Genomic DNA, 121,896 nt, shown 5'->3' with positions numbered 1-121,896 from the left:
GTTTATCATACTTTACTTTCTGACTTACATGTGCCAGCAAGGGGCAGAGAGTAGTGCATAATGACACAAACTGCTCTCCTTATTTAGATCATGCTTTCAAATACAGTTCTTCTCCTTTTTTGGGTTAAGTGGTTAAAAATGTTTAGGTCGTTTGTTTTTGGTTTTCCTGGCACAAATAATTCGGCTCTAGTGTAAATATTCTGTGTTTGCGTGACTTTACTATATATATGTTGTTCTTTATCATCATATTAAATAGCAAGTTTTCAGTCAGCCTGTCATATAGTGACCACGCAGAATTAGTGAGACCCTTGCAGAGACAATAACAGCCAGAGCTCAACAGAGGAAGTTCAACACATATCAACAGTTTGGCCGGATGTTTGCGGGGAAATCTGAATTTAGGAATTCTCAGAACTCTCAGAACTTCTGCCCATTGTTGTCACGGGAGCTTTTAACCCTGGATTATTTTCAAAAAACCATCAAAGGTCCCCAAATGTTTAAAAATTACTGACATGCTACGGCGTATGATGGCAAATCACTCTGTATCATTGGTCATGATCTAGTATTGTTCACTCTATCAGAGACAGAGATCTTATGGCACATGTAAAACCCTTGTGCACAAATGTTTATGTTGGAAGTTGTGCAATGGGCAAAGATATGTTATCTATATTAGAATTAAACACAGTATAGTGACAGTGCAGTCCTGTTTCTGCAAGCGGTTAGTTCCTCTTAGTGAATCATGTATAAATTTACCACTTAAGTTTTTTCCCCCCAATGATTATTTTTTCTACATGCTCAACACCAAATATTTTGTAAAATGCCAAGACTTAAAGCTGTTCTAATCGATATTTTTGTATAAACAATGGGTCAAATGACTATGTGTATGTGAAAGGGATCGCTCATACTGACAAACTCACAGAGCATTATCACCAAACTCTGCAGTTCCCATTGCCACCTGCAGCTATTTAGCGTATTTTAAGTCACTGGTTTGGTTTTCTGGCCTGCAACTTTAATGCCAGGCAGCTCCTTTTAATGAATAAGCTCAAATAGACCCACTGTGCACTACCTGCCCAGCACCAAGCAGCAGACTGACAAAGTTAGCTGGTAAACACAGTGGGACATTTAGCCACTAAAGAGACAGATACAGGAGATGGTGGAGACCAAAACTAGTTAAAAAGAGGGTGAATACTGGACAGTTACTAGGTGGACACAAACATGACTCCAAAGTATTGCTAATGTTGCTCTGTATCTGCTTGATATTCAAAAAAAGCCACTGTTTGTAAACGCATTTGCCACATCAAGCGTGTGTCACAATATGACCATTCAACCATTCAACATTTATTAACAACACAGGAAAATAGTTTGAAAGCCACTAATGCATATACATATACACACTAATATTACAAAACAATACCCACAACATTCAAGTCTTCTTTTACTATCATAACGGTGGGCTGTTTGATTTTCCGGATCATGTGTAGAATACACAAATCACAGTTCAATTGCACAATCGTCCAGTTCTACTCCATATACTTCCTCCTTATAAGCAGAAACAATGTGTAAGTGCTGGTACAATTTGCTATATTGTTGAAGTACTTCAAAGTGCTCACATTAGAGACTAAACACTCTTGGATGTTTGGGATGCCTAACATAAGTGTCAGTTCAGCACGGTCCTCTGCTGACATTAGAAACATGGTGGATCTCAGAGAAAGATGCCCTCTACTGCCCTCCACTTGAAGGTATTCCAGTATTTTGAACTCCACTGCTGTGTCTAGACGTCATTGTCATAGACAATATTTGCGAGGCTGTTTTCAGGGAGAGCATAAACAGATTTGCTTTTCTTCTTTCTGCTTTGGGCTTTTATCCATGCAGGGTCTTGATCCCCAGAAAAGGACAGGTAGGCAGCGATGCTGTTTCTGACACCGTAGCTCACCACGTTGTCACTGCAGCTTTCTGTGCTGACCAGCTGTCTCCTGTAACGAGAGGAGATAAAGAAAGTCGCTATAAATGAGAACAGAGCATCTTAGCTTTACCATTTCCTTCTTTAAAAAAAAGGATTCAACATCTACATTAGACCTTTAGATGAAAATGAAAATTAGTTGCAGCCCTAATCTATATTCTTGCATTTGATCTTTGCTATTTTGACATTCAAAAACTGCATCAGACACCAAATAAACTACCATCTGTCAGAATCATTCTGCACTGTCATCCTGACAGGATTAAAGCTGGTAAATATCATCACCGAGCCTCTACTGTACCTGTCTACTTTCTTCCAGTCAAAGTTGCGTCGCATGACTACAGGTGGAGCTTCAGGACTTATGTCTGATTGTGGGGTCGTGCCAGACACACAGGGAGAGGTTAAGACACAACATAGGCCATCTGCAGAGTCTGAAAAAGCAGGGGTAAGGGAAGTATAACACTGTTCTCAGGCAAATGTTATGTTGCAGAATTTGCATTAACCATTCTCACACTCTATTGCTCAAGCGCACACAAAAACCAAACTTGTGAAGGGGGTGGGCTGGGGATCCTTATTCGTCCAGAATAACTGGATGATTTTTCAATATTGATTAACGCAAGGTTTCAGATCAAAATATAATCACACAGATAATGTGATAACATTTTTTTCACTTTATACGCACAAGTGGTCCATATCAAGCATGGAAATTATATCTCATTTCCTTTTTTGTTCTAAAAATGATCTGTCAGAAAAGGAGATACATAGAAAGAGGAGAACTGATAAGATTAAGTTCTATATTAAGAGCATTATTAATGACTCATATACTGTATGTTGTATATGTATGCGTAAGTAAACTTGATTGTGTGTGATTGAAGCCTGTTTTTGTGCTTGTATATGACTCTTCATGTTTTAGAGTTTTGATTCCTTTTTATTTATTTGTAGGCCTACGTCTTTGTCTTTAGTCATGTATCTGTAAGCGTTTGTGCATCCACCCACCAGAGTAGTGGTTGATCATATCCTCAAGGCACTGGAAAGTGAGGCGGGGGGAGATATAGTACCAGCTGTTGTCCAGTCTGGAAATACGATAGTGCTTTACAATCCTGTGCTTCACCGAGAGTGAATACCGACCTGAGGATAAGACAAACACCATACACTTAATAATACAAGCTTTTAATTATAACACCAAGCATTTTATGGTATGAGTTCGATGTAATTTCGCCAGAACCTCAAGAACAATGACTATCCATGACTAATGACTATGATGATGCAATCATGCGGGAAATGTTCAGGAAAAAGTTATTTTCCTCCAATGCTTAGTCACTTTGTATTTTTTTTTTTTTTTAATTATTAATGCAAGGTTTTAGATCGAAATATGATCACGCAGTTGTCAGAAAAGAATCGGCTTAATCCTTAAGGTATTTGCCTTAAAATGTGTCCTTACAGAAATAGCTAAACACTTTGAAAAATACACTTATTTGCATTAGATGATAAGATTGATTCGACTCTAATTTCTGTCCGTTATAATATAAAGCTTCAGCCACCAGCCAGTAAGCTTAGCTAACCATAAAGACTGGAAATTGGGAATCAGCTAGCCTGGCTATGTGAAACAGTAAAAAGAAATCCTATCAGCACTAATCAAGATTTTGTATCTTGTTTGTTTAATCTGTACAAAAACCTGATTGTAAAAATGACAATTTGTGGTTTTACAGCAGTAAATGGAGCAGTAACTCCTGGAGGTCACTGCGCCAAACCCAGAATTAGTTGGATTAAAGAAAAGATTAGATTAAACAAACCAGATTTAATTTGACAGACAGAGCCAGACTAGCTGTTTCTGAAAATTTCCATTTTTTTGTGCTAAGCCTACCGGCTGCTGGCTGTAGCCTCATATTTACTATACAAGAGAGTGATATTGATTTTCCTATCTAATGAAAGGGAATAAGGGTATTTCCCAAAATGTCGAGCTAGTCCTGTAGCTTGTTTCTTTGTTGTTGTTTGGGGAATTTGGCTTTACAGTAAGAAAACATGGCGTGAGAGCGTCAAAGGTCCCCTGCTAAATATTACATGGTATGGGCCTCAGACCATGTGGATCAAATTCTGATAATTTGGCCAATGGGATATTGCCTCTACTGTATAAATTGCAACAAAAACATTTATTAAAAATCTCTCCATCACAAATCCTCATTTTTTTTTCATTTCTAATCCCTTAAGAGTCCATGTATTCGGGTGGAAAAATTAGTGAATACCATTTTTTTTTTTGTCGGTTTTAGATTCAAGATGCAGTTTGCTCTTGTCTTTCTCTCCTCTTGAACTAAAACCTTTTTCTATGATTTGGCTCTGGCTAGATCTGGTTTTGGCCTCCTTCTTACTCCATCACTCTTGTCCTAACATCATCCTTTTCTAATCTTGGTACATGCTTACTTGTTGACAGTCAATTAATCTCCTCTGCAGAAACTCTACATTCTAACCATTACTGAAATCCAAATGTATCTATCCCAAATTAAAAGAGTTTACCGTGCACTCTGCCGAATAATTGTTCTCACCTCTTTCCCTGGTGCTCTCCCGCACCAGAAAGGAGCCCATTCTGTTCCCAGGTAGAAGCAGCAGTTCTTCAGCCTTTTGCCTCTCCACCCCCTCAAACAGCCAACTGATGGAGCAAAAACACGCTCAGAGTTATAGATCAAATTAAATACTTGTGGTATTTTCAACCTGAGCTGTAAATTTTCCCATTAATATAAAAGGCATACCTTTGAAATTAACTCCAACTATAACATAAAGCCCAGAAAAGTCAGAGTCAGAAAGTAAAGTATGATAAATGTGTAGAAGAATGTAGGAAGAAAAATCGTCAAGTTAGTCATTCAGTGAGGACAAGTTCAAGTTAAGTACATGTTACTCATTATTGTTGAAACAGGAGAGATTACATGACATTACCTCACTTAAGAGAGAGAGAGATCTGAGGTACGGTGGTTTGCATTCTATATGTTTTGCTGTTTTCGATTGAAAGCAAATTCAAATAGACTGAATAGGCCAATATTAGAGAATAATGTCAGTATAATTCTACTTACCCGTGGTACACTCTTGCCACATGACTTCTAGGTATGTAGTTCTCACGGCCAGTTTGGACAGAGCGAACTCTCCACCAATAGTCCTCCCTGACCACCATAAAGAGGCAAAGAGGAATCAACAACTGATCTTTTGTGTAGAGCACTTTTCCATACTGTAAATTTAGGACATCAAGTGATCCTTTTGTTTTGTTAGACTTTTTATGTCTACCAAATGTTGGACTGGATTGTTTTTGATCAAGAATGCAAAACATGATCGTACTGTACGATGACTCTGAGCTTCTCCCCCATTCTGTAGATGGGCTCGCTGACTTCGGGAGAAGGGTAGTCCTGGAGCACCACCACCATGTCGTCTTCTGAACCTGCCAAGAAAAAATATTTAAAGCATTTACAAACAGCCAACTGCTGATAAACAGAATTCTTGATTCGGAAATGTCCAAAAATGTGGAAGAAAAGACCTCTGTCAGAAATTATTGTCAATTAATCGTTTTAAATTGTTTGTTTTAAATTCGTTTTGAGTGTAACTTACTATATCATGGCATTTTTGATACTGTCAGATTAACATAGCTGCGCATATTATAAAATGCAAAAAAATAGTTTCTGGCAACCAAGAAATTAGCGAGCTTCAGGGAAGAGATCTAATATATATATATATATATATATAGATATATATAATATCACACATTTTTATTGCATAACAGTTGTTACTGAAAGCAATGGAAGAATTTTCCACTCTGCACTCTTAAAACACTTATATTACAAAACAGCTAATGTTGTTTAAAAGTTGCAGGGAGATCTTACTCTTTTGAGAGCTTTCATGGTTTTCAGTTTTGACCTTGTCCCTGGCACTCACACCTCTCATCATATTCCCCATCCTCCAGATGGACCAGACTCTGGCCTGAGGTGAGGGCAGAACGAGAAAGAGATGTAAAAGTTATCCTCAGGTCCTTTAAATTATCCACTCGTGTGCCAATATGTCATTTTTCATCCAACTAAACTTCTCCCTTCTGCAGCACCATGAGGTTTGTAACTTCCTATACACTGACAATTATCTCAACTAACAGACCCATTGCAAAATATGACAGCTGAGGCTAGATGCTATCAGACTTGATTTTCCATTGCAGCAGCTAGCTCTGTTCTCCAAACAAACAGTGATTAATGATATTGAATGAATATATTGAAAAATCCTGCTCCCACATTGCAATCGCAAGCTATATTACAAAATTTACATCAACATTAATCAGAAATACTTATTTGCGTACACGCATTTCAACAGATCCTGCCTATGTTTCGTATATTATTAAATTACATCACATAGTGCTCAGTTGACCAGAATGGAGAAATAACAGTTCCCTCTGTACAGAAGCTTTGAGCGGTTCAAAGCAGAAACAGTAGACATGGTAAAATGCAGACACCTACCTGTAGGATTTGCAGTTTCTCTGCTGTGATGGCATCAAGTGTGACGTGAGAGATGATGGCACAAACAGGGCATGGTGGCAGCGGTAGAGTCTGGTACTAGAGAAGTACCATGTTCAAAAGAGTTTACAGTAATGACCCGTCACAGAGTGTGGCGACAGCTCTGCATCTGCCTGCAAACTCACTTCCTGTAATGAAATGAGGAAGAGGGCCGGCAAAAGTGTCGCTGAGACATATAGAACAACATTTTGTGAGAAGAGCGTGCACAACACCCCACTAAATGTAGTTACTTAGATTAACTGAAGGCTCTACTGTAGACTAACATTATTTTAACATTCCTGATTCTTCTGGATGTTTTTACACTGAATTCTAAGTCAGCATGTTTTGTATTTGTTCAAGTAGAGATCATCATAATTTTATGGCTGTTTCTGTACAATAATTTGGTATTTGCTGCCTCCCCTTTTTTTTTGTTATGGAAACTATGGAAAGGATTGTAAAATAAATCAGAGCTGAAATGTCAGTTAATCCAATGACATAAATTAATTAACTATTTTGAGTCATTTGTCAAGAAAGAACACCCATCATTACCTTGTTCGACCTTTTATGGACTCAAATATTGAAGTAAATGTTCGATTTATCTGCGTTCTTGCCGAGAAGATTACAATACGTGCCAGACTATTTTTTGGCTGGTACCAGTTGTTAGGCAGCAAGCAGAGACTGGCAAGTCCAAGAGTAATGCCAAACAGTAGATCAGTTAAATAGACTTAAAAGGGACTTAAAAACAGTGTTCTTCTCCGCTATTTGGCAAGGAAACTTTTAAATTATCAAGAGGTATAAACAGAGTTTAGCATGTTTGTCAAAGTGACAGCACTTCCTGCTCCGGAAACTGGGGATCGTGAGGAATATACACCGTTGGGCCGTGTTTCAGTTCAGTGAGTGAGACTACGCAGTCGGAGCCCCGGTTAAGCACTGAACATGATTCGGCAAACAAATATTTTTGACAGATCTTTTTAATGAAATGATTCTAGTAATTCGGAACACTGAAAAGAACCGCTTTGCACATCACTAGTTACAGGTTTCTGGAAGGCAGTGACTTTCTTACTGGGACTTCTTACTGGAGGTAACCATTTTCCACTGTTTCCAGTTTTTGTGCTAAGCTAGGCTAACCAGCTCCTGACTGTAGCTTCATATTTACTCTACAGACATGACATCTATCTTCTCATCTAATGCTTGGCATGAAAAGGAATGAGCATTTTCCTTTAAAACTATTCCTATTATTGATTAATCAAAAAAAAAAATCAGCAGATTATTCTGAAATGAACCTAATCATTAGTTGCAGCCCTACAATAGATTTAAAATGAAAATGTAATCACGATGTTACCATATTGTCACTGCAGTATAGTTATTGCATACAGTACATTGAGATATGTAAAAAGCACCAGTATTCAGAGACCAATTTAGAAGCCTCCCTCACGTCCATATTTAGTGGCTGTATTCACGCATTTAAACCACTTGTATTATACAGTAAAACAAATATGAATTCCTTCTTCTTAAGCCATCAGAAGGAAAGTTTTGTAGAATATTCAAATGATTCTACAAAACTGGGAGCTGCCATGACATGTTTTACTTGTACTCTTTAAAGTTACTTTTAGTCAGACAGCCAGTCCGTTTGGCCCAATGGAAGTCAGCGTTAACCAGCGTTCATGTTTGGTAGGACACCCAGAGGTTTTATGTGACACGCTGCCATTGTGGTTATCTGCACAGAAATACTGTATGTCATATCCATGTCTAGAGGTAGAGAGAGGAGAAAGCAGAAAAAGAATTAAACTGACTGATTTGGAAATCTGTGTGATTAATAGCAGCTCATTTCAAATGAACTGTATTTAGTAATAGCTACTGATTAACTTAAAAAATTGATATAACTATGCCTTTCTTTATAGCAAAAAAGATGAGAGAACAGAGTTTTAGGGCAGAGACATGAATAATAACTGGATCTCTCATGAGTTTCTCTGTCTACCTGTCTCTCTGTATGTCACAGGGGAAACTTTTTAACTGCAAAGCTACAAAATGACAAAACATACACCGTCTGAAAATCTAGGTCTGTGACAATTTAGTGAAGCAGGCCTGCTACTGCTGTGCTGATATTTCAGAACCAAGATGTCGATCAAAATATCAGATGTAGCACTCTCTTCAACATCAACAGTATTCCTCTGTGCCATACTTTATTATTCTCAAGACAACTTAGCTCATGTATTTTCCATATTAAAACTAAAACCTGGATTAGTCCACCCCAGACTATTAGGCCTCTTTCCACTGCCACTTTTCCCTCTCTGAATGCAGACCTGTGATGCAATAAAAAGCAAAAGTACAGACAGACCAAGAGTTCAGCTTCATCGTTAAAGTAAACTTATCTTGAACTTCATCTGGGATTTTTTAAAAGTTGAAATATAGTGGTGTCATGTAAACCCTTTTCACATCTGCGTCACTGCAGCCTTTTTATAGTCTTGGTCAATATTAATTGTGTCTGAAAAAAATGAGCTGGCAGTTCCTCTTGTTGGCTGCCTGGCGTGTGTGTGTGTGTGTGTGTGTGTGTGTGTGTGTGTGTGTGTGTGTGTGTGTGTGTGTGTGTGTGTGTGTGTGTGTGTGTGTGAGCTTGAGAGAAAGAGACAGAAAAAGAGAGAGAGAGGAGAGTCATTTCAGACAGATAAATATGCCTTCGAGGAAGTACACGTGAACTGTGCTTCACATCTTGTCTAAACTGGACTGCAGCTAAACTATATTTTAGGCTGAACTGAGGTTTTTCTATTAGGTGTAGAAAAAAGCACCTCCCATGGCTTGGTGGGTGGTGGCTGATGTCAGATGCCAGAACTCACACTGTTGTGGCTGCAAGGAAGGAAGTCTTCTTCGGCTTTAGATGAAAATAAATAGATGGTCAGCATGTAGTTTGAGTGCACAGACCTCACAGCTTTATCTTTTTTAGAATTTGCAGCACTTCCTGTGGGCAGTTTAATACATTTTTTAGTATCAGAGTAGAAAACACGTTTTCTCGCTAACTGTAGTGCTATCTAGCCATGCAGTTTTTGTTTCATTTTAGCAGTAACAATGTCCCTGTTAACACTAGTTGATACCTAGACCTTCTTGTCAACAGCTTTCCATGAAAAAAATGTCTCTGTGTGAATGGACCCTTTAAATAATTAGGTGTATGACGAATGTGCTACATCAAAAAGTAGATTATAACTGTCATGGGCAGAGGTAACAAAGTACAAAATCTATATTTACCTAATAAATCATGGAAAAAATATGAAAAAAAATGCATTTGTAACAAATAGGTATCAATATACAGTAACATATGCAATAGAAACCACAGACAGTATGGAAAAGAAGGTAAAGGATAAGCACATGACATAACTTTAACTACAGGACACTTTTCAAATATACTGTATTTGCGCATGCAAGCAGTCTTTTCACTCTGGAGCATTTTCTTCCTTGTTTGCACATCTTTTTTATTTTCTGTTTTTCTATTCAGGTCCTGGCTCTTGTCACCGACGGTACCAGGACCACGTGTGTCTTTGAATGAGTCACTAGCAGACATAACACAGGTGAAACTCAAACGGTGGGGCCGTCCGCAATGACCTCTAGCTCAATGGACTCTTTGTTGGATGAAGATGAGAAACATATTCCCAAATTATTTAAGGTAATTAATCGAGATTAATAATCTTTGTCTGGAGTTGGATTAGCCAGGTGTTTATTTGGTAAATGAAATGAATAACGTCTAATAGGCTAGTGCAGTTGAGGAAAAGGAAGAAATTCAAAAAGGAAGAGTTGTAATATTATCATTTTTTATAGATGTGTCTTGAGTGAATACAAAAAGACATAAAAAAATCTTTATTCACAAAATGCTCATAAAAGTCTAGCAGGTGTTTGCAGGTGTTACACTGGACGTAAGGCTCATATTTAGCTGTCAGACTTTCCTCACGTGGGTAATTGTTAAAGAGCGCTGCATGATTGATGTCGCAGGGCCCGTTTATAACACACATTGGGGAAGTTGTAAGCTCCAACTTTGAAGATGGTCTGATTTGTAGGCACTTTTTTGTGGGCAACGCACAAAGCCAGATGCTCTCGGTCCGTGGCTGGCACTGGCTACAGTTGTCAAGGGAAGCTGTGTTGGACTCTGCATGTGTTTGAACATTTCAAGGAGAAGTGACTTCCACACCCTCTGTCAAAATTACGGACTGTAGGAATTTCCATCGTTACTTATTTTTTCTAGAAATCTAAATCAAGACGGTTTCATATGGCTTGAGGCTTTCTGGCAGGGAGTGTTTTTTGTAATGAACCTTTCCACAGTTCCTCTTCTGCTAAAAACAATACACATTCCACATGCTCGGACACCGGTAGTTAGTCTTCATGCGGTTTTTTGTTTTCTCTCACCGTAATCAGCAGTATCTAAATAAGGAAGCAGGGCTGACCCCACTGGACTTGAAACCACAGGATTGACAAAAACGGGGTGTGTTGTCTGTATGTTCATGCAAATGCAGCTTTTTTAGCCACAGTTTTATCCACAGACTTCATAGGTTTGAAACACTTAGAGCCCAAAATACTTATATAAAGAAGCCCAAATCCTCAACCAGTTAGCCTGCAATCATTAATGTAATGCGGGTACTGTATGTGGGTCATCAAAGCATCTGTAGCATCTTATCCACCAAACCATCTGCACAAGTAATCAGCTCTCCCTGCTTTCTCGCATCTATTAATGCATCCTCTGAGCATTCAAAAGTATTCCTCTGAATAATCCTCTGATGAATTTCGGCAGCAGTGTTATTTCTTTTTGCTTATTTAGTGATTTGAAATAGGTATAATAACATAGCATTTTGTCCCCGGACACACTTCAGCAGAATCGTTTTGGTAATTTTAATGGTAACATAATTGGATGAAATTGCATTAAGAAATCTGAGCCGGTATTTGCAAACCACTGCATCATTATCACAGAGTTTGCAGGGAGAGAGACCAAAGGTTTACAAAGTTGTACTATGTTGAGTCTTTTCTGGCAGCAAAGTTCCTCAGTGAATCAACAACAACAACTTTTAGGCCTGAAAACCTTTCCAGACTTGAAACATTCATTCCAGTCTGCTATAATAAATGAGACCTTACTTAATGGCTTAGGAAAGTATTACTCACAAGAATTACATCACTGACATTACTGTGAACCACGACCACCATTAAAAGAATCCAGTACAGGGCCAGTTGATAGCACTTAGTTACGTGGAGGTTCTCGAGAGAACTGTGGCTGGACCCTCAAACTAACGTGAAGTAAAGCTGCACTAATGAATAACACAGAAGTGGTGCTGTGATGCTACACTTCCATCTAGTTCGTATACTGAATGATTTTCATCAAATCCAACCCTGTTTGATGCTATTTATGGTTGGCCTTTTTCATCAATAGCCATTTCATGTATTTACAGCCTGTAATTAACTGACTATGTAATAGTTGTCATTGTCATTGGAGTCAGCGATTCCTGCGCTGGCTTTAAATTGCCCACACATACACGAGTGATTCCCAGGAAATGAGCAGTACTCCTCATGATGTGTAAACTGACTCGTGATGTCTGTGGAGTTCCAGTTTCATTCTCAAAGTCGGTAATGTTACCTGAGGTTAGTCCGGGACAGCTCTGACATCATGCATCCATTAGTGGATGAGGTGCAGTTTTTGCAGTAATTGTGCCATTTAATTAGTTAGTGTTCCTGCAGTGTAATCCCCAGAGGTGTGCTCTGCAAAGAGGGAAAGTGTTCCTAATGTCAGGGCGTCATTCAAGCTCTATAATCAGTGATTCCATGAGGGCCACCTGTGTATTCTCGCAGCCCCGCCCTCCACCTCCACACGCGCGCTCACACACGCACACATCAGGGATAATGCCAGCCTTTACATCCAGGGCAGGGTAACTATCGGTTACCTTGCCAGCCAGCCCTGCCAAGCCCATAATGAGAGTCTGCATCAGTGGACCCAGTCGCTGCCTTCAGCGATCCAGATGGGAGTTTACCGTTTATCGCTGCGTCATCGTCTATTACCTAGTCATTACAGGCCAGTGAGCTATTTTCATGATGCATGTTTTCACTGTGCACCTGTGAAAGTACATGCACCCTCCCTGCAAACATACAGGCACACTGCTGTTTTTAAGACACGTAAAGCCCAAAAAAGCCCCAGAGCCAGATCTGATTAAGACTTTAAAGCTGCAGTCAGCTGTGGTGTAAGCACGTGTTTGCTCACTGGAATCAGGTAATGACTGATGTATGTAATAATTCACAGTCCTGAGCAGATAGTGTCATGTAGATATCATCTTTGGTTATTATCCTCACGGAAGGTTATATTTTCTGGGGTGCTGCTTGTAAGGATTAGCCACCTGTTTATTTAGTTAAGTTAAATCTCAATATTTGACATCCAATAATATCTTGCTCAGTTTAGTTAAAAACTAAGGACGTGGGTGAACACAAACACATTGAAGAGTTTCAGTGATATTAGGCGGGCCCTGACTAGCCGATGATACTTACTGTATGTACCTTTTCAGGAAAACCAAAACCAGGCAACTGTTACATAACAAAGGATACTACACATACTTTTCCACTGGCTGGATTTCAAAATCATCCGGCCTCTGCTGGCACTCCGCGCAGATCATTTGCTTTATTACTTTTCTGAGAAACAATCCATAAAGGAGCTATGAAAATTTGTTGGCAGCAATTCTTAAATTCATGGTCCATTTAGTTTTTAACCATGGCTGTCTAAGCATTTCAGCGCACTAGAATATACTGCATGTATCCTGCCATGGATTCAGACTCTCAGGCCGAGAAAGGCTCTAACATCACACACAGCAGTGTGTTTGAAGTTAAAGTGAACAAACTGAAATGCAGACTGTGATAATGGACATGCAGCTGAAAGGGTCTTTCTTACGTGTGAAATAAATGTCTTTTGTAAGAGCACACTTAAGCCTCTGTAGGCACAACTTAACAGTCATAGTTCCTTTTTCTTTAAGGCGAGACTGTCTAACTTTGGAAAGAAGAAATAACACAATCTTCCCCCACAAATGATAAAGATGAATTCATAATAAGTAAAATGCGCACTTTGCATCAGTTCAGTACACCAGGGGTTTCGTTGCGACAACTTTATTTGGTCTGGTATGACCAGTATCTTATGGTGTCCCACGTCAGCTAATGTTAACAAACTTTTGACAGAAATTATTATGTAACTGACATTTTTGAGTTACTTTCTTGACTTTATAACTATTCTGTAGTTGTGCTATTGTTACACTGTGTTTCAGCATTTTGTGTTTCAGACTGTGTTTCAGCATTGATCACTGTTTAGCAAAAGTTACATAAGATAGCTTTAACTATTAGTCTTTGAGTTGACCTCAGAGACTTGTGGTTATTGTCTGATATATTTATTAATATATATCTCTCACAACATAATTATGTTTACTTATTGCAACAATAATATCAAAAACTGACCAAAATGGAACACAGTTTGTATGGAGGCTTATAATGCAGCTTTGATGTGCAGGAAGAAACAGCCGTCAAGTTTTAAGGTCAAGTGAGGAGCGGCCATCCCCTGGATCTGCACTAGTGTTGTTCTTTGGATGACCTTTGACTTTCTGTGCTGGCTGACGCTAGGACCTTTAACAACTTTACATAACCAAAAACTGGATAGTTGGGCATTTCATCTATTCATCGAAAACTCAAAATCCTTGTGGTTTTAAAACCGATCTAACAAATGATAATAAAGCAAAAAAAATATTCCATGTCTGTGTTTCTGTAAGAGAGCAAATGCTTTCTGGGGTTCATTCCATTAATGTGACCATCACTGAATACATGTAATGGGATTCCTGTCATTTCCCATTCCTGACATTCCTGACTGGTGTTTTTAACTTTGGAATTCACCTTGTCATCTGTGTTCAAGATATCGAGCCAGAACTGACCAGCACTCACTCACTTCCCCTCATCAGAGTCCGGGAGATGTTTATATAGCTATTTCTGCTACAAAAAGTGGCTGTATTTTGTTTCAGTTGTGATATCGTTCACCTTTATCCATGTCTTTTTCACTCAAGTAGTTTATTTCATCCTCAAGATGATACTTCAAAAACTAATTCAGTCTTTTTTATTTGTTGGAATTGAGGTTTTAGAAGGTTTTGTAAGGTCAAACCATGAGGTGTTTTCAGTAGCAAGACTTTGTCCATGACTAGAACAATTTGTACTGAAGAAACAGAAAACACTTGAGGCCATGCTTCACCTGTCAGCAGCCACATGCACTGAGGAGAATCTGACCACAGGTCGCAACTATATACTGACTTCGTGTCTCGCTATTAACTGCTGTGTAGGAACATATTTCATGGTTGAGTGCAGACGCAACTGAAGCGACGTCCACTGTGTGCAGGCTTTGTTTCATCCCTCTGTGTGACTGGCCCTTATTCACTCCTATTACCAACTTCACAAAGGACAAAGACTGGAGCTGTCTGGAATGATTTCTTACAGATTTCCATTTTTCTTATGTAAACAGGTATATGAAAATGGCGCCCAAAAAAAAAAATAGGAAGAAAGAAAGAAGGAAGCCTTTTCATATCATCTTACCCTCAACTGGCCCCTGCAGGTTTGGAGTTGTTTCTGTAAACCACAGAGACGTTTAAAGTGTGATTTTAGCTGTTGCAGGTTCTCTGGGGATGGGCTCTAAATCCCGTTTACAAATTCACCTCTCTTTGAGAAAATCCATTCAGCTGCGATGGCCCCAAATCCCCTCTAATGTTTTGAATTTCACAAAAGAAGCAGCAGATAAGGCAGCTTGGTCCCTTACGCTGATGATAATCTTTTTTCCTCCTTTATTTTTCCTTGTGCTACCAATGATACATCTGTTTCTCTCAGCCTCTCAAGCTTATTAAAAATGAGCTATTCATCTCTAAAATCTACTGGGGTATTTCTATAATGACATGGATGGCTTCACACTCAAATCTATCCAAACTTGGGTTATTTGGGGAATTTGTCTTTTCCAACCATTGACTTGATAGCATCAGAATGAAGGTAAATACCTGCAAAAATGTCAATGGCTGATCCCATGAATGCTGAGGGGATTAGTTGCCAATGTAAGACATGTGGTATTAAAGCCTGAGAATGTCTCAAAGTCATTTAACCCTGTCACCATTTGGTTACGCACATTATCCAGAGGGATTGTGATAAACAGCTGCTGAAAAGCCTCTGCAGAGATGTGATCGCTGTATCATGTACCCGTCTGTAAGCCAGATAGCACCTTGTACCGATTCTGGGCTGCAAATGGAAGCTCTTCGAAATCATATATCCTGAGGCTAGTCCTTTAGAGATAGCAGGTAAGCCAGGATAAACACTCCTAAGAGAAAGCATTCCTACTCTGGGCTGGGCTCATGCATTCAAGAAATCCCAGGACCTCAAAAAATCAGCCACTTATCCAAAAAAAGCCACTTGTTTGTGTTTTTGAAATTTACAAGTCAATGCCTACACAAAGCTAAAAGGAACTTGAGCCAGTGTTTAGTCTGAATTACAGCCAAGGCCATACTGAGCTGAATTGTGTACGCCTCACTTGCTTATTGTTGACCCACACACAGATGCTCTAAAAGACAGCTTTTGTTTAAAATCATGGTCTTTAGAGCACTTGGGATCTTGAGGCATCCTTACAATCCTTGGCTTTTGTCTACATGTCAACTCTCGCCTGCCAAAAGCCAAACAAATGTACAAAGCAGCTCAAAAATTCAACGCAGTGTGTCAGAGGCTGATGAGAAGCTCCTTTACAGCTGCGCCTTAATTCATGGATGAGATGTGGACCCCAGCCTGTGGAGAACTGTGTGTTTGCGTTTTTTCATACATGTTCATACTCACGATACACAATGAAGGCCGACTGCACATAAACACCTCTTCTGTCATTGTCATACACACACACACACACACACACACACACACACACTAGAATACTATATAATGCTTGAAGGCTGGCACAGTACCAATATATGGAGTACATTAAGAGAAAGAAGAAAGACATGTCAGAGCTTGGATTTAAGTCACAGGACAAGGCTGACATGATGTGTGGAATTTCAGCTTAAGTTACCTGGACACTAAAGCTATATCCACACAGATGGGGAGTGTTTGATAACATGAAAATCAGCACAGCGTTGAAATATTCCAATACACTGCATCCTGTTAGTAAACCAATTATCTAAGTTGCGTAAGACATTTGTCAACTGGTGTTAGTGTCACATTTTTAAAAAAATAAAAAATAAAGTTAGAACTGAAAATTTCAACTAACTTTTACTGAAGTGAGAGTATCTGGACAAATGTGCTTTAAAATGTGATACAAGCATCGAACCAAAAGCTGAGACAAACTTCAACAAAATAAGCTTTTCAAAGACTGCATCCCTAGTTTGACTAGTACTATCCTGATTGATCTGTTGTTGTCTGGGTGGGTAGCTGCAGACAGTTAAAGAGGAGGTACTAAAGCAGATTTTTGATAGGAAAAGGAAAAGTTTGAGCATAGTTATAAATCTAGCTCTGCTGGATCAGACAGTGGAAATACTCTTCTGGGAGAGCAGAATGGTAGACATTAAAAGCCTATGGTGTAAATCATTTTAATCAGAAGCAAATTATTGTTTAACTTTTAGCTCCTGGGGTGCATTCTTGTGTGTAGAAATGCGTGCATGCATTTGCAGAGACAGAGCAATACACCACTTTTCATACAAAGCCTATTACACAGAGCCTGACAGTGTTAGACCAAAAACTAAGATAAAAGCTGTTTTTGGTGGGGCAACAACTCACTGAACGTCTGTAAAGCCTGTCGGGATTTTCCACTTAACAACAAACGCAGGCTTGAATGGAAACTTGATTTTTATATAAGCATTTCAAGAACTGTAAATTATTTACAAAGTTGTACATGACCGAAGATCAATTATTAACATATATTTCCATCAGGTTTGTATTTAACACCCTTCTCATATAAAACGTGCTGAGAGCATTTTGTACAATCAATCAAAAGTCTAAATAGCTGAAAGAGTTTAGCTTTTTTTGGACTCTACCCATGTGCTGTTCACTTAACAGGCAAACAATGTTACATAGGTTTATATCCATCAATAATATCGTATTACATGGTAAACAGCGTTAACAAATGCCTACAACACAGCAGGCTACACGAGGAATTGCTCACTATTAAACTGCTTTGAGTTCATGTAGGTTTGTATCTGTGGAGTTCAACAGATGTTTCCCTCTGTCCGTGAGTCTCAGACCACAGCTATATAAAGACAGTATAATTACTGGACTGGTCTGAGCACGGCCTGCCATGCCTGCCATCTGTCATACACACACACACACACACACACACATACACACAAACAAACAAGCCACTCATAGTTTAAGCATGAAGGCTGACAAAGGTTTGTTAAGTTGAAGGGAATGACTTGAGATTTGGGGAAATACACAAATACACTTTCTTGCTTGGAGTTTGCGTGTATAGCTTAACATAAAGAATGGGAGCAGGTGGTAGCAACTGACCTGTGTGTTGTTTTTACTGTTTAAAAGATATAACGTGTTAAGGATTGAGCTTTAGATGTGCTGGCAGGTGGATTTTGTTAGCGTGAAACAGCACCAGGCTAGCTGTTTCCTTGTTTCCAGTTTATGCTAAGCTAAGCTAAAAGTCTGCTAGCGGGAGCTTCATATTGACTGTACAGACATGAAAGTTGTACCAATCTTCTCATCTAACTTCGTTTTCTAACAAGAAAGTGAATAAGTGTATTTCCCAAAATGTCAAACTATTTTTTTAAATTTCTGTGTCTAAGTTATTGTCTGATTTGGACATTTACTGTTGTTTTTGTTTTAATCATTCTTGATTATTTAAAAGATATTCTGATCATTTCAACTCGTTGCATTAACCCCTGCACTTATATTAACTTTCAAACTTCCTTTTAACTATAAATAAAGTTTGTATGTTTTTGCAGCAGGGGTGGTTTTTTCTGATCTTGAGCTATTTCAAGCTGCAGAGAAAACGCACTCTGTTGTTTAAAGCAGTTTACAGGCCACTAGCTGCAAACGAGTAATCTGATGTTCAGAAACTTTTCCCACACTAGTGGTGTGCTGTGAAAGAGCTTTTTTTGTATATCACCTCAGCAATTTTTGGTCGCCTCAAGGTGTTGTAAACTCATTCTCCCATTTTAAGGAGGATTACCGACTCCACTTGACTTTGAAGCTTGAAGTTTTCCAAAACATGGTGTGACTTCCAGGCTTCTCTGTGAGTTGAGGGGGTTTTAATGAGGGGATTTTCAGTTTGACCAGCTATGCAAGACTCGAGTCATAGATGGTTGGCTCCTGTAATCAGGCCATCTATCACACTTTTATACCTGGAGCACAACCTCACTCCCATGGGACAGACACACAATACTCAGGGGGTGCTGGATTTTTTTCCGCCTCACATACAGGGATGTGATGCGCCCAGGGAGTCAAGGGGTTCACATGCTAATGTAGGGTGACAAAGTGGGTCAGTGATCAGCACTGTTGACCTCTGGTTTGATCCCTTTTGGGTTTGCAGATTGCATCTTTTTAGCCAGGCTTTCAGTGTGTGAAAATATGAATGAATGCGTGAGGGAAACTTGTCTGCATTGTTTCCAGCTCTTCACCCAATACATGCTGGGATATTCTGAAGGCCTTAAGAGGATCAAAGGAATAGTTCAACGTTTTGGAAAATACACTTATATATTTTCTCGCCAAGAGTTCAATAATAGGTTGATACCACTCTCTATGATAAATATAAAGCCACACCTGGCAGCCATAATATAAAGACTGGATACAGCCGAAAACAGTTAGTGTAGCGCTGTCCATATGTAACAAAGTCCACCTACCAGCAGCTGTAAATTTTACTAAGAAAAGGAAATACCTCCAACACATAGTGTGGAATGGCGTCAATCTTCTCATCTCATGCTCAGCAAGAAAACTGACAAGTGTATTTCCCAAAATGAACTTTTCCAAGCTATCCCGCTTATCAAATACCCGAAGAGGCATGAAGCTAGTGGTCTTTGTTTCCGCCCTCACTCTCTCTCTGTTAAGCTTTTCCCCTAAACAACCTTCAACTCAAAACTTCAGCTGAATTGAGAAACACCGTGAATTCAAGTCAGCTGACAAACTGAGCTGTATATCCACTTCAAGTGAGAGCAAAGAGTCGTCATCTCAGATCTGACCTTCATTGTGAGATATTTTTGCTAAATGCGTCACCAAAACAGACACATGAAGAACACAGCACACAGAGGTGGCACGCAGCGCTGTTTTGATTGACGTCACCTAACGATGACGTTATGTCCTTTACAAGGACATACCATACGCAGTCAACACTGACCACTACTATCGTATTAGATCAGAAAATGGAGGACAGATGCAGACAAGAGCATGAATGATACCATCTGCGGTTTGAAACTTTTCTGTCCTGTGTCTGTTTTGCTCCAAGAGCCTTTGGTGTTTGAAAAAGCCGGTTTGAGACAGACAAGTAGGGAAAGTTTAGAGGATTGAAGAGAGAAGAAGAGAGACAGACTGATGAAGTGAGTGATGCAGAACAGCTTCTTTTCTTTTTCTCCCCATTTCTGATTGTCTCAAAATGAGTGGACTGTCCTTTAAATTGATTTATTATTGATCATCTGATAATTATCAATCTCTCTGTCTGTCTTAATTTTATTTATTTATTATTTTAGCCACTAAAAAATATATCATTTGACCAATTTTAGCTTGTTTTTTAATGTGCACATCCATCTCCACCTCCACGTATTTTGTCTTAAATCATATAACCGCTTGCGTTAAAAAACTGAGGTTCATGTTAGTTTTAAAACTTCTATTCTATGTCTGATAGGACTCACAACACTGCTCAATTTCTTATTTGTTACATAAAAGAAAAGTACAATGTTTTTTGTGGCCAAATTTTGTGTTTGAACAGACGCCTCAACCAAACTCAGGTGTGTATCAATGAAAAAGTAGACGTCTTACTGCAACTGGATAAGTACATACATTCTAGTGTTAGTCAAGATAATGTTGAACTAACAGTACATCACAAATTAGTACTGTATACAGAGGGAATCTTCAAAGACAAAAATCATCTACGGAAAAAAGAGTCAAATAAGATGAATTACTTTACTTACTTTAGGAATTCAAGAAACCCCAAATCACTAAGGAAACCCTAGGATCAAATATAGAGAAAAGATGGCACAGTACAGGTTACATAAGATAAAAATCTACAATGTAATCTAAAGTATACCACTGAAGTCAACTGAGGTTGATGGATATGGGTCGAAGTACGAGAAAGAGAGCAACAGAGAGTGACAGAGACGGAAAAGTAAAGATGAAGAAAAACTGAGCAGGAGAGAAAGGAAGCACCAGAGAGAGAGAGAGAGAGAGAGAGAGAAAGAGGGTACATTGTGCCGTGGAGGGGTCGGGTCATCCCGGTCAGAGCAGAGAGAGAAGCGCTTCTCAGATCAGCTCAGAGGCTGACAGCTCTCTGACAGGGATTAGAAGACTGCCTGTAAATAAGAGGGGTTCAGACCTGGGGCACCTTGCTCCTCGACAAAGTGCTCATTTCTCATCTATCACTCTTTGTCTGTCTCTGTTGCCTATGGTGCCTAATTCTGAAAGAGCTGAAGTTATTTTCAGTAATATTTTCATCAGCAGACCAGTGGTGTGTGCTAGGGTGAGAGGTCCAGCATAACTGAAGTGAAAGACATTTTTCATACGGCTGAGCAGCAGCGTAAAGTGGAATTCTTTTGGCCCTCGTCTGCATCATCTCAAGGAGAACAGTCAAATTTCCAGGAAAAAGAAGAGGAAGCAAAGTAGCAGACATCGAGATAGATGACATCATTGATTTAAACTAAACATCTGTGGGCCAGACACCGTCCCAGCCTTTAAATAAATCCTGTAGGTAGGAGGTAGGCAACCTGTACGGTATATTTATTCACTCCTGTTAGAAGCAAATGATTGTCTCAAGAACTTTTGTGCAGCTCAGATAATGTTTCGCTCACTGGGAACCGTTTCAGCTGAGTCATCTGAGGTGGAGGTGGTGAGGCCTTGAAGTCCGCAAAGAGGAGCCGAGTTCAGATGAGGTGAGATAGGATGAGATGGTGTTAAATGAAACATCACTAACTCTTCGGGGCATGATTGGAGACTAATAATCCCAAGTCGACAATACTCATAAACTGTGCATAGAAAGAGGGACAAGCAGAGAGTAGGGCTTTAGACTGCAGTTAGAAAAAAAGACTGTCCTTCCACAATCAAGCCCATTTTGATGTAAATGATGGTGTATTAGCTGTGCAGATGCGCATCCAGTGTACACCTCAAAAGGTAAGTTGATTGATCTGATATTTGATATTGCGACTGCTGAAGCCTAGTGTCAGCACTGGCTCGATTTTGGGATGTGTTTGTGCACATAATGAGGGCTGTGGATTTTGTCCCCCATCTCTCACACTTCTGAAAGGATCTCCTAACGGCCAGCATGGAGAGGAGAAAATGATTATAGTACATCTAGTGTTTAGAGATGGACCTGTCCTTTAATCTGAACTGAGGCAGCAGTAAGGGAAGGGTCAAAGGGACCTCCGCCTGGCCGTGAGCGTCTTTGGGTTTCCAGACACGCCCTAACCACCGGGGCTGCCAGTGCTGCGAGGAGGAGGATCGGGGGAAAGTGGAGCGGACGGAGAGAAGAAACCGTCCCCTGTCAGAAGTATGCGGGGCTCGTCCTTTCAGACCTTACGTCAGCCCGGACTCTTTAACAGGCTGTCAGCCCAGGACGCAGACAGAGGTGCGAGGAGATGGCAGGGACGGGACGAGGATGTAGCACACCTGCGGAGAGCGGCGCGTCGTGCCTTTAAAACGGGACTAATTCTGGATTCAATGCATTTGCAGTTCTCCACCAGTGATGAGTTGGCTCCTGTTGTGGATTATAACAGCAGTCGGGATTCAACAGGTGGGATGGAAGATACATTTCTCAAACCTTTTTTTTTTTTTTTTAATGCGAAAGTTACACATTTAAGTCAGTCTTATACTGCAGGAGAGCGGTCAGGTAAATGAATATAATTCTGAAAAGATGCATCTCTATTGAGTAGCATTCCTTAATACACCATGAAAACAATCTAAACGTCCTACTGGGGGTTTACGGTGTGTGTAGCACTTCAGAGCACGTTTCAGTGACTTCTTGTTTTATTTCCCCAGCCCTAAATATGATGACTGTAGTGTGTGTGTGTGTGTGTGTGTGTGTGTGTGTGTGTGTGTGTGTGTGTAGAGCCTATATCCCTGTTGGGTACTGGCATGTGTTTGTGGTACCCTGTGGTGAGTTTATAGGAACCACGTCGCCCTTCAGGACCAGTCGAGTTGGCTGTCCCTGCAGGGACTCGCGCTTAATGTTAAGGTGTGAATCCCGAGTGACCCGATCGTAACTCGCTTTGTTTAGCTGCCTTTCCTCGCGGTGCAGCCCCAGTACACGGCATCCTACCGATCGCACGCCTCTCCGCGTATTTGTAGGACTTCCACTGTTGCTCATTCTGCAGATGTGGCCCTAAAAGATAAGCCGGCGCTGACCGAGGCGAGCTTTCCTGACCCGTGGCAGAGGAAGCTCGACTGGATAGACTGACTGGCCCGAAGCTCATCATTCCCTGTAAACCTCGCTGATCTCCCCGAGGAGAAGTCACCATTGTCCTCAAACTTGCAGTGTGAGATGGTGGCAGTTGCCACCCTTCGGCTCCACTTTCTGACTTATATTTTAGTGCCACCTAGTGGTTATGTAGGAAACGGCTTTCCCAATTTCCCACCTTCCTCCTTTATCTTGAACCCATCAGTACAGCTGTTCAGCTTTTGGAAATTGAAACTAAGTCTTCTTAGATTTGCACCGATTCTATGAGTAGTTTTGAAACCATTTAGCAACTGGTGATATAAAAGCTTTAATAATTGTCAAATTATACTTGAATATTTCTCTGAAAAAGGAATTATATTATGATAAAGTCTTTAATATTAAAATTAAGTCATATAGGACATATTAACATAGTTTTCACTGATAATGTAAAAAAAATATATATCCTTTGTAAAGTAGTAATCCAAGTTATCACATTTCATAACCTATTGTTAAGTCTGAATAGAGTTCACTCTTCAGTGTTGCAAACTTTTGGAGTGAAATTGAAAACAACAGTGCCTGAGTGTCAGTTTCTTCACGGCCCCCTGGCATTATCCGGAAAAGTTTTTCTTTTTTCTTCTTTTTTCCTCTTCCCTGAGGAAGGGTTTGCCCATGCCTGTGCACATGCTTCCAGGGGTCATCTGATGTGACCAGAGGCTGACAGGAAGAAAAGATCAAACCAGCAGGGGAGAGAAGGGTCATCAGTTCTTTTCACCTCGCTCAACAGAGAAAAACAAAAGTTCTTATTAGCTGTCCATCACCAAAACACAGCGGCTACTTGAGGTCAAACTGGAGGAGAGTGAAAGAGAGGAGGAAGCCTAAATGTATGAAATCTGAACATTTTGAGATCATAACATTATTTCTGCATCGTCCTCTGCCTGTAGTCTTGCCCAAGTTTTCTTAAATATTGGTTTGTCTAATTAATGTAGTGCTATGTTTCATTTTCAGGATGACGATTGCATTAGGCCGACCCTGTGTTGTCATAACTAACTAATGAAACACCCACCTCTCTCTCTGCTCTCCTTTCTTTGTTAGGGTAATGGACAATTTTTGGGCTGTGTGTGTTTGTTTGTTTGTTTGTTTGTTTGTTTGTTTTGTCTCTGTGAATTAGCCTGATAGCAGCAGGCTAAAGTAACTCTTCTGAAGAATGGCTTAGTGGCAGCGCTGTAATTAAAACTCATTCATCTGCATTAGCAACACCGTACAATGCAGTTATTAATATGAGCATAATTTCGTTCAAGTGCTGAGAACAAGCTCAGGGAATTGACATAGGGCACGCCATGCGTAAGATGATTAAGTATGTTTTCGCACAGTTAATTGCAGATTAATTCTACATGCACGTGGGTATGTGTATGCATTTGTATGTGTGTCTTTAATGGATCAGAAGCTTCTTAATAAAGGTCTCTTCTAAGCATATGGATCATGTTATGATTTCGGCGTATACAGACAATATTGGACTTCCAATCAGATGTTTCACACCTTGTCTAGACCTGGTCACATTGTGCTAATTATGATGGAAAACGTAGCTGCTACAGCTACGTATTACTGCATTTGAGCATTGCTATTAATCAGAGCATTTGTGGCAAATGTACTCTAACTTCTCTTTGCCTAAGAAGCAAATCTCAGTTTCTCACTCACTGAACGATAACCCAGAGACCATACTCCGGCATTTTCTCATGCACGCCATGTTCTCAAAACAAGAGGAATTTAATAAAAGTAGTAGTTGTTGTCTGATCAAACACATTTTGAATCAAAAAGACAAGTCTCCTCAGCAGAGACTCATGCATCCACAGTCCAAAACTAACCTAGTGCTGGGCTCTTAATGTGCTTCGAGTGACCTGTTTCAGTGAGAACATCTGCTTTTTAGAGCTGAAGAGCTCCTTACTGTGTGATCTTGGCTTCACAAAGCAGCTTGTATGAGGTGGGGTGGGGGGATTGATATTTGATTATGTTTCTTTGGCAGGATTTTGTAGCTGTTTAGCACAGTTGTAAATTTTAAATATGATGATGGAACACTTCCAAAGTGTTAAGTACATACAAGACCTTGTCATTGATTTAATAAGATTATCACCACTGGACGTTTAATTCATTTTCATAGACTTATTTAATTTATTGGAGAGCAAGACCACACATTAGCAGGCTGCCGTGTATTTCACCCATGTAGGCAGCCAAGCAGAGGTGTAAAAATAAGCGAATTGAGACCTTTTGGACCAGTGATTTACTGAGACAGGATTACCAAAGAGGGCTGGATAAGAAAGAATTCAGGATTAAGGATATTAAAAATATTGCCTCACCACACGGGCTCTAATACCTTTCATGTAATAAAGGATGGCATTTTGATTTTGTGCAAACAGAGAAATGGTAGCCTAAGACTTTGTGTAACCAAAGCTAGAATTGTAAATTCAGTGTAGTGGAGGTTCATTCACTATGGTACATTAAATGTATAATGAGAATGAAAGAGTCAGACTGTGAAAACATAAACTAGATTTTAGTAAAATGGATACACACCATGGTTAAACTGCATTTACTTTCTAAGAAAGTTTTTCTGAAGCCTGTGCTCTGGGTTTAATTTGTTCGATTTCCTCTTTCCAGGCCTACTCCCAGAATTCCACTGCCATGCCACCCGCCACAGCCGTCACATTCCCACCTGTGGACCAGTACAACCGGACGCAGTACTGCAAGTGGCCGTGCGAATGTCCCGAGGTCACCCCTACCTGTCCGCTGGGTGTGAGCCTCCTCATGGACGGCTGTGACTGCTGCAAGGCCTGCGCCCGGCAGGTGGGCGAGGTGTGCAACGAGGCAGACACGTGCGACTACCACAAGGGACTGTACTGTGACTACAGCTCGGACAAGCCTAGGTACGAAAAAGGAGTGTGTGCATGTAAGTGTCACTCACCAAAACCAACAAAGTCAACAACTGTTCTTGCACAGCAGGGAAATCTTCGTTTTTTTCCTAATGCGATATGTTCGGTTCACTGTCCACACTGCAGCACAGGCCGCAAGTGAGCAGACTGGATTTGAGTAGAGCAGGTGTTTGCTAATGCATCAACACTGGTTGTCATAGTAACAACATAGGCGTTACTTGGCAGAATATTAATGCATTTTAATGTTGTCCAGTGGACACCACACACACAAGCCATTCTTTCACCTTCTTTGATTTTTGTTTATTTTAGTCATTTGTAATTGCATGAGGCAGTCATGCAACTACAAGCACACAGCATCAGCAGAGCGTAGGTTTATGTACAGAGCTTTGTTTGCTGCTGCCGAGCCTAAATCACTTTGAATAAAGTGACAAAAGTTGCATCTCCACAGATGTGATGCGAATTATATTGCAAATCCCTTATGGAAGTGACTTAAAAGCTTGAATTCTATGTGTTCACACTACTGTGAAGGTTGTACGTTACAATATGGTCACTTGTAAAAAAAAGGAGGCATTCTGTGGTTCAAAGCTGTAATAACGTGATGTATAATGTATGTATATTTAATTTTATTGCTTTTTATTTTTCACAGCATCTTTGCCATTTTTTGTGGATGCAAATGAGCCCTTTCTCTCTGTTCTATCTTAGCGGCTACCCTTATTTACTCCAAACAAACTGTGGAGAGAAAAGCCTCCCTAACACTGATATTTGTGCTACTGCTTGTGGAAAAACTTTCCTCAACTGGTTTGAGATTTGAATCACTATAGTGCGATACCAGCCATCAGCACAAAGTAGAAAACCAGATTGTTTTTTATCCTGAAATGTCACAGATTTTTCTTCTAGGAATATTTTCATTCATAACTATTTAAATTATAAATGCCTAGAGATTAATTAAACAGTACGTGACTGCTTGTCGTTCCTCTCTGTGATACCAGATATGGTGGGCACAGGCTGTGAGCATGATGGTGTGATCTACCGTAATGGGCAGAGCTTCAAGCCCAGCTGTAAATACCAGTGTGTGTGTGTGAACGGTGCCATCGGCTGTGTGTCACTGTGCACAGAGTCACAGCCTCCCCGGGTGTGGTGCCAAACCCCACGCCGGGTCAAAGTCCGGGGACAGTGCTGTGAGCAATGGATCTGCGATGAACCAAAGAGAGGGCGCAAGACGGCCCCACGACACGCAGTAGAGGGTAGGACACCTTGCATATATTTACTAGGGGGGAATAGTATATTTTTTTTGCTGGGTGAAGTCGGGCTTTATCTTGCAAACCCTCCTCGAATTTTTTACAGTTCCCAATAGCACTGCCAAATCCCCTGATTTCCTTCCAGCTCACTGAAATGCAACACAGTTCATGGTTGAGTTTGAAAACATCAGGGTGAGCTAAATCAAAACCGAATTGTTTAAAAAATCACTGAGCTTTCAGGGCCTCTTCATTACTCTGACACATTGTCATCGCTTTATAAGTATGGCTAAGTAACCTAATTATCAGGCTAAGGTTTTAAATAACTCCTGTAATCTGGAGGATGGTTAGTTTTGACAAATAGATGGAGTTCTGTGGACACCTCTTATTGAGTTATTATATTTTCAAATCCGTGGATATCTCTGATAATAAATGAATGCTAATTTACAGAATTAAAGTACATATTTTATAGATGAATAGTCAAAAGTGGACTAGAGAAGTAAAATAGCAGCATCTGCGTTTGAAATTGGCAGTCAAAAGTCTGTATTTGTGTGACTACAGTTTGTTGTCCAGGAGGATCATGAGGTTTAGGTGTGTGTGTGTGTGTGTGTGTGTGTGTGTGTGTGTGTGTGTGTGTGTGTGTGTGTGTGTGTGTGTGTGTGTGTGTGTGTGTGTGTGTGTGCGGTTGTGTGTCTGTGTGTGTGCGTGTGTGTGTCTGTGTGTGTCTGTGTGTGTACAAGGACAGACCAATCCTTTCCTGTGGAAGCCCTCACACTGTTTTTGGGAATCGTCCAGTTTCCAGTCATTTAGTGCAGCGGCGCAGTGAGCCATGGAGGGAAGAATGTGAACGAAGATTTCTTTGTCTTGCATAAGGAAACAAATCCGATCCAGACTACTAGGAAAACACAATTTAAGGATTTAAATTTAAAACAAGTGCAGTACCAGGGGATGCAGTGCTCCTTTGTTTCTCATGGTAAAATACACGACTGGTCCCTCATAAAAAATTATAAAAAGGGAACCAAGGCAATCCACAAAGTTTATCAAAACATTTTAATCTGTTTTTAAAGACCATGGACTTCTCTTTATCAGTTAATTAGTATTATTAGTTAATTAGTTAATCAGTTCATTAGGTTCAAATCCGTAAAAACATACACTAGAGCCAAAAGGATTAGTTATCAAATAGATTAAGTGATTAACTGCTATTAACTATTTTGATAAGCAATTAATCCTTTTTTTGTCTTAATAAAATGCTTATTCTCTGGTTCTCTGGCTTCAGCTTCTGCCACGCGAGTATTTGCTGCTTTTGTCTGTTTTTTTAACATTGTACATTCAGCCCAACAAAACAAGACATTTGAAGATGTCACCTCTGGCTGTAGGAAATTATGATTTTTCATTGTTTTCTTATAAACATGGAAATGATGCTCTATTTAACACATTAGCACATTATCTCATTAGTTTTGTTCAGATTTGCTCATTGGAAGGAGCACAGTAGCAGTGAACCTGCAGGGAGTAAAGCTTTAAATCGTAACAAAGTCTGTCAGTGTGTATCAAATCAAACAAACTCTGATATTTGTAGCCATGACATGACCTATTTACCTCTCTTCCGTGTCTACATTAATCCAGTTTTCCCAGCTGAGACCAGGAGCTGGCACAAGAACTGCATTACCCAGACTACCTCATGGAGCCCCTGCTCAAAGACCTGTGGCCGCGGCCTGTCCCTGAGGATCTCTAACGCCAACGAGCAGTGTGAGCTGGTCAAAGAGTCCCGCCTCTGCAACCTGCGGCCCTGTGAGGTTGACATCACCCAACACATCAAGGTGGTAGTTCTTTCTAATATCTTAGGCAGTCAAGCAAGGATTGCATGATGAAAACTGATTTAACGTCTTTCTCCTCCCTTCCACCCTCAGCCAGGAAAGAAGTGTCTGAACATCTACAGGGAAGATCAGCCCTCCAACCTCACCATCTCTGGCTGCACCAGCAGGAAGCAGTACAGGCCCAAATACTGCGGCATCTGCACAGACGAGCGCTGCTGCATCCCTTACAAGTCCAAGACCATAGACGTGGAGTTTGAGTGTCCTAAAGGGACGGGATTCACCTGGAAGATGATGTGGATCCAGGCATGTTTCTGCAACCTCAGCTGCAAAAACCCCAATGACATCTTCGCTGAGCTGGAGAGTTACTATGGTTACCCGGAAGTCATTAACTAGAGAAGCAACATGTCATTCATGCTCGCTCTGCGGAGGGGCATCTCGACTTTTTTTTTCTTATGCAATGTTTTGTATCTGTAATGTGTATGAATATGTACAAGGGATTTTCTTATGGTCTTTTTTCCTATTGGAAAAATCTGTAAATATGAAAAATATATGTGTCTCCAGAACGGATTCATAAAGCATGACGTGCTTTTGAAGAGTATTCGAAGAAGTACTTTGCAAATGAAAATATTCAGCCAATGCGTGTGAGAAATACTGAAGGCTTTATTTATTTATGTAGCTTGTGGCATAACTAATAACATAAATGAGATTCTTGAGCTGCTTTCAAGAAAAGTCAAACATCGTCTTTAAACTCACAAGCCAATTTAGGCAATAAAGGTTTACTGTAGATATTTTCCTTCATTTTTCATGAAAATTTCTTCATAACAAATGAAAAAAAAGGGCACAGATGAACTGTTATGCCAAAGACAAAGCCTTACTTTTAAGACTGTTTTTCTTTTATAAATGACCACATCTTCAAATAAAAAAGACACAATCAGGGAAGATCTGTTACAAGGTTTTTATTGTCATTTTTTTTTTTAATAAATACAAACTGTTATGTCATTTTAATGCTTTTCTACAGCATTAGACGGTTGTGCATCGCATCTTTACAAAGCTGTGTATGTGTTCTACAGAGCAAAAATGTTGCTGTAGTGCAAGTAAAATACAGGAGTAGAGGGTGTCAGGTAAGTTCTATGGCTATCCTCATGTTAACATGTGGACCTATCACTTCACGCACCCAAAAATCCACAACCACATAGGAGTATCACATCTAAAAAGTGAACAATTCCATGGCACATCTTTGTTCCATTGTGTTGATTACATAGAAATCATCATAAAAAAAGTGAAAAAAATTTTTTTTTCTGAGGCCATGATCCATTAATAAAGCATACGTTGTAAAAGCTTTTGAATTTGCATTTCAGAGTGTTTTTTGATTAATAGGAAAGCTTACAGTCTCATTTGAACGTACTAAAAAGGATCATTTGATTCCTGAAAAAGGAATCAAATTGGCAAGATGAAACAATATTATTTGCTGTATATACATGATATACTTGAAGTCTGTCCTTTAATTTTACATTCACAGTTTGTTAAGCAAACTGCCATTTTTTTTTTTTATTCATCCAAGTGCCTTCCCATTCTCTCCCAACATCTACAAATCTGCTCCTACAGACAAATGACAACACTTCAGACATGGAAAATAAAAGAATAAATGATCAAACAATTACAGTGAGAACAGAAAACAGTCATTTACAGTCAGGTATATTTGAGAAAGCTGTGTCAATATGTTGGAATGGACAAAAACAAGATGAGGGAATGCAGAATTGGAAATTAAAACAATTTTTTGTATGTATAAGAGATTATGAGTGATACATGTACAAGCTGGTGAACTCGTAACCACAGCTTCCTCCAACATTCGCTGCTTCGGTGTTCCCACATGCTGCGTTGCCCCTAACTACACACTCACCTGACCAAGGAGCTCAGAAGCATTTACTGTTCAGATACATTCATAGAGATATGTTCCTCAGAATGACGAAACAGGCATACAGTTGATCCCTTGACCCCCTACTCAAAAGACATCATATTTTCAAATTGGGGCATCTCAGCTGCACTGAATACTCTGCAGGTGAGTGACCATTGTGCGTTTTTACAAAACCAGGTATGCTATCTTAGTGTCCCTCTCCACATCGATGTGTATGCGCGTAGGAATGTGTGTGTCTGTGTGTCAGGTAGAGGCAGCGCAGCACGAAGCGAAGGGACCTTGAGAGGTTTGGGTGTCCAGAGAGTGGAGGCTCACTTAGCAGGACACTTCGGTGGACTTGGGCACGGCTTGGTCCACGTTGCTGTTGGCCGTGCCGTCCACGGAGCCGTCTGTGTGGGAGTGGCCGCGCTGGTTGTCAGCCGTGTGGCTGCGGCTGCGGCTGCCCTCATTGGTGTGCGAGCGGGAGCGGCTTCCCTCGCTGGTGTGGGAGCGGGAGCGGTTGCCGTCGAAGGAGGTGACGCTGGAGCCGGAGGCGGTGCGGGAGCGGACCAGGCGGGTCATGCTGGCAGATGGCACTGAGGAGAGGAGGAGGAAGATGTGGTAAACTCACTGTTTTGACTAAAGCTTGTTCTAGTGCAATTTTGAGCAAATGGTGGAGAAGAACTGAATACATTAGTCGGGTTTATGTTGCTCTATACCTCTACTTGCTCTACTTACTATGTTTAAGAGGTAACTATTGTAGTTTTTATGCCACTACATTAATCTTACAGCTATAGTTGCTAGTTACTGTGCAGCTAAAAATTTTAAAAGCCTATAATGAGCATACGAAATACAATGCATTGTTATACGGTAAATCAAATCGCTCGACAGTATGTAAAAAAAAAAAAAAAAAAAAAAAAAAAATCAGCTCCATTTCGACCAAGTACATTACAAAAATTCTTCTATTTTTACTTAAGTGAAGAATCTGAATCCACTACTGTTCTAAACACACTCTGTAGTAAAGTAAACAGTTGACCTCAGACTGAGGTCAAGTTACACTCCAGTGAGAATGAGTCATTTTTTAGGTAGAGAGGCAAATTCGCACTTCATCTCACCACAAGGTGGCAGAAAATTCATCTTTTGCAGGATGAACTCAACAGGTACAGCATTTTTTTTTTTTTTCTCAGTTGTCTGTTAATAGTGGCACAGTTTTGCACTCTTAGCCTCAACATAAATACTGCCAGTCTTGAATACTTACTGTATCCCATGCCCTGAATGAAGTACTTGAAAGCTTCTGTCAGCTTTCCAGGCTGCAGAGAAGGAGAACACATGGTGGGAGATAATCAGTCCTCTTGTCACTAATTATCACACTTGTTTACATAACAGTGACAGACTCGGTCTATCATCTAACAGCTCACTGCTCAGCATCTGAGATATGACAGCTGCTATGAGTAGGTGCTGTGTAGGGTGGAGGATTACAAGCAGACAAATATGGTTCTCGTATGCTACTTGCTAATGCTCTTAGGTGCAACCTTCTAAAGCCATCCACCCCTCCACCTGACCCTCTGCGCTGATTATCCAGCACTGTCCAGCCTGCTCTACAACATGAATGGTTTCCTGCAAAGCTGTTTCCGTCACACAAACACAGACATACACACCTGGTCAACCTGGGGCATGCCACCGCAGTCAGCCATCTGGAGAGAGGAGGGAAAACAGAAAAAGAGGCCATAAGCATTTAGCATGTCGGTGCTTGTACATTCTCACAGCAGTGGATACACGCCATTACCTCCCCCATTACACTCGGCATGTCCCATTTGAACACGCTCAACACCTTGCCCCTGCTACCTCCAATCGGTGTTCCAACAAATGGTACCCATTTTAGTTTGAACAGCCATTTGGTTTCAGTTGTGGATCATAAAAGGCTCCCATAGGCCAACACAAGTAGGTCAGTTGCAGCAGATTGCATTCAGCTGTTCTACCTCTGGTTAATATGTCACCAGGTAAATGCTGAGCCACTGGATACTTATCAGCCAATGCCTTTCCATCAAGGCTATTATAATCTGAACGAGGACACGGGACAGAAGGTGGAGGGGGAGGGGAAACAGGACAGAGGGAGAGAAACAGGCTCCTTTACCTTGAGCAGGGTAGTCTTTGTTGGGTCCAGCTTGGTGTTACACTCAACCTGGGGGTACACATTAAACAAATACATTTAGTAAAATATCTTATGCACGTTATAAAAAAATGCCAAAGCAGAAATAATTTTTTTTTTTAAATTGAATTTAAAAAGGCATTATATGCACTGCCCGTGGCTAATAAAAAGTAACAAAGCAGTAACAATCCGGGGCATCTGTGGCACCTCTCAGAGTTAAAAGCAGTAACAGTGAAACAAGTCTCTTAACTTTAATAGATTAAAACTACTCTGTGCCACTTGATATTTGTTCCCTACTTTATTCTTGCCCAAGTCATGTTAAACTGCTGTCCCTAAGCGTGAAATCTCGCATGTGTCTTGGGCTTGAAGAGGCAACTGGAGTGAATGGAAAACACGTCCAGCACAAGTTAGCTGGGTTATAGTGGTGGGAAGTCTAATCATTAGCATTAGAGCCTTGTTTTTAACGGCTGTGCGAACGTCAGTGATTGTGCCTCTACTCACCACAGCCTCCACAGCAGGAGAGCTGTCGCCGACCACCAGCAGAGAAGGGCACCTGGATGAGGAAAACACATACAATCGCACATTAAATGCAGGTCAAATATTACAAATTATATTGCAATTTAAATAAAATATGCAGCAAGCAATGTTTTCTTGTTGCTTGATAGCAGCTTACTTCAGGGTTGTGACAGTGCTTCCAGGGACCGGCCTCTCAATTTCCAGATCCCTCCGACTGTAGAGACAGACATAAGTATATTATAGAAAATATTACACCTATTCCAATTTATGTTAATCCAAAGTGAAGATTCTACAACCTGTTGCAGCTTAAGTTGTGCTTTATTTAGTGTATTTCTTGGCCTTTAATTCCTAATTAGAAATTAATTCTATTACTACCCGCAAATGACAACAGGTAGACTGACTTTAATGTGTTTACCTTTCGTAGGACTTGACAAAGAGATGCAGGTTATACTGGTTCATGTCGTTAATGATGTGGTGGCGGAATGTTGCGATCAGGTCCTGGTTGTGGTTGATCTCCTCCTGTGGTGACCAAACATAAAATCTGTTTAACTGTCTGAGACCTAAAGACTTAGTAAAGCTAGTTAATAACATACTGGCCTGTACCAGTGGTGCGGGATTTAGGTGTAAATCATAAGAAACCCGAAAAGAGTTTGAATCCTTACCTTTCCAAAGAGGTGGGTGATGATCATGTCAGGCATGGCGTGGGTCCAGCCGCTGATCTGAAATTAGACGTCAAAGTTTCATTTAGTTTTAGTGCAGCATTTATCTTTTTGTTAGCACCGCAAGTCCAAAAGCCACAGTTACAAGGCTGTGATGTTGCAGACACTTATGTGTATATTTGAGCTATTAATGTGGGTTTGTGTGTGTTACCTTGTGTGCAGCCCAGTCCATCCATCCCTCAGCACACGGGTTGATGTTGATGAGCAACAGGCCCTCTACCATGTTCGGGTAGTCCAGCTAAAACACACAAAACATGAAATTAGTGGTTTATTTCTATAGCACACATCGCAGTTTTTAGTGAAATGTACATGCTAAAAACTGGGTGCTATCTCCTCTGGCTGTCGATGTTGTAGGTTATTTGAGAATCCTAATGTGTTAGACTCATTAAGTTATTTTTTTAGATTGGTCTTTTATGGTTTTAGACTTCTCTTGGGTTGTTTAAGGGTGTTTTTTGGATGAAATCTGTTGATGAATGGTTTTTCATCAGAATTTTTTTGTTCATGATTTTATGATTGCATTTCTGTTTAATAGTGATTTTGTGGCATATTTTGTGTTACCTGTCTGCAACTCTGCAGCCTATCTAGGCTTGGATAGATTTTAATCTTACAGATGCTTCCCTCGTTGAATAAATGTGAAATACAAAGACATAGACGGCAACAATTCACACTTATTTTAGTTAAAGAAAAGCTGCAGCAAGGAGTTTAAGGTTGTATCTCTGTCAGCCTTTTGTCAACAGAGTGAGACTTCCTACTGAGCACAGTGTTAGTGTTGAGCTGATCTGGAACATTCCTGAGGCTTTTATGGCTCAGCAGGATCAAGCAATAAGCAGTTATATTGCCAAAATCAGCAAAAAGAAGAAACACATTAGCTGCCTCTGCTAATCCTAGATTGATTAAAACTCATAATTATTAAGCCTGATTGAGAGGTTCAGGGGGGAACTCACAGCGAATCTGGTCAGAATGTAGGCCCCGGCTCCAATGCCCATTCCAATGACAGTCTTCAGCCTGGTGTACACGGAGATATATGGATACTGTTAGAACAACAGGTTAGAAAATATCTTAAATATGAGCGGGAGCAGCCAGTGTGAAAACTGCAGCTCAACGTACCCAAAGTGCTTCAACACCAGAGGGAGTGTCTCAGAGAGTTGGTCCATAGAAGGGTACTCATATCTGGAAAAACCAAAAAAATATATTGTTACAAACCTTGAGTTAACAATTTAATAATAACCATTGTCTAATCAATGCACTATATTGCCCCTTATTCTTGATATCAGCCTGTAACATCCATTAACATGAGGCAGAGTCCCACCATCAAAACAGAGATTAGGATGAACGAGATAAACACCTGTCTCTACGACACACTTGTCAAATTAGGTCGTCTTAAGTACATCCGCATTGATCTACCTGTCGAGTCAAAGGTCACAGACTGCTTGACATACATGAAATGCAAGTGTGTTTGTGATTGTGTGTTTGTTTCTCTGGCTCACCCAGTGGAAAAGGTGTTAGCTCCCTCATGCTGCCCGAGGGCATCAACGTGACACACGGCAAAGTGCTGCATGATCTCTGACATGTCCTCATGGTTAAAGAGCGTGTTCCAGCAGGTTTTGTCTGGAAAACAGTCCAAAAAAAAAAAAAAAGAAGCAGGGGGGAGTAGGATAAGTTGAACTTGGCTGAGAAGTAGAAATGACCTCAAGTAACCTGAGAATAATTGTAAGACTTGCAGAATTTGCTTTTGTATAACATGCATATGTTGTTCCTCATCATCTTGCAACATCTGACACTGTCACAAAAATCTGTCAGTAACCTTGGAAGAGTTTAGATACTGTAATGCAATAGAGTTAACAATATAACGTTAGCTCAATGATCCTAATCTGTTCCCACGTGGTACAATAATTCAAAACACCCCAGGCTTTAGGCACAACAACAGATGTTTCACCTAGATAGAGCTGAATAAGGAGCCAGGCTTACGGTTCAGTCCGATGTCATGGAAGGTGAGGATGACTGGTCTGTCCCCTTTGGGAACCCCCTGCATCGTACAGTGGATTCTTCCATGAGGAGTCTCCACATCGTGCTCCTACAGACGCAAAACACAACGACCAAGCTTAGCATAAAATGTGTGGAGAGAAAATACTTACAATGCTGTGTAAATATATGAAGGAATTCAGCTCTGAGTTCCAAAAGATAGGAAAAATGTTGAAACAACACTGTATCCAGCAAGAGTGCTATGTTAAATCTGAATAAATTTACCATCGCTTCCATCTCAATTAAAAAGAATCCTTTAAACACTAATTGTATAAAATGTCCAAATTATAAGTCTGTGAAGATTCTCAATCATCCAGGTCATGGTATTTTGCAAGTGCTATGCGAAGGCAACTGGACTTGCTTGAAGTTCTTGACCAAATTATAAGTATGCACCTATGCAACGACTCCAACTGCAGGCAGCATAATCCAACAAATCTACTGGGAACTACTCAGTGCAAACATTTCAATGCAGCCCGTAGTCTACTCACACTAACTTCAATCTCAGCGACAATCATTTCTACGTCAGAATCCTCCAGAACCATGTTTGCAGGAGAGGAGTTCAACACTGCTCGCTACTGGGAAAAAAAAAGTGTAGTCGCAGTGGTTCTCTGAGCTATAGATCCAACAGTTGGTGAGCCTCTGAAGTCGCTTAGCTCTGCACTGAGAGCTGTGCTTTATACCCCGGCTGCTTACCAGTTGGCCTAAGCTCCTGGCCTCCCATGGTGCCTTGCAGGCTGGTCAAAACAAGCTAATTCTAGATGAAGAGATCCCTAAATTGGATCAGCCAATGTCAGACAGAGGGCCATCGGCTACTGAGTTGACATGATGAGTAAGTATGAGTGTGTGACCAGTGGGAAAACATGGTGAAGGAAGAAGTGCGGGAAGTCAGCGGCCGTTGTTGGGCGATATTTAGGGCAAACACTTTCAAAATAATGGCTGAGTAACATCCAACTTAAATGATTAAAATACAACTTTTTTACAGTACTGAACATGACAGTACAGTCTCTCAAAGCTAGAAAGGGCTAAAAAAAAGACTTTTAAAGACAGTCATAAACATTTCCTGAAAATACACCATAAGCAGTCAATGACTGACTGAATATTTGGTATGATGTAATAGGCCTATATAACCTGAAACAATACAGACAGAATACAATGTGTATCAGCATAAAAGCTTAACCTCTAAATGTAGTGAATTCTAGAAAGTTTTGTTTACAGTTACAAATATTGCCCCAAATCCCGTTATATTTTAAGGTTGAATCGGCTTATCACCCAAATAATGTACCGGAAGAAATTGTATATTGCAAAATTGAGATATGTACTCTTGGAAGAGTGCAGTGTCTATTCCGAGAGAGACTGCTTTTGAGAGAACATACTGCTGAATATGTCAGAACAGCCATATACAGCCATAATTTTGATATTTTTACCAAAATATAGTTTTTAAACCAAATTGTTTCTGTGAGAACTGAATCATAAAACAAACACAAAGCTGCCTCATGGTGACCTGACCTGTTCTGTGTGTCTAGTAGAGTGTACAAGATGACCTATTGGGTGGTTTTCAAACCAGTTTTGACTGCATGGGATCCGCTCTAGGGGAACATCTACGGAAGCGTATAACCTGTTTACCGGAGGTAATGTCCCTGTAAACACGCTCCACCCACCCTCCGCCTCTGCAGAACACGTTCAAGCACGTAGCCTACACAGGCACGATAATCCCGCAAAGGTAATACGTGTGTTTGTGCATATATAGGCACCTCCGAAACTCAACTTGAGAAAGTGTTTGTGCATATCCATTTGAAATCAATGTCAGGAGTAAATCCCCAATATCGTCACCCTCAACTAATCCTATGTCATTATTTGCTGCATGTTCAGCCGCTGCAGAGATATCAAACACTTTCCCTGGTTACTTCAGGTTGTCTGTGTGGTACCAAAGTAAGTCCAAAGAGCTCCAAGGCTATTCAGCTCTCTGTTGGGGCTGAAAAATCTTTGGAAAAGATCTTTGGCCACTGAATGCCTGAGCAGAAGACCCATAACCTCACAGATGCTGAAATCACAGACTGGTGGATTACATTTGAGGCGATTGCCAGTACATTTTTGAGGATGGGAGAATATGTACTTCATACTGAGCCTGCTTCTTTAAGCTCAACGACTTCTTTCACTTGGAAACCAGGTGGTCTCAGTTGTGCCACCAAATCTTTTCCGACGTTTGGTGGCAGACTCAGCAGCATCCGCTTACTAGCCAAAATGCGTGTCTGCGTGTGCGTGAATGTGCTAAGAGAGGAAACTGAAACGGCTGATGCATTGTAGCTGTGTTATTTTAAAAGTCCGGTCCAAAGTGTGTTTCATCACTTTAAGTAGCTGACTGAATTAGCAGGGCCCCAATTAGATTTTAGTCCTAATAAAATCACAGCGGATGAAAGGCCGTCACCAAGATTGATGAGCCACTGCAACCACCGTCTGTTGGTAGCTGAGTATTTCTTTTTATCAGCCACTAGATGGTACTAGACAAGTTAAAATAATAAGATATAGAATAAAACCGTCTGTATACAATCGTTCAGTGCTACCATCTGTCAACACAAGCTTCATAAAAAAAAAAAAAAAAAAAAAAATGGGTTTACAGCAGGTGGGAATAATAAATATAGGGTCTAATCTCTTGTGTGTGCAAACATACCTTGATAACAAGCTGCTGCACAGCCTCCCTCAGGCCCTGCAAGGAAAGAACAGAGTCACGAAAATATAAAACCTATGCAATTACAGTGTACCATGCTATAATCTAATATCCTGCGGGCGTCATCCTGTCACTGAATGTATCTTCACATCCATATGACCACTGCCACAGGGGGCACGAGGTATAATTTCAACTGTGACAAAAGCCAGCAGACTTTAATTGACAAACTTAGGGTGCACAGAAACTGTCCAGCAAAGTCCACTCAATGAAGAGAATCTTAATCTGGTACAAAAAATTTTTTTTTTGGAAAAACATATGTAATTTGAACTGACTATTTATCCATGTGGGACCAGACAGTATTTGTTGGGCCATGATTCTGGCATTCATATGTTTACTCTTAACCCTTTCTTTGTCACGTCTTCTTAGATTATGTTTTCAATCCTGTTTGTTTATTAGTTAATTAGTGTGTTATTTGTAGCTGTAGATCCAGGTGCAGATTTAGTAAATTCTTATCGTAAGATACTGTACTTTTGTACATTTTTGCTATTTTTTTAACATTCATCTTTGCTTAATTGAATAAGAAAAAAAAAAACTGGTACACATTTTTTCCATAATTGTGTATCACTGTGTGTGTATACATGTATATGAAGATTAAACACTTCTATTATGGAAGAAACCAATTTAGAGGATTGTGCAGCCTTAGTGAAGGTATGTGATGTCTCACTACTTTCAAGTTTCAAAGAGGCTGATATACTGTAGGTTTGTTTTGTATTATAATGACCTTAGAAAAATCTTTTTTTTTTTTACTATAAAAACCAGTTTTATACTTTAAAAATAACAGATTTTTATTTCTTTTATCTTACTTTTTTGACTGAACAATTTCATAAAGTCAAAAAGTTTGTTTAGGGATATATAGTAAGTAATTTATAATCATTTTAGTGCACTTCTTGGTTCACAGCATCTGTTTTCATTTAAAATACACAGTAATTCTGAGTAAATCACAAGTCTACAAATATACCATACAAGCAACTGAATAATATACTACTTGACCAGGCCAAAACATATTTCGGATAACTATTTATAACATTATTTGATTTGGCTCTGTTCAACAAACATACCGGCAGTTCCTTGTCAACCAGCAGGGGTTTGGACTCAACAACCTGGATGTCATCCATTTCGGAGAGCTGCAGAGTCTGGGGGTCAGAGAAGATAATTAGTGAGTGACTGCTTCAAAACTGAGGTTTCCAGCCTTTCACATGGAAGACGCTTCAGGTTTTGAGAAAGAAAAGATATGTTTAGATAATGTATCTATTTAAAAGGGTGTGAAAAAGGTTGGTGGGCTACAGGTGGCTGACCTGCTGACAATAAAATGACAAATAACTTGAATTTTGGGGTGGGTGTGTTCATTAGCTTTGTGTTTCTTCACAAAGCTAATAAAGGAGGCTACTATTGACCTGAATTCACTTACGTGAATGCAGATGTACAGACACAGGAACATGCAGAAACTGGCACTGTGTTCTGCAGTAACATGTGGCCCATGAAGGACCACACCCATAAACCACCCAAAAGGACACACAGAAAGAAAATCTCACACACAACCTGACAGAAAAAGTATACAGGCAGGAAGACTGACTGTTGACAGAAAAAAGGATGGTGGAGTGGAAAAGAGGAAATGTGATTTCTGACTAATTCTGACTCGACTGAAACATGCCCAAAGATACTAAGTTCTATCGAAAATCTCCTGAAAACCGAAGCAGTCCCCTTCCCAGACAACAGTTTCAAGACTAGGAAAAAATTTCAAAAAAAGAACACTAAGGTCCTCTTCAAGGAGAAAGATTCAGGAGAAAGAGCAAAGAAGAGAGGGACAGAAAGAGAGAAAGAGAAAGGCAGGGAGAGAGAGAGAGAAAGGAAGGGGGGGGAATGTAAAGAGAAGCCAGGCTGTGTGGATCATGAAGCTGTGTTGGAAGAGAGCAGGCAGGCTGTGGCTCTGCATGCAAATCAAATTAGCCAGCTAAGAGAGCTCTTTGTCTACTGGCCCTGGTGGCTCCTGAGAGGCAAGGGCCTGCCTGACCCACACACATACAGGAAGCCACGGGGACCCTGGTTCCCATCAATACAATCCTAGCCTCTTTTCAGCTCTCCACTGGCTTTCTAGCTCTGTTCATTCTGTCCCTTTTCCCTGTTTGCTTTGGTTTCTGCTTGGTTGCAGTCGCTATGTTTGCTCTTTCCAGGCTTCTTCCATCTGTTTTGTGCTCTCTGTCTCTCTGTTTGTCTTTGTATACAGCCGCAGCAGAAAATTCATCAAAATAAACCTACAGGGCTGCAGCGTGGCCCTGAGGGCGAGACAGTCTTATAGAGGAAGTGATTCGTTACATTTCAAATGTAGAGATGACAGTTGTCTGGCAGAATTCACCCTGGACACACAGACACGCAGACTCGCAGACACACATGCTCCTCTGTCTTGGAGAACAGAGACCGGAGCCAGCCGGACCTCACAATACCACAGAGGAAGAGGAGTATCAAACAACAAGTTCATTTTTCTGCTGAGGCCTTCAGAAACATGGCCGCAATTGCACTGCAGGAGCTTTGTTGAAGAAGACAAGAGATCAGCCCCCGTTGAGATTCCACAGTCATGTGAGAGAAGGCATGTTTGTGATCACGATGATGTTGAAAAATGAAGCAGCTCGGGCCGTTTCAGTTTAGAGAATGTGAAAAACAAGTTCAAGTCAACATGGGGGGAATCCTCTAAGCCTATTTTCAAGTTTATTTATAAACACAGCTACGTAGAACCCGGCCAGTGAGCTCATGAATAAAAAAAATCAGGGTGCAGACTACAGACCTCTGTACTTGGCCACCATCGCCACCTGTTTGCAGGCTGGCAGCAGAGAGAGTCTGGCTGGACAGCAGGCTGACACAAGTAGGTCACCTGCTGTTCACGCCAGTGGTGTAAACTCTGACCGTTTGCCTTGCTGAGCTAATGTTTCACCTGGCACAGGTGGAGCACAGGAGGAGCACAGGGAGGGTGGTTTAACCCCACAGCATCCTAACCCCAAGCAGCGAGACACGAGAGCCGCTACCTTGTCACTTCTTATACGATGACCGGTCAGGTTATTTCATAGGTGCAGCGTTCTGAGCTTTCTACGGCGATTAATCTGATGGAAAAATGAATAAATATAGTTGAATATTATGATGAAATCCACAAAGCATGAAAAAAATAAAAGTAAAGTGTTTCAGTTTTACGTTAAGCTGCCAAATGCCTGAAACAATATATTAAAAGAGAAGCAATGTTTCTGCAGTGCATCTTTTTCTCACAGGGATTTTATGTTGCTGCTGCTGCAGGGGGGTTTCTTTAAACTGGCTTCACTCCAAACTGGCCTGGTGTCATTGGCAACAATCACACATTGTCACTAACCAAGTCAAACCAGTTCCTAGATGCATATTCTCCATTGAAACTTATGTTCTGTTTGGTTTTGTTTTGTTTTTTGTGGCTTTAAGGGGGAAAAAAACAAACTATTCACTAAAACAGATTTGGCCTGGCAGAAGTGAGACTGTATTATGCAATCATGAACAGGAAACAGTGGGAGGATATAGGCTCGGGATGATCCAAAACATGTAGCCCAAAATCAGCTGCAAAACAAAGAACAGAAACGCTGTAGTTCTCAGTGAAACGCTGTCCGGTACGCTTTCCCTCTTTTGGAAACAACAGTTGGAAATGGTTGGGTGAAAGTCCCGTGACAACATACACTGTAATAAAGCCTCTCCATGACTACATTATTCTGCTCTTATCATCCATTTGACAATCCAGTACTTTTTCAAATTTGGACAGTTAACGTAATTCTCACAATTAGGTTTTATGTGTTGATTCCTGAAAAGCAGACTTTTTTGATAATCCAATGTTTTCACTTGATAGTGAGATAATGTGGTTTAAGCTTTAGAGGAGAACAACAACAACACTCATGCAGGCCTACATAACACATTAGTGCTTGTTTTCCACGGTAAATCCACAGATATGACACACTACTTTCAGCCAGAACACCCAGGTTACAAAACAGCATGAGCCCAAAGTCTCTCTCTGTTCACTACAAGAGAAAAAAAAAAAAGACACATATGCACTGATTAGATTTGGACAGCGAGCCTCAATTTTAGGGAGCCAGAATCAAGGCCAGGCCATCCTTCCTCCACTGCCACCATATAGTTTTAAAGCCACGAGCCAAAAGCATCCATCTGCAGAAACAATGATTGCTTCCCTAATCTTTGAGAACTCGCTTAATCTGTCAAATCCCTGATTCTGAAATATCAGCAGCAGCAGCAGCAGCAGCAGCAGCTGCAGCAGCTGCAGGCCTACTGGACTAAGCTGTCACAGACCTACATTTTCAGATTGTAAAAGATATCAAAAAGTGGGTGTGTCCATTGATGCAGCAAGTTGGTGAGTGGGGGGTGGTTGAGGGTGGTTTGAGGGGATCACCAGAAGTTCCGTGAGCAGAAAAACAATTTAAACACCATCGCTGGTCTAAGCAGCCGCCGCAGCTGTGTGTTGTGAGACACATCTTCCAGTATCAGCACCAAACTTCCTGTGTGCTTCTGATATCAGGTTCATAATCTTTTAGACGGGGTTGAATTTTGAACTATGGGTTGGATTTTTGCTACATGTAGGAATTAGCTGGAAAACTAAACCCAGCTTACGAAGCAGGTCAGGACGCGGTCTTGTTATGATAGCCATCGATGAAGGTTATGCTTTATATTTTTGGCGGACTGCCATTAATGCCTAAGTTAATAGATAACAATTCTGATATTTTGACTCGGCCGGTTGCAAAGCCCTCCCTTTCTCTCCACCTCCGACCATGGGCATGTTTCCACTATGTTAAGGTTCAAAAGCAAAGATGATTTGTTATGAAACTGCTGCCCTCATAAGTGGGCCTGTGTTGCAAGCGTTTGACATGAGAGCCTCCTGCTCCGTGCGTGCTACAAGAGTCACGTGTGAAAAGCATGTCGATCTGTGATCAAGTTCCTCAACCTGTTTACGTGCTACGCATACTAGGGAGTCCCCTCCCTTAATATACAAATGCATTACGGAAATTTTCACAAAATGCGCAAAAAGCCTGCATCTGTTTATGTAGTAAAATGTCCTGAGTGTGTTTAATATGTGCCCAAAAAATAAATAAAGCAATTCTGAAGTTTATGCGAATGTTTATATGCAACGTTTTGCTCTGTGCGTTGGCCTTTCTGTGATCTGTTGTCAAAGATTGATTAATAAAACCGGCCCATTTCTCCGAGATCACAACTTTCTTCCCCTAGTAACTGCAGCAGAATCCCTTTGTCTCCCCAAAACTGTATCTCAGCGGAGGAGTAACCTGCTCAGGCATGCTGCGAGAAAACAACTGAGAAGTTCAGGCGCCCATTTCCTTATGAAAATAACGAAAACAGTAAAAAAAAAAACCCTGAATGATTTGGAGCAGAAACCTACCTGTGGATTTCACGTCTGATTGTCCTGAGATGAGCACTCCCCACGAAATGTCCGCAAAAAAAAAACTTCTTTTCTCTCTTCCCAAACAGCGCAAATTCTGGCGGTGTCAGCGGCGTTGCTTTGTTTATAACGTGAAGCACAAGACGGATGTATGAGGGAATTTTATAAAGCCTTGTGGGTGTGCGGCCCGTCCCACTTTCCCCGCTGCTCTCTCTATTGGGCAACAGCAGCGGAGGGAATGATAATGCAGCTTGACTCATTCCAGCGGTTGCATGATGAGGAAGCTGGTGAGTTCGACTCCCCATGACATTACACCAGTACTCACATAGCATTACCAAACCGCGTGTGATAATGCAATTGTGGATTTATTATAACGTCCAATTTTTTTTTTTTTTTTTTAAATTTGAACTCAATTTTGCTTTTCTATTTTTTAGTAATATTTCTTACGGAGTTTAGCACTTTTTTCAAGTAGATCCTGACAAAACAGTTTAGCTGGATGTGAGATGTATTAAATTTCATGACTCAGTAACACCCCTTTGTGTGCATTGTCACTGTGCCATCACTACACCTTCTCATGTGATAGATTTGATGGTTTACTTTGAGGCTTAGGTGGTAATTACTTTGAAGTCAACAGAGCTCCTTCTCTCCACTACGTGTGACAGGGTGTGGACAGGAATCTTGGCAAGCTTGTCTACTGCAAACTATGATTCTTTTCACTCTAACAGAGGAGTAGAATCCCTAAAGATACTTTTACACTCGTGCAATCCCAAAAGCTGACGTTTATTAAAGATGTGTTTGAGCCATTGTCCGTTGTGGCTGTATGAGGCTGAGGGGCTAGGAAGGCCGCCAGGCCTGCAACCTTGATTTGAGGCCAAGAGGAGATAAGTCTGTACAAAGGGAAGCCCTTCCCTCGCCTTGGATCATACCGGCTTTCCTTGATAGCACACTGCTATTGTCTAATCAAAGTTAGCTTGTCCTACAGAGGCAACAATCAATACCAGGAGAGCTCCTCTGTGAGCTGCTGTACAGATGTTACTTTGAGGGGAAAGCATGAAAGACATGTTATCTGGCTGCAATCCCCCCTACAAGTGACTTCAAACAGATATCCAGTCTGTCGTCGGTCCTCTCTGTGATTTGACACCTTTTTAACAGCAGGCAGCCCACGTAATCTGAGTGCCGAGGTTTGTTTACATGCATGCCTCAGCATCTTATATGCATGTTTTTTGTGATACCAAATCCGTTCGCTTTCACCTACTAAGCATGTGCTACAGTGCAGGAATCTTCATGGAAATTTCCACACCTGCAAGTGTCTGAGTGCTACGCTGCGAATCTGCCAATAAGTGCTAGTATTGGCAATGAGTGTGTGAAAGGTCCTTGTCAAGATACAATAGCTTCACTGTGGGCTTGTAATGTGAGGCCCTCAATAGGAGCACATCGAACAATAGCCGCATTGGAAGGGAAAAATATGACCATTATGCTAATTTCAGGTCACTCACTTAGTACACTGCTAACTGGATACAGGGATGGGGGGGTGCGTCGTACTGATGGACAGAAATCAAACAAAAATATTCTTACATGTCTGACCATCACTTAAAAACACTACATAGTGAGCACCCGTGTGTGTGTGTGTGTGTGTGTGTGTGTGTGTGTGTGTGTGTGTGTGTGTGTGTGTGATTTCATGCGTCTGATTCTACAGCTCCTGTCCAATTATCATTGTGAAACATAGATAGCATTAGCGACCCTGGCAACTGTGAGAGATTTGGTGCAGCATATGTGGGTCACAGAGTGTCTCAATACTTGATAAAGCCAGTGGACTTTCACCTGACTGATTACAGTGTTTTTGGGAGCAGCTGGCAGCCTCTACAAGGCATTTAAAACAAGGCTGAAGTTCTTCTGAAGGCATTTTTTAAATGAATGGATGCTATAAAAATAAAGTTATTACTATCATTATTATTAATATTATGATGAAGGATTTCTGGGAGCTTGGTGTTAAGTAAAGAGAATTAAGTCAATAAATGAGGTGGTGTAAGGACACATCATGTAAGATCTGTTAAAAACAGAAATGTACTATATGGCCTTTGATACTAAATTCTTCAAGGAACATCAGAGCAAATTACATCCTGATTTTTGTTTGTTCATTCATCTTGTTCCACTTTCTTCTTCTCCTTCCGGCTCTTCCACTAAAACAGAAGGCCTATTACTATACATCTAGTAACAGCTCGAGCTGAAACTGTTTCCTGCCCCCTATATCTTCTATCTGCTGTATGCCAGTCAAGGGTCTCCCAGTTCAAGTGTGTTTGATCTCCAAGTTCATGACCCCAGTGCACTGCTGTTCACTGCAAACAGAGCAGATAATAAAAGACAGAATATGTCGTGCTGAAGGTCAAAGCTCATCCACTTCACTGACTGCTGCTGAATCACATACAGCACAAGTATCTACGTTGAATATAATATGATCATGGACTGTTTCCTGACATCTTGTTAGTTCCTCATCGTAGGTTTTACTCACTGCACACACCCATCCCAGAGTATTTGTGTGGCATTCCTGTAAGCCAGTCGTGACAACCTCAGTGATGCAATAGGCTCCAAATAATGGGTGACTCAGACACATGTGACATGAATAGTTTCTGTAGGTCACGTAGTAAAGAGTCCTTAATTGATGTAAATTTGTGACCACTGTAGAAAGGTATGTCTACATTGTGTTTTTAGTGAAAAGCAGGTTTTGACACCGAGTGTCTGTTGACCTCAACGGTAAATCTTTACAAACTTTTTTTTTTTTTTTTTTGTGAAATTAACAAAATGGTTGATAAATTACCCTCCAAAGTTGCACATGGTGTCCGGATGGATCATTACATGCAGCTTGTGGCTCAGTTTGCTTTCTTGTTAGTCAGGAGGACTATTAAAGGAACAGTGCAAAATTTTGGGAAATATATTTATTCGACCTCTTTTCGAGAGTGAGATGCAAAGATTGATCCACACTCGTGTCTACTTTGGATAGTAAAAAAATATTCACTTTAGCATATTGTAGCAACGTATTTAAGAAATATGAAGCTACAGCCAGCAGTCAATTAGCTTAACTTAGAATAACAACTGGAAACTGGGGAAACTGCTTCCCATCAACTTAGAGTTAGAGTCAAGTTATTTAGCAGTTTTCTATCCCAGGAAGAGATTTTTATTAGCAAGCACCCAGGTGTTTTATGAATGTATATAGCATGCTAATATTATTGCTGCTTACTAGAGGTCAACAGACAAACAAACCTCATAGCTTTTTTATATAGCAGTAAAGTGACTTTACCAGCTTAGTTCTGATGCGACGCTTTCCTCAGTCTGAGATGTATTCAGTTTTGATTATCTCAATGAGGTGCAGTTACTGCCATGATAAGACTTTACTCTTTTCTCTTCATGTTGATAAGGTTGTTACTGAATGACTAACCAGACTGGGTAAATGTTACTGATGTATAACCGTTGTCATTAAACAGTAAAGCCTTCATAACATTGTTTGTTTGGTCTATGACCTCTTGGGGACAAAGGTTAAACTAACTGGAAACCAAAATACAAAATGTGAACACACTCCTGAGTGTCTACTGTTGACTGAATCTTAGTGCAGATGGCACAACTGCTCAAAAAACTAAGTGTATAATGACAAAGAAATGAAATATTTTCCTTCTTAATTGTTATCTGTTATTCATCAGACTTTGTTCAGGTTAAAACAGTGGAGTCACATAACCGCTATAGGCCATAGCCACACTGACAGTCAGCTAACTCTGAATACAAAGTTGGTGGCGGTTGTATGAATGATAAGCATGCATCTGACGGAGTGCGTTCTGTGTTGTATAAGAAAACAAGATAAACAAACAGTGAGTGGACATGAGCTCACCTAATCCTCTTGAGCCACAGTCACTGTTCATTGAGTTCTCAATCATAACGCTAATATCTTTATCCCCAGCACGAAGGTGTAGACACAGTATACATGCCAACGCACAGTGGGTGCTGATGACACAGCTGAACAAAGCCGTGGTAGCACTCTTGGTGGGTTCTTACACCATGCCATGGGTGCAAGCTGAGGTTTGGTGCCAGCCAGGAATCCCTTTGCTACATAGAAGCTAAAAATAAGAGGTTAATATGCAAGACTACACAGGCAACAAATTGATAAACTGTTGTTTCATGCAGCCTGTTACATCTCTTCCCTTTCCATATTTGTTACTTTTTCATGCGTGTGGAAATCCCATCCAATTAAAAGGTTATTTTTCTGCATTTAGGCCTGGCAGGAGTAGCACATTCCAGCAGCAGTAGGTCAGGCCTTCGCAGAAAAGCTTGGACCGGTCACCAAAGTGGAAACTGCACCTAACCAGCCTCTGTTTTGATTCCTGAGGAAAATATGCAAGGTCAGGTTTAGAGGACGTTAGCTGGTGGGTGAGACTGCACCCTGTTAGATTCAAACTTAACTACAGGGGTGTGATCTCAGGGGAAGAACGAGCAGACATTCATTCCACAGCTTGATTGAAATAATGTTGTATAATGCCTCACAGTAAAGGCTCCACACAGTACGTACAATATGCCGCGAAAATAGGGCTGAACTACGCAGTGCTATCAGACTATGCAGACCGAGTAATAAGCTCTACATATGCATGTGTTTGCTTTTTGATTCAGTTTTTTGTACAGGCATGAGAATGTATGTCTTGAAAGGGAAAGGGGGGCCCCACTGAGATGCATTTAATGCATATCTATCTTCACATCTCTCAAATAACTCTACGCCTTAAAGGAAATTAAATTATTTCTCAAAATGTCAAACTACTGCTTTAATAGATATCTGAGAGGACAGAGTGATACAGAGGACAGATTGGCTCTCAGATGGAGGTTGAAGGATGTTTTGACTGGACATGTGTCCTCAAAGTTACATATTCATTCACGACCAAGGAAAGTTTACAGCTGATTAACTCAGTGCACTGCTCAGAGGGATGAATGCTGTGCCATATTTTCAAATCAATGATTGACAGTTTGTTTTGGGAAATGTTGGATGCAAAAATTGGAGCACTGTGATATTGTCTTGCACACTTCACTGTCTGCTTTGTTGTTCATGGTTAGTGAAGAATTAGTTTGTTGCCCAGATAACTCAGCTGTTAATGATTTTTTATTAACCTTATAGCGAGGATAAAGAAACAGCACACTCTTCAAAAGGAGGTAATGTAATCCCACAATGTCAGTGTTGTAAATCAAAGGTCGTTCCTACACTGCCTGGGAACAAAACATTTCTCAGTCATATTTCGTTTTAAAAGTGCTATAGAGTAAAGTAGTACTTACATAAATATTGAAAATGTGTATTAGCGTATTTAAAGGGGGGCAGCAATGTTCTGTTCAGGTAAAAGTCCTGCATTGAAAAGGTCACTCGAATAAGAGTAAAAAATATTCCTAGCAAGTACTCAATGCAGAAAAATTCCACATAGGAGTGTTAAACAGTTATATATTACATTATTAGTACAGAAACATTAATATGTAAGTTTTACTGTTGTAGTTTGTTGAGGTCATGTTAATTTTAATTGTTATACTTTTGCACATTCTAATTTATGATACTGTATCATATTTGGTAAGCACATCATATGTGTTGTTAAAAACATTATACAGGATTTTTACTTATAGAATGTCGATTATTTTCTCTTTGTTTAACTTCCTAGTACAATTTACGATATTTCTACATCATTTCTGTTGAGTTATTGCATCACAGAGAAGCTTTTAAAACAAAACAAACGGACACAGCAAAAAAAAAAAAAAAAAAAAAAAAAAAGGGTCATCACCAAAGGGCCCGAATGTGAGACGTGTCGTTTTTTTACGGGGAGAGCCTGAAGGCAGCACGGCCCCGCAGCCGGAGGGAGCAGGCGGCAGCGGTGATACAGTGGATACGGGATGACAGCAGCTGCAGCGGGAGGTGCAGGGCGGGACCGGGACGAGGAAGACGAGCGCGACGTGACTGCCCCGATTGTTATTTGTTGTGAACGGAAGTCAGCGTGGTTCTTGTTTGTCCTCTCGCGTCCGAGAGCCACACCTTTAATTCGGACACCTCCTGTACTCGCCCGGGACGTTACGGCTCAGGGGGGACGCTCGATTCAGGCTAAGAATTTCAAATCTGTCTAACACAACAAACCTGTACTAGTGCACGCCTGTAGGCTGGTAGGCTACTGTATGATATAAATACCTGGTTTTGCAGTAAACTTACTTTATGGTATTTGTATTTATCATGGTGTTACCCGTGGTAACCAGTTACGTTACTTAAAAGTACGAAGTTTACGTACCTATTTAGGTAATTCCATTTAATGTTATACTACTCCACATCCCAGGGGGAAAGATTCTACTTTTTATATGACAGCTATAGTTACTTTGCAGATAAAGACTTTACACACAAAACAGACAATCAGGTCATAAGATACGGTGCATTGTTATAGGTTAAACCACCCACCAGTAGGACAGTAGGAATATTACAGTTACACCCGGTGGTGGAAGAATTAACAATAAATGAACATAAAGATATTCTATTACAAGTCAGAAGTTCTGCAGTTAAATAATAGTTAGGTTAAGGTACATAGATTTGATCTCTTAACTCATTGTGCAGCATAATGACCCCTTTCAGTGTTATATTTATGATTATGTTAAGTAATCTCACCCATTAAATATCTTTATGTTGTTTATTGTTAATTCTTCCACCTCTGGGTGTTACTGTAATATTCCTACTGTCTTACCAAAGGTGGATGATCTTTCTCTCATTTTACACAAAACCAGATGGTTAAGTTGCAGCATTTTTTACGGCATTTTTTTTAGTAGAATTTGCTATAATGTTACAAAGAAAGCATGAGAAATGAAGTAATAATGACAGTAACATATCGTTTTCATTACTCAGCAGACTCTCAAATGGGAGGAAATGGAAGTTTGGGAGCTAAAATTAGTGCGTTTGTGTCTCCTGGCCTACAAGCTGCAGAACAACTCTGGAGATTAGCCTGAAATACACACACACACACACACACACACACACACACCCACACACATACACGCTGAGAGGCAAAAGCCAAAGGCAATCAGGCAAGCTCTTCTGCATCAGTACCTTTATTACTGTAACAAATCACCAAAATAACAGAATCAAAACAATTAAACGTGACTGTGCAAATGCTTGTGTTATTGACCCAGAGCATAATTTGGTTAATTCTTATTTGAAAGGAGAGGAGAGGCATTTTTTCGTTCAGTGGCAAGGACAGAAGATCAGAAGCCCTGTGACAGACTGGCGACCCTCAAAGGATAAGCGGTACAGCTGAGGGATGGATGGATGGGAAAACATACAAAATAGCGACACACTTGCACAGAGTGATGTCAGGAAATCTGCGACATCCAGAGCGACTTATTGGCCTGTACAGCAAATAGTACAGTGAGGATTCTCTGTACAATACACTGTAGCATTCAGGGGGGATTAACGCTTGAACCAGTTTACTCAATCAGTAAATACAAACCAGCAACTGAAGTTAATCCTTAACAGTAGACAGAGAGACAAGCTCCAGTTTCCTCTGACTGTGCAATTAAAGGAAATCTTGTCAGCTCAATCTACTGGCATCATTTTATCATCACTCCTATGAAATTTGTGTCTCACTGCAAATTCTTAGGGTTGCAAACATTCAAAACAAAGCAGTTTGTGCGCCTAGCCAAGGCCCACTCTATCCCGAGAAAAGCAGTTTGAAAAATAACCCTGTTCTGTTCTGGAGGATGAAGGGCAGTCTGTAAATGTCACAGAATAAGGAATAAATTAGAGAAGAAAATAAGAAACAGTGAAGAAAAGGAAAGAAAGTGTTTTCTTTTCCGTCTCTCGTCCCTCAGTGTGTCACTCAGTCACATGCTGAGCCATTTTGTCTGACTGCCAGGCTCTGCTCTCTGAGTGTAATCTCTGTTGACAAGTCAGCAGAGGGAGGGAGGAAAAAAAAAAGATGGGAGGGCAGGAGGGCCGCGTCGCAATCTAGGTCATCCACCCGTAATCCTACGGGGTGGAAGTATGTCCTGGGCATATGATGCCAAATGCTCAAATGCTCTTCTTCCATGCCCTCTGTCCAGCTAAGTTGTTGCCTCATGACAGACCTCCCTCGGAGAGCTTTCGACTACAGGACTCGCATACTCTGATGTTATCTGCGAGAAATTCCTGACCTTGATGAGGGCGCTTGTGAGGGGGGGGGGGTTAAAATCAATAATGATTAACATCGAAGCTTTGCCCTCGTATCAATTGTAAGCTATCACCATTTATAAACTTATTTGCTTCATAATGTAAGAGTGCTGCCTAGCGACAGAAGTAAAAAACCAAATCTCTTCGTAACTGACACATTTTTCAGATAATTTAGGTTTGCAAAAAAAAAAAGAACAATTAAAATCCTATTTACCACAAATTGACTACGGTGACTGAGATTTAAGATGGTGGAGAATTTGCACTGGTGTGCATGAGAGTATCATATTTAAAAAATCTTACATACGACTGCATATGCAAATGCATCGGTCGGACTGGATTTTAAAAGTAATTTAGTGTGCTTGCACACTATTTACAGTCTTTGTTGCTACCAAGCCTGTTTACGAGGTTCATATGTCTTGTGTTGACTGTGTGGGCCATAAATTACCACTCGTCCTGTCTGTGGTCATGAATTCAGTGACCTAACGGCAGAATGTGGTGATGGTTGACCGCCTAGTTCATTCTCCAATACATTAACTGTTTGCTTTCTTAATGTTCGTACTATGTACCCATTTGTACTCTTCCAAATTTCCAGGCAATTCTAGTTTTTATATACACATATATATATATATATATAGTTATATATAGTGACCGCTATCTTTCCACTTTTAACTGGAATCATAGCAAAGCATATTCAAGTGGACTAAGTGGGTTATGGTTCAGACCAGACAAGCAAGCAAACAGATTTCATCTACTACATATTTGCTCAGCTCAACCTCGCCTCTGTGGTCACTCAACTCAGTATTATGTCAACCACTACAAAGGGTGACTGCAGCCTCAGGGAAAAAGGTTCAAATGTTCGAATTTAGCAACAGCAGCCAGACTGAGTGGTGAAATGTATGGATAGTAGTTTCTGCTGTGTTGCTCCATCAGTCAGTTGTAGTGTTTTTTCAGCTTTATAATGGCATGACCTACATTTTCAGTTGAGATTAAAGCCTCTGTCCCCTTGAGACCAAATAGTATACAAGTAACAGTGGTCACGATCAATAAAATGTAAATAGCAGTGTCAGACAAAGTAAAAGGATGTTAAAGAAACTCCTTTAATTGTTTGAGTGTGTTGACAATTACTGAATTTCAAGTTCAACTCTGAAATACTATTCTGCCCTCTTGTGGTCATATGCTGACCTCAAACACAAAGAAACGTAATAAAAATTTTTAAAAATGTATAAAATTTCCTAAATAAAACACATTACACACAACTAGTCTGTTGAACAACATTATTCAAGTCTTTAAAGTAGAACATCTACTAGATATTCAGCTACAAATAAATGAAATCCTCAGGAGACACATGAGACCATTTATGGGCCTTGTGTGATTTGAAAGTGTGTCTGATCCAAAAGAAAAATCTCACTGAAGGGTATATTCTGCACAAAAACATAAAACATATAAAAGTGCAACTTGGAAGAAGGAAAAACATTTTCACAAATGAAAACAGAGAGCATCACGGGTAAATGCTGGTACAGGGTAAGTGATGTAACCGCTATGTGGGCTGGTGAAATAAGGAGCAGCTCTTGTGTAGATGGGGAATGAAGGCTCTGTGCTCACATGCATCTCCTCAATGGGCTCAGCAGCGCCATTAGCAGTGAGTCGGTGGAGTGCGCTGCCCCCTGTTGAACGGATGGGGAAACTTCCAGGAGAAGCCTGAAGGAGGAGAGGCTCCTCAGAGTCCCAGCGGAAGCTCCTCTTTGTCCCGACTTGTCTGTGTGTGGGCAAAGGCTGCTGCTCCGCTCTGACCGGCACTCTGGACGGAAGAGAAGCTGTGGGGGGCCGAGCTGAGGGACTGTCTCTCTTCAGGAGGGATTCGATGGAGAAAGGACTGCTGAACTTCAGCTCACATCGGATCTGAACAGCTTTGCAGGCCGCAGGCTCAGGAGAGCGGGGAGCTGAGCAGTGCTCTGATGGTCTGCTCATGTTCTCCGTTTCCACTTTGGAGGCCAACTCAGGGAAGAGCAGCAGGATTCCTTTGAAGTGACGACGCACCATCTTTGCTGTGATCTGACTGGAGTCCAGTTTCCAGTAGTTCCTCTTACTGTCCCGTGAATCTGGGATCACTGGAATCTGAAAACACAACTGAGTTGAGAGTTTGTGCAGACAGAGGTCATTTGTTCCTTTAACAACAGAATTAATATGCTCAGTGGAATATTAAAGCTGCTGGAATAATTACTTACCTTGACAAAACACGTGTGGGTTGATAAACAGACTCTGATGTTGTTCTCAACAGATTTTCTGTCTTCCAGGATTAGTGGTGCCAGTCTGTCCATCAACTAGAAAACATCGGGGTGAAATTTAAGTTTTAGGACCACAATTTGTGTTTCACAATGCAACAGTCTTAGAAATAACCATCGGAACTGGTTTGGCTGTTCCGTACCCGAGTAAAAGTGAGCATCTTGCCTGGAGCGTCTTGGAGGACAACAGCGATCTTGGCCAGGTAGGTGGTGCCCTTCCTGAACAGACCTCGCTGATGTAGCTGACCTCCAAACCTCTCGGTCCTGTTGTGCATCTTGTTGGTTGGAGAGTCAAGTCCCACACACAGAGTAGCGCTGGCACAGTGTCACTCGGTGCAGATGTGGACCTAAAGCGCTCAGCCCTGGATATAAGTCCTGTCGGGACAATAGGACATTAGAGGGTGTGCACTGCAGGTTAATGGGGACCTTTTCATGAGCAGATGAGCCATTACAGCTGGAGGTGGAGCCAATGATCACAGGGATAATTCATTTTCAAAAACTTCATCAGCATATCTGAATGTGCTAAAGTCTGATCTTCCTCTTTGTTACTCCTTACCCAATCTTACATAACGATCTCAACTTTAAATAAAGCAATGAATGTCCAACATCACATGCATATAAACATTAAAAACATTTCATTAGAGATTTTACGAATAAATCAGATGTCAGTCAAATCAGAAAAATCACACACTGGATTTCTAACAGGTATGATTCTAAGGGCAAGCAGCCTGTCTTGGTTTTCAGGCCGCATTAACAGTGATATACCACAGAAACAGAGGGAAAATATACACACTTATTGTACTGTTACTCAAATATTAGAGAAAATGACACAAGGCAGTTAAATTATAAATTTATCAAGCAGCTGATTCCCAACTATCTGCAGGTGTGTGATGGTCCCTCTCCAGTGTGTGATACTGTGAAAAGTAATCATAACCCAAACTTTGTGGTCGGCCTTGTTTTTTAAGTTGCTGTAGGAGACAATATAAACATAAAAGGGTTGGCACAATACACAGTCGAGAGACGCTGACATTCCAGTGAGCAATCTAATCACATTCCACCAGTTTGCACATCACTCATCACTCCTTTAAAGCCGAACCTATTGCCTATTGATGAAGGTCATTTGCATCGGTGATCCTCATTCAGATGCATGACCACATTACCTGTGCTGAATGCTTTGTGCAAGAACAAGGGCAGAAATTGATTCCGATGAACGGATGTGAGTCTGCGCGATTCCGGTTTGACCAAACACTACACCAGCTGATTTCACTTGTCTTTGATTGAAGGTGTGCTGTTCAGCTGCTCTTTGGTCCTGTTCAAAGACCCAGGTTTAGTTTTCTTTAGAACATTCCTGAACCCGGAAAAAGGTCAGTCGAGAATTTAGGGGCTTCCAAATAGGGGTTTTACTCAGGAAGGTTGTCAGACAACACTTGGAAGAAATGTCTGGCCTTTAGTTAAAATGACAATGTTATATGTAATATAAGCTGACACGCACGTTCAGTCTGGTGGTTGCATTGAGGGAGGTTGTGATGTAGAGGTGATAAAAGAAAGGTTCCCAGTATTTCTATCAGAAATCACCATATTGCTCATGTAAATTGAAATGAAACAGCAGTGAAAAAAGAAGAAACATGTCACCTCTCAGCTTGATTCTGATGATCTAATTTACGGACATTTCTCAGAGTTAGTTATTCATCTTACAATGAAGATGAAGTCATTAAGTTTTCAGTAAGATTTTATGTCCAGAGCAACAAAATTCGATCAAATGCGGATGCTGACTGTGATTAAAAGAAAAAGTTGTACAAAAAATGATTGCATTATTATCCTGAAAGACTGGAAACTAAAGCAGTGTGATGTAAAACATTACACTGTGTGTTAGTGAAATCCTCCAGCTGTCTGCTCAGTCCACTGAATGTAATCTAAGCTCAGATGAGGTGAAAATCACTGGAATGTAACTCGAGGCTTCTCCAGTCAAAAGCACCGTGTTTGTTGTAACTGTCACATTCCAGGGTTTGTCGCCATGTTTATTACAGCCTTTGTCTGCAAGAGTGATTTATTTGTTTGTGAAGTGGCTCACTAGTTTATTGTCCAAAATATTCATTATTTATTTTTTAAATCACCCCTGTACAAAATATTAGAGAAAGTCCAAATATTGCTTAGTAAATTCAAAACTGTCTCTAGACAATAGGAGCTATATTGGACTATGCAAGTAGCCAATATCTGACAAAGAATGCCCAGCATCTTTAATTCTTGTTTAATCAATTTGCAGTCAACACTTGATGCGCCACAGGTTTGAATATCAGTAAATGGCAAATTTTTATACTTATCAAATGTTCTCTGTATGAAAGATTTACATTTGTGACTGTAATGTGGCAACATGCTGATGTGTCCACTAAGACCTGAAACCCTGCACACAGAACTATCATTTTTAAGTGGAAGCTTATTTGATATTTTTATTTATATTTTGGCTCTGTTTAATAGTCTCTAAACAGACATAATATAAAATATATATAACAAAAAAGTAAAAGTAAATTAGTTATACAATGCCTCAAAACAAAATTGGACTGTGCCTTCAGCAGGAAACTTAGTGATTTCACACTAATTTGAATTCTATATAAGAAAAACAGCATATACACAACAACTTTTAATCTTGTGTTATTTAATGTTTAGGGAGTAAATGGAGAAATGTTTCCCCTATTGTAAAGATGCAGATAAACTCTCAGAGCATCCAGACAGATATGCTGATGAAGTTTTTGAAAATGAATTATCCCTGTGATCATTGGCTCCACCTCCAGCTGTAATGGCTCGTCTGCTCATGAAAAGGTCCCCATTAACCTGCAGTGCACACCCTCTAATGTCCTATTGTCCCGACAGGACTTATATCCAGGGCTGAGCGCTTTAGGTCCACATCTGCACTGAGTGACACTGAGCCAGCGCTACTCTGTGTGTGGGACTTGACTCTCCAACCAACAAGATGCACAACAGGACCGAGGGGTTTGGAGGTCAGCTACATCAGCGAGGTCTGTTCAGGAAGGGCACCACCTACCTGGCCAAGATCGCTGTCGTCCTCCAAGACGCTCCAGGCAAGATGCTCACTTTTACTCGGGTACGGAACAGCCAAACCAGTTCCGATGGTTATTTCTAAGACTTTTGCATTGTGAAACACAAATTGTGGTCCTAAAACTTAAATTTCACCCCGATGTTTTCTAGTTGATGGACAGACTGGCACCACTAATCCTGGAAGACAGAAAATCTGTTGAGAACAACATCAGAGTCTGTTTATCAACCCACACGTGTTTTGTCAAGGTAAGTAATTATTCCAGCAGCTTTAATATTCCACTGAGCATATGAATTATGTTGTTAAAGGAACAAATGACCTCTGTCTGCACAAACTCTTAACTCAGTTGTGTTTTCAGATTCCAGTGATCCCAGATTCACGGGACAGTAAGAGGAACTACTGGAAACTGGACTCCAGTCAGATCACAGCAAAGATGGTGCGTCGTCACTTCAAAGGAATCCTGCAGCTCTTCCCTGAGTTGGCCTCCAAAGTGGAAACGGAGAACATGAGCAGACCATCAGAGCACTGCTCAGCTCCCCGCTCTCCTGAGCCTGCGTCCTGCAAAGCTGTTCAGATCCGATGTGAGCTGAAGTTCAGCAGTCCTTTCTCCATCGAATCCCTCCTGAAGAGAGAAAGTCCCTCAGCTCGGCCCCCCGCAGCTTCTCTTCCGTCCAGAGTGCCGGTCAGAGCGGAGCAGCAGCCTTTGCCCACACACAGACAAGTCGGGACAAAGAGGAGCTTCAGCTGGGACTCTGAGGAGCCTCTCCTCCTTCAGGCTTCTCCTGGAAGTTTCCCCATCCGTTCAATAGGGGGCAGCGCACTCCATGGACTCACTGCTAATGGCGCTGCTGAGCCCACCGAGGAGATGCATGTGAGCACAGAGCCTTCATTCCCCATCTACACAAGAGCTGCTCCTTATTTCACCAGCCCACATAGCGGTTACATCACTTACCCTGTACCAGCATTTACCCGTGATGTTCTCCGTTTCTGGCTGTGATGTGTTTTATACCTGACCTGACAGCTTTCTGGAGCACTTTATTTTTTCAATAAAATGTTAAAAAAGATTTACAAAATAGTATTGGTTAGACACCGAGGTCACTGAGATTTGAAACACTTGACATTATCCAGGGTTCTCTAATATTCTCATTATTTTATACACAGCATCACGTTATCATGTTCCACAGCTGAATATTCTTGGTGTCAGACTATAGCCATACCTCCCCTGGTAGGAGAAGCATTTTAATGGCGGGAAAAGGTTGTACTTTCTAGCCACAACACTCTGATCTCTGTGCTCAATCTGTTACTTTGTGTTCAAACATTCAGTGAGTGTTTTTGATCAGTAAACTCTTCCACTGCTCCTTAGTGGTGGAAGGAGTGCTCTGATTTATTAATTGAATAAAAGTTGTAATAATGACAAGTAAAAGTCTTGCATTCAAAGTTTTACTTAAGTACACAAGTATCAGCAAATGTACTTAGGTTTTCAAAAGTAAATTTACACATGCAGAATAGCTCCTTTCAGAGTGTGATAATAGTGTAGATTATTATTATTATATAACATAATTATTTGGTAGAAGCTACAGAATAGTAGCTACTGTATTAAATTGAAAATGAAATTATCCAGTAACTGTATCTGTCTAAATATAATAGAGCAAAGCGTATGATATTTCCCTTTGAAATGTGGTGAAGCAGTAGTATAAGCAAGTATAAATAAAATAGAAATACTCAAGTAAAATACAAATACCCTGAAATTGTACTTGAGTACACTACATGAATAAATTCTTCTTAGTTACTTTCCACCACTGCTGCTCCTTTAACTGTTTGAGTATGTTTAGTTGCTGTGTGTCAGTGATTTTTTTTTTTTTTTTTTCCTCCTGTCTGGTCACTCCTCCACATCTGACTATAGTGAAGGTCAGATGAGGTGACAATCACTGGAATGCTGCCAGAGAGTTCTCTAGTTAAAAACGTCAATTAACAGCATCGTTCTGGTGTAATCACCCGCATTCCAGAGTTTGTCACCTCATTTATTACAGCCATTGTCATTTTTACTTAGACCTGCGGGTTTACTGTGGAAAATGTGCATTTGGAAAAGCAAGGAATAAATTAGGAGCATTGATTTTAATCATTTCTGGAGTTGGTCTGTAATGCTTTCTTCAGCCGCCTTAATAAGGACAGAATATTAGAGGAAATAATTGAAAATGCAGTTTGGGGCATTAGTAGGTGCTAATGATAATAATGCTTTATAGACCTTAGTGTTCCACTGTTGTTAATTATTATCAGTGTCAAATAAGCATTTGCTAAGCAACTTTGGTGTGATATTCACAGTCTTTCCAAATGAAACTTCTCATGTCAATTTCTTTGTACTGTGTCAACATAAACTTAAACAGGACAATGTGGAGGCTTATGACTCACTGGCATCACTTAGTGTCTCTATCAGGCGAGTGTGGGTTGTCATGCATTTTATTTTGCACTCTTACTGAAGACAACTACAGAAATTGTTTTCATTTTTTTTCTTTTAACGTTGTATCGGAATCATAAAGTGCTCCAGAAAGCTGTCAGGTCAGGTATAAAACACATCACAGCCAGAAACGGAGAGCATCACGGGTAAATGCTGGTACAGGGTAAGTGATGTAACCGCTATGTGGGCTGGTGAAATAAGGAGCAGCTCTTGTGTAGACGGGGAATGAAGGCTCTGTGCTCACATGCATCTCCTCGGTGGGCTCAGCAGCGCCATTAGCAGTGAGTCGGTGGAGTGCGCTGCCCCCTGTTGAACGGATGGGGAAACTTCCAGCGGAAGCCTGAAGGAGGAGAGGCTCCTCAGAGTCCCAGCTGAAGCTCCTCTTTGTCCCGACTTGTCTGTGTGTGGACAAGTCGGGACAAAGGGGACTTTTTGTTTCATCAGTAACATGAAATATCCACAGGTCTTCAACTCTGTAAATTAGGATTTCAATTTTTTTTTTTTGGGCCGATTTTACAATCATTTGTGGATATGAAGAACTGAATATGTGCCCATTCCATCTCCACTAGTGATGTTAATACAGGGTTTTATTTTATGTAATCATGCATAAGTATTGTTAATTTTTTTTGGATGTTAACATTTTTATGAATGCAAAAACAGAAGATTTTTTGGGCTCTACCCTCAAGGAAGTTAGATTTGAACCCTAAATGGCTTACCAATGCAAATGCAGATATATATGTTTACTGATAATAATATTTTAATGTATAAATAATTGCCATCAATTAACAGATACTGCATAAAGCCTTTTTGTTCCTCCTTATCCCAGAAACGCTGCATCTGTAAAAAAATAAATAAATTAATTAATTAATTAAAAAACAACTTAATTCAGGCAGTTCAGTTTTTGAAATTTGAGGTGAGTCACATACTGTGGAGAAAAAGATGACGCACGGCTTGACACAACATAGTCAGTGTTCCTAACGTTTCAGCTCGGTCAGTGTCGAATCCCGCTGGTTTGAAGCCTTCAGGCCCACAGGGCGTCAATTGATCCCAAAGGTATGGGCATAGCATACAAACTAAACAAAGAGAGATTGATGTCCCAAAGGGTTAAAATGAACATCCAGGTGAGCCACTGGACTGGATGTATTATTATGTACACAGCCCCACCCAAGCACTCAGACCTCATTCACTTATGAAAAGGTCCTCATTAACATGGAATACACACTTTGACACACACTAATCCCCTGTTGTACCTCTAGACCTGTCTTCAGGGCCTGTAATGTTAGATCGTCTCCAAACAAGCTGTGAGAATCTACACATTAACAACTCCCTTTCAGTATGTGGATTTTTTTTTTTTTTACACCTTTTATGCCTTGCCCCCCCCCCCCCCCCTAGCATATACAAGTACTGAAATATTATTGAAGTGACCAGGACTTTTGCTCGTAACTGTCATTTGGGGTTTTAGCAATCTGGATATTAGATTTTCTTTGCTTTTCCACTCATCTCGACTTGTACAGGAGTGTCAGCTAAATGTCAAAGACGTAAGCTTAAGTCTGAAAAGCCTCTATTGTGGTATCTGTCCTTCTCTTGATATTTTACTGTAGTTGATGAATAAGTCTAAAGGCTCCTTTTGAGGATTCGCGAGCTTTGAACATAGCCTTTAGATGACTCTGCCAAGTGCGTTTTAAAAGGTATGCAAAACCCTCCATCAATTGAACTAGTCAAGCACCTTCAGGCTGCTTGTGTCAGTAATGCACTGCTTAAACACTTGTGAAATACAAATATAAAAGAAGAGAAAAAAAACCCCACAGGAACCAGGAACGTTGACCACAATGATGCCACAGTTTTGAGCCCTTCCCCTGACTTACAACAAGGCTGATGTCCACCCTTCAGAATCAGAACAGCCTCTGGAATGATGAGGAATTAAATTTAATGCATTAATTAAAATAAAGAGTTTTATTGGAGGTACTGAGAGACATGAGTTTGCCTTTAGGCTCATTGTACTTTGTATTGTAAATGAAGGCTGTGGTTCTTTTCAGCTCACTCCTCGTGTTTCAATGAAAAGCTCTTTTGCTGTATTTATTGGATGTTCCCTACATTAATGTAGTTAATGGTAGTGATGAAGCAGAAGTTCTGGTAGAACCAATGTGTTCATGTAAACCCTAACATTTTCTTACTAATAGAGTCTATCAAATACTCTCTTTGACAGTCATGCTCTCTAAAAACATGATTATGACATATCACAGATAGGTCATATAGAGGGTTATATTCGGTAGGTTATATACTGTAGCATTGGACTCATCCATCAAAGGGACAACTTTTAGAAATCATCTTTACACACCAGTTTTACACTTTTCATTCAGGGCTGCACCAGTAACTACATTTTTTTTTTTTTAAACCATTTCTAATAAATGCAAAAGAGGCAACACAGTACTTGACAGCCGAAATGAAGAAAGTGCAATCTTTATGACAGCTTTCAACCATTAACCCTGATCTTCCTATTAACAGGAGTGCAAATACATGATCATTTCAACTACAACTTAAACTTCCTCATACAAGCTAACATTTTTTTTGGGAAGGTCATATCCGTTTCCATTACACCCTTAGCTCAGTTTTTTGGATCCATCGTGCTTATCAACTCTCCCTCATTTTAAACTCTCATGTATTATAGGTGTATATTTTGTCTGATTATTCAGCTGACCTCAACAACTGAGTGCTGAGGATATTGACATTGAGAGGCAACCATGAGCAAAAACAAGAAAACTTTTATAATACCTCATACTTGAAATTTGATTAATGAATAAATGTCAAGGTAGTGTGGCACAACGTGAAGGTAATTTCTCATGCCATATCCTCGTCATACTGTAAAAGCTTTTGAAAACACACCTGTCTACTTAAGAGCAAAACATTATCGTCATCACATGGAAGAAGGGAAGACAGCAGAGAGACTAAATGAAATAAAATGCCATTTTATTGTTCAGCCGTGTCATAACCTCGTCTCCAAAATAACCACAGCAGGACTACAACTGTTTCGTCAAGCTAGCTACCCTTGATAGCACATAAAACTGGGTTTTATTAGACCACCAATGATAGCGTTAGACTTTTCTATCAGACATCCAATGATAGCATACAAAATAGTTGTTAACCTACCAGTGATACTGTATATAAAACACTTGTCTCTAGATTTATCCCCAGCCCACCCTCAATTTCACCCATATCCCTCTTTAGAACATTTGTGACACTGACATATTTTATGCTTAAACAAGCACATATTAAGAATGCATAATTCTCCATTTCTGAGATTATAAAAAAAACTACACAATGTTACACTTTAAGTCAGAGTACAATTCAACTGATTATTAGTGTTCTACACATTCGGCCATAAACCAAAGGAACATTGTATAATATCACTATAACTTAACACTACATGTAATATACGTTTAAAAAAAAAATTACAAATGATTAGCATTGAAGAGAAAATGAAGATGGCTAGTGCGAAGGCAAGCTGGGTCAGTACCATAACAGAGAATGAGTAATACAAAAAGAAATAAAAAAATAGAATAAGAAAAATAGAAACAAAAAACTGATAAGAATACAGGCAAGGCTAAAACGTTAAATGTGTTTCAAACTTTTAAGATCCACCTCATGTGCACTCATCCATATAGGTAACCTGCTCCAAGACCTCCACTGTGTGATTCCACATCTCTGATACTTAAACTCTATTTCCCCGTTTCGACTTGCTTTAAACATTCCTGTGGCAACCATCTTCTTTGTTTTCTTGTGACAGGCACTTTCCAAGACCCCCTATTCCTCCCTTTACCTTCAACAACTCTACAGGCCAATCATAATGCTGCTTCAGACAATACAGGCCAATCACAATGCAGGTTCTATCAGAATACAACTGAAAAAGAGCACAAGGACAAAAATATGAATCAATGTATTGCCATTTATATCAATACTGCTCTAATTGTGAACTAGTAAATTGTTTTGTGGAAGTCTGTCTCACCATTCCTACAGGTCAGTGTCAAACCAGGCCAGCTGGTTGCTGTCCATCAGGTCCTGGGTGTGGCCGAGGTCTGGCAGTGGGTCAGTGTGGTGGCCCAGGTCGGGCAGAGTGTCAGCATGGTAGTCAGCACCTTCCATCATGGGGTCCAACAGGGTGTCCTGGCCATAAGCTGCTGGGTAGGCCCGGTAGGCTCCATCTGAAAGGCAAAAACAAAAACTTTTATAAGCGCATCACACGGACACATTGTCTATAACATTTGATATATAATACATTTACTATAGTATAGAATGGATATTTATGAACTTGAGTTTTCCCTTCATTTAAAAAATAAATATATATCTATCTATATATCTATATCTATCTCTATATCTATATATCTATCTATCTCTATATCTATATCTATATATATATATATCTATATCTATATCTATATCTATATCTATATCTATATCTATATCTATATATCTATATCTATATATATATAAAACCCAACAAAATCAGATGCCTTTGAAAATTAAATTAAATAAGAGGTAGGAGAGTAGGGATTTCATTAGAGATAAAGCAGTTATTCACCATCCTGCCTGTACGCCAGAGGGTCACCCTGAGCGCCCATATCCAGTCCCAGGTCTCCAGTCTATAAAAAAGGCAAAAGAGTGATGTGTATAGACTGTTATAATTCAGCCTACATGGAGGAGTGAATGTCCCAGTTCTAGACTACATATCAACTACACATGTAGTAATATGTAATATAAAATACTGATATTATTGAGTATACCAATTTGGTCCCTTTTTTGGTGTGAAGACATTTTTGTACCTGGTTTTAGTTTATTTGTTTCATTATTAATTTGTGTGTGTACCTCATTCCAGGCCATAGGTTCAGTTCTGAACAAAGAGCTGGTCAGCTCCACCGACAGACGTTTCTTGTAGTCCTGGGGCTTGTCCTCAGACATGCGGAACAGGACAGCTGCAGCATAGGTTGCTACAGGAGAGAATTCAATTTCAATTTCAATTTCATTGACAATGACAATCAGAAATGTCTGAGTGGTCTGTATCTGTGCATGTTTACTCACCAACACCTTCATTGCGGGAGTGCAGCAGCTCAGTGAGCGGTGCAGTGGCTCCTTCAGCTTCGATTGCCTCAGCAGCTTCCTTGTCCTGTGCCAGTTCACACAGCACACCTGCTGCCACACGCTGGATATTCTCCACTGGAGAATACAGTAACTGCGGATGACAGAAAAGAGATCAAGACAAAATGTAATTGGTGATATGCATATTGTGGTAAAGAGAAGAATGATGGAGAAGAGGAAAATCAAAGTTGACTTGGTATTTTTAAACACTGTCCCAAACTATTTAAAGTCTGAAATAGAAGTTTTAAACTGCAAAGACATTTACATGTTTTATGTAGTAAGATTTCACATTTAAGGATTTAGTTTTACCTGGACAAAGAGTGGAATGGTGTTGAGCCCTCTGATGACAATTCTGTTGTGGACATCCCGGGCCAGGATGTGCAGAGCTCCTGTGCAGCCTTCCACTATTTCCTCCATACGCACACCCTCCTGTATGTGTTTGAGTGAGAAATAAGGAAATCACACACAAAACAATTATCAATGTTCAAATAAAGAAAGTTTAAGGGGTTGTTGCCTTGGTTACACACCACAAACTGCTGCTGGTTGCCTCCCATGCTGGTGCGCCTCTGGGTGTCCTGGTGAGCCCTGACAAGCAGTTGGACCAGGCGGGGGATGGCTCCCTGCTCCCGCAGAGCGCTGTGGTTGGCTGGGCAAAGAGCCAGGTTCCGGATCAGACCGACTGTGGCCTAGATAGATACATTAAATATAGTGTGGTTGGTTGGAAGTAAATAACATTAATCAACGATGTAAGTAGATGCAAGGTTTATCCAAAATGATATCGTTAGTCTGGGAAAAACGTGCAGGTGTGAAGAAACTGAGATGACCAATGACCTTGATTAGTGGCCAGTGGGACGGAGGGTGCAGTAGTTTGACCACCACAGGCAGGCCGTAATGAAGGCGCACAGCATTCTGGGCCATCTCAGCATCCTGGTGGCGGGAGGTCAGGTGACGAAGCGCACAGACTGCTGGCTCTGTGATGTCCTCTCTGTCGCCAGCCCGAAGCACTGTTCGCACCAGAGCCTCAATGCCTCCGACCTAACAAGATAACATCAATCAGTGGACTATAAGTTGTTACTTCAAAAAAAAAAAAAAGACATAAGACAAAGAATTTAAATCAGAATACACAATCTACATTCAATAGATATTAATAGTAATGTGTACCTGGCAGACCATGAGTTTGTTACTATAGTTGTTGCAGGTCAGGTTGGAGAGGATGCCGGCAGCACATGTCACTACATTGATGTCATCACTTCCCAGTAGCTGGACCAGGGTCCCCAGGAGACCCTCCATTCCCTCCTGGACAGAGCAGAGGACGGGGTAGCAGGGACAGGGAAAAAAAAAAAAAAAAGAATAAATAAATAAATAAGGGAAGAGGAATGCATGTATTGTCAGTAATTTCGCATATTGATATATTAAATACTTTTTATTAAGATTCTATTGATGGGTGAGGAATTAAACTATCAAGACAAAACAGGAGACTCCTGTATATTATTTAGCTGTAATACTGTTTTTTTGTTTGTTTTTTTAAAAATGACATTATTGAAAAATCAGTGTGTCGCTACTGATACATTTTTGTTACACACTAAGGACATTTAACACATTAATGAATGGGAAATAGTTGTTAACACTGAACCTGGAGCTCACAAGTTGTTAGGTATTCGTGACCAGTTAGACAGTGTATTGTACCTGTTTAGTGGCAGCATCTGAAAGATTCCTAAGAGTCCAGAGGCAGTTCTGGACCAGACGCTGGCTGGGGTCTGTCAGGTGAAGCCCCAAGGCCTGCATGCCACCTACACACAAAAAACAAAGTAAAACAAACAAATTGAATACGTCAGGGGACATTAGTCTTAGTGGCACACAACTACAAAATTTTTCTAAAGATCTCTAGTAATACCCAAGGTTGTACTGCAATAAGTTAGACGAGAAAATTTATATTTTACGCATTTTGTGCTGTATTGTACTTCCATTCCATTTTAATGTACATACCAGCCTCTACGATGGCAGGCTTGTTGCTTGAGCAAACAGAGAGCACCTTGAGCACTCGGCTTGTGGTCCACAGCAGTTTCTCATATGTGAATGTCCTCATGATGTTGACCAGGGCTTGGGGACCACCACTGGCCAGAATGATCAGCTAAAACCGAGACAGCATCATGTTTATACATACTACAAACTGCTGCCAGCCAAGTGGTATAAGCAGATATGTGAGGGATGTTTAAGCCCGGATACAATGAATGAATGAATGAATGAATGAATGAATGAATGAAAGAAAGTAAATGCATGCATAAATAGGCTGGTGTTCCACTACCTTGCTTTCCTGGTTGCCATATGCCAGGATCTGCAGGCAATCAGTAGTGATTGCCAGGAACTTGACGTTGGTGTTAGACAACAGAGCCACCATCTTCTGAAGTCCTCCAGCCAGGCGAACCGCCATCTTGGCCCCTTCCTGATGCAACAACAGGTTGTGGAGCGTGGTGATGGCATAGAACAACACACTATCCACTGGTGAGCTGGAAAAACATATAATAAACAAACTAATAAATTAAAAAGGCAACACCTTCTGTTTCTGGTAAAAATATATACACTTAACAAATTCACACACAGTGGTTTTCCTACATTGGGCATAATGACAAGACACAATCAGTTTCTGCCAAGACTCAGATCAGCAGATGACATTAATCAATCAGGCTTACACACGATACTGCTTGATGGTAAATAATCAATACAGCAGGTTGCAAAGATGTGACAGAACAAAAGATGATTTTTTTCCCCAATCAAGAAGTGTTGGACACAACTAGCTCAATTAGTCACAATCAGCTAAGGATGTGCAAGGAAAAACTGACCACATATGCAAGAGAGTGCAGCAATGCTGTCGGAGTCCGGATGAACTCAGATTTTACATAAAGTATGGAGTATAATTAGCTGGAAGTCAGCCTTTTAATACTTGGAAGAACACTGAGTCCAGGGGTACTCTATCTGGTGCGTACCCTTTTCATTCAGCTTAATTTAATTCATAAATTCAAAGTTTAAAAAAATCAAATTCAAACACAGGGCAATTTAAAAATCACATTTTAACAAAGTTACAAAGGGGGAGGGGAAATAAAAAAAAAAAAAAAGATTTCACCGTTACAAAATTTTCATGACATGCATATCCTGCTCATTAGCTACCTTTCACTGCTGAGATGACCACGGACATTGCACTTTTAACAGCAAAACGTTAACACTGGCTTTTTTGTTACACATTAGGAACTCTTGAACACTGGCAAGTTTAGTTTAAGAACATTGGTGAAACTTGCAAACAACAAATCACAAACATAAAGGTGCTGTTCTCACAGAATGACTTGCTGATCTGACCTGCAAATCAAAACCACTATACAGACATCTGCAAATTACTACTGATTCTTTGGAGCACTGTACCAGTCCAGTATGAGACAGTTTGCCATACTCCACATCTGTACTAATAATCCAACATTCATGATACAAATATAATATTGGGAAAAAATATAAGAGCACTTAAAGCACAACAAAGAAACTCAGCCACTACTAATTTAATGGAAACTTTAAAGTGACTTTGTGATGTAAACCGCTGCTACACTTAAAAGGACAATTTTTCACTTCGAATGGGTAGATAATCCAAGTTGCTACCTGCATCCAAATCTATTCAGCCATCAGGCATTTCATCCCCTCTCATGCTATTGTTCCATCCTGCATTTAAAGTGTGGTGATGTGATTCCAGGTGCAAATTCAAACACACACGTGACATCCAACAGGTTGCAACTTGCCAACCAGCAAACTGTTTTGGCTGTGTGTTCTGGCTTTTGATGGTGAACACAAAGAAGGAAATAAGCAAGAAAGACATTTCAATTGTTTCAAATTGAGCCGTAGGATATTCTGTTCTTTGGGAATTTAACTGGTTGGCGAGGATTCGGATTTGGTAATTTGAGGGTATTGCCGTTACGTCATTGTGTTTTGCTAATATCAAAGCAACGTGATGAATCAAGTTTTGATCTGATTGTTTTAAGATGTGGTTCTCTGTGCATGTGATGGTTGGCTAACTACGCTTATGCTTGATGAGGGCCATATCATTACCTCTGTTTGTTGTTATTTGCATTTGACTAATTATTTACTTAATCATGACTGATAGACTCATAGTGTAGCAGCAGAGTACGCTGTTGCATTATCACACTGTGTATAGCCTTCACCAGCAGAGCAGAGAGCAAGAGAAAAAGAAAAGAAGAGAGTGAGTGAGTGAGTGAGTGAGAGAGAGTTTTAATGTTACAACATTGACTTTTGGTTTTGGGTGAGGTTGGAGTTGAGGCTCTAGATGCTACCTGTTGGGTGTATGTCAGCATCACGACACATTTTAGTTAATACATGTGACTAATAACGCATTGCAGCCTACTGGATATATTTGAGCCTAAAAACAAACATGTTTTGCTAGTTAGTGGCCAGCAGAACAGGACAGAGCTGAATTCAAAGTCTGTAAAATGGTGTTAGAGTCTGCCTTATGAGTTACCATTCATTAACATAGGGCAGTATTGTATACAACAAAGTTGAGCTACAAGGAAACCCAACAAACAACTCTTCGATCAAACCATTCACCGCCATCAAATTCCTCTGCGAAAAACCCCCAACACAAACCGCTTTAAGAAAGGTTCTCTGTATTCTTGTTGCTAGCTTCAGACCATGTGTGTGTTGGCACACTGTGTAGCTCCTATAACATATACAGTAGAATAGGCACCACAATTTCTCCAGTTTCTTACCCTAGCATCTTGACCAGGGCAGGGATGCCTCCAGATTTGAAAATTGCAAGGAGCCCCTCACGATGGTGAGAAAGGTTGTGCAAGGTACCAGCAGAGCAGCGTGCTGTCTCCACATCACCAGTGTTCTGCATGGCACGAACAACTGCCGAAACCATCTGTGGTGAACGCATCAGGGCATGGCGCGATGCCTCCTTCTTTGACAACTGATGGACCATTACAGCGGCTTTATTCACAACAACCTAGGACAGAGATGCTGTTTGTTAGGGATGCATGATCTGGGAAGGTATGTAAAATGCATCGCTGATAACTTACATGATACCATAAGTTACTCAGCAGGTAACAGTTTGACATATTGTTTGTTTATGTTTATGAAATATAATTCACTCATTTGTACACACACCTGGTCCTCATCGTTGAGCAGTTTGGTAAGCTCAGGGATGGCACGAGTGGCCAGCTCAGCATCATCTTGATAGTTAATGAGGTTGACGACAGCATGCTTCAGCATCTGAGAGGGCTCTGCCAGGCGCTGCACTGCTGTTGGGTGGGCAGCATCCAGCTGGGTGGGTGGGATCTGGATGCCCTCCTCCAGAGTCTCAGGGAACATTGCAGCACGTACACGCTGGGCACGGGTCATGGCATAACCCTCAATGTCTGAAAATAATGCAATTTTGCAAATACCATGAGATAATAGAAATTTGTCAACCATCAGAGATTTTGATATGACATATATGCCACAGTAGCTATGTCTATGCTGTAAAGCTCCTGATATATATATACACATATATCAGTATCTTGCATACCTGTGGTCTCAGGAGTGAACGGCTGGTTGAACTCCCAGTCGTAGAGAGTTGGATCTTCATCATCAGCATCAGGGTTCCCCTTGCCACTCAGAGATGGTGCAGTGGTTGTGACTCCAGACTGGATGCCTGAATCCAGGTAGGACTGCTGCTGCCACTGGCTCACAGCAGCCTTACTGTCTCCCATTGCCATGTCCAACTCCATCAAATCAGCTGGACAAAAAAAAGAGTGAAACAAGGAATAACAGATAAGGAGAAGATACATTTTTAACTTAGTTTCTCCATTTAAGAAAAGAGTTGTTTTTTACTGGTAATCTTACATTTCAGTAATCTTATACAAAATATAAAAATATGCAAAATCTTGAGTTACTGAACATGGTAGCAGTTGGCTGTCAGGAAAATCAAGGCGACACATGAAATGAGAGTGTACCTAAAAAATGTACTCCTGTTTGAGAAAACAGAAATGAACGGAACGAAGATCAAAGGAAAAGCTTGCATTCCTCTATGCTCGATTCCTTCAGGAACTGATCATAAATTGAAGTACGTAAACATGAATATCTTCAAAAACTCAGATTGAACAGAAAACAAATTAAAATTACATGGGATATTGTGACATGTGCTCACCTAGCTCCCACTTTTCAATTTCCAGTGCCTCAAGGCTTACAGTATTTCATTTACTTGTACAGAGAAATTCTTATGTATGCACTTACAGGATAAAATTATGAATATCCATGTTCATATTAACACAAAACTCATTTCTATGAAAAATTAGTGTTTGATGAAGTTTTTCATACTTACACTGGGTAGCCATTGTTCTTGCCTGCCCTCAGCCCGCACAGCAGATATGTCTGTGTAAAATGAAATAGGTGCACAGAGGAAAATAAGACAACTCGCACTCAACCTTGACTTCTTGTTTGCCAAAGCCAAACGTAATCGTGATGTTTATGCGTTTCTCCTACGTGGTCTCAATAATAAAACCGCTGTCTTCTGCGCTACCTGTGCCAGCTCCCTCTGATTCAGACGCTTGTTTGGCTTACTAACGTAGCTATGAGGGGAAATGCCGAGCCTCCACCTCCAGCCGAGAGAGCAAAGCGGTGGGTATTTCCAGGCCAGCACGAACACAATTCACCATTCAGCAGCAAAGAACATCAAAGGCATATTTCTCCCCCTCCCCCTACCACGGCCAAGTTCCGACCTCGCAGCTTGGGTTTCCAATGAGAGAAACCACCCCCTCCGCCCCGCAATCACTTCCATGACTCCTCCTCCCATGGTGGGTCTAACTACGAGCGTAAGAAGCTGCTTAATAAAACTAAACGAAAACCCCAGCTACCCGCAAAGGTTACACAAACCACCAAACGTATTTTATTGACATATCATTCAAGACCGACGTGCTAGCATGCATTAGCCTCCACTGCTAGCTAACAGGTTGGCTAGCTTACCTTGAAAGCTCGCTAGGCTAACATAACGTGCGTAGCTAACCCCTCCGCTTGTTAGCTAACTAGCTAACATAAACAAACACTGCTTACAGCTTCACTCACCAAATCAAAATGCTTAAGACTCGTCCTGAGGAGCAACCAATATTAGAAGCCGTTAATGTTACAAATCAGTTCATTATTGGAATCGTGACTTTCAAGCAAACCCCCCAAATGTTTAATTTTGGTTTGCTTAGCTTGGCTAGCCAGGACGTCTGAAAAGTAGATCCAAGCGCCACCGTATAAAACCTGCTGTGCTGCCAGCCAAATCAGAAAACCCCACCGGAGCCCCCTCCCTAGGCAAAGATGATTTTTTTGGTGAAACCTACATTGGCGCGCTGTAAATGCGTTGTATAATAGCTGCAGCTAACATGCTATCTTTACCAGAGTCGAGCGGCTCCTCCGTGGCTCTTGTCGGGAAATGTTTCTCCTTTCTCTTGGCTGAAAATAGGAAAACGGCTGCTAGGTGAACCACCCGTAAGAGTCCGAACCACACCCGCTGTTGCTCCGCCGAAGATGTTGCTTCCGCCTGTGCGATTGAACATCAAGATGGCGAAGGGAGAAAATACGGTATTCTGCCGCAGTAGAAAAAATAGGGCTCCATTTTAAACAAAGTTTTAGCATCGAAACTATTATTTTGCAGTTATTGCCAAATATTGATGTGTTTGTATCTCAAGAGCAGTGGATAATTTCAGTGTTTACATTTTTTTCACCGACGTTAATGAAAGATGTGTGGATACTTATTTCCCTGGTGGTGTGGAGGGCGAGGTGCATTCATTAGAAAGGAATGTGATTCATGAGCTGCTGTGATATAAGGGGTTTAATTAACTTGCAGTTAGCTCAGAGCCACGAACATTGCCCCAAACAGATCACTGTAATTCATCCATTTATCATAATTAAGTCATCAAACGTGAGGGATGCTTGTCAGTGATCTCTCTCATCCACTTTTCACAAACTGGCACAGTTAAATTCGGACTTGTTTTGCAAATGATCCGCTGCAGTGGTTAAAGGAAAAATATATACAGAGATTAAACCATGCAGTGTGAAATGTCATGGCTGAATATTAGTTCTCTATAGAAACCCATTATTTGATCCTATGACATAAAAAGTGCCAATCTTAAAAACAAAACATTGATTGTAAGAAAAAACATGCTGTGGTCACAATAACATGATGCTTTGCTTTGGTTTAAATGGCATTTGATCTATTGTCTATGGTTCTTTTTGTCCTGACTTGAGCTGCACAGTTTGTGACAACTGTGAGTTCAATCCTTCACTAAATAATGGAAAGCTGACAGTAAAACTCAGACATGCTTGGCTATACGTAACCTACTTTGTGTGATAAAAGGCTTTAAGACATTTTATATGTTTATTCTTGAAATTGTATAAAATTACATTCGTATGCATTTCCGTTGTGGGCATTTATTCATAGGCTAGCTGTAATCTAATTGCAGTGCACATGCCAGTATAAACACAGTCAGATACCTAAAACACATAGGTGTGTACTTGAGCATCTACTTTAGCTCCTTAGCATTACATACACACAAGCATTGCAATGATTACAGTGAACAGTCAGGAACGCTCAATTTGACCTATTACTATAGTTATAGGAAAAGAAAATGTATTGATAACAACGGAAAGAAAACAATGAAAACAGAGCAAAGTGTCATGCATAGTATAGTGCAGGTTCATTTGTCTGACACGTGCCAGAGACCAGAAAAGGTCAAAGTCCAATGTGTCAATGGGGAGCATATTGTTACTGCAGGAAATGGAAATTTATGGTCATTTATTATACCACAATGATCAGTTGAAACATTTTCTATTCGTCATCTTCTTAAAGAGGTGGTAAAAATTTGTAGTAGGCTAATACAAAGACATCCAGTCACGTTTGCAAGTGGTATAAATTATATCAGAGGACAGTAATAGGATATACCACATGCTACCAGGACAAATGAAAGTGTGACAATGTTTTTAAATACACTTCTTAAAATTCATCATCTCATAACATGATGACATTTATTTCAGCAACTGCTTTTTTTTTTTTTTTCTGTTTTTGGGACTTAACATCAAAGCCACAGAATAAAACCATGTGAGGCTCATTCTCTGTGTCCCACTGCGGTGAAGAGAGGAGCAAGCGTATTTCATTTGAGTAATGACAGAGACAGCATGGTAAATAGAAGACAATATTAAGGACAAGATTAGATTTATTTTGTATATTCATTTGGCAACATTTGTTCTTATTTCTTGCAGTTAGTAATGCAAGCGCACATTAGGTTTGAGATTATGTCAGTCTTTTTATCTGCTTGGAGCTCATGAATATACACACAGAATGATGCTTTAAAGCGAGCTGCCAGTAAACACTATTCTTATGAAGATATGAAGTGAAGTTATTCAGATACAAAACAGTGGAGGATTGTATAAATATGCTGTACATGAATAATCTAAATCAGACCACATTTCTCATTTCACCTAATATCTCATCAGAGATAAATAGAGGGACAGATGATAACCTCTAATTTAAATTTAACATATTTTATGATTTGATTCACTTATCCTTATACTGTATGTAGGGGGTTATCTTCAAAAAAAAAACAAAAAAAAAACAAAACAGAAACCACTTAGAATGCAGTCACCTTACAGAAATACTTTAGTGGTGAGGCTCATAAATGTAAGTTTTCTCTCACCACCAACAGATTAAAAACCCTTAAAGGCCTCAAAAATGGCAATTTATTTGAATCAATACATCTGAGTCCCAAAAAAAACAAAACCTTTTTTTTCCTGTTACTTTGTGTCTCCAATGGTATTTTTGTTGTCCCTGAGGAAAAGCACTGTATTCACAACACATTGCCTACCAACACCTTCTGCTAGCTTTATTACAACCATCATCTGCTTTTTGCACTTTTGATAAATTGTGTGCATCAGATGCTCCAGAAAGTATTTTAAAATTTTAAACTTCCAATTGTCTGTATGTTAATTCAGTGTCTTGCACAAGAGCACTTCTGCAGATGGATGCTTCCCAACAAGGTGAACCGTCAAAATCGTCTAGTTGAAGGATCCTCAGCTGCAACCTGTTTTTATCCCTCAAAACATTTCAAAATGTCACTTTTTATTTAGAGCGAGGAGAGAAGGAATGACCATAGTAAAGAAACCAAGAGAATCCAGGTGGATGAATCCGAATAAATACACCTTTTATTTGACTGATTAACAGATCTGATTATACAAACGCCAACACAGAGCTCTGAAATAACAGGACCAATCAGCGAGACAATGACTGTACATTCTTGATGTGACCCTCCCATGTTCTGACGCCCTTGCCCACCCACCACCCTGCCCGCAGTAACTATGGAACTGAATCACTAGTGCTTCTTTCTGTACAAGTAAAGCTCAGCTACCCACCCACCCTCTACCACCCTCCCTTTTCAGTGCACTGTTTGTTATCTACAGGTTTGAGCAGTATATACCACAAGCAGAAGTTTGGCCAATTGTAGAAATGGGTGCCATGATGAACCTTAGGTGCCTTCTAAACAGGACTAGTGCTTGAGTGTGAACTTTGCTTTCGTAGTATATTTTTTTTTTGTCAGGTTTCGTTTGTGTAGTCCAGCAGACAGGGCTGCTGTAATAATAGTGTATGCACTTTTTTAAGAGCTTGTAGTGTAAGAGCATAGTAATGTTTTTTGCCTCTTGGTTGAAATGCAAACAGCCAAAAATCTCTCAACATACATGACTAGGTTGAAGTAACTTACTTAACTTTCACTGTCCACCTCATTCTCACACATGCTCACTCTCTCTCTCTGACACACACACCCACACTCACACACAGACACACACTCACACAAATACTGGTATGTTTGTCCCTTCATCTTAAAAAGCAAGACTGTTTGCAATTTTGTTACAGGCATATTTTTTTGTTCTCAGTCCCTTCCTCTGGCCATGCACGACTTGCCCCCCATACATTAAACACAATCACACAATCATCCCTATAGTACCTAAGTGCAGTTCCTTCAACATGCGCCCTTCAGCAGTTCCTACAGTATAAAGACTAACTGTACCATCACAATAAAATGGATGGATAACACACTTTCATTCTTGCAATCAGTCTTTTTCCACTCACCCCTCACCTCTTCCCATCCCAACCTCCACACCCCCGTTGGTCCCCCATACTTATTTACTCTCATGAAACAGACAGTCATATAACAGTGACAATACTCGCCCTCAGCGTAACAGCCAGGAAAAGAAGAGAAAGGGGAAGGAGAATGAGGTGTGGGAGAAGTCATAGGGGAAGAGAGGGTGAGTTTTTCACGTTGAGGAGAAAGTGAAAGAGGATGGGAAGGACAAAAATGTGTGTCCAACCCCTCTCCTCCCCTACTTCGCCTCTTCTAGCCACATCTTTGTGATGGAGAAGGTGCTGAGAGCGGAGGGAGGAAGGACGAGGGAGTTGGAAGGTGACTGAGGTGGAGGGGGGAGGAGAACTGGGTGATGTGTGTTGGTCTTCATGTGTCCTGGCCGTCGGTGGCAGGAGTCTCGTTGGCATTGGGCAAGTCCGAGTCAGTCTCCCGGCTGGATATGCGGTCCAGTTCCGCCTGTACATCACTCAGGCCCAGCTTGGAACCTGTATTAAGAGTGGGTAGATGCACACAAACGTTTAAATTAGTACAATATCACAGAGAAAACTACCACAGAGGCCAACAAGCATTTATCCAGTGCATCATTGAGTGGTTAAGGCACAATGCAATAAGCACAATTACACATGGTTAAAATAAGAGCTGGGTGAAAATGTAAATATGTTAGCTAAATATTTGCTGTAGTATGATTGGGATGATAGAATTATTTTTTTTTGTCACAAGTTAATTAGGCTGTTTTTTTTCCCACTGTAATGCTTAGTCAAATCTTGAGTCATCTCAGTTATAAGAGGAAGGAGAGCAGTTGGACTACAGCTGCTGTTGTTCAGGAGTACTGTTTACATCAAGCTTTACATATTATAGTGCAGTAATACAAACCTTATCATCTCATACCTTTCTGCCTCATGCTTTTCATTCTCAAATATCTTTGGTAATTCTCAATACTGTGTTTTGGTTTATTTGCATATTAGTTTAAATTAAAATTATATTTCAAGCATAACTTTGCTGTGAAGTTCTTCTTATTGCAATGAGTGGAAAATTTTGATTGTCAACATTTTTATGTCAGGCCTGCAATTTAGTCAGTGTGCAAGGAAGTTCCATTGGAGGTTTCTAGGTTGTATTTCTACATACAGTGTATAACATCCTGTGTAGTTATCAAGTTAAAAACGAGTGGAACTCAGTGGAAAACAGACATTATTTACTGCAATTCTGATCTGAGATTTTTTTAGAAATGTTTTTTTTAAAATTTGGAATCAAACTTTATCTTTTCCCTAAACACTGGTTGAAGTTTAAAACATGTTTGTATTATCCTGTGTCTGTCTGATGTCTAGGGAAAAATATGACTCTAAATAAAAAATATCTACCTTAAATCATTTTACAGAGAATTCATTATATGGGACATATACTGTGTATAGCCAATATGTTAAAATAAATAAAACATATATATAAAAATATATAAAATCATATTAGTTCCCAATTTTTCCCAGCTTTATTAACAATCATGTGCAATGCTTGCAAGAGATGTTAAGAAATGCAATGCAACATGCCAAAAAAATAAAAATAAATCAAATATAGGGAAGCAAAGTGGAGACAGGGTATTTTAAGGGGAAAGATTTGGATGAAACGGTCATTAAAAAGGAATCCTCCTGGCTCTAACTGGTATCTTTTTTTCCCCACTCAAGTGGACCAGCTCTGAGACTTTTGCCTGGTTTACTTTGCATAGTTGTGGATCTGGCCATTAATAGGAAATCATTAAATCTATTTCTATACATATGAGCTAGAGCCAATGAACTTGTCATCATGAATATACCTGAGCTTTTGTCATTTGTAAATACTTTTTAGCAGAAGCTACAGTTTGAAATTTCGAAGTTAATAAAACCGCTTTCTGCTGCTTTCCTGAAAACAAAATGAAGGCATGTGTCGCAAAAGTAATTAAACAGCCAAGGGATCATCTCCTGGACCACGACTTCAGTTCTCAGCTTTGGTAGTACTGATTTAAAAAAAAGCAGTGCCTTTTATATAATCTGCATATTGGACCAATATATATTAAAAAATTGACATCATTAAGTTAATGTGCTAGAAATGGGTGATACAGGAGGTTTGATCCCAGCATTGTTCCCCCTTGGGTGCTGGAGAAAGTTGGAGGCTCAGTGAAAGAGGGGGTGGGGGTTAGATGAAATAAAAGCATGCTTCTGAGAATGAACAATGACATACACAAGCAATAATAAATGAGGAGTATCTCTCTCACACACACCTTAACGTGGCCAGCATCCTCTGACTAGTGCACACACATACACACATTATGAGTGACGTTAATAGTGAAAATCCACAGCAAAGACTATGAGCGTAGTTAAGAATGAAATACAGTCACAGAGCTACAGGCATAGAAATGATGATGGGTGTGTGTTTGTGTGGCTGGTAGATGCACTCAGACCAATTCATGAATCTCTTTACCATGTGTTATGTTCATGTCTGGAGTAGAGGACAGAGGTGAGAAAATAAGGGACAGCAGATGGAAGGCGAAAACCAAAAAGATGCTGAGGGATGAGGAGTGACTGAATATGGCATTAAAATCTTAAAACACAACTGAATAATAATAAATAAATATCATCTTTGCTCTATCCCACAGAACCAGAGCACTTTAACAACATCTAATACTTAGTGTGATTTCTCACCTGACTTGCGTACGGTTCCTGGAGTGCTGTTACCACCACCTGGCGTTCCTGGTCCCCCTGTCCCCGCCTTCTTTGTCAGTAGACTGTTAAAGAAGTTGGCCAACACACCCTCACTGGTCTGACCTGCAGCATACAGGGACTAGAGTTAAAACACACACACACACACACACACACACACACACACACACACACACACACACACACACACACACACACACACACACACACACACAAACACACAGCAGAGCAATGACTGAACAATGGTCATGGGCGGTTCTGTGCATCCATGAAATGCAAGACGTACCCGACTGTGGCATGGTGTTTGCTACGTTGACTGCTGCGGAGCGATTACTCGTCCTGGGGGAACCGGTGGGTGCTCTGCTTGTGGTATCCTGTAAACAACAGTTTATTTCATACGTATGGACACTGGAGGGAGGTTTACTCCATCTTAGGAGCCAAAACTACAAAAAAAGGAGCACTCACCACAGGTCGCCCTGCTGTCACAGCGGGCTGTTTGGCGAGAAGCGACTGCAAATTAGAGCACAATATGAACACTCATTCCAATTAGTATTTAATTAACATATCAAGACCCTCAAGTCAGATTTAATTGGAGTTCCCACAAGAAGCAAACCAACTGGCATTAACACAACTTAAATGTTTTCTGACCTGCAGTTTTAGCAGAAACACTTGGTCATCTTCTGCCTGAATCTCCTTTTCATGTACGATCTGGTGAGAGGCAAGGAAAAATAAATGCATTTTTAAAAGTCTTTTTCACTTCCAGCTTTTCTTTAAAGCTGTACAACAGCTAATGAATGAGACTGCATAAAACTGTCATGATCCCTGCAGGGTTATTGGGTTAAACTTAGTGCACTGGCTGTGAACTGCAAAAATGGTGACGAAGGTGCTGATACATGATATTATATCCGTAACCAATCTGTTGCACTGTAAGCTTAGCTTGCCTAAGAAAATCTTTTTTAATGTTAGGATTTGTTTTTGTGCATACCTTTCTGACTGGCGGTTTGACTATTACGTCCTCAAAGCTGTCGTCTGTTTTTACTGTCTGGAAATTCTCGTGAAGTATGGCAATCTTTTTCTCATTGTCCCAACCTGATGGACTGGTAGAGGAAAGAGAGGGTTACTAACCAAATACAGGTGGTCCTTGGACACACACAAACGCACGCGCGCGCACACACACGCAGGCTTACATGAAGACAGCGTCTCTTTCCACTACTTGTGCGGGGCAGTGGAAGGGAAAGCCGTAGAGTCTGTGGACCAGATATTTGTAGAGGATGTCCAAGTTCTTCATCTCCTTCACTGACGTGTAAACCAGAGACGCGCCGTCTGACACGGCTGTCAAGGATATTTTCAGCACCACAATTTATAAATATAGGAGCAAAAATCAAACCAACACCACTGTGACTGAAAAAAAAAAATGTAATAACAGTAGCACAAGAGAAAAACAGATTCTAGCTTAGACTAATTGCTACCCTTACACAGAAGAACTATGGCAGTGTGCAATCTTGGCTAATTTTAAACACAATAACCATTGAAAATGTAATAACCTTCCACTCAGCACTGACAATTTCAAACAGTACTGGTTGATCTCTGACCTTTATCAAACTCTCTTTGCAACAAAGCAATATCAACAACAATAGTTTAGACACAGCTTTCAGGGGCCATACCACTGTAATAATACTACTGCTGGCAACTTTGGCCTGAGAACAAAACACCATGTAAGGCACCTGGTCCAAATTTCTGCACCTGACTAGGAAATCACATAATCAATGGTACTGATGAGCAGCCCCATAAAAAAAACCTGCATATATTCAGTAGTTGCATTCTGTTCTCTGCGACAGTAACATTTTTTAGTTTAGGCAACTTTTATCTCACACCAGCCAAAGAAAACATCTATGAGACAATGCTGATTTGGTGAAGGATACACTGCAGACAGAAACGCCTGATGTGGGACTGGATGAAGTCCAAGTGTTCGTCTCTGTAGTCGTGCTCCTTCTCCAATGTGCTGATGGCGTCACACTGAGGACAGATCAGTAGGTGTCAGACAGAACTGAATGTGTGTAAAAATGTGTGCAACAAACTTATAACACTAATAAAGCACATACAGTACAGGACCATATACGCTTATAATTAACAGCAGAGCATGTTAAAGCAATGTTTATAGCCCAATAGTAAGCGTGTGTACCTTGGTGCAGACCACGACCACTGGTATGCCCAGGTTGTGTGTGAGTGTGTTGTCTCCTAACGGCAGCAGCACGCTCTCCTCATCTTCACTCCTCCTCTGCGGGGTGCCATCCTCCCCACTGCCTGGCTCTGTGTACTCCTGGAACTGTTTTACAACTACACACACACACACACAAACAACATTAAAGAACACAAACGATCATAAGCGAATATTAAGACCTGGCAGGGGTTACCATTTCTGACACGCAGCGTTGTGATTCTCATAAATGGCCCTGTTAAGACAAAACCCTGGTCTGTTGTCCAATGTAAAGCTTTTTACAGAAGTTTTGATAAAGAGGCTCCTTATCTGAGAATATTGTCATCCAAAAAGAACACTGCTGCATACTTTGTTTTCTACTTTATCTACCAGTTAGTACGACTGCTGTCAGTGTGACTCACGTATGTGCTCCAGCTCCCGCAGCATTTCTGGGGCAACTCGGAGTTTGTCGATGTGTTCCCTAGCGACGGCAGCCCACTTCTGGAGAGAGTCCAGGGCGTTCCATGGCCGCGACATGTCAGCTGTTATCAGCAGCAATGTGTTACTGATCGAGTCCAGTGGTACAGCTACTCCCTGCAGACCTTTGTGGTAAAGGTCTCCGTCTAACACCCAGGCATTGCACCTAGTGTGGTCTAAACACACACACATACACACAAACGATTAAGAGAAATACACAGTACTATACAACCTTACTGCTGTATTATTTTAAAAGTACTCCATTTACTCTATGGTGACAAAAAAAGAAGCTTATTTGGACGTGGTAATTATATTTATTAACTGCAAGCAGTCACTGGTTACCATCAATGTCGTCATCATGGACACTGAAGTAGAGATATTCCAGGCCACGCCCTTTCATGTACTCTTCGACCCCCTGTAATTTTGCAACCAAGGTGGTCTTCCCCGAGCCCACCTCACCTGAAGGCACAGGCACATGATTAGTAAATAACGTACAGTAAATATGGTCAATAAACTAAACATGTCTATGTCATGTCACCATTCACTGTTATAATAAAAATAATAATGATAATGTAGTTTAGTACTTATACCATAATCTCTTTTAATTCAAATAAGAGTGAGCAATGAATTACAATTTGGCAAAAGCATGTTAAGTGGCTAAACTAACTAAGAGCTGACACATCACTCAACTGCTGAAGATATACTATGTTTCCATACATCCTGCAGTCCTCTGTCATGCTTTGAGCTGTACTAGTTACACATTACAAGGTTAATAATTCAGGGTTAATAGATAGGATGTGGTGTGCACAAGTGTGCACTGTACACTGTCCAAAATTAGGATTTCGCAAAATTGAACAAATATAGGGCTCCGATTAAAGATTGTTTTCATTATTGATAAATCTGCACATTAATTTCTTAATCAATTTTTTAAATGATTTGTTCTAAAAAAAAAATGCCAGAAAATAGTGACAACAATTTCCTGAAGCCTAAGGTGAACTCTTAAAAAAAATTGCTTGTGCTGTCCCACCAACTGTCCAAAACACAAAGACATTCAGTTTGCTGTCACATTAGACAAAGGAAAGCATCAAATCCTTACAACTGAGAGGCTGGAACTAGGAAACACTGGACATTTTTGCTTGAAAAATGACTTAAATAATTAACTGATAAGCAAAATAGTTTGCATATACATTTTCTGTCGATCAACTAAACGATTAATCGACAAATCACTGCAGCTCTACACAAATATATGTACACGTATACCGTAAACAATCTAATCTCCTAGACTAGAGCCATGTAGCTTCATTATGCTGTTTTCATGAAGGAGTAACAGCCCTAATATATTGTATATCTCCTGCTAACGTATTGTATCTGCATTTGTCCTGGCATCACTGCTATCATCCCAGCTGACTGCATGACACTGTAAACCTGTGTGTTATAAGGTCAAGGCTGCGTCCGTTCTCTGACTATAATAACTTAAACCGACAGGGGGACTCGATGCATCATAAAGCACGAGCTTGCTGATATTGTCGTGGATAGCACAACAGACAAATGGCTTCATACATCGGCAACCAGCTCGCTGATTAGCTGGAATGGGTAGCAGGCTGCGGATTAACCCCGGCGGATGTGTAGACAGTGTGTGTGTGTGTGTGTGTGTGTGTGTGTGTGTGTGTGTGTCTGTGTGGACAGCACGCGGACCAAGCGAGACAGGGAGGCACCGTCTCTGCTTCAATACGCGCCTTGGCCCCGTTCAAACAGTACACCGATGTGTTATCTTGTCCCCCAAGCATCATCTCCACGTAGCCGCCACTAGCATGACCGGATGCTAGAATGACTTGCAGTGTTTCGAAGCGGCCCGAATCTCTCTCATAAGACGACGAGGCGATGGTGTGAGTGCATATGTGTGTGTGTGTGTGTGTGTGTGTGTGTGTGTGTGTGTGTGTGTGTGTGTGTGTGTGTAGGGGCTCAGAAAATATACACCTGTCTCTCTCTGCGCCAGCCGACGCACCAGCCGCCAGGTTTGAACATAAAAGCACCATCAGTCCGAAGCAGGATAGCTCGGCTATGGAGCAGTATTAAGTCCACCAGGATGAGCTGGTCACCGGCTAACGGTGCCTAATGGTTAGCCAGGAGGCTGCAAACATACACAGATACCCACCCATGACCAGGACATTTTTCCCAGACGGTAGCTTTGATCTTGAATGGGTTGACACTTCGCTCAGGATGGTGGACCTGCAGACAGAGCAGCCCCGTTACACACACGGCCAGACACGGCTTTTTCATTCATTAACAAACAACGGCTGGCAGCGTGTAGCTACGGCGAGCTAGTGCTGCTGTGTCACCAGTGCCAAGGCGTTCTGGTGCTGATGCTAGCTAGCATCGTTAGCTGGCTAGCTGTCAAACCATCCTCATCCCAACGCAAGAAACCCTGTGCGCCCACAAAACCTCCCGCTCACAATAAACCAACTTGCAGCGCTTATCGCCCACCATAAATTCTGTCCATCGTCCTCCTCTGGGTTGGAGTTCTCCAGCGTGCTCTTAGGTCCAGTTGAGGTGGAGGATAATAATGCACTCCTCCCTGACGTCGCCATCTTCGCAGGGCTTGTAAACCAGGCAGAGCGCCCGGATGTAGCAACTGTGTGCTAACGTAGCCTGGTGCACCGCACGCCGTGGCCGGGGCGTGGTCCGACCCGCACAAAGCGGGGCTCCCAGCTCCAGACACGGAATGATCTCATCCGCGAAGTGACAGATCAGGACGGACAATCCACGCCAGCACTGGAAGAGAGTCAACAAATTCATGATAATAGATTTAAAATTAATCTGTGATAAATTTGATAGGCTATAGGGGGGAATTCATTTATTAGCAGTCTATGTAATGTTTTTGTAAATCGGGACTAATACATAAATAATGAGCGAAATAGTCTAATAGTTCAAAGCCAAGGTTATTATAACATTTATGGGCCATCATAACATATTTTGCTATGCTTGTCCTGGCCTTTTTTTTTTTTTATCAGAATAGATTATAAGGATAAACGGGCTTTTCAAAAGAGCCACGCAAATCCGTTTCAAACAAAATATACTCTTTAATACGTAATGCCTTTATTTGTGAATACTATGGCACCGGGCATGAGCCTACAGGATCGAGATAAACCCTTAATACCATGTAAGAATTGGATGCGCTTCAAATGAACTACTCCATGCATAGGCTACATTATAGGTTGAGAAAAAGAGCGAGAGGAATATTGATTTTAGACCAGGTTAGTCAAGATAATTAAATGACACAAGTAAAAAGAAAAAAAGTTAATCGATCCAAAAGAAATGCAGCCCTTTAAGAGATCGATTACAGTTAAATACACTAACTTAGTTTTGAGTAAGTCTGTGAACATTCAGTACATGTACCACAAAACCAAACGATAAAACAATCGATCAACATTTATTTGCGTAGCGCATAAGTGCAATTCCAAGTACTTTAGAGGTGACTGATAAGCTGCTAATGAGCCAGAACAAATTTAAACTGTAAAACAACCGGAAACCAATGTTCACTAAATAGCAATTAGAAAAAGTGGAATAAGGTTTCACTGCTGTTTGAATCGTTGTCATTTCTTCTGAAGCAATGACTCTAGTGGGCACAGCGTGGACTTCAAATGTGTCGCCAAGTGGTCTCAGGTGTGCGGTCATCGCTTATTATAAAACTGCTCGTGCGCGTGGCAGCCAATCCAAAGCTGAGAACCGGAAAATCCGTTTTATAAGTGCCAGCTCACGATAACAACCACGAGGTGGCGCTGGCACGCCGTGCTCCGGGGCCGCTGGTCCCTGGGCACGGTGCGCTCTCTGCGGCCCCCGATGGAGCCAACGGATTACAAACTCCAGCGAAGTGGCGCACCGTCCTCCTCCTCCCCATCCTTCACCCCAGAGTAAAAACCGGCGCGCGGAGCGCATCCTCACCGTACTCGCCCCGCGGGAATTGGCTTGAAATCAGCTCTTTTCTCTCGGCTGTCAGAGCCAAGCCGGCCGAGCTCTGCAGTGTAGGGGATTGAGAGAAAAAAAAAAAAAAGAGAGAGAAAAAAAACAACATATAGACAGAGAGAGTGAGGCGAGAGAGATGGGTCCGGAGGCGGTTAGTTGTCCGTGATTGTCAAGTGAACGGCGTTGAAGTTCTTCGGCTCCGCTCGGATCTTTTCTGCAGGTCGTTGAGGTGAGTTTGCTCTCCGCAGGAGAGAGGAGCAGCCCGAGTGGTGCATGTCTTACCCGGCGCAGGAGAGATGTATAGGCTATTCCGAATATGTTTCTATAGTGTCTTGTAAACGATAGATATGTGATGGCATCTGGTTTTCATGAACTCACACAGGAGTAAGCGGTAGGCCAGCGGCTCCGTGTTCATTGTTTAACAGCTTGTGTTACTAACTGGCTTTATTAACTCTTCTGTAGAATAAGACAGACAGACCACAAACATATTCCTTTTATTACCAGGCATCAACATATTATTCTACGGTAATCCACGGGGACTTGAGAGATTCTTTGTTTGAGAGAATACTGGAAACCACATAGTAGGTTTCTCTTAGACAGCCTCTGCTTTAATTTGATTTTTCTGGAGGGCCATAAGACAAGATAAGCCCTATGAGAGGATGAGATCCGCTTCATTTCTCTGTCCCTCTCTCTTCCCCTCTCTCCCCTCTGCTTCACTCACTCTCACTTGCCTGCCTTTCTCCGGTTCTTTCTCTCACTCCATCTCTCTAATCCCCCCCCTCTTGCAACCCCTGTCCCCTCACTCTCACTGGTTCTCTGTCAGCTCTAATAACGCTGTGCGTTCGCCACACCAGGCTGCCTGGCTTCTGATACTCTGTATTATCTCAGACCCAGCCTCCTCCCATGTGCACGCTCTTTCAGCTGAGCAAATTGCGGTCACCTGTCATGATTAATATTCCATATAGGATTGCATAATATGCCATGTAGTTCTTCAGCTTATGGTGCCTGTACTGTGGGTAGATAGCAATGTTGCTCCTCTTTGTCTGATAATCAATATGTGACCGGGCAATTACAGTGTACTTGAGTGTCCTGTGGCTGAATCATTGATGTCACATCTGTCATAGTCACTCTACACGCGTGCACATGTGAAGGTGAAGGAACATACACACACGTGCACACACACACACACACACACACACACACACACACACACACACACACACACACACACACACACACACACACACACAGTCAAGGATCATGGCAATTGAGCTCTGAGCCATGATTGATTGTTACAGTGTGGAGAATAAAAGCTGAGGAGCCTTGGAATGATTTTAAGATCTCTTACACAGCCCTGCAATCAATCATTTCTATTTTGGATTTTGTTTGAGCCTTATTTTGGCAATCAGCCATCCGTCCTGAAATTTGCATTCTTCCGTTGGTGATTGTTGCTCCTATAAACAGTAATATGGTGAAACACTGCAGTTTTCATATGTTTTGTCAAATGTTTGAAATGTGCCCGCTTATTCTATAATTTATATATTGGTACAGTATGAGAGGGGGGGCAAAATTAAGTCTGAATAGGGACCCTAATACTTAAACCCTTGTCACAATGCATTTGGATTAGTATTGCAGTAGATAAGTATCAAAATAAACCGGTTGTCAACTTTGGCAAAACCACAGTTTGGGATTTTTGAACCCCAAGAAGCTATTGCAAGATCCTGTGACCTGAAGTGTGATATGAAAATTCGTTGTCACCTCTGGCAGTGTGCAACACTTGTGACAGCGGATGCTTTCCTGTATTGTAAAAGGCAGATTCTGCACACAGCTCTTACACAGTAGCTCTGGCTGTAGAAATCTTCCACATCCTCCATCATTATCAGTGTCATCTGCTGTCAACCGGAACAGACAGGCATCTGCGGTCTTCCGCACACACTCACACGCACACACACAAAGACAGGCAGTAATGTACGACCATGCGTGGGGGCACAAACGGAAACACAGCTAACTACATGCCACCCACACACAGGTCTGTTTTATGTCACACACCTGCCCTGTGGTTCTGTCCGCATTCGTTTGTCCGTATACAGGCCATTAAGCGTGCTCAGCTAAAAATAATCATCACCAGCCAACATACACATGGAACATGAATTATGGAAGATCGCAAGAGAGAAAGAAAGACAGAGAAAGAGAAAGAGAGACATTCAGGTCAGAGTCAGACCCAGTTCCAAGAGCTTTTCTCCCTAAGGATGATGCTACTAGACCGCTGCATGAATATTCAGTTTGCACCATGCATCTAGCACATCTGACCTGCCGTTATCCTTTAGCTTTGACTAACTGGACCTGAGGCTACCCAAGGTTCCAGCCCAGTACTTCTTGTACATTGTGGGCAGGGAAATTGGATCCATGTATTTTGAGATGAATTATACAAGCAAAGGCAATGTTTTCAATGTAATAGTAATACATTTACAGCTTGGTTTAAGTGAGTGTCAACTTGATCCAGCCTTAGAAATTGTAGTTTTTGATTAAAGAGCATGTGTTGGGAGGCTGTTACTATTGCTGAATTTACTACGGTAGTGTAACATGGTATTTTTTACATTGAAATAATATTTGACATTTAAGGAAATAAACCGATAGCAACCGAAATAGACCGAACTCTTAGTCATCCCGGCCAATCAATCTCTCCATCAGAATATCAACATCAAAATTGCCTCTTCAGACAGAGAAAACGTGGGTGTGATGTTTGATGACCGGCTATCCTTCTCTACCCATGTTGCATCTGTCTCCCAGTTGTGTTGCTCTGCACTATACAGCATAAGAAAAATCGGGCCTTACCTGACTGAGTACGCCACCCAACTCTTGGTACAGGTAATGGTTATCTCTCAGCTCAACTACTGCCATGTCCATCTAGCGGGCCTCCCTTCATGCAAAGTGAAACCCTTAATGATGGTCCAGAATGTGGCGGCGCGTCAGGTTTTTGAACAGCCTAAAAGGGCACGTCACTCCGCTGCTCATTGACTTAACACTGGCTACCCAGAATCGAAATCGAGTCACTAATGCCTGCCTACAGAGGACCTCTGGGTATGCGCCCATCTACTTGAACTCAGTCATAAAGGCTTATGCTCCTTCTCGGCCGATGCATTCCTCCAAGGAATGTCGTCTGGCATTGCCATCCCTCCACAGAAGGCAATCACACCAAACTGTTCCCGTTTGTGGTTCCCCGATGGTGGCATGAGCTACCAAATGTCATCAGAACAGGGCGTCCCTCTCTATCTTCAAGAATCTCTTCTGATAGCACCTCCTCTCCTAACACCTCTAAAACCCTAACATGCCTTACTAGCACTTACCGTGCACTTACTGAGCACTTCTTTACCTGATCTTCTTGCACTTTGTCTTATTGAACAGATTTAGTACTTAGTACTCAGTTCAAGGTCCTCTACTGTTCTGAAGCTTTAGTTTTTTCCCCTAACTTTAGATAAAAGCGTCTGTCAAATGAGTAAATGTAAATGTAAATGTACTTCTGGATGATTAGACTTCTTTTTTAGATTGGAGGTGGGTGGTTAAATGCTTGGAATTACATGAGGTCGTAAGAGCCCATGCGCTATTAAAATAAGTTATTCCACTCAAACAGGTGCAACAAAACTAAAAGGAGAGCGAGGAAGGTGTCAATTAAGCTGAGTCTGCACATGCCCACACAGTCCTGAGAAGAGGTCTAATTAAGCAGAATAATTGGAAACATCTATGTGGGTAGCTGATGGTTGCGTAGGGCCATTAAGATCAAGAGAGTTATCCCTTTTCACCTATTAAATAATATTGCCATGTCTATGTGATATTAAAATATTACAAGCTCCTATGAGATGCGTACAACCAACACATTTCCTCACTTTAAACTGACATGTCATGTAGTTTAATACTTGATTGAATTACCTAGACTTTAGGTGACGTTGGAGTACAAGAAAACTCACCTTGAAAAAAATGACTTTATTGAGTTAATCGGTCATTTTCTTGCAAGCTTTAGTGTAAATGTCTTATCATGGGAAAATGCCTATGTTGCAGTGATTAGATGCTTGACAGTATTCTATTCAGGGACTATGAACACTATACACTCTGGAAACCTGAGGAGAAACCTGGCGATTGACTGGTTACATAGCAGAGCTCACTGTATGTATGTGTTAGTATTTGCATATTTGTGTTAATCTGTATAGAGTATGTGCACATACATCCAAATGAATTAACGTTTGTAAGTGCGTAATTGTGGTTGTTTATGTTTACACTGTGAAGTATGTGTGTGTTTGTGTGTATCTGGGCACCTTGTCTTATATTCAGTGGCTTGAGAGTCCTGACCTTGAAGAGTTTGAGTGTCATCTGCTTAGTCAGGGCCACTGCATCTGCTCGTGTCAAAGCAAACAACAGTTCAAATGAACTGCAATGCATTGGATTTTTTTTTACTGCATCTATCTATCTATCTATCTACATCTGCGTCACAGTCTCCAAACTAACCCCATCTTTTCTCCCTCTCCTTTCAGTGCGTGATTGTGTGTTCAGCATGAGTAACATCTATGAGTCTGCAGAGGCCACGCTGGGCTTCATCAGCTCTCCGTGCCTGACCAAAGTGGAGCTGAGAGTGGCCTGCCGGGGGATCTCGGACCGCGACGCCCTCTCCAAACCTGACCCTTGCGTGGTGCTGAAGATGCAGTCGCACGGGCAGTGGTTTGAGGTAATGGCGTGAAATGAGGGGGGAAGAGTTGCACTGTGTAAATGTGTCTCCAGTTGAGAGAGACTGTTTCATAACCAGAAGATGAAGGTGTAATGGCAATATCAGTGAGGGTGATCATTGTTCTGAAGTGTCCTTGCGCACAACACTCATTTAGTCATTGAATGAGACTTTGAATAAGAGCACCAGGTGCTTGTGTGTGCATGCTTTCATAGACTTTTTTTGCTGTGGGAGTGTGGGATTGGCATTGATTGATTTTTGTAAATTTCCAACAGTCCCTCTGGTCCTTCGACAATGCTGAGTTGATGTCACTTTTATAGCCTATAAACTGGCCTTTCATAAACTTACAATTTACATTAGAATTCTGTTGTGGTCTTGGATCAAAACAAGTCCAACAAATGTATCAGCTGATTAAAAAAAACCCCACAATTTTCATTTTGTAAAAATCAACTACTACAAAGTCTTCGAGGTGGCTTTATTGTAGCCTTTCAACATTTTTTTTCGTACTCTACAATTTGTCCATGCCCGATGTACCAGTCAGATAGAAAAGTTAAGTTTCTTCACTTGCTGTGAAGTTGCTGTTGCAGATGATTCCTTATAAATTCCTCTGCAGACAACACTTGAAACTGTTCAAGCACATCATTGAGTTCATGTTTGACTTAATTATTATGTCTAATCAAGGACCCGAGCTATCATGCAGAGTTGTGATTGTGTCGCTAACCTTCTCACACTAAATTGTGGGCTATGTTTGGTTCTTATAAATTATGGATGCTAATTGTCACGGAAGAAAACAGAAATCCTAACTTTTGCAGATTGGTGCGCAGATTGTATCTATTTATCCAAAGGCTCTTTTCAACTTGACATGGAAAGTGTGCTGCTATCGTTTCCCTGCCCATCTCAGCTCTTCGGCACAAGTTGTCTGACCCAATCATTTTAAAATTGAAAATAATGGGAGCACTAAATTACTTTCCCTTGAATCATGGAGATTTTTATTGTAGACAATAAAGGGTTTCAAATGGATTGAGACAATATCTTTCTAGAATAGAGTGTTAAGCATTAGAAAATTAACAATAAATGGAAAACTGGTGTTGTTCTCTGCTAGTTAGTGTTCCACCACCTCTCTTTTTACCTCCAAGACCCAGCTCCTTTTTCAGAGACTTCAGATGGAATCTCCTATTTTTGAAGCAGCTTATTCCCGTTGAAGCCGCACCGGTGGCAGTAACACGTGTATTAACATAACACAGCCTGAGGGAGGAGATAAATCTAGAGGAATTTAAGGAGGAAATGTTTTTTCGTCTGCCTCCATTTCTCTTTCCCTTATCTATGGGAAAGTAAGACATATGCTGAGTGCACTGCCTTCCTTTTGAATATGTAGATACACTCCCACGCATGCATGCACATCCTCACACATTCTGTGCTACAGTGATCCACTATTACAGACGTGCAAACATATATGTTCACACGTCGCTGAGGCACAAAGGCTACACTATACAACACAACGCAACACATGCAAGCAAACACACACACACACACACATTGTATTTCTACAGGGGCTCAAGATCAAGTGCTCAGAAAGTAGTGCAGCATTATTCTGTCTTTGGAGAAAAAGCTACTTTGTACAGCATGCTGGTGTGTGTGTGTGTGTGTGTGTGTGTGTGTGTGTGTGTGTGTGTGTGTGTGTGTGTGTGTGTTAGAGAGAGAGCGTGAGAGAGAATTTGTGTGTATGTGTTACATTAAGCCCCCCTGTGGGAGTGGGGGAACGGAAAAATGTTATCACTGTCCATCAGATTCTCACAGTCTCTTAATTGGATAATTGTTTGAGAGAGAGTGATCAAAACCGCTGGGTGTATGTGTGTGCGCGACTGATTGTGTGTTTATTTGTTCATGACTCTTTTTGCTTTAATGAGATGGCGGCCTATTGAGGTAAGTGTCAGAGAAAGGCGAAATCTGTTAGTGTTTGTGTGTGCGTCAAATCTGCTGGTGTGCCGTTCGCTTTTGTCCCTGTATGTGCGTGTGTGTGTGTGTGTGCCAAAGGGTTATCAACAATAAAAGGGACCCAGCCATTGCTGTTAGTGTTGCATAGATTTTGTTGGCAGCCCTGAGATAGACTTTTGTTTGGCTTTCTATTTCTTTCTGTGTCAGGCAGTAAGAGAGAAGAAAATGTGAGATCAATGTTACAACTATAGTCGCTTCTCATTTTAGTCAAACAGCTTGTGTGATTTTTAGCCATCAAGGAAAATCCATAATCCTAGTTCTCAAGTTGATAAGTGTAAACAGTGTGATAATGGCTACTTGTGGTAATTGCTGCATTGCTGAAAAGTCTGCTGAGTGTCCAAATCAATGCACAGTACCAGTGTGTCGGCTGATGTTGAATGAAATCTTCATTCTTCTGTCCACTTCGGAAAGACCATAAAAACTCGATTTTGAAGTGAAACTGCCAACATAAATATAGCCGTTTTAGGAAACACTAGTTTCTCATAGTCAGACCTTGCCAATGCAAAAAATATAAAAAAAATTATATAAAAATATTATAAGTCTATATAACATAAGAAAAATAGTAGGTTTTTATTGTTTGTTATTAGATTTTCTGACCAATACATAATTGGCAATAAAAAACAGTGATAAAAAGTAAATAAATAAATAAATAGTTTGTCAACAAATATATGTCCGCATAAAACATTCATTAATTTATTTTTAAGTGGACTATAAAAGGAATAAAACTGACTGATTCATACAGACGTGAACAATGAAACCATTTTAAAAGAGAAATGAATGTCCAAATTCACAAATCAATTTAAAAATGTAGGTTTTAAAGAAGAAATTAACAGGGGTTTCATTTTCAATATGCATTTCCACCCAACAGCACTTTTTTTAATTTACCAACTCAATTACAATTTAGCCCTCTGGGTTCTTCACAGATCTTGTTTCATATCATTAATTGTGTATCTTTATTTGCAAGAAATACTAGTCTCTCTGTGTTTCTCAGAGGGGTTAACCTGCAGCTGTTTGTGTGTGTCAATGCACACCTGCCTTTGTGCGTGTGTGTGTTTGTTTGCAGGTGGACCGTACAGAGGTGATCCGTAGCAGCAGCAGCCCCGTCTTCTCCAAGATCTTCCTGGTTGATTACTACTTTGAGGAGGTCCAGAGGCTCCGCTTTGAACTTCACGACATCAGCTCTGGCAACAACGGCCTCCGTGACGCTGACTTCCTGGGATCCATGGAGTGCACCTTAGGACAGGTCAGTGCTTTTTCCTACTGGTCAGTGCATTGCAGTCTTTTGTGTAAACATTTATTGTAATCAAATTCAATCCAGATTTGACATGTTACACCGTGTGCTATTTCTCTCCCTCCACTGTATACTATTCTATAAAACAAATCTCGGAGAAGTCAGGTTTATATGATTGAATATGAAACGGCATGTTAGGTAGGTCACTGCACAAGCTAAGTGGTGTGGTCATTTATGGTCCTCGTGCAACCACATGTAAGAGGGAGTTCAGAACCAGAAGTGCGTACGATGTGAGCATACTTCCACGGGTGAATGCATGACAGGAGTGCATTTAGGTGCATCAGTGTGGTGTACTTGCAAACAGCAAATTGCATTGAACCAGTATATCACAAATAGTAGGTGTTATGCTTACCAGTGTACAGCACGCCAGTCCGTGTCAGACCTATGCATGGGTGAATGTAGCCTGCGCGCTTTGAGTGTGAGAATTACAGACTGGAGTATATAATCCTTTGGAAAGTTCATTGAGCTTGTTGAGATATTAAACCTTATGTAACAGGTAACGTGTACTTTAAGTAGGGTGAGAGAGCAACTTTAAGATTAGCAAGGCCGGCTTTAATCGTGGATGGAATCCTAATGTGATCTTTTCACTTGAGATAGGCTACTGTTACTATCTGCATTTACAATGTATTTTCTCTGTCCTTGAGTCCTTAGCTCCTTAAAACCCCAAGCGTGTGTTACACTATGTTTTCAAAGCATTTATGTGCATATGCTAATACATACGGCCTTGTTGCTCACTAAATGGTGTTGCTGCCCCTCTTAATGATGTAGTTGTAATCAATATTTAAAGATTTGCTTTATTTACATGCTTTACTTAGTATCCAATAGCCTTTAAAATGTTGGAATTGGAATTGCAGTAAAACTCATTAACAAGTTGAGTAAGTTGATTTCAGGGAATTACCACCTAATGTCATATTGAACGGAAGGACATAGGCTTCCCATAGCTTTAAGATCCAGTCTGCCATGGAGGGGAATGCAAATGTTTGTTTCCACCAAAATCGCCTTCTCATTGTCAGAGACGTTATCAGCAACATAAAGCTGCTGGATTTACAATAGTTGGGAGAACTGAGATAATTGACGTGGAAGAGGAGGATTTTGAAGGCGAGAGCCAGAGAGGTTTACTGAAAAGGGAATAACATTCTGCCAACATTTAGTCTGGGTGTGAACAACAACATTCTGGATGCTGCTGCCAATCCAGGGCTTTGTTAAGAAAAAGACAGCATTATATCAGTGCAATCGGAAAGCACCAGAGGAGTGTGTGAGGATTTCAGAAAGTGATAGTATCTTTTAATAGAAGTCCGTTTAGTGAAATTTGAGACAGACAGCAGAACATTCTGTGCAGAGATTAAGTGTTATATACTTCCCTTTGTTGCACGACTGTGTTAAATTTGGATCTTTTTTTTCCATGTCCAGTGACAAACAGCAGAGAATGATCATCTATCTCTGCAGTTCCCCTTAGCTCTAGAGTGTATTTTAGAGTCTTTCAGCTCAGTAATTTGATTTTGCCTCCTGCAACTTTACTGATTTGGTGCACTCTCTTTCAGCGAAAAAGTTCCAGATACCCATTGTGCAATACCTGCCCAGCACCAAACAGAAGACAGACAAAGTTTGCAACTAGCAAGTGAACATATCAGAGCATTCAGCAGCTGAAGAGCCAGACTTATTCTCAAGAGATGGTGAAGACCAAAAAGAGTCAATAAGGAGAGTTAATATTGAATTTACATTTTCCAGGTGGACATAGACATGACTCCAAATTAATGATAATATTTCGCTGTATGAGCTGGATGTGTGTATAGGCAACCTTTTGGTGACAAGTTTGTCATATCTACTTAAAAGGTGATACTAAGTCAATGTTGTGTTCACAGCTCGCTTCTAGTGCCCTCAAGTGGCCAAGAAATCAGTTATTGCATTTTTAAATGAAGTTGTAGGTAAGCAACAGTTTCTCTCTCCTCCATGCAATTATATTTGGTTTCAAAATGAGTTATATCTAAATCTTCCAAAACCAATTTTCATATCAAAGCTGAACACAAAAAACACACTCGTACCTATAATTACAGCCAAGCTTCCACTCATGGATATTCTTCATGCAAAGTAAGATACACATCTAGCCTTTTGAAAAAGTGTATGTGTAGACATTCCAGTAAGTAGCCCCCAATGCCATACACCTGTGTATCACGTTAGCCTTTTGGATGTTAACAACAAATCAAATGTCTCCCTGTAATTAGAAAAGTGTTCCTCACTCTGCAGCTTCCAGGTGCTTTTTAGTTTTTAGTTTTGGATCTCACCAACCTCCCACTGTAAATGTGAGCAGTCACTCGCAGCACAAAATTGTAAATGGCAAAGAGAGTGCCAGATTTCACTGGAGATCAAACCAGGGATACAACGTTGGAGGAAATCACATTTGACAGATAGTGAAAAAGGTGACTCCGCCATGCTGCTTTATGTCCACTGGGTGTGTAAGCAGGCAGTTGTAACATTGTTAAGGCCGGGTTGACACTAACAGGACAAGCTGTCCCTCTGAGGGGAAACGCTGGAAGATGTGAGCTGATTTTGTGGATTCTGTGTTTCTGTTTGTTCCAGATCGTCTCACAGAGGAAACTGACCAAAGCTCTACTCAAACAGGGAAACACTGCTGGAAAGTCTTCCATAATGGTATGACACTATATCCAAAGTCTCACACACACACACACACACACACACACACACACACACACACACACACACACACACACACACGTGCACGCAAATCACACACGTACCACCTCTTGCACTCAGACACTCTGAAGATAATTAATTTGATGATGTTGCCTTTTCAGTGTGTTCTGTTCCTCATTTCCATCTCATTTTCTCTCACCTCCCTCTTCTACCCCCCTGTCTGTTTCTCTTTCTCTGCCTCCCCGTCTTCCTCATTTCTTTCTCCTCCCCCTCTGCAAAGGTGACAGCAGAGGAATTGTCTGGTAATGACGATTATGTTGAGCTCTCCTTCAGTGCTCGTAAGCTAGATGACAAGGTTTGTGCAACTTGTGTGTGCGCTTTCGAAAATGTTGAAAATTTGTGGTTTTCTTCAGATATGAGAGGAATTAATATTTAGTTTGTGTGTGTGCTGTCAGGCATGTGTGTGTGTGTAAGTATGTGGCTGGGGTGGAGGAGGGGTTGGCTATGGGATTTGGTGATGAAGCAACTCACATACAATGCACAGAGGCACAATCTGGCATTGGAGGAGGCCTGCTGAGATAGGTGGGCACTCCATCCCCCAATAACCCCCTCCTAGCTCAACCACCGCACTACACACACAGATAACTATATTAATTTTCAGCTTCCACTCGCTCGCACACACGCATGGCCACGGATGACTAATCCAAACAAGTTGTGCCTTAGGGAAAAGATGGAAGAAAGCAGGGGAGGGGTGGATAAATGTGAGAGGACAGGAAGGGGATGGGTGGAGGAAAAAAGGAAGAAAGGGATAAAAAAAAAGGTGAAATAATGAATCTGTTTGTGTTGAATATATGATTGATGTGTTGAATTGTATGAATGACGGCTTGTGATCAAAGGCAGCTCTGAGGCAATGCCTTCCTTACGTGCGTTATTTCCCTCTGAAGGATTTCTTCAGCAAATCAGACCCTTTCCTGGAGATTTTTAGAATAAATGATGATGGGACTGAGTCACTCGTGCACAGAACTGAGGTAATTTCAAGCACACAGAAACACGCATTTAAATGTGGTCGACTACTTCAGTTCTGCGATTAACAATCGCTGTGATGTTTTTGTCTGTTCGTACTGTATGTGCGCAGACGGTCATGAACAACCTGAGCCCAGTTTGGAAATCCTTCAAAGTTTCCTTGAACTCACTCTGCAGCGGTGATCATGATAGGGAGCTAAAGGTGAGTCTTTCATTTAACCTTAAGTGTAATCTGCAACAATCTAAGTGGTGCAAATCGTTGGCTTCATTATTTAAGCTCCCCCAGTGAGACACAGTGCAGATTTAGGGGGCCGAGGCCAAACAGCACCCAAAGGCCTGCAGGTGTTTCTTTGCAAGATGTTTTTCTTTTTGTGCAGTATACATATGATGAGATATGTGCCTCAGACATCTCCTACCATTTTCATCTCTGAGACAGGAGTTGAGCTCAGGTCATGTGCTGCCTTTCCTGATGCCAGTGTGTTACTTAAAGAGCCAGACGCATGTGAAAGAGCTCAGTGGTCGTCCTCAACTCTCACCTTTTCTTGTCAGAATAGATCTGTGCGTGCGTGCGCGCGCATGTATGTGCACACGTGCGAAAGTGGTGGCCGCATATCAGCTGCAAACAGTTATTCTTTCCATGAATAAACATGAGCTTGTTCATTAAATATTCAGAGGTGTCTTAACTCGGCATGGCTCCTGACAGCAGGAGAAAGGGCTCACACACACACATACACACAAACACGCACACGCGCACACACACACACACACACACACACACACACACACACATGCACGCCATCGGCTATGGTTTCCAGGGCTACCTGTTTGAAGCATCAGAGCTATAGTGAGAAATGGTGGGGCAGAGATTTCTATTCAGAACAGTGCTTCCTTTTCACTAGGCTCTTAACTGACCAATGCATAAATGCATAAACCCTGCTCTGCAGTGTCTGTCTTTCTTCTCCTTTGTATTTCTCCTTATGCGTTTCTCCACCTCTCTACTCTTCTTTCTGTCCCTCTGTTTGTCTCGCTCTCTCTCCATCCAACAGTTAGTATTCAGTGAATGGAACGGAGGTTCTTCATTTTTTCATTACTCTCTCGCACAGCTCTCAGCAACTTGAAGTGGGAGCAGGGTTGCAAAAGCGAGCGTTCGCTGCCTCGGCCACAGAAATTACTGGCAAAAACACAGACACGTATTCAGTCCACAAATGATCACACACACACACACAGACAAAAAAGGCATACACGCTTCAGGTGCAGGCACTTAGAGGCTTAAGTGGGAGGCAGGAAATAAGAGGATTACTGCTGGTCGTTGCTTTTAATCAAGCATCGGCGGATTTTTTCTGATCACTAGTTGTTGAGGTGACCTCAGGCATGAAGGTCACAAAGCCCTACAACAAAATGACTCATTCACATCAATTAAATTTGTGTTAAAGGTAGAAGCATTTTTCTCTGTGTGTGTTAGCATGTGTCTCTATTGACCAACTTCGTTATAATTGATTGTACAAACTGCAGGACAGCCCCGAAATTGGTATTGCGGAGATTGGTGTGTCTCCTTTTGAAATTATAGGATTGTTTCTTTGTGATGTGCTAAGCCTTGGCCCGCTGACCATTGCATTTCACCAGTGATTGAGGCCATTTATCTTGTCTAGTAGCTTCTTTGAGAGAAACAAACTATTGCGCCTTAACACACACACACACATACACACACAAAAAGCTGTCTCTTAAGCTGCGTCCCTCTCAGCATCCTCAGATTAATATTTCACCGCTCCGTTGCCCCCCCACCAACACCACCTTATCAATCATTCAGCATGGCATTTCCCTGCATGCCTGCGAGTGTGCGTGGTTAGGTGACAGTGTTGCAGCTGTGTTCGAACCAGATTAATGTGCACGCTTGTGTGTGCTTGTCTCTTTGTGTCTGTTCCAGTGCACAGTTTGGGACTGGGACTCTAATGGTAAACATGACTTTATTGGGGAGTTTCAGACCACATTTAAGGAGATGAGGGCGGAGCAGGAGGGAAAACAGGTGACCACATAAACACACAAACTTGTGTATATAATCAAGCCACATGACTGAAAAGCACACTGCACTCTCACTCCTTATCACAAATTTATTTACATGGACAGTTGGATATTCATCAGGTATTAATGTGTAAAAATAGTTACATTATAGACCACGAGGCTTTATGGTGACAGGTGTGGTTCTTCATCACCTAGTGTGATAAACATCTCAAAATGATTATCCATTCAAGAAGTATACATTGAAGACTCAATCCAAACCCCAGTCAGTCCCAAAAAAAAACATTTTCCCTATTTCACATGACAAAAAGCACTAGCAACGTATTCCTCCTGAATATTTCCACACGTACAGAATGCATCATATTTTTCTGTTAACATACACTGACACGTGTATGTTATGGTCAAGGTTATGGACAGCTGTCAACCAGAAACTATATAATAAATAAATCTTGGTTTACAGGAGATGTTTTATTTCACATATTTATTTCATGTTCAGACCTCTTGGCATCTAAGTTTGAAGGCTAAAGTTGTTTTTCCTCTCTGAAATGCCTCCAGGTTACTTTGGTCCTGGCTGCAAATAAAAGCCTCTGTGTTTGACTAGACTGCCTTTTAAAGCCCTCTGTGTTTTCCAAACATTGTCCATATTGGAAATAAATTTGTGTTTGGAGTCAGTGTGCAGGCTTTACTCTGGGACCGTTAGCCTTGTGCCTTTGGTAATGTATGCATGTAAATTATGCTCCTTTCATACTCAAACCACACCCACAGTTGCACCACCAACATTAACATACTTTGTGTGTATGTTTGCCTAGATTCAATGGGAGTGCATCAACCCTAAATACCAGATGAAGAAGAAGAATTACAGAAACTCCGGTGTTGTCATGCTCAACCACTGTAAGGTGAAGAGATGCAAATTCAGTCTCATATTCTTCTTCTTTCTGCAGTCTATCTCTGTTTGTGTTTTCTGTGAAGTCTGCAACGATTATTATCCGTACTAATTTATCTGTCAGTTATTTATATTATAATAGTTATTATTGTATTATTGTTGTTTATTCTGTAAAATGTCATATGTTAATGAGAAATGCCCATCACACATTTCCCATAACTGAGAGTGAGGTCTTCAAATTGCATGTTTTGTCCGACCAACAGTCCAGAATCTAAAGATATTCAATTTACAATGACAGCAACACAGGAAAGCTGCAAACCCTCATATATGAGAAGCTGGAACCAGGCAATATTTGGCATACTTGCTTGATAAATGATGATTCATCAGTTACCCACATTGTTTTTCATTAATTTATCATGATCGGCTAATCAATTAATAAGCGAAATATCTCAGCAATAATTTCGAGCAACAGTCTACAGAAAGCTTTTCCTACTTTGAAAGGAGTTTTGTCCCTTCTGCCATGGCAGCACTAAATATAACTTCCTGCTGAACACACACTGTGGCAACAACTTCCTCTCTTGGACAATAAAGACTATATATCTTCTCATACCCAGTGAATAATCATGGTGTGGCCTAAATTTCAATATTTCTCTTCAACAGATCATCAAAATGTATTCCTTCTTGGATTACATCATGGGAGGCTGCCAAATTCAGTTCACAGTACGTTTTGTCTCATATAATCTCCTTAATATTTACAGCAGTATTTCAATGTCTGCCCATGTCCACTCATGCTATGTGAGTGTTTACATATACTGTGTGTGTGTGTGTGTGTGTGTGTGTGTGTGTGTGTGTGTGTGTGTGTGTGTGTGTGTGTGTGTGTGTGTGTGTGTGTGTGTTTCTGTCCCAGGTGGCAATAGACTTCACAGCATCCAATGGGGATCCCAGAAACAGCTGCTCCCTCCACTACATCCACCCCTATCAGCCCAATGAGTACCTCAAAGCACTGGTGGCTGTAGGGGAGATCTGCCAAGACTATGACAGGTAGACACCACTCCATCAGTCATCCTTTAGCTAATGCTAACACACACACACACACACACACACACACACACACACACACACACACACACACACACACACACACACACACACATTCAAGTACATACACACACTAGATTTTCCCTCTGAGGACCAAATCCTTTGATGAAAGTCTGCATAAAGGGATTTCTACGTGCTTATCATGTAAAGTGTCTCATAAATCTCAAACCTTTTGTCCATTACTTGTCCTTCCCTCTGTACCTTCACTCCATCTTTTTCAATGAATCAGCGGTCTCTCTCTTTCTCCAGTGATAAAATGTTCCCGGCATTTGGCTTTGGAGCACTGATACCACCTGACTTCAAGGTTGGACATTTTTGATGTCTGAAAGTGTGTGTTTGCAGTAGCAGGGGCAGTTCTGGCTAGTTTAGATTTTGATTTGAGATCTCTTTTGGAGATACAGTTTGCTTTTGATCAACATGAAAGGAAAATGCATCTGTCAACCTCTAAATTGGACTGTGCATGTTGTGTTGAGCGTTTGGTTTGCCGTGGCAGTAAAAGGCCCTGTGTTCTCTCTGCTCCACATGAAGGTTTCACACGATTTCGCTGTGAACTTTGATGAGGACAATCCTGAATGTGCTGGTGAGCTTGCACACAAGCACACAAACACACTTTACTTACACAGACTTCAGAACTCACAGAAACGTTCACAGACACATTCATTCTTCACAGGACCAAAATAGTCCTACAGTATCACTGCTGCATGCTTCTCATTTCTCCCTCACTGTTAGTCCCATATTTCTCCCTCTATATCCATCCCCACCCTCTGTTTCTTCCTCTCGCACATACAAATACACTCAGGCATGCACAATCAAATGCAGCCAGGAGATTTGACACTGTGCTGCAGGATGTATTTCAGACTCTAAGATACAGAGAAAAACAACACTTATCTGTATGTGTGAAATGGGCTTCTTCGCTCTTCTTCCCACATAGCTGCATTCCCGCCGCGAAGGTGTGTGTCTGTCATCTCTTGTTTGTGTGGACTATAAGGGAATGCCCAGTAACCTTGGAGTGCAACCACATATGCAGAATCTGATTTATTTTAGCAAATACTTTTGCAAGTACAAAAAGTTTGACTTGGCGAGGTCACCATAGTGTAATATACAAATAGATAGACAGGAAGACAAAAAAAACAAGCACCAAGTGAACCTGTAGGTGTGTTGCAGGGATCCAAGGCGTGGTGGAGGCCTACCAGAATTGCCTCCCTAAGATCCAGCTGTATGGTCCCACCAACATTGCCCCAATCATCCAGAAAGTGGCCTCGTCTGCCTCCGAGGAGATGCACACCAAAGAGGCCATGGTGAGAGAGAGAATGAGAAAGATTTCAAAAGAAAAGTCTGGATCATTTTGTTCCTGTTGTTGTGACTGTTGGTTTTTGCACTGGCTGCGCAGGGAGACGAAAGAAAGATAAATAGCAATGAAAAGACAAAAAAGTGGGACATCAGAGGTGGTAAAAGATAGCACAAAGAAAAGCAAATAGGGGTGAAATGAAAAGAGGGGGGACGTGTTTAATATTAATTTAATTCCAGTCATAAGTTTTAGAGCACAAATTCCTCTCTGTCTTAATGCCTCCTGCTTCTCTCTGGCGCTCTAGTGGATTAGAATGAGTTTTATTCAGGTTAGTCCCTAACAAGAAGCCCCTTTTAAAACATAAAATTCAGAGAACATTTATTCATCCTTTCTGCCCACCCCCACCCCACCCCCCCACCCCCCAACCCCCACCAGGAGTATTTCATCCTGCTGATCCTAACAGACGGCGTCATCACCGACATGGCGGACACACGCGAGGCCATTGTGCACGCCTCCCACCTGCCCATGTCCGTCATCATCGTTGGTGTGGGCAACGCAGACTTCACAGACATGCAGATACTGGACGGGGATGACGGGATCCTGCGTTCACCCAAGGGCGAGCCCGTCCTCCGCGACATCGTCCAGTTCGTCCCCTTCAAGGACTTCAAACACGTGGGTGGCAGTGGGGAAAAAGGATGGAGGGTGGGGGGTAGAAGTCTTGAATTTCTGGAAAAATAAAGAGCTTTGACAAATGCATTCCAGTCAGAAAATGTAATTCTCCAGGAAATGTCAAGACATGTACAAATTAGGCACTACATAAGAATGCAGCAGAATGGGTTTTATAATGAATTTTTGCAATAGATGCTATTGTTCAGCTATTTTTTGTATTTTGTGAGGCTATTTCCTCACAGCCAGCATAATTATAGTAGATACCAGACTGTTTGCAACATTAAAGAGCATACATGTTACATGTTAGGAGTATCTATGGAGGCATACCTAGTAATGAAAGAGGAAATTTCCCATCAGGGCCACGATGTAAAAAAAAAGGCTTTGGCTATTCATGTTTCATCACTGGCTCAGTAATAAAAGCCCCCAAATGAAGACAAACAAACAAACTGCAGCTACTGTGCCTCAATCTGCGGCAGGCTGAACAGCCAAGGTGCTGGGATTAGGTCTAATAAATTTACCAAATGGATAACACAGATAAAATATAATCCACTTCATTTAAAGTGAGACTATGTAACTTTTGAAAGAAGAAATAACACAAGCCTCCCCTTACAAATGAAGCGAAGAATTCAGAAGTAATGAAATTAACTATTGCTCAATCCAGTACACTCAGGAGTTTTGCTGCAACACCCGAACATGGTCTGGTACGACCAGTAGCTGATGGTGGTGTAACGTTAGCAAACTTTTTAGAGATATTGCAATACTAACTGATAATATTGGGATAGTTTGCTGACTTTATGACTCTTCTCTACTTGTGCTTTTGTTACGTTATGTTTTCGCACTTTCTGTCATCCTGTAATGGCCACTTGAGGCCACATTTGCTGCTGTTCAGCAAAAGTTACATAGGACAGCTCCAAATGGAAAAAGTACACAGTTGTAACCTACCGACTAACTAACTACTACATTATATATATATATATATATAATTTGATGGCAAATGAATATCACCATAAACTGCTGTAACTCTGGTCGTCCTCGGGGTAGACATGCAGCTGCATTTAAAAAGTTCCACCTCAACAGGAGCTGTGTGTGTGTGTGTGTGTGTGTGTGTGTGTGTGTGTGTGTGTGTGTGTGTGTGTGTGTGTGTGTGTGTGTGTGTGTGTGTGTGTGTGTGTGTGTGTGTGTGTGTGTATGTAAGTATTGGGTGGGTGGAAAGAAGTGCTGTATTCAGGGGGTAATGAATGTGAGCGTGTGGGCGTAATGTGCTTGGTGTGCTCATCAAAACACATCTACACACTGCGCACATGTGTGTCTCTGGTGGCATTAATTTTGCCAGGCTTTGACAGAGTCTGTTTGGCTGGGTCTGTTATGGTGAGTTTGGTCTGTGACAGGTTGAGAAATAATCCCAGCAAAACAGAAAGAGAAGGAGAGAAGGGAAGATCTTGGCATATAGGAGGAAGGACTACTATAGTATACCCAAAAGTACATAGATAAAGAGACAGGTAGAGAGGAGAAGTGAAGAATAAATCTGGAGGGACAGAAGAGGGAGAAGTAGAGAGACAGCCCCGGTGGTGGTGGTTGTGTTGGAGGGAGGTCAACAGGAGACCAGAGCTAAAGACAAAAGGGAGTGATGGAGGGTGTGACAGAGGTGGAGAGGTGATTTTCTGCTCTGTCGTTTCTTTTCAGAAGGGATTAGCAGGACGGAGCTGCTGTGTGACAGGCAGAGCGGGGAATAACAGGAAGATATGAGCGGAGGGGAGAGAGCAGAAGGGAGGTTGGAAATGGGGGGGGGGGGGTTAGGTGGGTGCACTATGATGATGCATTGTCTCGGGGAATTATGTGAGACGGAGTATGACAGACTCTCAGACTTTAAGGATTCTGTAGTGTGTCCAGTGCAGTAACATACTGTGTGTGTGCGTAAAGTGAAGTGGCTGACATGTGCGTGCGTGCGTAATTATGTTTGTGTGTTCATGTCTGCATTGGAAGAAGGGTTTTTTTCTTTTTTCCAACATATCTAAATGTTTTAAATAAATAATTCACTAATTAGTCTGTACATTCTTCATTACGCCTACAGTCCTTTGATAAAATAAAACTTTTTGCTTACTTAATTTATAACATTGATTTACTATCTAAGTATAATCACATCACTGCTGCCAGGTGACGATCTTTCAGTCTTGTTTGTGCAAAATGTCACGTTTTTATGAACTAACAAAACCTGCCTTGGTTTGGGCCTAAGAACAATGCATTCTTGAAATCATCCTATGGATTTTGAGAGAAAAAAAAAAACAGGAGAAAAGTCATATACAAACACGTAGAGGTAATAACGGTCACAATCTTAAACCACTCACCAAATCCCTTCCCTTAACCCGAAAACTCATCTAAACTTTCATTAAAATCTGGAGGACATAATCTGAAAACAATAACAACATAATCAAACCTCAGATGAGATTATTATGACATTTATCTATCTTTAACTAGAATAAACTGCAAGGCCAGAATGGTCTCAATTTTATAAGATGCATCTTGTTGACAAATGGCTCGGATTAATAACATCAAGGAAAGTGGTTATCCACTGGGTTTTTGTAACTGAATATGGCGGTTTCCAATATAAACCGTAATTTTTTTGGCTGCTGTAGTTCCTTCCAGGAAAATGCACCTTTTCCATGGATATGTTGAAAGGGTTTTTTGAGTCTTAACTTATCACAGACCTTTGTCAGCACACCAAAACTTGAGTTACAATAAAATAAAAAATAAAATAAAAAAATCCATCAATCAAATAGTAACAAACACCACTGGATATTTTAGATGAACTCATACATGATAAACTGCGCAAATGAATAATGTATATTTGTTTTTGCATAGTGTAAAGAGCGAGCCTTCGTGCTTTTCTGAATAGACTGGGTTTGATGCATTTTTTTTTTTGATGCATTGATGCATTGTATTTGGAAACCAAGCTATAGTACTAGAGGACAAAAAGGTGAAAGCAGGGATGTTTTGAGGTCGTCAAATGAGCTTGTCTGATTACTTCACTCTCACTGGTCTAGACCATTGACAGCATCAGGCTCAACAATAGATGCAGGCATCCTAGAATCACGCATGGCCGGTGATGTGTGTGTATTTGTGACCTCTCTCCTCCTCCTTCTCTGTCTGTATCTGTATTTCCAGGCCTCCCCAGCTGCCCTGGCTAAGAGTGTTTTGGCAGAAGTCCCTAACCAGGTGGTGGATTATTACAACGCTAAAGGCATCAAACCCAAGTGTATGTCAGACTATGAGTCCACAAGAACCTTCAGCCCCTGACAATGGACTATATGCACACATACACTCAAATACACATATATTTATATCATATATATATATATGTATATATATATATATATATATATATATACATATATATACATATATATATTTATATATATATATTCATTTATGTACTGTATAATACATATACACAGGCAAAAGCACAAGCTCACATAGACGAACATGTACACACAACTGTACTACATTCTACATACAGTAGTCTAGCTCAGAGAATTAGCACGTTCTGGTGAAACAATTTGAACTACTCCATTGATGACTATTGCATGTTTGGCCACAATGGCATCATCTGGGAAATTATTACTATCTACTGTATATCTGAAAGATGTTTATAGAAAGCAGTCTTCTGAACCAGCATGCAGACTCAAACCATAGCCCACCCAAAGAAATGACACTCCTACCTTATTTAGATAACTAGCAAGTACATAGACCAAAAGATCTGTGAGTAGAAAAGCCAAAATAGGTGATTGCATAGCCCAAAATGTATCGTATTAGCATTGCAAATGTTATTTATGGGAATGGTAGCATCCCTGTTAGTGTACTGCATAAATGCATGCATAATTTAGCTCCTGCTAATATCCAATCTCAAGTACCCGCTTGCTAGTTATGAAATAAAGTATCTCTGTCATTTGAGTGACATTCAAGGTTGTCTTGGGTGTTTTGGGTTCTTTTCTACAGATTGTTGAGATTTTGCTAAATGGAAATGAACAACTGAATAATTGTAATAATTTCTTAATAACCTTCTTATATTGTAAAGAGTTTTGGGAGGATAGACAAGCGTGTGTGGTAGACACTAATCTGTGAGCTGAAAACTTTTTTTTTTTCTGTATTGTGCATGTTGATTATAATAAAGACGCATTTGATTTCTCACTTGCTTGTGACCTGATGCTTGTGTGTTGGTGTGTGTGTGTACTTGTATTAATTGTGTTTAGGGACATACACACTATATGTTCACACTGTCACACAAAGGGGTGGGAGGGTGACCTCCCTTTGGGAGACAAAAAGCGGGTCACCACTAAATTTTAGATTAAGACTTGGTTTTTGCTAAAGGTTAGGGTTAGAATTGGGATTTGGTGTGTTGTGATTATGGCAAATGTAAGGTTAGGTCTCCAAGGAATTAATACAGAACGATTTAATTTCCCCCCAAGGGACAAAAACAACTTTGTGTGTATTTGTACAGGTGTGCAGTGTGGAGGTAAAATCTAGAATAACAAAGAGCGAGCTTGTGGCCGTCTGTTAGATGATTTATTTTCTCAGCCCAGTGAGCTTCTGTTTCTCTGTTTACCACTTAATATGCAGTCTATTTGTATACGCATCTTCCACTGAGGTTAGATGTCACTCATTACTCTGTGTCTCTCACGGACAGCCCAGCCTTGCCTTGTTATTGGGTTAACCAGCACTGCACGCTATTTCAATATGCCACACACACTTTCTTTTCACACACAAATAACACTGTCGGCTCAAAGACGCCTTAATCCACAACGTTTCTCTTTCACTGTCCCTCCGACAGACATTAAAATGCAAGGATAAACTAGAGACCATCTTGCGATGGGATCACACCAGCCACGACGCCAAATCTGTGTTTATGGTGCAATGAACAACGCAACAGGGGAGAAGTGAGTTTGGCGAAAGAGGTGAACTGTGCCAGATTTATTCAATATGCCTAACCCTGTGATCCAATCGCAAAATGGTCTGTAGTTTCACCTAATGTCTTCAAGTGGAAGGAAATGATTGAAACCGAGATACAGTGATCCATGACTTAAATTGAAACTGGGCCAGGGGGATAAAGTGGGAGGGCCAAAGACCCCTTCCCTACTTCCAACCCCCTTGCTTCCAGTGCATTTGCTTAGACAACTCGGCCGTCATTTTGATCTCAACTACACACTTTTAAAGTTTAAAGTTTTGTGACTGCAACTTACATGGTTGTGACGCTACTGCGGTGACAGAATCTGTCCAGAGAGAGACAGACGGATGCCTGCCAAAGTACTCAAAACCCAGTTCTGTGGTAGTTCCAGCTACGGTAGGTGTTTCCAGGACTGCTTCTTTCCATGATGACACACACACACACACACACACACACACACACACACACACACACACACACGCACACACACACACACACACACATATTCACAAGGTTAAAACAATACCAACCACATTGTCATGGCTGGTAATTATTTCATTGATCTCCATACAGTTAATTAGTGCAAACCAAAGTTGGGTTGTCCTGAGAGAACACTCTATACGTGCTTCAGTCTATTAATGTTCAGATCAGTATTCAGCGCATGGACCTGATCTCCAAGTGATTCCAATCAGAGACCACCCAAATCAGAAGAGTTACACTTAAAGAGACTGAGAGGATCAGTTTTATACAGCCTGGGAAAAAAACACTTATAATAAGAGAAAATAATCTTCTCTTCTCTTCTCCTCTCAAACCTAGTATCATTCTCTAAGGCTATAGTCTTTCTGTTTAATAAAATTTAAATGAGGTAATAAAATATTGTTATAATTCAGGAGACAATCAGAAAGGAGCCCTAAATCAGTGGGACTTGTTTTACTTGATAATTTCCAAAATAAGATTAATTTATTGTGCTTATTTGTTTTAATTTGTTGTTTAATTTTTTTACGCATTTTATAGTGCTGACATGGAAATTTAAACATTTCCATGACAAACGGAAAATCTACATCTGTTGATGAAGAACACGTCATATGATTGAAAGCCCCAGAACAAATACTAAATAGACCTTAAAGTGAAACTGTTTTGTCAAGTGCTGTTTACTTGGTCAGTAAACATAATATTGAGTTAAATCGCTTTGTGGATATTAAATTTAAAAGGTTAGAAAGTTAACATGTTTGCTGTCCCTAGTGGTGGTTGTGCGGAACCATTGGCAGATGTGCCTCAGTGCTGCGGAACTGTTTTGGTCACGTACCGGAAGAAGCAAGGGTGACATTTAGAAATAGGACGAAAAGGAAGGCATGGGTGTGCATATGTTGTGAGACCCCGTGTCCTCCTAGTTCATGTGTAGCGCTCATATTTATGTGTAAGTGTGTATACTAAAGAGCGCAATGGCGGCGTGGAGCTGTCGATTTGTTCTTCAGCGAGGAACTCGTCTCGTTTCTCTCCGAGCAGCAGCTGAAAGGTGGCTAATGCTAACTAGCTTTGCTAATGTAGCTAGTGAGCCTCAGCGTGCAGCCTAGCTAGACTAGGCTACTGTGGTCAAAAAGCTGCACAGTTTTAACGTTGAGTTTTGTACAGCCATTGCTGTTTATACCCGAGCCTCTTATTCCCTAAAAAATTAACTAATGATATTATTTTCTCATTTAAAATATAACGTTACAGCTAGCGGTAGTGTGCTTTATAATGTCCTCTGCTTTATAGGGACATAGTGGGTTAATAACTAACATATCTTACCATATAATTGATAATATTTCCTACGGTTTCGCTGGATTTGTGATTTTTATTATTTGGCGTTGTTTAAAAGTTTGAGTAGTGTTTTCATTGTACGGAAACATAGAGGTTGTCTGTGTTTTACAGATACTTAATGATTAAAGTACAGAGTGTTATTGAGGAAGACGAAGCTGCCTCAGTCAGTACAGTAACAGATGAGTAATGTGTTGATATCCATATCAAAGCAGACGTTGGCAGTCTTTAAAATGACAAAAGGGTTCATTCTCTCCTGTGTAGGTTTTTTTTTTTGGGGGGGGGATCTGTCTCTGCCTCGTCATTTAGCTGTGACATTTATGCACCTAAAACGCCCAAATGTCCCGTGTGAGTGAGCAGACCTGCTTGGTACTCATCAGTGACTGAACTGACTCTGCAGTAGGAGACTGATACGCAATGTCATGCAATGTGTTCAAGTTAGTAAACTAAAACGTATGAGTAGTTTGTAATCTGAAGCTATAAGGAAAATTTAAAAGGTGTTTATGCAGTAAAAGTATAAATAAGTTCTGGAATGATGATCCTCTGAAAATTAAGCAAAAACAATGTTAATCATTTAAATCATTTATATATCAATCATTTAAATCATTTATCAAAATGCCAATTCAGATTCTCAAATGTAAAACTTTACTCCTTTTAGTACCATTGTAAATTGAATATTTTTGAGTTTGGTGCTGTCGGACAACATGAACAATCCAAATACATGGTCTTGGACTGTTTCTGAAATTTTATTGAGTAAACAATTAATAAAAAGAAAACCAACAAAAAATATTGAACTAAAATCAACACGACAAAATAATTGTTGGTTGCAGCACTAAAATAAATAAGTATATATCAAGTATGCTATGTGTTACTCTATTACTGACAAGCCACATTTGTAAGCGTACGTCTGGATGTAAGTGATGATCGTGCTGGTGAATAATTGATTCCCTGATTTATTTATTTATTTATTTATTTTCTCTCGCAGTCCTGTCCAGCTGTTGGGTTGTATTAGGACGGTAAAGACCACAACATGGTTTGATGAGCACCTCACAGAGGACAACCAGGAGTACATGAGGAAGAGTGTGGCAGAGGAATACAGAAGACAGACAGCTGAAAAGCTTAACCCACTCAAAGATGAGCCCTGGCAACGGCATGAATGGACAGAGGGTAAGTGTGACGCTTAGTGACATCTGTATATTATGAGTTCTCCTACTGTTGACGTGCACTTCTACCATCTTTTCATCTGTTTCCCTTACCAGGGAGTCGAAGAGTTGGGTTAGTGGCTGTGAAGTTGGGGATGGCTCCTATTTGGACGAAAACAGGAGAAAGACATGTAGTCACCATGTTACAGGTAACACAGAGACACACACACCTGTCACGTTTTCTGTTGTGCCTTAGCTATGCATCAAATCAGCCGCTGGCTTTCGTCGGGAATGATAATGCGTGTTTATGTTTGTCATCCATAATGAAATGACCAGCAGGTCAGAAAAAGCAGTCAAAGAAATTGGATTGTACTGTGGAGTGTGGGATAAGAATAGCAAATATTGAACTCTTTGAAATCTCACCTGCAGGCTTTGATCAGATTGTGCATTTGAAATGCCTCAGTGTTCCTCAGCAAGCTGCTACTCCCTTATAGAAAGTTGCAAACAGAAGATATTTGCTGTCAAGTTTACTCAGATCACGTTTTAATCTCATCAGCTAATCAATCAGTAAATTCAAAGCAAACTGGCCGTGTGTGTTCACTCTACTCTTTATTGATAATGGCATATTGTAGTGAGTAGCATAACAATTGTTATTTCAATTTCAGTAAAAAGTCAATAACTAACTGTCAGTCAGTTTTTTTTTAAATTTCGTTATATCAGACTCAAGGCCATATATAAACTTCTGTCCCCATCTGCCGATTAACTTTTGCCGCATTTAGTCACTTGTTTCTTTGCAGCTGATACAGGAACAGTCTGTGCTAGTTGAAAGGTAGAACATTCAAATTAAGTATCTCAGGTGAAATGACTCCCACCACTTTGCCATTTTGGTAGATGTTTTATCTGAAGTGAAACTGAAAGTTTGTACAGAAGAGATTAGATTGTTGTTGATTTTGTCACAGGTGATATACTTGTAAAGTATTGTGTGTTGCGAAGTGCTTCGTTATCTTATTGTATTTGACCAAAATATTGATATTCTGTCAGGTATTATGAGTTACCCTGTGGCCTGATATTTTAATATTTTACACTAGGACTTCCATTTAATTGTATCTGGTTGCTCAGGAGGTGAAAACTACAAACAGACAATGTTGTACTCACACTGTCATTCTGATTTTTAATCTAAACCTGAAACTTTTTTTTTCTTTTCTCCCCAGGTACAGGACTGCCATGTAATAAATCACTTGTCCAAAGAAGAATATGATGGACAAACGGCGGCTCTCATTGTAGGAGGGAAAAATGTATCACCATTCCATGTAAGAAAGTGTAGTTAAAATGATCAAAAACACGTGTAAGGTTTTTATCTCAGCTCGGAACTTGGATGTGTTGACATGTTATGATGTTACCTCGAAAATGAATTGTGAGAGCTGTTAGCAGCACATTCCTTTAGGTTTCATTTGGTACAGTTTTTCAGGCTCAATTTTCTTTTAAGCAGCTTTTATAGATATTTTTATATAAACAATATGTCAAATGACAATATGAAAAGAATGTGTCAATCTTGTTGTAATGAACCTACAGAGAATTACCATTTGAATCTGCAGCCATCCGTGGCTTTACAGAGCTTTATAGCAAGTTTCAGCTCCTTGTTTAGTCGTCCTGCCCGTAACTTTACTGTTCACTTTAAGGTTTACTCTTACTGCTCTCATAGTGTCATATGCAGCCGCAGCAAGCCGCTGTTTTTAGTGAAAAAGCTCTGAAAACTCACTGTACACTACCTACTCAGCACCAAACTGCAAACAGACACAGTTAAAACTAGCTGATGGACACAGTGGCGCATTTGGCAGCTAAAAAGCCAGATATTTCCCTCAGGAGTGGAAATAAACCAATTAAAGGCAAAAAAAAATTAATACTTGCAGGTTTAAGAGTAAAATTTGAGAAAACAAAAATATTACTTGGGTTATGTTTTTTTTATGAGTTATAAACCTCTGAGGATAATCATAGAAAATTGAAATGCCCTTGCTTTGTTATGCTGTCAGAGGTCCAAGCAACAATAAGATGCTAAACTACTCTATCAGCGACCCGACTGTCCGGTATACAGCTATATTTACCTAGAGTTTGCTAATATTAGATAACATTAGCCACCATAGACTACTGGCCCTACCAGACCACATTAGGCTGTAGGAGGGAAACTCATGAGTGTACTGAATGCAGCAATGGTATGTTTAATTGTTTCTAAATTCACCTTTTCATGTATGAGAGGAAGAACGTGTCATCTCTTCTCTGAAAAATTACATAGTCTCACTTTAAGCAAAGTTTTGACACGAGGTGGAAAGGTTTACTTGTAATTTTATGAAAGTTTTGAAAAAGACAAATAGTAAAGAAAAAACATTGATGTTTTCAGTATTATTTAAATTAGTCAGTATCTATAATCAGCAGCTGTCCCGGCACAGTAATTCCCAGAAGTGAATTAATCTGTGCTTATTTATTTTTTGCCTTCCAGTAGCTTGACAAATTGCAAACATTCCTTGACTTTAAAAAAAAAAGTAATTCACTCCATTTTGTAAAACTTTCATGGAGCCTTTTTCTTTGATTGAGTGTTGAAGTGTTGAATTTGTGCTGAATTTTAACATTTGAGAACACCATATTTTATCATGGCAGTCTCCAGTGCTTGTAATATTAGCAGAGCAGCCGCAGCCCGTCAGCTAGTGCCAAACACTTTATCGCATCATAATGTCTTATGCATGAACGACTTGTGCCACGCATAGCTGACTAATGATTTAATCAAAATGCTGCTTAGTCATACTGTAGACACCTAACACATCTTTGCTCATCTTAGTTCTGGCTACAGTTCGTAATCATGCAAAAAAAAAAAGAAAAATCAAATTAGTGTTATAGCTTTTTGATTTTTGTCATTTTTAATGTAGCATTGAGCTCATATCAGGCCTTTTATGAATACAGATCCATATTTAGGAAATCGTACTAACCATGGGATACAATAGATTTCATTGCTGCTATTTCCCACCAACAATGACGAGCACACTTCATTTGAAAAGTGTCTTTCATGCTTGTAATAAACTCTAAGGTCTCATTCTTGCTTCAGATGCTTATCAGAACTAACACGCTGAAAACTGAGATGACAGTCCGCACATCGGCCCTTCTGCTCACTCCGAACCTGCATTATGTCGAAATGTGTAGACAGTTTCAAAGAAGTTGTTTTTAGGAATATTGCCTCTTTAGTACACAGGAGGAGGAATCTCTTCTTTAAATGTTACATCCACCTTTTTAACATAAAAAGCCAAAAAAACATGGATGAATACATTTTAATTCGTGTAATTTATTCATTGAGTCTTCATCGATGTTTGATGGATGAGAGTCAGGGTTTCGCTCATCAAATGTGAAGTTGTTTTGAATGCCTCTCACACAGCCTCATCACTCCTCAGTCAGAGAGTTTGTTAGCGTGAGTAGCTTCTGCAGGCTGAATTTTGAGTCAACAGAAGGGGAGAGAGAGACTTTAGAGTGACTGGAGGGGCTGAGATGACAGCAAGATGAGGGAAAGCAAATGTCAGAGACACTCACTGCCAAACGTGCCCGTATGCCTGCGAGTGGGTGTGTGTGTTTGGCTCCTGTACAGTCATAACAGGCCCATGGTTAATTTTAAAATGCCTAAGTCCAACTGCTGCTCAGTGCTCATACGTCTTTTAACAGTTTATTTCCCTTTATATTTTTCTCTCTTTCCATCATTTTGACTGACAGAGGTCTGAAAAGGAAATGGAGATGTTCAGGAATGCAGGAGTGCCTCCAAAACAGAAAGTTGCCACCTTTAAAGTCTCCGACAATGCCCTTATCAAGCCAGGTATACACACATGCCTTACTTTCCATGTCACACAATAGAATCTAATATCTTATTTTCACCATTTTGTACAAATTTTGCAATACATCTTTTTTGTTGTGTGTTCAGGCACTCCTCTATATGCAGCACATTTTCGTCCAGGCCAATACGTGGATGTCACAGCCAAATCGTAAGTTCTGTTCTGCCAGCTGTCCCTCCTCACTGGCTCTTTCTCTTCTTGGCCTTTTTTCCTACTTCGTGTCCTCCCGTCAGCTCCAGCGTCACGTTTTGAAGATAGGCTCTTTTTATATCATTATCCTCTGAGGCAACAAGTCAACATACTTGAATGTGACCTGAAAATATGAGTGTGAATCTTCTATTGTGTTTGTGCGTAGCATTGGTAAAGGTTTTCAAGGTGTAATGAAGCGATGGGGGTTCAAGGGTCAGCCAGCCAGCCATGGCCAAACCAAAACTCACCGCAGACCAGGAGCATCTGGACCTGGAGGGGTAAGGCACACCCCACGCACACACACACACACACACATACACACACACACACACACACACACACACACACACACACACACACACACATATTGTGTAAGATGCTCATTCATGCCAGACATAAACAGTTGGTTTCCGATAATCCAGTGAAGAGAGTGTGTGTGGTGTTCTTCATCTGCGTCTAGGATCCGGCCAAAGTTTTCAAAGGGAAGAAGATGCCCGGCAGGATGGGCAACGTCTACATCACAGCTTATGGACTGAAGGTACACACACTCACAAGGACACACACACAGAGTTGTGCTTTTGAACTTGTTTGTCCTTGACTGCAATTTCAGTTCAATATTCTCTCATCTGCCTCCTCTCCGTCTCTCTCTCTCTCTTCAGGTATGGAGGGTCAATACCAAGTATAATGTGCTGTATGTTAACGGCTCAGTCCCTGGCCACAGGAACTGCTTACTGAAGGTAAAAATAATATTATACACACACACACACACACACACACACACACACACACACACACACACACACACACAAAAACACACAAACTGAAGTTTAAAGTCGAAGGTCAGCCCCAGAATGCTTAGTGTTCTGACAGAGACCAGTGACCTTGCACCTGTAAAACACAGTCACACCTGCAAAACAGTGTGATCCATCTTCATTGACACTGTGCTAGATCAGCAGCGTGTGTGTTTGTGTGTGTGTGTGTGTGTTTTTGTTTGTGTGCTCTTCTATGAGGGAATGGGACTACGCACCTTAATGATGTTAGTAATATCCACAGCATCCATCTCCATACTCAGCATGTTGTGCTCACCTTGTGTGTGTGTGTGTGTGTGTGGACAAACACGCAGCCTTTTATTTGTTTTGCAGACAAGCGATAATGAATACAAATGTGCATTGCATTACACCCAGCTCAGCTGTCTTACACACACACACACACACACACACACAGACACACACAATCATGTATACCTGTTTTTTTTGGGGGGGTGGTGGGTTTATTATTCCGTGCGGCTTTAATGTCCCTTTGTAAATAAGGAACAGCTGTGTTTTATTGATTAAAATGATGACTGGGGCTACAACTAATAAAGTTTTCATTATTGATTAATGTGTTTGTTATTTTATTATCTTCACAAAGGAGGTTATGTTTTCACCCTTGTCTGTGTTTGTTTATTTGACAGCAGGATTATGCAAAAACGTTCTCAATTGATTTGCATCAAACTTGGTGGAGGGATGGGGCATGGGCCAGGGAGGAACCCATTACATTTTAGGGAAGATCCGGATCATTTACTATGAATTAGAACTTGTTTCTCTGAAGTCTGGTGTATGTTGTTTGACATTGGCCTTAGTGGAGGTCTGCGCTTTATTGGCTTCTCAGCACGATTACGCAAAAAGTACTGAAACAATTTGCACCAAACTTGGTGGAGGGATGGGGCATGGCCCAGGGAAGAACCCATTAAATTTTGATCCAGGAATTTTTTTTATCACTTTCTTTAACATTGCGAGAGAGGGCATTTTTTGCCTTGCGCAGGTATGTGCTCTACTTAGTGCTGATTAATGTGTTTATTGTTTTTATGGTAAATCCATAAATCATTTAGCCCAGCAGTTTTCAGACTGGGAGTCATGGTCTCCAGGGGCGTGTGGAGCCCCTGCAGAGGGCTTGTACATGCATGTTTCATTAAAAATTAACTTTAGGTGTTTACTAGTTTAGTATTGTTAATGATTGATTAATAGGTTGTAATTCTTAAGATTTCATGTCCCGAATGGTTTATCATGGTAACAGCAGAATAACAACAGAAGAGCAACTGGTGTATCTGTACAGTGCAGCCAAACAAACCCGGTTGTTTCGATAAAGTAGTCTGTCAATAATAATCGAAATCTCAATCTGATTAGTTTTCCTTAGAGCAGAAGGGCGTGGTAAGGGTTGGACATAACTAGTTCATACGACATGTTGTTTGACCTCATCAGATATCAAATGTGCTTTTAGTTGTGTGTGAAAAACTGTCCTTCAGCTTTGCACAGCTTGCCAATCGTGGCATATAATGGGTGTGGACGTTGGATTGGCGTTTTCAGAAATCGTTGGACACGGCACCCCATGAATGTTTTTCTGATTCTGAAAGGGGGCGTGACAGAAAAAGCTTTAGAACTGCTGATTTGATCCAAAAATTTGAAATTTGATGTTTCCAGAGTGCTTGTTTTGTTGTTTTGATTTGTCCAAACCCAAAGAAAATCAATTTAGAATGAAATAAATTAAAATAAATAAAAATATTTAATATGTCCTCATCCCTTTAGAAGCTGGAAAATGCTTTTTTTTTTTTTTTTTTTTTGGCATTTTTCTTAATTAAGGACTAACAGTAATGATAATCAAAGTTGTTAGTTACAAATCTTCTGTAGTGTCAGCACTAATTTAGACAAGAGTGTCTTTACATCTATTATTCTACGTGTGTTTGTGTGTTCCAGGTAAGAGATACGATACTGCCAACCAGGAGCCCTACCCTGCTCAACCCTCCTTTCCCCACCTACTTTACCGAAGAGGAAGCCGACCTTGATGAAGACTTGTACGATGACAACTTGTTCATTCACACAGAGCCATCATTAACACTGACCTGACTGCACAGCATAGACACACGCACATTTCACATTCACACCTAAACCTGCAAACTGTATCTGGATCCTGTAATAAAGAATACTTTCTTTGAATGTCTTGAGCCCATCTTATTTTTTATTTTTTTTTATTTTTTGCGTGTGATACAACAACACAGTCTGCCTGTTTGAACCAAACAGTTAATCCAATCCCTCTCCCCCGAAACCATGGTAACTGTCGGAGTGATGATGTCACTTGAGGATCCCCAAGCAGAGAAAGGGGGGAAAAAAAATACAATGAAACAAAACAAGAGAGAGGCAGATATGGTGGAGAAGTGTGCAATATTTGTGCAGGGTGCAGGATAGGAGAAGGAGGCGGAGGGGGGTGAGCTGGATACAATGGGTTGCAGAAAGCAGAGTGAAAGACCGAGGGGAATGCAGGCAGAGAGGGGAAAGGGTATGTGGGCAGGGGTGGATGAATGAATGGGATTGAAGGCGTGGAAGTAAATACAAAGGAGTAGAAAACAGGAGGGAGAGATGAGGTGGTGAAGGTTTGGAGGGCAGCTAAAAGGGAGAGAGAAGAAGAGAGGGATGGAGGCTGACAAAGGTTGACATTTGTGCATAAGAGGATAAATGAGGACATTAATGTTGCAGGAGGAACCACTGGGCGCTTAAGTCTGTGTATGTTTGTGTTCAGCAGTATTTAAATGAGAAAAACCTCAAGTTGTAATCGACAGCAGCAAAAACAAGGCTATTGTTTGAAATGCTGACAAGCGGCAGTACCTCACAGGGTAGCCTGCAACAACTGCACATGCGCACAAACACAGGATCGATGTGTTTTCCCTAATTAAAAACAACACAAAACAACTGGCAGACCCGGGAATGCAGAGTCTTTTTAGATAAAAAAGATGTAAGGTGATGATGCAGTTTGTGGCGAACAACATCCCGCTGCATATAACATGCCACAGCTTTTAGGTCCATAAGGCAGCAGCAGGTTCCTTGAAATGGTAATGATATTGTTTCAAAGTCCTGCTCTGTGGAGTCTGCACATCATCATCAGGCTCTTGTGGGGGTGGATGAGAGGAGAGGAGAGCAGGGAGGCAAGGAAGGATGAGTTTGTTGGGGGGGGGGGTGTTGCCTATTAAAGCAGCAGAGCAGAAAGAAAAGACGATGAACCCCAGCCTGGTTTCTGTAGCTTTGGTTTCCTCTGACTTTCAGCTGAGGACAGGGTGTGCTGGACTGTTAACTTACTGTGTGTATGTGGGTGTGCTAGAAGCATGGTAATCCACCCAATGAACTAATGACCTGATGCAAGAAGAAAAAAAAAAAAAGACCTGAATTGTCCTGAAAATGTACATGGATTGAAGTACAGCATGCATAAATTGATAATGTTTGGAGAAGGATCAATAAGCTTTGATACCGACAGCTTGCCCTGAACCACTGGTTCACCATATTTAAGTGGTTCCAGAGACTAATCTCTAGGGTCATAAAGTCAAATGCCAATCTCACGGTGGCGCTAGAGGAAGAGTCGGGATCAGCAACATCATTAGGCCATTAGGATCATCATCCCCTGATCACCATGAGTGTCTGTACAAATGATACGGCACACATCCTAACTGTTGTTGAGATCTTCCAGTCTGGACCAAAGTGATCAGTGGGCCAACAGGCAGACTAAACGAATGACACCGCCATCCATGAAGCCATGGCAAAAAGTGCACCCAGCAGAGATGTAGACGTTACACTTGGACACAAGTCACATTTAGGACACGAAATCGAGAACCCTTCACTTAACTTACTTTAGATTACACTTCCTACGAACATTACTTGAATGGAAAAACATTCAAGTTTCAATTTTGACCCACAAAAATCCTGGAACAATAAAAAATAAGTACGGTTCTTACAGGCAAGCCTTGTAGAAATGCATTCCCTGAATATTTGATTATTAGACCTATGCACTAAAGTGAACTGGTCTCAGCTAGGGTTGCAACTAATTATTATTTTCATTAGTGATTGATCTGCAAATTTTGTTGCTGATTAATTGATCAATTGTTTGGTCTATAAAATTTTCCAAAATTTAGAAAAATGTCAATCACAAGTTTTAACAGACCAGGCTGACATTTTCAAATGGTTTTGTTTTGTAGATATTTTTGTAAAGATACTCAGTTGAACACTAAGATGTTGCAACCGGAGAAATCTTGCTATTTTTCTTTTAAAAAAAGCAGATGGGTTGTTGAGCAATGGGAGCAATACATTTCTGTAAGAGGACATGCCCGAACAAGCCTCCATGTGGCGGTCAACCCAAGTCACCACTCACTGGGAAACACACAAGTTTGCAAATCTTGATATTTAAGTGCCCCCACCGACCCCACCCGCCCGTTTTCTTGTCTGTCAAACTGTGCAAATCTGATCTGAAACCCACATGCATTTACATTGGCTAATGAAAGAGCTGGCCGAGTTTTGGCTGAATCGAAACGTTTCGGGGAAAATTACTTGGAGGGTGTGAGCGAAGGTCGGCCTGCGATTGTGACCCCGCTCTGACTTGATGGATCAGCTGCTCTACTTCTGCTGGCTCAACACATGAGAGATCTGATATCCATGAGTAAAGAGGACATACACTCACACACAGCCTCTCTCCTTCTCTCCTATTGCTTTGCACACACACCTACTTTGACCATCTCTCTCACACACACATTCTTTTATTGCCTCCTTAGCAAGCAGAGATGCTACGTCCAAGACTGGTCAGCACTTATGTTGCAACTTCTTTGCCGAGTTTTCACAAAAAGTGTTGCACCGACCTGCATTTCAACACACTTACACACACACATGCACGCACGTACTATACGTGAATGTGTGTGTGTGTGTGTGTGCGTGTGCGTGTGTGTGTGTGTGGTGGTGTGTGCCTTGCAATATGAATTATTGAGTATGTTATTTGAGGGACAGCTGGCTGTCGAAGACATTAACTCCCTCAGTCAGACAGCCAGTTATAATTCAGCAGTGAGTCGCTAAACAGGAGAGAAGAGGGAAATGAGAGAATGTTAATGCAATTTCACACTGACTTTTGTCAGTAGGAAATGATATTATAAAGGGTTTATATAAGCCCTCAAGTCAGTTAACACGAGAAATTAAGTGAATTAATCTTTTTACCCCAAACAGTGCATTAATTTATTGTTATTAGACTGAATACAATTACAGTCTGCAAACAGAGGTGTCTGAGTTACATTGGAAGTTTATAATATAGTCACTGGTGAATTGACTGTTCTGACTCAAGATCTTGCACTGCATCATTTTTTTGGGTAATGTTGTGTTTCTGTCATGGCACATTTGCTTTCTCAGCTACATTATTGACTCAAATCCTTAAATTATGTGCATACATTTATTCATGCTTTCATAGTTTGATGGAGAGGGAGTGATTCCTAAGTATAGATATTTGTATTTATGTTGTTTATCATAATTGAATC

General features: G+C 40.8%; 9 protein-coding genes across 20 annotated transcripts; 4 read left to right on the top strand and 5 right to left on the bottom strand.

The window, feature by feature from the left end:
• Positions 1 to 1,150: 1,150 nt before the first annotated feature.
• On the bottom strand, positions 1,151 to 6,527 carry sla1a (Src like adaptor 1a). The gene is made up of 8 exons (XM_040121953.1): positions 6,433 to 6,527; positions 5,815 to 5,911; positions 5,276 to 5,375; positions 5,017 to 5,103; positions 4,495 to 4,598; positions 2,951 to 3,082; positions 2,256 to 2,385; positions 1,151 to 1,970 (listed from the first exon to the last, which is right to left on the bottom strand). The coding sequence occupies exons 2-8, from the start codon at positions 5,885 to 5,887 to the stop codon at positions 1,769 to 1,771; spliced, it is 828 nt and encodes a 275-aa protein (XP_039977887.1). The 5' UTR covers positions 5,888 to 5,911; positions 6,433 to 6,527; the 3' UTR covers positions 1,151 to 1,768.
• A 15,661-nt stretch (positions 6,528 to 22,188) lies between these two features.
• ccn4a (cellular communication network factor 4a) lies at positions 22,189 to 29,968 on the top strand. Its single transcript, XM_040121338.1, has 5 exons — positions 22,189 to 22,402; positions 25,694 to 25,982; positions 26,955 to 27,209; positions 28,824 to 29,017; positions 29,108 to 29,968. The coding sequence occupies exons 1-5, from the start codon at positions 22,355 to 22,357 to the stop codon at positions 29,405 to 29,407; spliced, it is 1,086 nt and encodes a 361-aa protein (XP_039977272.1). The 5' UTR covers positions 22,189 to 22,354; the 3' UTR covers positions 29,408 to 29,968.
• A 21-nt stretch (positions 29,969 to 29,989) lies between these two features.
• Positions 29,990 to 47,846, bottom strand: ndrg1a (N-myc downstream regulated 1a). Of its 2 annotated transcripts, none has more exons than XM_040121336.1 (16): positions 44,444 to 44,600; positions 40,098 to 40,172; positions 38,983 to 39,018; positions 36,261 to 36,366; positions 35,780 to 35,900; positions 35,400 to 35,462; positions 35,237 to 35,297; positions 34,444 to 34,530; positions 34,236 to 34,292; positions 33,989 to 34,092; positions 33,731 to 33,787; positions 33,559 to 33,610; positions 33,043 to 33,090; positions 32,567 to 32,602; positions 32,167 to 32,218; positions 29,990 to 31,504 (listed from the first exon to the last, which is right to left on the bottom strand). In XM_040121336.1, the coding sequence occupies exons 2-16, from the start codon at positions 40,152 to 40,154 to the stop codon at positions 31,245 to 31,247; spliced, it is 1,197 nt and encodes a 398-aa protein (XP_039977270.1). In that variant the 5' UTR covers positions 40,155 to 40,172; positions 44,444 to 44,600; the 3' UTR covers positions 29,990 to 31,244. The 2 variants fall into 2 exon arrangements, with proteins under 2 accessions (XP_039977270.1, XP_039977271.1); XM_040121337.1 differs by lacking the exon at positions 44,444 to 44,600 and adding an exon at positions 47,739 to 47,846 and having other exon boundaries at positions 31,245 to 31,504.
• Positions 47,847 to 53,710: 5,864 nt separating this feature from the next.
• si:rp71-45k5.2 (uncharacterized protein LOC560783 homolog) lies at positions 53,711 to 56,203 on the bottom strand. Of its 6 annotated transcripts, none has more exons than XM_040122574.1 (4): positions 56,074 to 56,203; positions 55,057 to 55,288; positions 54,857 to 54,952; positions 53,711 to 54,746 (listed from the first exon to the last, which is right to left on the bottom strand). In XM_040122574.1, exons 2-4 carry the CDS (start codon positions 55,186 to 55,188, stop codon positions 54,108 to 54,110), a joined length of 867 nt encoding a protein of 288 aa, XP_039978508.1. In that variant the 5' UTR covers positions 55,189 to 55,288; positions 56,074 to 56,203; the 3' UTR covers positions 53,711 to 54,107. The 6 variants fall into 6 exon arrangements, with proteins under 6 accessions (XP_039978508.1, XP_039978509.1, XP_039978506.1 ...); XM_040122575.1 differs by having other exon boundaries at positions 56,010 to 56,090; XM_040122572.1 differs by lacking the exon at positions 56,074 to 56,203 and adding an exon at positions 55,848 to 56,003.
• Positions 56,010 to 59,581, top strand: LOC120786854 (forkhead box protein Q1-like). 2 transcript variants are annotated; one of them, XM_040122580.1, is made up of 4 exons: positions 56,010 to 56,129; positions 57,782 to 58,013; positions 58,118 to 58,213; positions 58,324 to 59,581. In XM_040122580.1, the coding sequence occupies exons 2-4, from the start codon at positions 57,882 to 57,884 to the stop codon at positions 58,960 to 58,962; spliced, it is 867 nt and encodes a 288-aa protein (XP_039978514.1). In that variant the 5' UTR covers positions 56,010 to 56,129; positions 57,782 to 57,881; the 3' UTR covers positions 58,963 to 59,581. The 2 variants fall into 2 exon arrangements, with proteins under 2 accessions (XP_039978514.1, XP_039978513.1); XM_040122579.1 differs by lacking the exon at positions 56,010 to 56,129 and adding an exon at positions 56,151 to 56,277.
• Positions 59,582 to 63,370: 3,789 nt separating this feature from the next.
• On the bottom strand, positions 63,371 to 73,126 carry LOC120786289 (catenin beta-1-like). Of its 3 annotated transcripts, none has more exons than XM_040121645.1 (17): positions 72,964 to 73,126; positions 71,906 to 71,955; positions 71,111 to 71,320; positions 70,711 to 70,961; positions 70,311 to 70,549; positions 67,856 to 68,057; positions 67,537 to 67,681; positions 67,237 to 67,340; positions 66,712 to 66,846; positions 66,382 to 66,585; positions 66,078 to 66,236; positions 65,860 to 65,979; positions 65,494 to 65,644; positions 65,281 to 65,402; positions 64,997 to 65,057; positions 64,424 to 64,619; positions 63,371 to 64,318 (listed from the first exon to the last, which is right to left on the bottom strand). In XM_040121645.1, the coding sequence occupies exons 2-16, from the start codon at positions 71,916 to 71,918 to the stop codon at positions 64,429 to 64,431; spliced, it is 2,307 nt and encodes a 768-aa protein (XP_039977579.1). In that variant the 5' UTR covers positions 71,919 to 71,955; positions 72,964 to 73,126; the 3' UTR covers positions 63,371 to 64,318; positions 64,424 to 64,428. The 3 variants fall into 3 exon arrangements, with proteins under 3 accessions (XP_039977579.1, XP_039977581.1, XP_039977580.1); XM_040121647.1 differs by lacking the exon at positions 72,964 to 73,126 and adding an exon at positions 72,646 to 72,829; XM_040121646.1 differs by lacking the exon at positions 72,964 to 73,126 and adding an exon at positions 72,104 to 72,284.
• A 2,617-nt stretch (positions 73,127 to 75,743) lies between these two features.
• dync1li1 (dynein, cytoplasmic 1, light intermediate chain 1) lies at positions 75,744 to 85,675 on the bottom strand. Of its 2 annotated transcripts, XM_040121433.1 has the most exons (15): positions 85,419 to 85,675; positions 84,546 to 84,833; positions 84,217 to 84,290; positions 82,404 to 82,520; positions 82,007 to 82,237; positions 81,570 to 81,724; positions 81,310 to 81,403; positions 80,575 to 80,710; positions 80,373 to 80,484; positions 80,036 to 80,095; positions 79,853 to 79,897; positions 79,674 to 79,761; positions 79,370 to 79,492; positions 79,149 to 79,166; positions 75,744 to 77,185 (listed from the first exon to the last, which is right to left on the bottom strand). In XM_040121433.1, the coding sequence occupies exons 2-15, from the start codon at positions 84,647 to 84,649 to the stop codon at positions 77,067 to 77,069; spliced, it is 1,476 nt and encodes a 491-aa protein (XP_039977367.1). In that variant the 5' UTR covers positions 84,650 to 84,833; positions 85,419 to 85,675; the 3' UTR covers positions 75,744 to 77,066. The 2 variants fall into 2 exon arrangements, with proteins under 2 accessions (XP_039977367.1, XP_039977368.1); XM_040121434.1 differs by lacking the exon at positions 79,149 to 79,166 and having other exon boundaries at positions 85,419 to 85,674.
• Positions 83,748 to 106,976, top strand: cpne4b (copine IVb). Of its 2 annotated transcripts, none has more exons than XM_040121432.1 (16): positions 83,748 to 83,947; positions 90,551 to 90,741; positions 93,797 to 93,976; positions 96,602 to 96,673; positions 96,957 to 97,031; positions 97,621 to 97,704; positions 97,812 to 97,901; positions 99,624 to 99,722; positions 100,525 to 100,611; positions 101,259 to 101,318; positions 101,506 to 101,639; positions 101,946 to 102,000; positions 102,225 to 102,276; positions 102,861 to 102,994; positions 103,420 to 103,656; positions 106,816 to 106,976. In XM_040121432.1, the coding sequence occupies exons 2-16, from the start codon at positions 90,571 to 90,573 to the stop codon at positions 106,945 to 106,947; spliced, it is 1,662 nt and encodes a 553-aa protein (XP_039977366.1). In that variant the 5' UTR covers positions 83,748 to 83,947; positions 90,551 to 90,570; the 3' UTR covers positions 106,948 to 106,976. The 2 variants fall into 2 exon arrangements, with proteins under 2 accessions (XP_039977366.1, XP_039977365.1); XM_040121431.1 differs by lacking the exon at positions 83,748 to 83,947 and adding an exon at positions 85,845 to 86,253.
• Positions 106,977 to 109,859: 2,883 nt separating this feature from the next.
• Positions 109,860 to 118,555, top strand: mrpl3 (mitochondrial ribosomal protein L3). Its single transcript, XM_040120997.1, has 10 exons — positions 109,860 to 110,108; positions 111,375 to 111,556; positions 111,649 to 111,740; positions 112,743 to 112,841; positions 115,279 to 115,378; positions 115,484 to 115,544; positions 115,750 to 115,861; positions 116,044 to 116,121; positions 116,243 to 116,320; positions 118,316 to 118,555. Exons 1-10 carry the CDS (start codon positions 110,035 to 110,037, stop codon positions 118,463 to 118,465), a joined length of 1,026 nt encoding a protein of 341 aa, XP_039976931.1. The 5' UTR covers positions 109,860 to 110,034; the 3' UTR covers positions 118,466 to 118,555.
• The last annotated feature ends 3,341 nt before the right edge of the window (positions 118,556 to 121,896 follow it).

This window comes from Xiphias gladius, chromosome 24, assembly GCF_016859285.1.
Source record: "Xiphias gladius isolate SHS-SW01 ecotype Sanya breed wild chromosome 24, ASM1685928v1, whole genome shotgun sequence".
In the NCBI taxonomy this organism is placed as follows: Eukaryota; Metazoa; Chordata; class Actinopteri; order Istiophoriformes; family Xiphiidae; genus Xiphias; species Xiphias gladius.
The sequence above is the reverse complement of the archived record's forward strand: the minus strand, read 5'-3'. Positions and strand labels throughout refer to the sequence as shown.

Excerpts from the sequence above, each read along its gene's own strand:
- sla1a (XM_040121953.1), bottom strand. The coding sequence starts at position 5,887 with ATGGGGAATATGATGAGAGGTGTGAGTGCCAGGGACAAGGTCAAAACT. Across the intron at positions 3,083-4,494 it reads GGAGAGCACCAGGGAAAGAG|GTCGGTATTCACTCTCGGTG; the intron begins GTGAGAACAATT and ends TCTTATCCTCAG. Across the intron at positions 2,386-2,950 it reads TATGATCAACCACTACTCTG|ACTCTGCAGATGGCCTATGT; the intron begins GTGGGTGGATGC and ends CTGCTTTTTCAG.
- ccn4a (XM_040121338.1), top strand. The coding sequence starts at position 22,355 with ATGAGTTGGCTCCTGTTGTGGATTATAACAGCAGTCGGGATTCAACAG. Across the intron at positions 22,403-25,693 it reads CAGCAGTCGGGATTCAACAG|GCCTACTCCCAGAATTCCAC; the intron begins GTGGGATGGAAG and ends TCCTCTTTCCAG. Across the intron at positions 29,018-29,107 it reads ACATCACCCAACACATCAAG|CCAGGAAAGAAGTGTCTGAA; the intron begins GTGGTAGTTCTT and ends TTCCACCCTCAG.
- ndrg1a (XM_040121337.1), bottom strand. The coding sequence starts at position 40,154 with ATGGATGACATCCAGGTTGTTGAGTCCAAACCCCTGCTGGTTGACAAG. Across the intron at positions 35,463-35,779 it reads GCTAACACCTTTTCCACTGG|ATATGAGTACCCTTCTATGG; the intron begins GTGAGCCAGAGA and ends TGGTTTTTCCAG. Across the intron at positions 33,788-33,988 it reads TTTGTCAAGTCCTACGAAAG|TCGGAGGGATCTGGAAATTG; the intron begins GTAAACACATTA and ends CTGTCTCTACAG.
- si:rp71-45k5.2 (XM_040122574.1), bottom strand. The coding sequence starts at position 55,188 with ATGCACAACAGGACCGAGAGGTTTGGAGGTCAGCTACATCAGCGAGGT. Across the intron at positions 54,953-55,056 it reads AGATGCTCACTTTTACTCGG|TTGATGGACAGACTGGCACC; the intron begins GTACGGAACAGC and ends GATGTTTTCTAG. Across the intron at positions 54,747-54,856 it reads CCCACACGTGTTTTGTCAAG|ATTCCAGTGATCCCAGATTC; the intron begins GTAAGTAATTAT and ends TTGTGTTTTCAG.
- LOC120786854 (XM_040122580.1), top strand. The coding sequence starts at position 57,882 with ATGCACAACAGGACCGAGGGGTTTGGAGGTCAGCTACATCAGCGAGGT. Across the intron at positions 58,014-58,117 it reads AGATGCTCACTTTTACTCGG|TTGATGGACAGACTGGCACC; the intron begins GTACGGAACAGC and ends GATGTTTTCTAG. Across the intron at positions 58,214-58,323 it reads CCCACACGTGTTTTGTCAAG|ATTCCAGTGATCCCAGATTC; the intron begins GTAAGTAATTAT and ends TTGTGTTTTCAG.
- LOC120786289 (XM_040121645.1), bottom strand. Across the intron at positions 70,550-70,710 it reads TGCTCAACGATGAGGACCAG|GTTGTTGTGAATAAAGCCGC; the intron begins GTGTGTGTACAA and ends TCTCTGTCCTAG. Across the intron at positions 65,058-65,280 it reads AACCTATGGCCTGGAATGAG|ACTGGAGACCTGGGACTGGA; the intron begins GTACACACACAA and ends CCTTTTTTATAG.
- dync1li1 (XM_040121433.1), bottom strand. The coding sequence starts at position 84,649 with ATGGCGACGTCAGGGAGGAGTGCATTATTATCCTCCACCTCAACTGGA. Across the intron at positions 80,485-80,574 it reads GAAAGAGACGCTGTCTTCAT|TCCATCAGGTTGGGACAATG; the intron begins GTAAGCCTGCGT and ends TTCCTCTACCAG. Across the intron at positions 79,762-79,852 it reads TGACAGCAGGGCGACCTGTG|GATACCACAAGCAGAGCACC; the intron begins GTGAGTGCTCCT and ends TGTTGTTTACAG.
- cpne4b (XM_040121432.1), top strand. The coding sequence starts at position 90,571 with ATGAGTAACATCTATGAGTCTGCAGAGGCCACGCTGGGCTTCATCAGC. Across the intron at positions 102,277-102,860 it reads GGACAATCCTGAATGTGCTG|GGATCCAAGGCGTGGTGGAG; the intron begins GTGAGCTTGCAC and ends GGTGTGTTGCAG. Across the intron at positions 103,657-106,815 it reads CCTTCAAGGACTTCAAACAC|GCCTCCCCAGCTGCCCTGGC; the intron begins GTGGGTGGCAGT and ends CTGTATTTCCAG.
- mrpl3 (XM_040120997.1), top strand. The coding sequence starts at position 110,035 with ATGGCGGCGTGGAGCTGTCGATTTGTTCTTCAGCGAGGAACTCGTCTC. Across the intron at positions 110,109-111,374 it reads CTCCGAGCAGCAGCTGAAAG|TCCTGTCCAGCTGTTGGGTT; the intron begins GTGGCTAATGCT and ends TTTCTCTCGCAG. Across the intron at positions 111,557-111,648 it reads ACGGCATGAATGGACAGAGG|GGAGTCGAAGAGTTGGGTTA; the intron begins GTAAGTGTGACG and ends TTCCCTTACCAG.